This window comes from Papio anubis, chromosome 8 (genome assembly GCF_008728515.1).
Source record: "Papio anubis isolate 15944 chromosome 8, Panubis1.0, whole genome shotgun sequence".
NCBI lineage: Eukaryota > Metazoa > Chordata > Mammalia > Primates > Cercopithecidae > Papio > Papio anubis.
The window spans coordinates 96,285,948-96,430,126 of record NC_044983.1 but is presented as its reverse complement, the minus strand read 5'-3'; the positions used below and the strand labels follow the sequence as shown (position 1 = coordinate 96,430,126).

Genomic DNA, 144,179 nt, shown 5'->3' with positions numbered 1-144,179 from the left:
AGCTAATTTTTGCATTTTTAGTAGAGACGGGTTTCACCATGTTGGCCAGGCTGATCTCGAACTCCTGAACTCAAGGGATCTGCCTGCCTTGGCCTCCCAAAGTGCTAGGATTAGATGCGTGAACCACTGTGCCTGGCCTAAACTTTCTTTTGAATGTTATTATACTTTTAGTTTCTAAGAGCTCCTTCTTATTCTCTGATTTTTGTAGGATCTTGTTCTTTCATAAATTGATAGTCCTTTTGATACATATATATTTTTTTGCTCCTTGACTTTTTGCTGCTTCCTCCAAGTTTCTTTTTCTTTTTTCTTTTTGTTTCTGTCTTTCGTGCAATCAATCTACCATGTTAAATGTAATTCTGCAACCATTCTTAAATGTTGGAGTCTTCTAAGTCCAGTCTCTCTTGCATTTTTCAGACTGTCAGTTTTTAAAAATAACTCCCTAAATAATATACAAGTGTATTCTCATCGCCAAAGATTCAAACAATAGAAAAGTATACTGAGAAAAATGTAAATGTTCCCACTCACTCCCACTCCTGTTCCCAAAAGTAACCACCAACAACAGTTTGGTGTGCCATGACAACTTTCTACCACACAGAATAATGTCTTCTGAGTTAATGCAGAAGTAATAAGTTGATTTCGTGTGTGTGTGTGTGTGTGTGTTTAATTTGTCCATTTAACTTATGGGAGTTATTTTATATTTGAATGAATTACCCAATATTAGGAGATCACATACAAACCCAGATTCCCAAGTTATCATTAAAAAATTGGGAAGTCGAGAAATAGGAATGCTTTTACACTGTTGGTGGAAGTGTAAATTAGTTCAACCACAGTGTGGCGATTCCTCAAGGATCTAGAACCAGAAATACCATTTGACCCAGCAATCCCGTTACTGGGTATATACCTAAAGGATTATAAATCATTCTACTATAATGACACATGTACATGTATGCTTATTGCAGCACTATTTACAGTAACAAAGACTTGGAACCAACCCAAATGCCCATCAATGGTAGACCAGATTAAGAAAATGTGGCACATGGCCGGGCGCGGTGGTTCACGCCTGTAATTCCAGCACTTTGGGAGGCTGAGGTGGGTGGATCATGAGGTCAGGAGATCAAGACCATCCTGGCTAACATGGTGAAACCCCGTATCTACTAAAAATACAAAAAATTAGCCGGACGTGGTGGTGAGCACCTGTAGTCCCAGCTACTCGGGAGGCTGAGGCAGGAGAATGGCATGAACCCAGGAGGCGGAGCTTGCAGTGAGCCGAGATCACGCCACTGCACTCCAGCCTGGACAACAGAGCGAGACTCTGTCTAAAAAAAAAAAAAAAAAGAAAAGAAAAAGAAAATGTGGCACATATACACCATGGAATACCATGCAGCCATAAAAAGGAATGAGTTCATGTCCTTTGCAGGGACATGGATGAAGCTGGGAGCCTTCATTCTCAGCAAACCAACACTGGAACAGAAAACCAAATACCACATGTTCTCATTTATAAATGGGAGTTGAACAGTGAGAACACATGGACACAGGGAGGGGACCATCACATACCAGGGCCTGTCGGGGGCAGGGGGCAAGGCGAGAGAGAGCATTAGGATAAATACCTAATGCATGCAGGGTTTAAAACCTAAATGACGGGTTGACAGGTGCAGCAAACTACCATGGCACATGTATACCTATGTAACAAACCTGCACATTCTGCACATGTATCCCAGAATTTAAAGTATAATAATAAAAAAAAATATTGGGAAGTCTGGCAACACTGGCCCCATATACCTGAATTATGAAGGGGGCATATTTTTTACAGTTCTCCTGGTTCCCACCTGGCCTGTGCCCACTTGTATTACTTGCCTGGTTCCCATAAGCATTGCAGCTGGTGACCCCTACGTTAAAGTGTTGGTAGGTGCTCTGGAAGTTGTTAACACATTCATCACTAACTATTAACAGATTAGTCCACCAGATCATAGGAAGGTGTGTTGGGCAGGAGCACATAAAGGGGGAAGGATTCCTTTCAGAAGGACATGAAAAAGGGTGAACTGGAGTGGGCTGGACTCTGGGTCAGTGAGACTGTTGGACCTAGAAGATAAGATGTCTGCACTGGCTGCAGACTGAAGAGTGATCCCTGATGTCCGAGTAGTCTTTTTTCCACTGATCTTCCCCAGTTGAGATTTCATGGCAGCACAGCACAGTTCTCACGTCTGAGTAGATGACTTGGTACAAGCTCAAGGGTAGATGAGTCAGTAAGCAGCAGAGATGCTGAGTTTCTATCGGGAGAGGACGCTCAGTGTGAGCTGCCTGTCACCTCGGCCATGGCATCCTCAGTGGCTGCCACTCACCCTCACACAGCTGATAGCCAAGGCCTATTCCTCACCACTTTTACCAGAGTCAGAGAGGGGACCCATTGTGGTCATTTGTTCCTGAGCAGTGTCTCTTGTGCATCAAAGGCAAGCTCTGATCTCTTTATACAATTCTTCGATCTTATTTAACCTGGTAAACAGCTACACACCCACTCATCCAAGACACATCATAATTTAATCCAAGATGAATGATAATGAGTACAGACTGGCCGGGCACAGTGGCTCATGCCTGTAATCCCAGCATTTTGGGAGGCCGAGGTGGGCAGATCACCTGAGGTCAGGAGTTCAAGACCAGCCTGGCCAACATGGTGAGATCCTCTCTCTACTAAAAATACAAAAATTAGCCGGGTGTGGTGGGTGCCTATAATCCCAGCATCTCGGGAGGCTGAGGCAGGAGAATTGCTTGAACCTGGGAGGCGGAGGTTGCAGCAAGCCGAGATCGAGCCACTGCTATGAGCTTCAATATTGAAAAGGGCCAAGGAACATCTGGTAATGTCATTTATGTGGACAGGTACTTAGTTGTAACAATATATTATGTACTTATCAGAGCAAGCGAACAGCTCTGGGCTATTTTAATTCACAGCTATACAGATAAATTTTAGTGTTCCTTATTTTAAATCTTCCCTTTAGTGGATAGAATAGTTTGGGGACAAAGAGACTGGCCAGACCTCACCAGTTGTTTAAGCATCCGAATAACACAGAGCAAAAAGCCTTGACTACTGCCAGTCTGCAGTCTAATAAAGCTCTCATGGAACACATTCCACAGAATGGCATGACCCCTGTTCTGGCTACTGTCTTCTCCTTAAACCACCTCCAACCTTTCTCCCCATTTCCTGCCTGCCTCACTCCCAAGGGTTCTGTAACTAGTCCCCAGTTGGCCATCAGCTCTGAAACCTGCACAGAGATCCTAGCAACAATATTACAACCACTGTTAATGTTTATTTTGTTCTCAATGAGATACCAGCCTTTCCTCCACTAAATTGCTTCACTAAATTGTACCTGGGAAATGATAGGGTTGTTTTTGGTCAAACTTTCACCCAGAGCAGAAATAAAGGAGTACTTAATGGGGAATATAGGTGGAAGGACCCAGGCTCCCTTCACAAACAGTATTTTAGGATGCAGCCAAGGTGAAAAGCGAGTGGGGGAGGTGAGGAGACAAACTGTATGCTGGTTCTCTTTCTTCTATCCCAAATTAAATGCATTCCTGCCTTTACTTTTATCTAATACTGCTACCACAGTTTCTCTTGGTTGCTTCCCATTATTACATAGAAAAATGAAATTCTGCACCATGATTGAATCTAAATATTACAATCATTTAAGATACATGACTCCTGGGACACACAGCAAAATGTAATAAGTTTCTCTGAATGTGACCTAATTATAACTGTCCTTTTAAGTTTTATTTCCCACTAGGATCAAATGTCTGCAGTTAAAAATAATTCTTGAAACAGGTCCATGTTGCCACAAAACTTTTCAGAGTCACTTAAATGGTATCCATATTCCCAATTTATTTACGTCTTCTCTTCCTGTGTGATAAAGGCCAGACGGCCAGGAGAGACAGGAAGCCAGGCCATACTTCAGGCAGGACCATACTGGGCCCGAATTCCTCAGGCCAGGGCAACATCTGTCCATCTGACTAGACCAGGGTCAGGCCACCACTTTCCTTGTTCTCCAGCACCCCATGCACCAGAGACCTGTTTCTTCCCTGCTTTCAGTCCCCTGTTAATCCTTGGATGCTCAGCGGTCAAAACACTTTGCTCTGGGCAGGCATGATGGCATGCCTATGATCTTAGCATTTGGGGAGGCTGAGGCAGGAGGATCGCTTGAGTACAGGAGTTCAAGACCAGCCTCGGAAATAGAGCCAGAGACCCCATCTACAAACACACACACACACGGAAATAGAGCCAGAGACCCCATCTACAAACACACACACACACACACACACACACACACACACACACACACACACTTTGCTCTGCTCTCTCCATACCCCCATGAAAACCACTATTGAATGGTTTGAGCTGATCCCTGTCTTCTGAGTAGTCTTTTTTCCACTGATCTTCCCCAACAGAGATTTCATGACAGCAAAGCACAATTCTGCCTCCTGAGTGAATGACTTGGTTCAAGCCGAAGGGCAGGTGAGGCAGGAACCAGCAGAGATGCCGAGTTGCTATGGGAGAGGGCACTCATAAAAGCTTTGATGCTGCCCCAGATGGTGTGAGATGCTTGGGCCTTACTCCCCATCCATTTCCACAGTCCAAAGTGTTCACACTCTCCTTCTAATGTCCCTTTCAACAAATCTCCTTTTAAAAACAACCTTGTTTTCCTGAACAGAAAAAACCCACCTTGTGCCTTGGCCAGCATCCCTTGCTTTATTTGTACTGATTTGGATAGACCTGGCTCCTAATAGTGAGGTTCCCTAAGGACACTTTCAGAAGCTGTGGTTGCCTTTTCAACATGGAGTTACTTCTCCATGTAACTGTTTTAAAAAGCAGAAGATGAGGGGGTCTGGTGATCCAAGGCCATGTGCCCTGAAGATTGTGTTCAGAATGCCCATACAAGTTCTGAAGTCAAACAGACCTGGGCTTGAATCCTAGCTAAACTACCTGTGTGGCTCCAGCATGCACTTAAGACTTCCCAAGCCTCAGTCTCCCCATCTGTAAAATGGAGATGATAAAGGAGCAACTTCAGAAGGTTGTTGTGAAGATTAAAATAGAGATAAAGAATGCCAAGCACTTAGCACAGGAGCCTGGCGTGTGGTAAGCACTCGATAGATGTGAGCTATAATTATTAGAGCATTTGAATAAATCATGTCTTCCAGCTAAGATAATGCCATTAGTACAGACAGATGATGCTATTTCTGCTTATCAGAGGATGCCAAAAGGATTCAAGCCAAAGATGGCTAGAAACTAAACTACCTTAGTCCTCTGAATCCTCTTCCCTCCCAGTTCCAGCTCATAAGAGAAGTAAATAGCTAAGAAAAAAGGAGGCTACCGCCAGGATCATACCCAGGAGGCCCTAATGGAAACCCACAAGTGAAGACATGCCATTTCCAGGACTTTCTCCAACCCGAAAAAGAAAAGCTGAGTTTTAAAACAAGCAGATACATTTTAATGTTTAATTTCAGATGTGTACATTTATTCTGTGCTAAAGGGTACCCCTGAGCCCTCATTAAACGTAGGGGTGAAGGCACCAGTTGACAGTGTTCAAAGCTGTACATGAAATGCCAAGTCTGATGTTGGGAGTTTTGAAAAATGATGTAGACAGTCTCAGAGAGCTCCCCACCCAGCCATGCCAAAAAGCACTGCAGGAATCTACCCAGAGAGACTAGAAGAAAAGAGACAAGAAAAGAACATTGCTGGCTGGGAGGAGCAAAGAACAGACGAGCAAGAAACGAAACCTGCAGGAGCACTGCTTGGAAATGATTGTGATGGAGACCAGGGGCTGGGAGGAGAGACCAGGAAGAAGAGGGATAAGCCTAACAGCATGGCCTTATTACGCACCTGCTGTTTTCTTACACTGTGCTGGGTGCTGTGAGGTGCCAGAGTTGTTGGAGATCCAGTCTCCACACAGAGCATCTGGCAGCATTTCTAGCTTATACTACAAGGCAGGTTGATTTAATGCATGATTATAGAGCTTTTACATGTAAGACAAATATAAGGGGGACATGTGAACATTCCATTCAATATTAATAAACAGGAAGTTATCAAATATATTCTAAAACAACCCTGAAAAAAAATCATATTCCAATTATAATATCCCAAAGAAAGTGGATTAATATTCCCATGCTGTGCAGAAAGGAGTCACCTGTCACATATTTTCCAGGGGTGGATATATGAACTGATCAGGTCTTGGAGTTGGACATTCTAACCAGAGTCCACCAGTCTAATTTGTTTTGGGTGTCGAAGTATGTTACTCTCTATCTACTGAACCTCATTTTTCTTCCCATATCTATGCCTGTAGGGCGTTCAGCTAATCAATGAGCAGCCAAAGGGTAGGGGCAGAGGAGCCCTTGGTCTACTCCAAAATCCTACACACAATACCTTAGGAGCACGCTCTGCAGACCAGGAGTATATTGAACGTTGAGCTCACAGGAGTGACCCTCAACCAGCAAGAATGGAGCTGGTGGATAGCCTGGCCTTCTCACTCCTCCCTCGGTCTCTCAGAAGCTCCCCAGGGCAGCGATGCACCCCTGAGCATCCCCTTTATTGGCTTGCGTCCCACTGCATCTCAATTCCCCACTCCCTGCCTCTGCTTCCTGGAATCACTTGCTGTATTCCTCTCCTAAGACTGCCTTAACAAACGACCCCAAACTTGGTGGCTTAAGACAACAGAAATTAATTTCCTTGCAGTTCTAGGGGTCAAAAGCTCACAATCCAGCTGGCAGCAGGGCTGCACTCACTCTGACGGCTCTAGGGAGAATCCTTCTTTGCCTCTTCTGGCTTCTGGGGTCTCCAGGCTTCCTTGGCTGGTGGCTGCATCACTGTAATCTCTGCCTCCGTCTTCACATGGCCTTCTCCTCCTCGATGTCCATGCCTTCTCCTCTTCTGTCTCTTCTAAGGACATTTGTCATGGGATTTAGGGCCCATCTGGGTAATCTAGGATAATCTCAAGAGCCTTAAATTAATTACATCGACAAAAAACCATTTTTCTAAATAATGTAATATTCACAGGTTGTGGGAGTTAGGACACGCACACATCTTTTGAGGGGCCACCATTCAACCCACTACACCTGCCAAATAAACAGCTTACACTCAAACTCTGATCCCAAGGTTTGCTTTGGGGAGAACCCAAACAAAGTGGCAGCAAAAGAAAAATGGGTTAGCCAGTCCAAATCTCTCTACCACCTGGCAGGTCTCATAGAAAAAATACAAAACAGGCCAACCGCGATGTCTCATGCCTGTAATCCCAACACTTTGGGAGGCCCAGGCCGGTGGATCACCTGAGGTAAGGAGTTCAAGACCAGCTTGGCCAACATGGTGAAACCCCATCTCTACTAAAAATGCAAAAAATGAGCCAGGCATGGTGGTGGGTGCCTGTAATTCTAGCTACTCCAGAGGCTGAGGCTGGAGAATCGCTTGAACCCTGGAGGCGGAAGTTGCAGTGAGCTGAGGTTGTGCCATTGCACTGTAGCTTGGGCAATAAGAACGAAACTCCATCTCAAAAAAAGAAAAAAAAACCCAAAAACTCCAGGCGCGGTGGTTCATGCCTGTAATCCCAGCACTTTGGGAGGCTGAGGTGGCCACATGGATCACCTGAGGTCAGGAGTTCCATACCAGCCTGGCCAACATGGTTGGCCATTCTACCAAAAATACAAAAATTAGCCAGGCGTGGTGGCGGGCGCCTGTAGTCCCAGCTACTCAGGAGGTTGAGGCAGGAGAAAGGTGTGAACCTGGGAGGTGGAGCTTGCAGTGAACCGAGATTGCACCACTGCACTCCAGCCTGGGTGACAGAGCGAGACTCCATCTCAAAACAAAAACAAAAACAAAAACAAACAAACAAAAAAGAGTTGCAGACATCATGACATATTATCCCTAAATATTTCATCTCCGAAGAATAAACTGACCAGGCGTGATGGCTCACCCCTATAATCCCAACACTTTAGGAGGCTGAGGCAGGAGGTTCACTTGTGTCCAGGAGTTCAAGGAGCCTGGGCAACAAGGAGAGACCCCATCTCTACAAAAAATCTTAAAATTAGCTGAGCATGATGGCACTTGCCTGTACACCCAGCTACTCAGGAAGCTGAGAAGCTGAGGCGGGAGGATCACTTGAGTCTGGGAGGTGAAGGCTTCAGTGAACCATGATTGTGCCATCGCATTCCAGCCTGGGTGACATAGCAAGACACTGTCTCAAAAACAAAATGAAACAAAACAAAAAAGAATAAGGCCATTCTCCCACATAACTGCAATGTCATTATCATGACACAGTATTTTAGCAACTTTATTTTGAAATTTTTCAAAACATTCTACCAAAAATATGAAAATAATAATACAATGAAGTGAACCTGGACTTTGTTGTAGTTTCTCATATTTCTGCTTTGACCCTTTTGACCCTGCTTTTGACCCTCAAATCCGCTCACTGCCACTCCTCCTAAATATTTGTGCAGCGCCGTTCTTGGTGCACAGCCATGAAATGTTCCTGACTTGTCACACCCTTACTTCTCCACTGTTTATTCCTGGAGTTTTCAGTGTTGCTTTCACAAGACTCCAAGGTGCCTCTAGTGTCTTGTCCTGGGGGATATTACAAAATTCTCAAAACTTCCCACACCTTCATCGGGGCTTGGCTCAAATAACAGCTTCTCAATGACTTACGCTCCCCGTGCTATCGAACATTTCATCCATCTACCTCCTCCCCTCACCCGCACTTCCTACCCCACTTACTCTGACATATTCTCTTTTCCTGAAGCACTTATCACCTTCTAACAGAAGGTATAATTCACACATTTGTTATATTTATGAATTGCCTCTCCGCATTAGAACATAAGCTCTATGAGGACAGAGATGGTTGTCTTTTGGGTTCAGTACTGTACCCCAGGTCTGAGAATTGCACCTGCCACATTGAGTGCTCAGTAAACATGAGCAGAGGGAGTGAGCAGATGCTGCCCGTGGGAAGATGTGTGGAGTGCCTCCTGCAGCCTCCAGGAGGAGCAGGGATGGCCTGGCCCTGACCTCATCACCCCCTAGGAGGTGTGGGAAAGGATCAGGGGTTTAGTTGTAATTAACATGCCAAACCCCAAGTGAAGGTTTTGGAAAACCACCAAATCTTTAAAAACTGAAAAATGGGCCAGGTGCTGTGGCTCATGGGTAATCCCAGCAGTTTGGGAGGCCAAGGAGGGAGCATCACTCGAGCCCAGGAGTTTGAGACCAGCCTGGGCAATAAGGTGAGACGCCATCTCTACAAAAACTACAAAATAATTAGTCAGGTGTGGTGATGCACACCTGTGGTCCCAGCTACTCAGGAGGATTGCTTGAGCCTGGGAGATCGAGGCTGCAGTGAGCTGTGATTGCACCCCTGCACTCCAGCCTGGACAACAAGGCAAGATCCTGCCTCAAAAAAAGAAAAAAAAAAAAAAACTGAAAAATTACTCCCCCACCCCTACCCCCTTTAGTAGTACAGACTAGAAATTTCCAAATAGGAAATCTCCCAATACTTTTCTGAAGATTTTTTTTTTCCCTAAGACAGAGCCACCAAGATTAACTAACTCTCCAAGGACTACAGAGCTTGGAGCTCAGCCAGCCGTGGATTTCACAAAGGAGGCAAATACCACACCCACCATATCTTGAAAAGGCCCTTCCCAGGAGGCAGCACCTGCTCTCCTGGCAGCAAGGTTGTACCATGAGGCCCATCCTATCCTGCCCCTGCCCGGCCCCAGGTGTTTGAAAAGCTGGGGCACACCTAGCCTGACTAAGAAGCTTGGTTGCAGGCTGGCAGGGCCCCGGGGCGCCTGGGTGATGTGCTTTGCCTGCCGGGAGGGGAAGGTCAGCTTCTTGCTCTTGAGAGCCTGAATTAGAAACTAGCAAGGGTACTGTCTTCAGTGGGGAAGATGCTGAAAGGAAGCAGAAACAGAGACTTTGAGTCAGAGGAGTGGCTCTGAGAGGCGGTGAGCTGGCAGAAGTTAGGAGAAGCATGGGGTAGTGAAAGCTCTGAGATAGAAGAAAGCCCTTCGAAGAACAGCAAGAGGTAAAGAATTACACAAACCTCTGCCCCTTAGGTGCCTTGAGCTGCCCTGGACTCAGGATGACACCTGGTTCCGGTCTCTTCCAGGTCTGGCTAGTCCACAAATCCTGTTTTCCAGAAGTTTCCATCATTCTCACTGCTTTGCAATTTCTTCACTATAAACCTCGTTGCTTGAACTAGGTTGAGTGACCTCTTTATTCCTTGCAACTCAAAGAATCTAGTCAAATAAAAACATGTGAGTGTTGAGGTTGGGCAGGGTGGCTCACGCTTGTAATCCCAGCACTTTGGGAGACTGAGGTGGGTGGATCACTTGAGTCTCAGCCTGGGCAACATAGCAAGACCCCATCTCTACAAAACATTTTTAAAAATTAGGTGAGCATAGTGGCATGCACCTGTGGCGTCTGTATAGTCAGACCTTATGGGATTGAACGCTATCTTCCAGTAGATGTCAGAATTGAATTGGAGGGCACCCAGCTGGCATCCACTGCAGAACTGATGGGCTACTTGCTGATGGGGAGAAGCCCCCTCATATTTGGGGGTAACAGAATTCTTCTGTCTGTGTTGATAACTGTTGTGTTAGCGTGAGAACAGAGGAAAAACTGTTTAAGTTTTTTCTTAAGACTCACCTGCATAGATATTGCTTGTTAAAAAAGCAAAATCTAAGGCCCCACCTCAGACCTGCTCAGTCGCAGTTAAATCATAGGAACATTACGTTTCAGGACCACTGCTTCCTCTCACCCAGCGAATATTCCCAAACCCACTGTCCCAATTGCCTTTGCACTCATGGACTCCTACCTTGCCACAGATTGAATAATCAACATCAGCAACTCTATTGGTATCAAAGTTATTGGCAAAGGTCGTTGCCTGTAAGATGCAGTCTTCTTAAGGCTGTTCATTTGCCTGTAGACTTCAGATGTCTTTCATTAGGTTTTATTTACAATGGTATTGTAAATACTTGTCTTTTTTTCAGAGGTTCATCCTGTTTTGGTAAAATCCTGTTGAGTAAATCCAAGGATTAAGAGACTGCCTACCCTACTCTTCCTCTACCCTGTTCTTTACAATGGTAGATGATCCCTAATGAGCATTTTAACCACATTCTTCCGACATACCATCATCCTTGAGAAGTATCTATAGTTTCAGGTCACAGCTTGTTTTCATCTCAAACACCAGAGAAAGAAAAACCCCCGTCAAGAGATGAAACACCAAGAAATACGATGTGATTATTTTTCCAAGAAGGATTTATGTGCCAGGTTCCTAAACCACATGCCTTCTAATGTCTACCGCACAGGTCAGTCGCTGGGCTGGGGATCCTTTGCCTTCAGGGTCGGCCACGCCCACCTGCATTTACAAGCCCACCAGCAGCTCCTTAGAAACAGGATCTGGAACCAGACACAGCTTAGTGTGCACCTTCCTCCGATTTGTCCTTCCCATCTTCCTCCCTACCTCCTTCCTCTTCTGTGTCCTTTACTCATCTTTCCTTCCTCCCAGTAAGAAGTATTGAGGGCTGACAATGGGTCACACAAGGTGCTGGGTACCAGAGGTGTGACCATAAAGAAGACAGATGGGGGGCCTAGCTCGTGGAGTTTATGTTCTAGCAGGGAGGACTCCAAAATCAGCTACCCATTAACTCACTTCAATGGTAGGTGCTATCGAGGAGAATTGCAGGATAATGGCCTTTGAGATAAAATGATGTCTGAGCCAAGGTATAAAAGATAAGTAGTGGTGAATCAGACAAAGAAAGAGAGGAGCATGCCCTTATTCTCTGCTGGCCCCTTCCCCCATCGTGCCACCTCAGCTCTTGCAGGCTCACAGAGTGCCCCTGCTCCAACTTGGCATCTCCAGCTGTTGACTCCATCCTGAGCTTGCCCGATGCCCTGTAGTGCTGACAGCTCCACATCACAGGCTTGGAGACTTGCCTCTGTTCTTGTCTGTATCTGACCTTGGCCTCAGCTATTTTCCATCCCACTTCTCCCATATTGGTGCTGACAGCTCACAGGGTCCCCACCCAGCTGGGTAGCAAGATATGGGATGGCATCACTTTCCTCTTAGTTTATTAGAAAGCATTTTTTTTTCAAACAGAATTAATTTTGCTCTCAGCACCAGGACAATCACTCAGGCTTGATGCAGGGCTTATGATTGTGGTGGGGGCCAGTCCTTCTGCAGGAGACCACAACTAACACAGTCGCACCTTCTCATTGCCGAGGAGCCTGCTGGATCTCGGCGGCATGGTGAGCAGAGCCACACTCGGTGGGTCAGGGCAGGTTGCATCTTGCTGAAGGCCTCAGACAGGCTACATGGAGGCTGCAATGAGTGATGTTTCCCACAGCCGTCTCCAGGTTACATCCAAGCAGTTGCTGGATTCCTCCCTCACTCTGAATAAATTCAGGGGTTTTGCTAACTGGACAATGGCCTCTTTTTTTGTCAGAACATTGCAGGCATATTTTGGGGTTTCTGATTGTGAACAGGTGCTGCAGAAAGCATGATTCATTTGTTTATTAGGATGTTACCCTGTGTTTTGAAAATCAATTTGAAAAGGCAAAACGGCCTCTGATGCCTTTAGCTTTTCTCACTGGGCCCTACGCTGTGAACAACTGCTCTTACCTTTAGTTTACAGAATCCCCATCTGGTTAGGTACTTTGATTTATGTTGGCTGTGATCCAGAACAGCTGATTTGGTTTATTTTAAGGAGTTTTATTTTAAGAAACTTTTGACATTTAAGAATTTAATTGGAAAAATCTGTACTCAGAAATTTTTTAATGCAGTCTAGGATTAAAAGATGTTCCTCAAAGTGTGCAAGGGTTTGGTTCAAAACAACAACAACAACAAAAAAACAGGCAAGATGTGGTGGGAGAATCCTCAGGTCAGGACATCTGTCAGCAATGAGAGTGGACAGAGTAGCTATTTCTAAAATGAACTATTCTAACCCTCACATCTATTCCTTACGCTCTGCTGGAGTTGACTGTCTGCCACAGGCCAGCTACAGGGAGATGAAGGGCAGGTTGCACACCATCCCACCAGCTGTCAGCAGATGGTCAGGACTAAACTGGGATGCATTCAGGAAATCTGCCTCATTCCCTTGACCAAAGGCCAGGTTTTCCTGGTTCTGAAAGCCAGAAAGAAACCAAAGTGAACTTCAGAGTTCCTGCACACTGAGAACTGAAATCATAACTGAAAGTTCAAGAACCTGGGGAGGTTTGAGACTCCTGAGAAGGCCCCAGCTTTTAGAAATTGGCCTGAATCTATATGGACATTCTGCATAGTCCGCAGAATTCTCAGTACTTTTAGTGAGCTGGAGCTGATCTGTGATCCCTGAGATCACTGCGGATAGAAGCAGCGTGTCAACCAGGTCCCTAAAGCCCAACAGATCAAAAGAAATGCAAGAGATGCTTGTGCTTACCAGACCCGGGTGGTGACCTGCAAACCACACCTCGAGCCCCAGCTTTTCTCCCAAATTTCACCTTTGCTTCCAGGAATTGCCAAATGTGTGTATTCAGACTCAGCGAGCCAATCCTGAATTCTTGCATATTTCTACAGATGGCCCTTCTCTATTCTCCCAGCCACATCTTAGTGTCACTATTCACCTCATTTTACTGCCATAAGGCTCAATAATTAGTTGTACGCAACAAATTGGTCCAGTTTCTAAATCTCCTCAATCCTGTCTCATTGTTTAATTTAAAATCTTTTTTTTAAAGACAGGGTCTCACTATGTTGCCTAGGCTGGATTTAAACTCCTAGTCTCAAGCAATCCTCTTGCCTCAACCTCCTGAGTAGCTGGGATTACATATGCACACCACTGTGGCTGGCTTCATCATCTATTTTAAAAAATACCTACCTCTGGCGAGACGTGGTGGCTCACGCCTGTAATCCCAGCACTTTGGGAGGCCGAGGCGAGTGGATCACTTCAGGTCAGGAGATCCAGACCATCCTGACTAAAATGGTGAAACCCCATCTCTACTAAAAATACAAAAAATTAGCCGGGCGTGGTGGCGGGTGCCTGTAGTCCCAGCTACTCGGGAGGCTGAGGCAGGAGAATGGCATGAACCCGGGAGGCGAAGCTTGCAGTGAGCCAAGATTGCACCACTGCACTCCAGCCTGGGCGACAGAGTGAGACTCCGTCTCAAAAATAAATAAATAAAAAAAATGCCTACCTTTGGCCAGGTGTGGTGTCTCATGCCTGTAATCCCAAGATTTTGGGTGGGGCCAAGCTAGAAAGATTGCTTGAACCCAGGAATTCGAGACCAGCCTAGGCAACAGAGACCTCATCTCTACAAAAAAAAATTTTTTTTTAATTAGCCAGGCGTGGCATACCTATAGTCCCACCTACTTGGGAAGCTGAGGTGGGAGGATCGCTTGAGCCTGAGAGGTTGAGGCTGCAGTGAGCTGTGATCACACCACTATACTCCAGAGTTTGAACTTCATTTGAGAAATGAAGAGGGGGAAAGATTACTAACTTTTTAAGGCACTTACTGTGCGTTGGCTCTATTAGGCATTTGCATTGAAGTTTAGCTCTAACATAACCCTCCCACCAAGCTTTGTAATTGCAACTCCTGTTATTCTACTTGTATCTTACTCCAGGTAAACTGGCCTAGCCATATATTTCTTTTTTAGCTGCCTTTCATCCTGCCTGGTCAATAGGCCACATTTTCTTACTTGAACAAGCCTGCATTCTCTCCCCACTCCATATCTTCAATTATATTCTTCTCTCTGTCTGTCATCTCCCACTCCACCCCTCCCACCAGGGTAGGTGAAATGCTACACATCTTTTAAGCTCCATTGGTGGTATTCTGGTAAACATTTAATAACCAGCTCTCTGGGCAGGTAAAACTCTGATTTGCAGTGTTTGTCTTTTTTTTTTTTTTTTTGGTTTGCCACAGCCAATTTCGAGCTAGCAGTCTGATATCAACTGGATGACAAAATTTCTGAAAAATTAGCTATCATTTCTCAAAGACTAGTATGAGCTGGCTCTAGCACACCACTGAGCCTCAAATGGCATTGGTCTTGATATCTCCAATCTACAGTATACTTTCCCTGCTTTGAACTTTGTTAGTAACTTACATTCTCTCACGAAAAGTATTCTGCATTATGTTATGGTTATAATGAACCCTGATTATCACCCTATCTTAGATTATTAACTTTTCAAGTGCATGACCCATCTTACTCATCTATGTATTCACAGTGATGCCTAGAACAATCATGGTGTTCAATAAATATTTGCTGTATTAGACAGATGATGAAGATTATCACCAGGGCTTGACTCAGTTGTGGTAAGGATACAATGACATCATGTATGTAAAGCAATTTCCAGAGTGCTTGGCCCTGCAGGTGCTTAATTAGTAATAGCTAATTTTACTATTGGCTGTGGCTTCTGGAATTCAGAGTGCAAGTAGCATCAATGTTTAACAACTCCTCTCTCCCCAACAGACACACACATTATAGTCACTTGGGGAACTTTTACAAACCCCAATGCCCAGGCCAATATATTTTTAAATTTCCCCAAGTGATTCTGTTGTGCCCCAAGTTTCTGAGAACCAGCATCCTACATACTGCTAATCTTCTCTCTGGATAATGAGTCCAAAATATCAAAAAGGAAATGACCTCTAAATAGAACCAGCTATCCCTTTAAACATCCTCCTGTTCACTAAACAATTCCAGTCAACAGGAGGAAAGCTCACTCAGAGGATTGCCTTATTTGGTGAGGTTTGGGTGGGGTTACCTGGGAGGAAAGGCTGAGAATGAGTAATGCAGCACTCTGCAGGGGCAGGAGAGAAATATCTCTTTGTCAGCAAACTCCTGTAAGTGAAGTTCTGTCAAGCTGGCAGAATTTTAGAGGCATCTCATTTAAATTAGATCTGGCCCTTGTGATGATTTAGTGCAGACCAAACGTAGGTAAGTTTCATCTCAATAAGCATCCCTGTGTTTACTCAAATTATCTTGTTCCTCTAGAATTTTTTTTTTTTTTTTTTGAGATGGAGTCTCACTCTGTCACCAGGCTGGAGTGCAGTGGTGTGATCTCGGCTCGCTGGAACCTCCACCTCCCGGGTTCACGCCATTCTCCTGCCTCAGCCTCCCACCTAGCTGGAACTACAGGTGTGTGCCACCATGCCCAGCAAATTTTTGTATTTTTAGTAGAGATGGGGTCTCACCATGTTGGCCAGGATGGTCTTGATCTCTTGACCTCATGATCTGCCCGCCTCGGCCTCCCAAAGTGCTGGGATTACAGGAGTGAGCCACTGCACCCGGCCTTGTTCCTCCAGAATTTTATCAAAACAACTAGCTACCAAGGCTCAAAATGATTATTTTTCTCATAAAATATTTGTGGTAATGAGAATAGACCTCAAGTCAAGACAGTAATGCATTTCTAGCTTTGAGAAGCAGGTACTACTTTCCCCTGAGAGTTGGTGAAACTGAAGCATTGTGAGACCTGATTGGCCCACAATCATTGTGGGCCATTGTGAGACTCCTGTTCTCATGACTTGACACATTGCATCTTTTATGGATATTTAGTGATTGTGGTTTCATCACTTATCTCTCATGTTAAAGATATTCACTAAATATATATATATATATATATATATCATTCTGAAAGAATTTGCTCTGAAAAGTAAATAAAGCAATTCTGCTTCAATAGTGTAGTAGATTACTCTTTGTTTTTATGAGACTGATAGCCTGGTTGTTCACTTTAAAGGAGAGAGAGAAGAAGATGTGTGTGTTACAGTCAAATTTTAGAGGTCTATGCTAATTTTCTTTGATGCCTCTCGCTATAAGTGACTATTTAAGAAATCATTTTCTTTCTTTTTTGTATCGAGATGAGGTCTTGCTCCAGGTCGCCCAGGCTGGAGTGCAATGCCGTGATCTCAACTCACTGCAACCTCTGCAGTGATTCTCCTGCCTCGGCCTCTCAAGTAGCTGGGACTGTAGGCTCCCGCCGCCACGCCCGCCTAATTTTTGTATTTTTAGTTGAGATGGGATTTCACCACATTGGCCAGGCTGGTCTCAAACTCCTGACCTGAAGTGATCCACTCGTCTCGGCCTCCCAAAGTGCTGGGATTACAGGCGTGAGCCACTGTACCTGGCCACAAAATGAACTTCTGAAAGAAACTCTTAGCAGAACCTCATACTTTAGATCAAGGTTCCATAATGTCACAAATCCTTCAGATTTGGTTCCTATATAAATCACATCCTTAAAACCATGACTCACATTTGTAATAGTTTTTCTCTGTTCTAACATTATACATTATTAGAGGACATATATGTCTCATACCAACTTCCAATATATCACGTTTATTCCTAAGGATCACCAAGGGGGACCACTGAATACCACTATGGCTGGAGTTCAGAATCAGGACTCAGAAAGTCTACTGTCTGTTATCCTCAAATATTACAGTGACTTTGAGTCACCAGATGAAGTTACAAGTCTGGCTACAGAATCAGTCTGACCAGAAGATCTAGCAGATTGTACTTGTTACTGCAAATTTAAAAGGAGACAGTAGCATTAGAATGGGAAAGTTCCATCTTCGTGTCTTATACATCATTTTTCCTGCTCTTTGCACAAAGACTCTGCAATATCCTTTCAGCCAGACTGTGTGAACACAGGGGGAACATCTCAGACTCCCCATTATCTTGAGACAATGAGAAGAGTTGTACAAGTTTTTTGAGTTCTCAGAAATCTGGGTTCTGTCCAGAATTACAGTCACCTAAAATCTGACATCCTATCACTGTTGCAGCAAATAAGGGTTGGGCACCCAATATCCACAGGTGAGAAAGAGACCAGGCTTATCAATTAACCTTGCACATAATAAATAGCATTGGCTTACATAAGACGGAAGTTTCTTCCTTTCTTTCTCTGTCCTGTGGAAGATCCACTGTAGGGCTGGCATGGCTATTGCATGGGTTTAGCCACCCACGCTCCACCCTCCTCAGCACATGGTTCCCACCACACAGTTCAAGATGGCTGCTCAAAACTCACCTAAGAGGAAGAACAAGGGGAAAGGGGAAGAAGTAAAGAGACTAAGAGCACATATCGGCCATCTTCCTATCAAGTTTCCCAGGCACTACCTTCCATTCATATTATGTTGGACATCACTGAGTCCAGTTGACCATATGTAGCTGCAAGGGAGCTTGGGAAATATGGTGTTTACGGTGCATAGTCATGGGCCGAGGGAAAAACTGGCAGTTCTGCTACAAGCAAGGAGAACAGATATTAAGGTCAGAATTCAAGGGTCTCTGCCACAACCTGACTAATGTCAATGCTAATGTTCAAGGTTGAGAGGCTGCTATAGTTAAGTGTAAAACTTAGAATTCAGAAAGCTTGGACTATATTCTTATTTCTACCCAAGTATCCAAGTGACCTCAGTAATCTCACCAGTAAAATAGATACGTCACTGCTAAAATTTGAATGTGATGCATGATGTTATAAGAATAATCAGCAAATTAGTGAATTGCATTTTTGTATGTTTCCATTCACAGGCCATAACTACTTGTTTAAAGCATCTGCTGAATTAATCACCTGATCTGAAGCACAAACTTATGAAATTCAAACACCCCCACAGGAGAAAATAGAATAGTTGAAACTTTGAGTTGAAAGGGACATTCAAGGATGTCTAATTCAACCCTCTCTCCCCATATAGAAATCTCTGCCAAGTAACCCTGACAGATGGTCTCCTGTCTTGTGCTTAAGCACTCCTACAGTGTGTTATTTTGCAGTTCCATTGATGGACAGCTCCAATTGTCAGATAGTTCGTATGGATAGTGAACAAAAACTCCTTCCCTTGAACCCCCATCTCCTGAAATAACAGAGAACAAAGTCATTCTTTTCTCTTCATGATAGTCCTTCAACTAATGGAAGACAGTCTTTTTGTCTCTTAGTCTTCTCCTCAAGCTAAACATTCCTGATGGTCGCAACTGTTTCGTAAGTCACCAGGTACCTATCTCTCTCACCATCAGGATATTTTTCTCTACATTAGTGTTTCTTGAACATTGTTGACTATGACCTACAGAAAGACATTCATTTTATATATGATCGGGACACATAAACATACATATAATTGAAACAGAAGTTTCATAAAACAATATTTAGCATCATTAGCTTCCATAAACTCCTATATTTTCTAATTCAACTCTATCCTACTCTATTGTGTACTATTTTTTTTTCTTTTTTTGAGACGGAGCCTCTCTCTGTCACCCAGGGTGGAGTGCAGTGGTACGATCTCAGCTCACTGCAAGCTCTGCCTCCCAGTTTCATACCATTCTCCTGCCTCAGCCTCCCGAGTAGCTGAGACTACAGGTGCCCGCCACCACGCGTGGCTAATTTTTTGTATTTTTAGTAGAGATAGGGTTTCACTGTGTTAGCCAGGATGGTCTCGATCTCCTGACCTCGTGATCTGCCCACCTTGGCCTCCCAAAGTGCTGGGATTACAGGTGTGAGCCACTGCGCCCAGCCCCTGTACTATTTTTTTAATGCTGATTGCTATCCATTGTTAATGGGTTTCATACTCATTCATGGGTAACAACTCATAGTTTGAAAATCACACTCCAGAAGCACTCTGACCTGTAAATGTGCTTATAAGGTACTGTTCTGATACTGCAGGCTGATCTGAGTGAGCAAAAGGGGCTTCTACTTCCTGATTCCAAAACTTGGTGTCTTTATTTTAAGGTAATCTACGTGCATTAAATTTTAAAGTCACACTATCACACTGTTGACTGAGGATTTGAGTCAGTTATAACTATAATACTTTCTCTGGCCAGGCACGGTGGCTCATACCTATAATCCCAGCACTTTGGGGGGCCAAGGCAGGAGGATTGTTTGAGCCTAGGAGTTTGAGACCAGCCTGGGCAACATAGTGAGGCCACATTTCTACAAAAAGTAAACAAAATTAGTGGGGCATGGTGGCACGTGCCTGTAGTCCCAGCTACCCAAGAAGCTGAGGCAGAAGGATGACTTGAGCCCAGGAAGTAAAGGCTGCAGTGAGCTGTGATCGCACCACTGCACTCCAGCCTGTGTGACAGAGAGAGACTGTCAAGAAAGAAAGAAAGACAGAAAGAGAGAAAGAAGGAAAGAAAGAGAGAAAGAAAGAAAGAAAGAAAGAAAGAAAGAAAGAAAGAAAGAAAGAAAGAAAGAAAGACAGACAGACAGACAGACAGACAGAAAGAAAGAAAGAAAGAAAGAAAGAAAGAAGAGAAAGAAAGAAAAAAGAAGAAAGGAAGGAAGGAGGGAGGGAGGAAGGAAGGAAAAGGAAGGGAGGGAGGGAGGGAGGAAGGAAGGAAGGAAGGAAGGAAGGAAGGAAGGAAGGAAGGAAGGAATGAAGGAAGGAAGGAAGGAAGGAAGGAAAGGAAGGAAGGGAAGGAAGGGAGAGAAAGAAAGAAAGGAAACCTTAAGAGTTGGTAATAGCCGGATAAAGTGAGAACCACATGCTGGAAGGCTCAGAGGTGAGAAAAACACAGGTATTGTGAATAGCAAAGAACAAGAACACTCCTAGAGAACTTTAAGAAGGGCACAGCTTTGAACATATTGACCAGAAGCTATTTACTTGCCACATGTACAAGATAAGGCTATGATGAGCAAGCAAAGGAGTTGGCCTGTGTCTGTGTTCTGTGAAGGATTCACATCTGTCTCCCTGAGGAGCCTGCAGAGGTTAGGGACAACTTGAGAACTCTTATGCCTTTGCTACCTGTGGATTCTCATTTCCCATTGCATTAGTCAAAGCTAAAAGCTGTTGGCCAAAGTGAAAGAGAAACAGAGAAGAAGAGATGGAGTTAGCAAGAACGGGAATGGTTTTCTTTTGACCTTCACTCCAAATTCCAGATTCAGACCAACAGAGAGAGTATTTTTTTCTTTTTCCTTGATTTTTCTCTTTTCTTAAACTGGTATTTCGGTTTTTAAATTAGTAATTGGCATTGCATTCTTCATGGTCCAAAACTCAAAAGGTTCAAAAAAGATATGTGATCAAATGTCCTTCCCTCCCCACCCCCTGCTATACAATTTCTCTCCAAGACAACCAATGTAACCAGGTCTTGTTTATATTTCCAGAGATCTATGTGAAACCAACCCAGTAGTCCCATACACAGTAGTAGTAGTAGTAGTAGCAGCAGCAGTAGTAATCGTAGTAGTAATAGTAGTTGTTGTTTTGGATAAACATAGAAATTGACCCTTCTGGTCTTAAAGCTTGAAACTTACATTTGTTTTATCTGAGTTCCTGCCTCAGGAAAGAAACCCAGGTCTCTCAAAAAGTATCAAAGAACCGAAACTCACCAGATCATTTTATCCAGACAATGAGATGCTGGACCCCTCATTCATCATGATTGCTTCCTTACCCCTCCCAAATTCCTATTTTCTCACACATAGCTACATTTCTTCCTGGCTATATAAATCCCTCATTTTAGTCGCTTAGGGAGATGGATTTGAGACAGATCTCCTATCTCCTTGACTACAGCACCCGATTAAAGCATTCTTCCTTGGCAATGGTTGTCTCAGTGATTGGCTTTCTGTGCAGAGAAGCACAGAAACTTGTATTTGTTTTATCTGAGTTCCTTCCCCAGGAAAGGACCTTCAGGCCTCTCAAAGAAAGTATAGAAGAACTAAAACTCACCAGATTAAGGCACCACATACCTCCTTGCCCCTCCCCTAGTTCCTGTTTTCTTACACATTGTTGCATTTCTTCCCTGCTATAAAACCCCTGGTTTTAATCAGTCCGGGAGATGGATTTGAGGCTGAGCTCCCATCTCCTGTGGCACCCGGTTAAAGCCTTCTTCCTTGGCAATACCTGTCATCTCAGTGATTGGGTTTCTGTGTGGTGAGCAAGAGAGCCTAGACTGAATCCCTGGTGTTTCAGGAACAAAATCACAGCATAATATGCATACAGACAATATAGCACCTGTTTTTTCCTGCTACAGAATTCTTAGAATTGACTAAACCAAAAAGGGAAAAAGCATTTTTTTAAGTGAAGAAAAGGAAGTTAGTCTTAAGGAATAAGAAAACTAATGAACAGCAACAAGACAGCAAAAATTTTTTTCAATATATGTATATGTTTGGTTTTTTCCCCCAGCCTCACTGTTTATATATAATAACTTCTCAGAAAGAAAGAAGAGTTTGTAGGGGGGGAAATATATATATATATATATACACACATATATAAATGGAAATATTGTTGGCTCTTCTAGGTGTTTACTAAGATCCTTGAATTATTTTTATAAAAAGCTTATAATCTTTTGCTGTCAGATAAACATGATAAAAGAACATTGAGAAGAGTTATACTGTGCTTAAAATATTATGCAAGCTTGAGGAGTCAGAAAACTACACATGACTCTGCAGCCTTCAGAAATATTAACAATCTGTACTGACAACAGGGCCATCTAATTTTCTCTTTTATGCTACCAGATTGATGTGGAAAATAGGGAAAGAATGTTCAAGTTGAAATGAATAGAAAGAACATTATAAATGAGTAACAGGATAATTAAAGCATGAAGCAGCCTTCTACACTTCAAGATAGTGGTAATGGTAAGTGTAGTTTTAGGTAATTAATTGGTTAAGAACAAATTTGCCTCAGTGGCTGTCTTACATTTAAATATGAAATACTTTTGCTTTGCTAGAAGCTGAGAATGGAGTTATCATGAAGCATGTAAAACAAATAGCTTTGGGCCACCAAAGGTATAATTATAAGTCAGAAAACCCAATGTGAATTAGTCCTGCAGAGACAATCTTCCATTCTACACTATAGAATTCTTTGGGATTCATAGAGGGTAAATCTCCTTTCCACTAAAACATTTCCTCTTCAAAATGCTTTTACTGCATGAGAAAGTCAGTTTCATGGCATTTTGGGCCTAACGTGAACCCAACCGAAAACAATATGGCCCAGTTTGAGGAATCAGTTGCCTTATTCATCCAACCTGATCCCTGATAACTTCTGACAGTTTCTAAATATCAAACCCTCCCTCAAAAGAGGAGAGCTTGTCAATCTGACAATGCTCAAAAGAAAGTGTCATAGATAGGCCTGCTGTGGTGGCTCAAGACTATAATCCCAGCACTTTGGGAGGCCAAGTCAGGCGGATCATTTGAGGTCAGGAGTTCGAGACCAGCCTTGCCAACCCCATCTCTACTAAAAATACAAAAATTTGTCAGGCGTGGTGGCACACACCTGTAGTCCCAGTTACTTGAGAGGCTGAGGCAGAAGAATCACTTCAGCTCCAGAGGTGGAGGTTGCAGTGAGCTGAGATCCCGCCACTGCACTCTAGCCTGATTGACAGAGCGAGACTCATAACACACACACACACACACACACACACAAAAGAAAGTGCCATAGACTTAGAAAGTAATATACCACAAGAAGAATTCCAGAACATTAAGAACAAAGTCAGCTACATTAAAATAAATGCATGGTGGTATCCTATCACTGTCTCCCAAGTTACTTTGAAGAGGACATGCTCATTTAGACAGTTAAGTGCTAGGAGACTTGCTATAAATCAGCATCATTACTCTATAGTCAGACCTTACAAACTAATTTCCAGATGAAATCCAATCTTCCAGGCTTAGAGAATAACAAGAAGCAAATCAAATAACGGTCCTGCAACTTGAAATTGACTTTCAAATTAATTAATTCTGCAACTGAATCTTAATTTTATGTTTTAAAAATGCATAGAAACAAAAACAAAAAAAAATTTACTAGAACATTTGTATGAATCAGATTATAGGAGATTTTTTATCCTGTACTCCCCTAAAGTTTATTTCCTGCCTTTCCCACAGCAATGATGTAGTACTTTGGTAACCAAGAGCAAAGAAAAGAGTTTAAAACTGAAAACATAATTTTTCTATGTGGCTATGTATTTCTTTTCCCCAGTATGGTAGAATATCATCCTAGATATTTTTGAGCTGATCCAAGTTCCACTTTATTGTTCTCAATAGAAATCCTAGGTAGACCAGAAGACAAAATGAGAAATAGAAACTAAAATATAAATCACCTTTTTGAAACTAATAGGTTTCCCCCCACCACTGCTGCAAAGCAACTTAAACACATCTTTTTTTTTCAATCTTTTTATGTCAAAGGCACACAGGTATTTTCTTTTGTATTTTCCCTAAGGGGGAAATTGTAGAATGGGCCCCTCTATCCCCCCAGTATCCTCTCTTTTCTCTTCCCTTCCCTCCTCAAACAGTAATTTGGCCTCCCTCTGTGATATACTGAGTATTTAGAGCCCTAAATGGGCCCTTGGAAATAATTTCTGCATTTTTTTAACCAATCCTGCCAGCAGGTCAGGATAAACAGCCATGTTAGAAGTTGGCCCCAGGTTCTATCCTCCCTTTTTGAGAGCCTCCCTTTGGGGGCCTTGGAGGACTCCCTTGGGAAGTCTTCTTGACTGCTGGGGGTGGGGCACCAACTTGGAGGACCTGGACGCTGGAAGAGAAGGAAAAAGACTATGGTCAGGTAAAAGGGCATCTGTGTCTACACCCAAATACATCCTGACCTTCCGAGGTCTGTTGTGTGTGCGAGAGCTTCCCTGGGTTCCTTCTTCAAATGCAGACACCCAGTATGGTGGTGTGATCTTGAGAAGCGTCTGTTCCAGTTCTTGGAGAGCGAGTTGAACTGGATGATCCCCAAGCCCTCAGACAAGCTGTGATTACAATTCCAGTTCACCCTAATATACCTCAGGGTATATGAGGACATAGGGAAGAACTTTCTCCCAGTCCTCGTTAGTAAAAAGAGTTGTGCTTTTCCAGAGCTGGTGTGGTTTTTTTCTGGGAGCTGGGAATCATGCAACAGTTGACACTTTCCTTCTTGCCACAAGGCTTGGCGAATTTGTGGTCTCCCTCTAACAAATATTTAGGGCTTTATGGCATGCATTTGCTATGCAAATCTCCCTGTGGTTCCCAACTGACTTTACCTTTGTTTTTCTTTTCACCACTTTTCTTACTTGTTTTTATAGTACTTTTCTTCTTCTATCTTGTTACATTGTATTCCGTTTTAAAGTTTCTTAAAGCCTCTTTGGAACAAGGTAGAATTTAAATAATGTCAAATCACTTTTTAAAATACATGTTAGGAGTGTTCATTTTTCTGCTTATTTTGGTCGACTTATCACAGTTTCTCGCTAAATCCAAAAGCAAATCTCAGCTCTATCATTCTGATTATGCAAATACCTTAAACTACAAATATTTGATATAATTAAATGATAAATTTCTAGAGAGCAGGGATCAGGTTTGATAAGGCATAATGCAGTTGTGGTAGGCAGAAACAGCCCTGGGCAGGAAGCTTTATTCCCAGTTCTACCGAGCACTACGTGTTTGACCTTGGGCAGGGCCCTTCTCTCCGGATCTCGGTTTCCTTGTTTATAAAGTGAAGTATTTGGACCAAGTCACCTCTAAAATCCCTTCCAGCTCTGAAATTCATTGACTCTCTGACCCACTGTGGGCATTTAATAAATAATAAGCACACTTTCAGAGAACCTCAAGAATGACTTGCATAGGCCGGGCGCGGTGGCTCACTCCTGTAATCCCAGCACTTTGGGAGGCTGAGGCAAGCGGATCACGATGTCAGGAGTTCAAGACCAGCCTGGCCAATATGGTGAAATCCCATCTCTACTAAAAATACAAAAATTAGCAGGGCTTGGTGGTGCATGCCTGTAGTCCCAGCTACTTGGGAGGCTGAGGCAGAAGAATCACTTGGACTCAGGGGGCGGAGTTTGCAGTGAGCCGAGATTGCGCCACTGCACTCCAGCCTGGGCAACAGAGGGAGACTCTGTCTCAAAAAAAAAAAAAAAAAGAAAAAAGAAAGAATGGCTTGCGCTTGGACACCTCTGTCAACAAATATTTACTTGGCATTTCACCCGGAATGTGTCTGTGGTTAAGGGACAAGTAAGAGACTGCTCTTTGGGGTCCTGCAAAGGCCCCCAGACCTAAAGAGGAGGCTTCTGCACTTAATTGTCCCCACTGCCTGAGGATTCAAGTCTTTATACGATCACTAGAAGCTGAAACTGCCAGCATGAAGAACCAAAGGCGAGGCCGGGTGCAGTGGCTCACGCCTGTAATCCCAACACTTTGGGAGGCCGAGGCAGGTGAATCACCTGAGGTCAGGAGTTTGAGACCAGCCTGGCCAATATAGTGAAATCCCATTTCTACTAAAAAAACAAAAATCAGCTAGGCGTGGTGGCAAGCGCCTGTAATCCCTGTTACTTGGGAGGCTGAGGCAGGAGAATCGCTTGAACCCGAGAGGCAGAGGTTGCAGTGAGCTGAGATCATGCCATTGCGCTCCAGCCTGGGTGTAAAAAAAAAAAAAAGAAAAGAAAAGAAAAGAAAATAAGAACCAAAGGCATAGGGGAGTGAAAGTGGCATTCATGAGAAAGGAAGTTCATCTGCTTTTACAGAAATAAAATGATATAGGCCTTTCGAGTAAGGTGGATAGAGAATTAAAAAAAAAAAAAAAAGTCGATATTTCATTTGAATACTTTCCAAGTCAAAATCAACCTACTTAAAATATGAAAGATATTGTGTGCAATTTCATTTCACCACAAAATTATTGTGCTTGCTATATTTTTCCCTTAAAATTCATCATTGTTGAATTTTATTATTGTGCTTTATATATTCTACCTTTAAAATTTATTGTTATGGGCCAGGTCCGGTGGCTCATGCCTGTAATTGCAGCACTTTGGGAGGCGGAGGTAGGAGAATCATTTGAGCCCAGGAGTTCAAGACTAGCCTGGGCAAAATAGTGAGACCCAGTCTCTAAAAAAAACGGTCATCATTATTAATTACAAACTGTTGATTACTTTTTGTTCTAAATTGTTTGCACTTTTAACACAAATGGAGTTCTAAGCTTCTCATAGTGTCTTTTAGGCTTTTCCAGTTTATGAGGAATGGAGCCAAGTCAAGAATAAACCACTGGCTGGGCACGGTGGCCCACGCCTGTAATCCCAGCACTTTGGGAAGCCGAGGGAAGAGGATTGCTTGAGCCCAAGATTTTGAGGCCAGCCTCAGCAACATGGTGAAACCACATCTCTACAAAAATACCAAAAAAGTAGCTGGGTATGGTGGTGCATACCTGTGGTCCCAGCTACTCAGGGGACTAAGGCAGGAATATTGCTTGAGCCTTGGAGGTCAAGGTTGCAGTGATCCATGATCATGCCACTGCACTCTAGCCTGAGCATCAGAGCAAGACCCTGTCAAAAAAAAAAAGGAGAATAAACCATCAACACTATTTAAAAAATTGTATGTTCCTTACGTTTCTAAAGATACAAGAAGTACCTGCCTATGCACACTAAAAACCATGTAAAAAGTAAGAAGAAAGGAAAAATACAGTACCCATCCATTTTCAGAAACAGACTGAAAAAACAAGGAAAACGCCTCACCAAATACAGGTTTTGCCATACATAAGTAACTTTCTCATATCCTTTATTTTTCTAAACTATCCCAGAAGAGTCCTTATACGATTGCTTTATTTTAATCATGTCAGAGGACCTTGACATTCTGAACCCTTCTCTCAGGACGTGTCTTTACCTTTTTTTTTTTTTCCCCCTGAGACGGAGTCTCACTGTCTCCCAGGCTGGAGTCCAGTGGCGCGATCTCAGCTCACTGCAAGCTCCGCCTCCCGAGTTCACACCATTCTCCTGCCTCAGCCTCCCGTGTAGCTGGGACTACAGGCGCCGGCCACCACACCCGGCTAATTTTTTGTATTTTTAATAAAAACAGGATTTCACCATGTTAGCCAGGATGGTCTCGATCTCCTGACCTCGTGATCTGCCCACCTTGGCGTCCCAAAGCGCTGGGATTTCAGGCGTGAGCCACCGCGCCCAGCCACCTGTCTTTACCTTTCTAAAGGCCTAACTGTTTCATGCTTCTCGTAAGTAGGGACAGACATAAGCAGATTCCAGCACACATTTTACAGGTTGGAAGTGAAGGGGTCGGAGAGCGAGTCCTCCGACGGACCTGCCATCCATCTTGGGGAGAAAGGGATGTGCTTCGCAGGATCCCAGACGACACGAGTGAACAAAATGCCTCAGTCTTTCGTGTTCTACAAATTTAACTATCTCCTTTACAGCAATGGCCAAGTGTGCTTTATAATTCCAACAAATTCAGAAGCATCCAAATTTATGCTCATGCCTTGAATCCAAGAGTTCTGCAGCACTCTGACTACTTCCTGCTTCTTAATAAGCATTTTTCATTTGCTTCTTTCTATTGCTTTCAAGTGGAAATGAACCTGAAGTCTTTAAAAAAAAAAAAAGTGGCTTACGCCTGTAATCCAAGTGCTTTGGGAGGTTGAGACAGGAGGATTGCTTGAGCTCAGAGGTTCCAGACCAGCCTAGGCAAAATAGCTAGACTTTGTCTCTTAAAAAAAAAAAAAAAAAAAAAAAAAAGCCAGGTGTGGTGGCACAAGCCTGTAGTCCCAGCTATTTAGGAGGCTGAGGTGGGAGGATTGCTGGATCCCAGGAAGTCAAGGCTGCGTTGAGCCAAGATTGTGCCGTAGCACTCCAACCTGGGAGACAGAATGAGTTCTTGTCTCAAAAAATAAAAAACTAAATAGACAGATAAAGTTGTACTTCTCAAGGTCATTGTCTGAGGGATAGCTGGCAAATGGGCACTTGGTTTTTTAGATAAGGTTTCTGTGAGGTTAAAAAAGGCCTCGAAGTCCCCTTCTATTCTTTTAGGCTGTAGCTAACTTTCTTTTAATGAAGACAATCCAAAATAGGATAAATTTATTTTTAAAATATGTAGTTTTAACAAGTGAAGACTTAATGTATATGCGCACCAAAATACAATGCAGTATAATAAGGCTAGATAATTCCAGAAGTTATTAAAATGTTAATTCATATTACATGACTACTGGTGGGCTTGTTATGGGATTCAAGCCAAAGTTGCACAAGGATCATTTTACTTTAATGTTGTCAGGCGTCTCTGTATGTTTAACTTCATCTGAAGATAAAGGTGAAGCTCTTAAACATAAATTTGAGGTCCCAACCCAATGCTCCTGATATGATTTTGCTGTGTCCCCACCCAAATCTCATCTTGAATTGTAGCTCCCATAATCCCCATATGTTGTGGGAGGGACCTGGTGGGAGGTAATTGAATCATGGGGACAGGTTTTTCCCGTGCTGTTCTCGTGGTAGTGAATAAGCCCCACAAGATCTGATGGTTTTATAAAGGGCAGCTCTCCTGCACATGCTCTCTTATCTGCCGTGGAAGACGTGCTTTTGCTTCTCCTTTGCCTTCCGCCATGATTATGAGGCCTCCCCAGCCATGTGAGTCCATTAAACCTCTTTCTTTATAATTACCCAATCTTGGGTATTTCTTCATAGCAGTATGAAAATGGACTAATACAGCTCCCCTCCTGCTTCCCTTAGGGTTATGGCATAAAACTGGCTTTAAAGTCTTCAAGGTCAATGGCAGACAACATCCTCATCTGGTATGGTGATCCTTAAAACTAAGGAACTAAAGATAGTCATCCATTCCTGTTCTCTTAAACAGCCTCTTCATTTTTCAGAAAACCATAAAGGGCTGGGCACAGTGGTTCATACTTGTAATCCCAGCACTTTAGGAGGTCAAGGCAGGAGGATCACTCGGGCCCAGGTCTTTGAGACTAGCCTGGACAACACAGCAAGACCTCATCTTTAGAAAAAAGAAAAAAAAAAAAAACCCTAAAGATAGGATCGCACTTGCTCTATGAATTTCGAGTTTTAAATGGCATCGTTTTATGCTACACATTCTTTTCTTTTGAAGACAGCAGCTTTCCCGTGAATGGCTTTTTATATTCCTTATCCCGTTCTTGGATCTCCTGCAGCTCTGGAGAGCACCCAACTTCATGATGTCACAAGTGAGCAAGTTTGGACCATGAAAAGAGAAAAGTGCATCTTGTTGTGGTAATCTGTAACTGCTTATCCTGTATGGCCTTTCCTACTGCATCCCTGTTTCCTACAGAGTCAGCAAACCAGAGTCACCTCTTCCAGTCTTTTGTGGGGCCTCCCACATTGATAACTGGTATCTGCGATCTTTCGTTGTCTTCTGCTCTCTGTGAAACAAGCCAACCAAAAACTCATTGGGGTGTTGGTACCATATAAACTGTGACCCCTCTGTCTGTTAATCTGCAAATATTTTGAAAAATAAAAGCCCACGTATTGCTACTTGAGCAGATTCCCTTCCCTAATCATACTTGGTTCTAAGAGACACTTTGCTCAGAGCATGTCTGCAGGTCAAACACTATGCTGATCTTGTAAAACCCTTCCTGTCAGGATGCATTTTTAGTTGTTGACTGTAAGTGTTCCAGAAAATATAGATTGTTCTGGTCATTACTCTCTCCCCACCCCCTGGATCAGCAATGAAGCTGGTAGTGTTTTCCTATTTCATAGCTTCAAATATTTGATTTCTTGAGGCTAATGATTAGATGCTCTTTGCAATGATGCTTAAAAAAAAAAGCAAAGAAGCAGCAGCTTGAGAGCTTGAGTTCTAGATCAAGTACACTTGGAAGAGGTAAATGGGTGGATGTAAGATTTATTCACCATACGAATCCTATAGTAACTTTTACATTTTCTTTTCTTTTTTTTCTTTTTTCTTTTTTTTTTAAACTAGGGTCTCTCTTGCCCAGGTTGGAGGGCAGTGGCACGATCATGGCTCACGGCGGCCTCAACCTCCTAGGTTCAAGCAATCCTCCAGCCTCGGACTTCCAAAGCACTGGGGTTAAAAAGTCCTGAGCCACTGCACCTGGCCTAATAACACTTAAATTTTCCATTTTGTTGAAGATACACCTGATAATCTTTACAAATATTTGATTTTAAATTATATTTATTATTTTAAAAATATTCCAACACAAAACATACCCTTTTTGTTTTGTTTTGCTTTACTTTGGGGAAGAGGTCTTCAGGGGAAAATGGAGGAAACAATCATCAATGCCTCCCTGCCCTATTCTCAGGTCTTCACACTCAGTTCTCTGCTGTTGCCTTCATGTGAATACCACCAAGTAGCCACAAACAAAAGGTCAGGGCTACGTTCAAGTTTGGACTCCAGCAATTATTGGCAGTGAGACCCAAAGCAAGTTGCTTGACAACTTTCTGCTTCCATTTACTCCTAGAGTTTTTATGAGAATGTAAAAAGAGAAAATACTTGGTTTTAGTGGAATAAATTCATAGTAGACAGTAAGGGCTAGTCCCTGCCCCTCCTAGATGGTGATGGCTCTGAGAGGTGTGAGAGCTTCTTAGGGATCTCGGGCCTGATGTAGCGTCTTAGGGAGAGGACGTAAGCACTACCATGAGCAGGTGTCTTTGGCATGTTGACATGGACAATGCGGAGCCCTTATCAGTGCTTACTTACACTCACCTCCAGGCTCCTCCGCCTGGCTCTCAGCCACTCACTTGCAGCCACCTTAGTTGTAACCACTTGCCATTTCTTCGCCTCTCCTTCTCCCAGGAAAACGAAGCATCAAAAGCAGGTTGGGGCCACCATAAAGAGATAGACAGGAACCCTTAGCCCCTGTAAGAGAGACACCAAAATTCAAGTTACCATGAAGTCTTTAGAACGAGACCGCACCTTTGGCTTTTGACTCTTTATTTTTGAAGTTTTTTTGTTCCTGTTTTTTGTTTTGTTTTGTTCTGTTGAGACAGAATCTCCCTCTGTCACCCGGCCTGGAGTGCAATGGTGCAATCATAGCTCATTGCAGACTTGAACTTCTGGGCTCAAGCGATCCTCCCACCTCAGCCTCCCAAACAGCTAGGACTACAGGCTCATACCACCACCCTCAGCTTATTTATTTACTTATTTATTTAGTCTGTATGGTAAAGACAGGTGCTGAGGAGTATTTTCATGTGGAATAACCAAAGTTTTCCTTATGGATCGAGTAAAATTTCACATGGCCTCTTTGTGTTTTCCACTGCTAACTTTCACGAGAGCAGACTTACTTTGGCACTATTTGGAACCCACTGCACGAAGCACAGTCTAGGTTCATCCGGCACTTAGAAGGGTTGTCTCTGAGGTGCGTCCCTCGGAAGCGCATCCTTCTGATGTTGAGGACTGTGAAGATTAAATGGGAGAGTGATACCAGTGGGAGGAGACCTAAGAACGCCCCAGAATTTCAGGGATACTTATGGTCATTGAAAATAGAAATAAATTGAGATTTCTTGGCCTGAAATCTCCTGAAAGCTTCTCCTTCTCCCTGCCTTATGGTCCTCCTTCCAGTTCTCCAGACTCCTCCGAGTTGGGGATTTGTGGGTTCCTCCTATCCTTGCTTTGGCTTTTTCTACCAATTCATTTCCTTTACATTTTTTCTCTCGCTCTATCTTCCTTGTTTCTTCTCACTGCCTTTTCATGTCTCCTTTTCTGCCCCTGGCATTATTTTTTGCCTTCTAATTTCCCATGTCTAATCTCTTCCATAAAAGGAGTAAGTTTCCTCCTTGCTGACCAAGTCTGTCTATTTTTTGTTCTCTGTGGGCTTGTGCTGAAGCTCTGCTCAAAACTGCCAGGGTACACTCGGCCCTGATAAAACCATGGAAAGCAGAGAATCCACCCCAAAAATAAACAGTCACTTCCTTCTTAGAAGGGCCATTAGTGAGTAGTAACAACGAACACTTCTTTTGTCAAAAGCTGTGGAAAGCAAACTATTTGTAGACCAAATGAGCTCAATGAAATCGGTCTCCGGTGTTCAATCAACAAATCTTTCTTAGGCCTCACAGGGCCTGGCAGTTAGAAAGGTGATTCATTCAAGAAGCCAAGACCGGCTTGGTGTGTGTCCTTGGGAAGGCACATGAGTCAACAAGCAATAAAAAGGCCCATCAGATGGCCTGCCTGCTCCTGTGCTTCCTACCCCTCCCCTGCACTGTTTTTCTCACTATTGCTCCTCACCCTCTGAAAAGCCCTGTATTTTCTCACCAGTCTTCCAACTAGAATCCAAGTTCCATGAGGGAGGGATCTTTGTGTATTGATCACAGCTGAATCCCTAGTACTTGAACATTGCCTGTCGCATGAGGGCTCAGACAATGAAATGCAACGAGATGAGTGCAGTATCAGAAACATGGACCAAGTGCAATGGAATTACAAGAATCCACGTGAAACTAAGGAGTCATCGTGTGCATATGTGTGTGTGCGTGTGTGTGTGTGTGTGTGTGTATGAAAGTAGAGGCAAAGGGAAGTTTGATGCTTTTAGATTGAAGTAGATAAAATAGCAGAGTTCAAAAGGGGCTTAGTCATCTGGTGGTGGGGGGAGATTTGTGACGGAGGCACAATCTGATGCTTTCCACCGGTAAAGCTTATTAAAGTGCTCGTTCCTTCAGTGAGTTGTATTATATGGAAAGGGAGAAAATCGGGAACATTCTCACTGCCCCCTTGGAACATGAAAGGAATCCTCCATCCTAGTGGTCAGAGACAGGCAGGAGGTGCTGAAGAACTCAGGTGTGGGGAGTTGGTTCTGGGTTTCTTTCCTGGCTCTGCTGTGACGTGACCTTTTCTCTCTGAACAGTGAACGCTCTCCACTCTCCGCCATCCTTCCTGGGAGATCTGTAATAATACAGACCTTGTAGAGGTGTCCGAGAGTTAATGAGAAAATAAATGTAGAATGTTTAACATAGCACCTGCCTCTTAAGCCTGCAATTAAAAAAAAGAAAAGAAAAAAGTAGCTTTTTTTTTTTTGTTTTGTTTTGTTTTTTTTTTTGAGACAGAGTCTCGCTTTTGTCAGCCAGGCTGGAGTACAGTGGCATGATCTCAGCTCACTGCAACCTCCACCTCCTGGATTCCAGCAATTCTCCCGCCTCAGCCTCCCGAGTAGCTGAGATTACAGGCGCTCGCCATCACGTCCTGCTAATTTTTGAATTTTAATAGAGACGGGGTTTCACCGTGTTGGACAGGCTGGTCTTGAATTCCTGACCTCAAGTGATCCACCCACTGTGGCCTCCCAAAGTGATGGGATTACAGGCGTGAGCCAGTACACCTGGCCAAAAGGTAGCTATTCTTAAAGTCAGGTCACAACAGCAAAAAACAGAGCTCATACCTTTGCACGTCCATATTGCTGAGGGTGGGGACACCACACGGCTCAGAGTAGTTTCAGTACTCCCCAAACCAGTTTTTCCCCAGCTTTTTATTCCTTTACGAAGTGGCACTGCATTGAACACAAATTAGGTGCCAAGAAATATGACTATTCCAAGCTTTCCTAAACCTTCTAGGGAGCTGAGCAGAAGGAAAACTCATTTGCCTTTCCTCTTCCTCCTGCTACCCAGGAGCCATGATGATTTTCTTCCGCTAGAATGTGGTTACCTGGGTGACTGACTCATTAGCCTGTTCTCCCTCTTCTTCATACTCACTCCTTTCTCACCCCCCATTACTAAGGCTGAAAAAGCTTTCTGTGGAACAACTTAATCTATAATCTTACAAGCTGCTCTAGCCATCTACTTAAAGCATTTTCTTCTTTTCTGAGTGCATACAGACATATTTTTAAATATATGAAGAGAACACTTTTCTCTAGGGCACAGGAAAGGAATAAAAAGGTACAAAATAAAAGGGAAAGAAGGAAGGAGCTAGGAATTAGAGAAATCAGCAGGATTCACTGGGCCTTGCTGAACTTCCTGGGGGTTGAGATTCTAGGGGCTGGGGTGCTTTGTAAGCATGGGGATTGACCTCTGAAAGAAATGGGTTCCAGGCCGGGCGAGGTGGTTCACACCTGTAATCCCACCACTTTGGGAGGCTGAGGCAGGCAGATCATGAGGTCAAGAGATCGAGACCATCCTGGCCAACATGGTGAAACCCCGTCTCTACTAAAAATACAAAAATTAGCTGGGCGTGATGGTGTGCACCTGTAGTCCCAGCCACTCAGGAGGCTGAGGCAGAGAATTGTTTGAATCTGGGAGGCGGAAGTTGCAGTAAGCCGAGATCATGCCACTGCACTGCAGACTGGCGACAGAGCGAGACTCCATCTCAAAAAAAAAAAAGTAAAATAAAAGAAAGGAAATGGGTTCCAGGCCAGCACAGTGGCTCATGCCTGTAATCCCAGCACTTTGGAAGGCCAAGATGGGAGGATCGTTTGAGCTCAGGAGTTGAAGACCAGCCTGTGCAACATGGCGAAACCCTGTCTCTACAAAACATTAGCCGGGCATGGTGGCAGGTGCCCGTGGTCCCAGCTACTTGAGCGGCTGAGTCAGGAGGATCACTTGAGCCTGGAGGTTGAGGCTGCAGTGAGCTGTGAGAGCATCACTGCACTCCAGCCTCCTGGGCGACAAAGTGAAACCCTGTCTCAAAAAAAGCAAGAAAGAGAGAGAGAGAAGAAGAAGAGAGGGAAGGGAGAAAGAAAAGAAAGAGGTTCCAAGGCCAGATGTAGTCTCTGGGCCCTTGCTTGGCCAACTTGAGCATTCGATGAAATTTTGGACCCTTAGGGCAAACCTGGGACTCCACCCAGGTACTCTGTGTTTGTTTCACTTGAGTCCTTGACATCCTCCTATATAAACCTTGACCTGGTTGTTTCTGATTTTAATAAGAATTACATATGTGCCTTGCCACTTGGGTTTAGGAATTTTTACATATGGGATACAGCCATAATCAACCCAGATCAAGATACAGAACAATTTTAATTCCCCAGAAAGTCTCCTTCTAGCCCTCCCAAGTCAAAACCCTCTTCCCCGCACCAGGAAACTATTGTTCTGACATTTGTCACTATCAGTTAGATTTGCCTATCCTTGAACGTTGTTTAAATAGAATTACACAGTAGGTGCTCACTTGTGCCTGGCTGTTGCGCTCAATATTATGTCTATGAGATTCATGAAAGTTGCTGTGTAGAGTAGTAGTATGGCTTGTAAAAATTACTGTGTAATATTCCATTATGGGAATGCATCACAATTTATTCTCAGTTGTTGACATTTGGGTTGTTTTCAGTTTTTGACTATGATGAGTAAAGCTGCTTTGAACATGTATCCAAATGCCTTTAGGTGAACTCATGCATTCATTTCTCTTGGGATAAGAGGAATTCCTCAGTCATAAAAGAGACATTCCTTCAGCTTGTAGTGGAAACTACTGGACACTTTTTCAAAGTGTTTGTACCATTTTATGCTCATATCACTACTTCTTACTACTTTCTGCCTTCAATGGGTAAGACATAGCTTACAGGTGTGAAACAAAACACATTCTTTTGGTCAGCCTACATTCTCAGCCCTCATGTACATATTAAGGTTCTACTAGTTACTTTTTTTTTTTTTTTTTTGAGACAGGGTCTTGCTCTGTTACTCAGGCTGGAGTGCGATGGTACAATCACAGCTCACTCCAGCCTCAACCTCCCAGGCTCAAGTGATCCTCCCACCTCAGCCTCCCAAGGCTGGGACTACAAGCATGTGCCACCATGCCCAGCTAATTTTTAAATTTTTCCGTAAAGGTGAGGTCTCACTATGTTGCCCAGCCTGGTCTCAATTTCTTGAGCTCAAGCAATCCTCCCAACTCAGCCTTCCAAAATGCTGGAATTACAGGTGTGAGCCACTGTACCTGGCCTCCACCAGCGACCATTCATAATATTTTGTAGGTGTTGGTCCCTCTCCCTGGAACACTCTGTCACTGGGTATTCCCAGGGCCAGTTCTTTGTCATTCAGGTCTCAGTGAGGCCTTCCCTGACTACCCCATCTACATTTGCACTCCTGCCTCCCTAGCCCATTGCTCTCTATTGCACCTTTCTGCTTTATTTATTTCCTTTCCAGCACTTACCCCGTTCATTCATTAGTTTATCAACTACTTATCTCTCCTCACCAGGAATGAAGCCTGGTCCATGGCCCTGGACCAGAGCCTGGACCATAGTCCTGCAATGTCCAGGCACTGTGGTAGCCAGCTTGAAATATACTGTCCAGTGATTGTCACTTTCTGGTATTCATACCTTTGTGCAGTCCCCTTCCAAATGGACTAGAGCTGTTCTGTAAAACCAGTAAAATGTTGCAGATATGACAGTGTGTAACAGTCAAGATTAGGTAATAAAATATGTGGCTTCAGCACTGCTCTCCGTCTGATCACCTGCTGTGAGGGAAGCCATGTGGTAAGGACATTCAAGCAGGCTTGGAAAACTCCGTGTGGCAAGGAACAGAGGCCTTTGGCCAGCAGCCTGCATCAATTCTCCAGCCCTGTGGGTAGGCGCCCAGGAAGCAGGCTCCATCCCCAGCCCAGTCTTCAGATGACTGCATCTGGCTGGCATTTGGACTGCAACTTCATGGGAGACCCTGGAAGAAAACACCCAGCCAAATCTCTTCCAAATTCCTGACCCAAGGAAACTGTGAAAAAGCTCCTGGCTTTTGTGGTTTTAAATTGCTAAGTTCTGAAGTAATTTGTCCACAGTAATTTTTTTTTAAATACTCAGCACTCAGTAAATATTTATCAAACAAATTAATGAATAAATGATTGAGTGAATTAGACTAAAAGCAATAGAAGACATGGCCTCACACCCTCTATTTTTTATTATTTATTTTTTTGTTTTTAGAGACAGGGTCTTGCTCTGTTGACCAGGCTGGAGTGGTGCAGTGGCATGGTCATAGCTCACTGCAGCCTCAAACTCCTGGACTCAAGCAATCCTGCAGTGTCAGCCTCCTGAGTAGCTGGGACTACAGGTGCTCACCACTGTGCCCAGCTAATTTTTTATTTTTTGTAGAGAAGGGGTCTTGCTATGTTGCCCAGGCGGGTCTTGAGCTCCTGGACTCAAGTGATCCTCCCGCCTCAGCCTTCCAACATGCTGGGATTACAGGCATGAGTCACCATGCCTGGCTGACACCCTCGATTTTAACCTGATAGGATGCGTGTGCCACAGTCCTCTCCTCTGTTCTGTAAGTTTTAGATCCTAGAGCAATATTTCTCCACCTCAGCACTATTTTTCTTTGAGGTCACGTAACGTTTTTGCGGGGAGGGTGGGTGGCCCTGTTCATTGTAGGAGGATGTTTAGCAGCATCCCTGGTCTCTCTCTACCCACGAGCTGCCAGTAGCAACCCCTTCTTCCAACAAAGTTGTCACAACCAAAAATGTCACCAAACTTGCCAAATGTCCCTAGGGTACAATATTGCCACACTTAAGAGCCACTGCTCTAAGGTTGTCATTGAGGAGAGAGTAGAAGTACTCACAATACTATGTGGGTCCAGAGATGGTAAAAAATGATACAACGTTTTCAAAATATTTGGCTTACAAAAACCCAATCAACATGTATATTATTTTTTTTCAAAAAAGTACTTAGTTAAGCAAAATATATTTAATTTATACATAAAATAATCCTTTCTTTCTTTTTTTTTTTGAGATGGCATCTCACTCTGTCACCCAGGCTGAAGTGCAGTGGCACGATATCGGCTCACCGCAAACTCTGCCTCCCGGGTTCAAGCGATTCTCCTGCCTCAGCCTCCTGAGTAGAGTAGCTGGGATTACAGGCGCCCTCCACCACACTCGGCTAATTTTTGTATTTTTAGTAGAGGCAGGGTTTCATTATTTTAGCTAAGTTGGTCTTGAACCCCTGACCTTGTGATCCACCCACCCCGGCCCCTTAAAGTGCTGGGATTACAGGCGTGAGCCACCGCGCCTGGCCAAAATAATCCTTTCTTAAAAGTAAATGGTCCAATTAATACAGATTGTTGCTAGGTATGAAAAAAGATGGCACCATGACCAATTCACATTTAACCTCTTATTAAATACAATATCGAGAAGGTGATTTCTCCTTTGAGTCTTTCTTTGGAAAAGGAACAGAAGTTATCCTGACAGTAGATCAGTCAAAGAAACAAGTCTTCCTAGAATATGCCTTTACACTTCCTGTTCCCTCTGGCCCAAAAGCTTTCTCAAGAGAGTCATATGGTTTCTACTTCGTTCAGGAAAACTCTTGGGCTCAAATAATCCTCCCACCCCGGCCTCCCAAGTAGCTAGGACTGCAGGCATGTGCCACCACATCCAGCTAAAAACCAAACATACTCCTATACAATCCAGCAATCACACTCCTTGGTATTTACCCAAAAGAGTTGAACATTTATGTTTACACAACAACCTGTACACAGATGTCTCCCTCTGTTGCCCAGGCTGGTATAGAACTCCTGGGCTTCAGCGATTCTCCCACCTCGTCCTCCCAAAGTACTTAGATTACAGGCATGAGCCAGCGTGCCCTACTTGACAAATATTTATTAAGCACCTACCTGGCACTAGGCACCATTCCCAGGTGCAAGGATACAAGAGAGAATAAAACAAAATGTCTTCCCCAAAGAGAAATACACATTTAAGTTTCTTCCATTTCTCTTCATGGCTGATAGCTCATTTATCTTTAATACTGTATAATATTCCATTGTCTCAATGGACCACAGTTTATCTATCAATCAATTTCACCCATCAAAGGACATCTTGGTCCCTTAGTTTTGTCAAGGTTCTGGACTTTGTCCATTCTAATAGGCATATAGTGAGATTGCATTGTTATTTTAATTGGCCTTTCCCTGGTGATGATGTGGAGTATCCTTTCATAATGCTTATTTGCCATCTGCATATCTTCTTTGGTGAAGTTTCTGTTAAGGCCTTTAGTCCATTTTATAATCAGGTTTTGTTTTGTTTTGTTTTATTTTGTTTTGTTTTTTGACAGAGTCTCACTCTTTTTGCCCAGGCTGGAGTGCAGTGGCATGATCTCAGCTCGCTGAAACCTCCACCTTCTGGGTTCAGGCGATTCTCCTGCCTCAGCCTCCCGAGTAGAGTAGCTGGGATTACAGGCGCCCTCCACCATGCTCAGCTAATTTTTGTGTTTTTAGTAGAGACAGGGTTTCGCCATGTTGGCCAGGCTGGTCTTGAACTCCTGACCTTAGGTGATCCACCCGCTTCGGCCTCCCAAAGTACTGGGATTACAGGCGTGAGCCACAGCACCCGGCCAGTTGTTTGTTTTTTTACGGTTGAGCTTTAAGAGCACATTTTGGATAACAGTTCTTTATCAGATAATGTCTTTTGCAACTTTTTTCCAAATCTGTGGCTTTTTATTCTCTTGACAGTGCTTTTCACAGGGCAGAGATTTTTAATAACATCCAGCTTATCAATTTTTTCTTCCTGGATCATGCCTTTTATGTCATATCTAAAAGGTAATTGCCAAACCCAAGGTCATCTAGATTTCCTCCTTTCTTATATTCTTATATTATATTATTTTATACTATTTTAGTTTACATTTAGGTGTGTGATTCACTTTGAACTAATTTTTGTAAAAGGTATAAAGTCTGTGTCTAGATTCTTTTTTTTTTTTTTGCACACGGATGCCCTGTTCCAATACTCTTATTGAAAATACTCTCTTTTCTCAGCTGTATTGTGTTTGCTCCTTTGTTAAAAATCAGTTGACTTGCTGGGTGCAGTGGCTCAAGCTTATAATCCCAGCACTTTGGGAGGCCACAGCAGGCAATCACTTGAGGTCAGGTTCAAGACAAGCCTGGTCAACATGGCAAAACCTGGTCTCTACTAAAAGTACAAAAATTAGCCTTGCATGGTAGTGCACACCCATAATCCCAGCTACTCAGGAGACTGAGGCAGGAAAATCGCTTGATCCCAGGAGGCAGAAGTTGCAGTGAGCCAAGATTGTACCACTGCACTCCAGCCTGGGCGACAGAATGAGACTTCGTCTCAAAAAAAAAAAAAAAAAAAAATCGGGTGACTGCTTTTATGTGGATCTATTTCTTAAAGGGAGACTTTTAACTGCATATTGTATTGTACCTTTTGAATTTTGAATTATGTGAAAATAATAGCTACTTAAAACATTTAAAAATTGGCCAGGTAAACTGGGCGCAGTGGTTCACACCTGTAATCCCAGCACTTTGGGAGGCTGAGGTGGGCGGATCACCTCAGGTCGGGAGTTCAAGATCAGTCTGACCAACATGGAGAAACTCTGTCTCTACTAAAAATACAAAATTAGCTGGGCGTAGTGGCGCATGCCCGTAATCCTAGTCACTCGGGAGGCTGAGGCAGGAGAATTGCTTGAACCCCAGAGGCAGAGGTTGTGGTGAGCCGAGATCGCACCATTGCACTCCATCCTGGGCAACAAGAAGGAAACTCCGTTTCGAAAAATAAATAAATAAATAAATAAATACAAAAATTGGTCAGGTGCGGGGGCTCATGCCAGCACTTTGGAAGGCTGAGGTGGGAGGATTGCTTGGGTCTTGGAGTTTGAGACAAATCTGGACAATGTAGTGAGACCCATCTCTACAAAAAATAAAAAGTTAGCTGGGCATGGTGACTTCCACTTGTAGTCCCAGTTGCTCGGGAGACTGAGGTGAGAGGATCACTTGACCCTGGGAGCTTGAGGCTGCAGTGAGCCATGATCTTGACACTACACTCAGCCAGGGGAACAGATTGAGACCCTGAGGCCGGGCGCGGTGGCTCAAGCCTGTAATCCCAGCACTTTGGGAGGCCGAGACGGGCGGATCACGAGGCCAGGAGATCGAGACCATCCTGGCTAACACAGTGAAACCCCGTCTCTACTAAAAAAAAATACAAAAAACTAGCCGGGCGAGGTGGCGGGCGCCTGTAGTCCCAGCTACTCGGGAGGCTGAGGCAGGAGAATGACGTAAAACCCGGGAGGCGGAGCTTGCAGTGAGCTGAGATCGCGCCACTGTACTGCAGCCCGGGCGACAGAGTGGGAAAAAAAAAAAAAAAAGAGAGACACGGAAAAAAAAAAGAAAGAAAGAAAGAAAGAAAGAAAGAAAGAAAGAAAGAAAGAGGAAGGAAGGAAGGGAGGAAGGGAAGCAAAGAAAGAGAGAGAAAGAAAGAAAGAAAGAAAGAAAGAGAGAGAGAGAGAGAGAAAGAAAGAAAGAGAAAGAAAGAAAGAAGGAAAGGGAAGGAAAGGAAGAAAGAAAAGAAGAAAGACATGGCCAGTTCCCTCCTTCCCCCAAATGGAGACATATAATGTCTGCTCCACCAGTACTTTACATAAGTATCATACTCAAAAGTCATGTTCACTACATCTTATTTACCCTTAGTGTAAAATTGAGTTCTGTTGTTATTTGTGCAAAGTAAAGTGACAGATTGTTTTCGATGATCATTCCTTATTTTGAGAGTCTTTTGGCTTCTAAGTTGTACTTCAGTGTTTCTTCATTTTTTTTTCATGTATTTTCAGTCATATTTATGCAAAAAAGTAAAGCTATCATGATGTGTAATCTATAATTATAAATAACAATGATTTCAGGACATATGTCTACTTAACTTGATAGCTAGCTTTTGAGAAAATGAAGTATAAATTTAAGTATTGTAAATCACAGAGTTTAAATGCATCATGGACACATTCTGAGATGACCCTGTGGTGAATAGTTTTAATTTTTTTTTTATTTTATTTATTTATTTATTTATTTATTTATTTATTTATTTTGAGACAGGGTCTCTCACTCCATCACCCAGGCTGGAGTGCAGTGGTACAATCATAGCTCACTGCAGCCTCAACCTCGCAGGCTCAAGTGATCTTCCCACCTCAGTGCCCCCAGTAGCTGGGACTATAGGCATGCACCACCACACCTGGATATTTTTTTGTATTTTTCATAGAGATGTTGTTTTATCATGTTGCCCAGGCTGGTCTTGAATTCCTGGGCTCAAGCGATCCACCCACCTTGGCCCCCTTAAAGTGCTGGGATTACAGGCATGAGCCATTGAAACTGGCCAATAGTTTTATTTTTTAAAAATTAAAGATTAAAAATATTCCTTTGCAAAGCAAGTAATTATCCCTTATTCTATCCTGTCTTATCCTTATCCTATCCAAGCCACGTCTAAGTGTCACATCTGGTTTCTTGAGTGACATGATTAAAAATACGAAGTTATAATTAACAGTAAAGGGCAGGCTGAATCACAAAGGTCCTAAAGTGCACCTACCTTCTCACTACATTTGAACTGTGTTGGGCAGGATACATGCAACGGCGATGGGAGTGGAGAGGGGGAGGAAACTAGATGAACATATGAATGAATGAGTGAAAGAACAGATAGTAGGACTACTTTATGGCAAAGCAAAAGTAGAAATTCACTTCACGAACCATTCCATCTTTTTGGAACTGAGTTCAAAGGGAGCAAAATGATGCAGAAACACATATAGACAATAATCACTTCAGGCTACTTTGGGTAGCCCGACAGTTTTTTGGAAGACCATGAAAGTGAAGCAGACAGATCAGCCTGGCATTCAAAAATGAGAGATGTGGTTGGGCGCAGTGGCTTACGCCCAGCAATTTGGGAGGCCGAGGCAGGTGAATCACCTGAGGTCAGGAGTTTGAGACCAGCTTGGCCAACATGGTAAAACTCCATCTCTACTAAAAATACAAAGATTACTCAGGTGTGGTGGCGGGTGGCTGTAATCCCAGCTACTCAGGAGGTTGAGGCACGAGAATCGCTTGAACCCGGGAGGCAGAGGTTACAGTGAGCCGAGATCAGGCCATTGCACTCCAGCCTGGGCAACATGAGTGAGTCTCCATCTCAAAAAAAAAAAAAAAAAAAAAGAGAGAGAGAGAGAGATGTGACAGCTCCTGCTGTGGGAAAAATAATCACAGAGGCGCAGAGGCAAGCTGGACATGTTCAAGGTTTATACAAGTTGGCCAAAACTGAGAGTCAGGGACAGTTCTTAGAGGTTCAGGGTCAATTCTCATCTTTTACCCACTTTTGTTATACGAAGAAACAATAATCATCAGCATTATAAGTTTCAAATTCAGAGGATACTCTCCTTAAGGAAGCAATATGCCCGATCACCTATGATTACTGGGGTTTGCCGCAAGGATATATCAGGCAGCAAAGGATATGTTGCCTCTTCAGGCAACAACAGGGCTTCTAGGTCTCACTGCTGTCTAGACAGCTCAGTGCAGCAGGAGAGAATGAGAACAACAGCTCAGTGTTCTTGAGGACACAGCCTGGGCACATGCTTCAATCTCTCCTTGTTCACTTACCACTTGAGTCTTCCAAAAAGAGTATTGAGTTGGTTTGTCCCCATTCAAAATGGGACAGTTTCACATCAAGCCACCTCCAGCCTCTTTGCTGCCTTTGCCTGCAGATCAATCCCCTGGCCAGCACTATCAATTGCAGGTAAGGAGTGTGGTTGGTCATTCAACACAGATGGCACAAGCCATGGCAACCTATGTAATAAATAAGCAGGCTGCTTTCAGTAAAAGGCAGCTGTAGGCATGGTGTGAAGAGGTTATAATCCAGCCAAACTACATTTGTTGAAGTTAATGCTATCCTAGTCATCAGGGTTATCTTTGACCTCTCCCTCTATACATCTGACCAATCACCAACACTTGTCAAGACTTCTCTAAAATATCTCTCAGATTCTTCCCTTCCTGCCTTTTTAGGGAAGACACAGACATGCGTGTTGCTCACAGCCATCTTCAAGAAATAACTCGCAGCCAGGCACAGTAGCACACACCTGTAATCCCAGCATTTAGGAGGCCAAGGTCGGAGGATTGCTTGAGGCTAGGAATTTGAGACCAGCTTGGGCAACATAGTGAGATCTCATCTCTACCAAAAAAGAAATGACTCTCTGCCCAGCTACACAGAGTGTGGTTTCCCAACAGCCTCCAGCTGTCAACTCCTTTAGAATCTGCATCAGCTTTTAGGCCAAGAGCTTGCTCTTCTTGGGGGACCCCCAGCCAATGACTGAACAGGATGGTGCAAACGCCCAGCCATTTCCGCTTAGTGCCAGACTCCTGTAACAGGCAATCTCTGCACTGGGGCTCCTCATGGGAATGGCGGACTCTGTCAGGTCTGCAGCACTTTCTGATGGCTTCATTTGCCCAATTCTTCTCCTTCCCTTTCCCTTTAAAGGATTTACTCCCCAGTAAACCTTTTGTTTTCCCAGCTCCTTCTCAGCACCTGCTTCTGGGAGAACCTAACCTGTAACTGGGGCTCCCTTGCCCTAACTCTGAGGGTATGTCAGCTTCCACTGTTCGAGAGAGCTGTGTAGTTTGAAAAAGTCTCCCAAGACCCTGCACCCATCCCACTGATGCTGGCATGTTCCCCAGTGCTTGAGGAACAGTGGAAAGTACCCTGACTTTTCACCTGGAGAGGAGAGGTCTGAAGGGAAACCCAAATTAGGTATTCAGAACTTCCATAACCATTATGTGAATAAAATGAAAAACGTGTGCAAATTACCAGATTTGGGTTAAAATTTGTAATTTTTTCCTTTTCTTTCTTCTGTCCTTTCTTTCATTCATTAAAAAAAAAAAAAACAATTAGAAGTATTCAACAGTAGAAGTAGTTGCCGTCTGCATTGGGAACTCTTGTCACGGGGCTATTTGAAATGCCAAATGGGAGCACATGAATGGTAAAGTCCAGGTTCTATGATTCCATTGAGAATTCCAGGCCAGGCGCAGTGGCTCATGCCTATAATCCCAGCACTTTGGGAGGCCGAGGCGGGCGGATCACAAGGTCAGGAGTTGGAGAACAGCCTGGCCAATATGGTGAAACCTCATCTCTACTAAAAATACAAAAATTAGCCGGGTGAAGTGGCAGGCACCTGTAATCCCAGTTACTCGGGAGGCTGAGGCAGGAGAATTACTTGAACCCAGGAGGCGGAGGTTGCAGTGAGCCTAGATAGTGCCACTGCACTCCAGACTCCAGCCTGGGTGACAGATGGAGACTCCATCTCAAAAAAAAAAAAAAAAAAAAGAGAATTCCATTCTTTACTTGCCGTGGGTAACACAAATAAGAAAACTGTCTTTCATTTTAATAGTTCACAATCTAGTTAGCAAGAACTTGTCTCAAACAGATCTGATTTAAAGTTGTATTATATAAATAAAACTGTTTATAAAACTATCTCAATACTTTACCAATGTCAAATGTCTATGTACTTTCTCAATGTATGAATTATTTAAAACAAACTTAAAAACTAGAATTGAGCTGGCCGGGCGCGATGGCTCATGCCTGTAGTCCGAGCACTTTGGCAGGCTGAGGCAGGCAGATCATGAGGTCAGGTGATCCAGACCATCCTGGCTAACATGGTGAAACCCCATCTCTACTAAAAATACAAAAAATTGGCCAGGCGTGGTGGGCGCCTGTAGTCCCAGCTACTTGGGAGGCTAAGGCAGGAGAATGGCGTGAACCCGGGAGGCGGAGCTTGCAGTGAGTGGGGATCGCACCACTGCACTCTAGCCTGGCTGACAGAGTGAGACTCTGTCTCAAAAAAAAAAAAAAAAGATTTTTTTTCTTTGACCATGGCTAATACACCATCCTTGGGAATTTTTTGATATTTTTTAATTAAAATAAATAGAATGGGCCAGGCGCAGTGGCTCATGCCTATAATCCAAGGACTTTGGGAGGCCGAAGCAGGAAGATCACCTGAGGTTGGGAGTTCAAGACCAGCCTGGCCAGCATGGTGAAACTACTAAAAATACAAAAATTTTCCAGGTGTGGTGGCAAGCGCCTGTAATCCCAGCTACTCGGGAAGTTGAGGCAGGAGAATCGCTTGAACCCAGGAGGCAGAGGTTGCAGTGAGCCGAGATTGTGCCACTGCACTCTAACCTAGGCAACAGAGTGAGACTCCGTCTCAAAAAAATAAATAAATAGAATGAAATGGAATGGAATTTGATGAAGTCAACTTCTAAATCTTAGGTCCTGTAGGAGAGAAAACCTGGATGTGCTAAACAGATCACATACTGTTCAAGTTTATACACATAACAATTCCAGTAATGTAGATGGATAACATCTGCAAGGATACATGCAAACATAGACGAGGCTAGATTTAAAGTAACATGAGTCTTAGATTAGGTAAAGCTTGGAATGCAAATAAAAACAAAAGTGGGAAGCAGGAAACCATAGTGGCTAAAATGCCAGGGTCAGAATCTGGCTTCAGTTTGAATTCAAACTCTGCCTCTTCCTGAAAAATCCTGAGCAAGTTATTTCATCCTTGTGTGTCTCTGTTGTCTGTAAAATAAGAATAAGGGAACCTACCTGCCTTGTGAGATTTCAAATATAAAGCACTTGGCACAAGTAAATGTCCAATTATAGCCTGGCACATAGTAAATGTCCAATTACAGAAAATGATGTATAACAAAATATAACTTTAAAGTTAAAATCTTATCACAATTTCTAATTTTTTTTTTGAGATGGAGTCTCACTCTGTTACCCAGGCTGGAGTGCAGTGGCGCAGTCTCCACTCACTGCAACCTCCACCTCCTGGGTTCAAGCAATTCTCCTGCCTCAGCCTCCCGAATAGCTGGGATTACAGGTGCCCACCATCACGCCTGGCTAATTTTTGTATTTTTAGTAGAAATGGGGTTTCACCATGTTGGCCAGGCTGGTCTGGAACTCCTGACCTCAGGTGATCCATGTGGCCACCTCAGCCTCCCAAAGTGCTGGAATTATAGGCGTGAGCCACTGTGGCTGGCCTCACAATTTCTAATTTTTAAGTGGTTAAGTTGTAGACTAGGAAGACCAAAACATGAGAATAATAGTTACTATTTATTGAGCCAAACATAGCAGAAAGCACTTTGTTTACCTAGTCCTAATTTTCATATTACATCTAGTATCATAATCTCTATTTTATAGATGAAGAAACTGAGGATCAAGTCAGAGAGGTTGCAAGTGACTCTAAAACCCAATCCCTGTTCACTATGTTGTACTGCCTCTAAAGAGTTGTGATACAATCACATTAAGCTGTAAATAAAACTGATTTTCGCCCGGGCTGGAGTACAGTGGCACAATGTTGGCTCATTGCAAGCTACGCCTCCCAGGTTTATGCCATTCTTCTGCCTCAGCCTCCCCAGCAGCTGGGACTACAAGCACCCACCACAACGTCCGGCTAATATTTTGCATTTTTTTGTATTTTTAGTAGAGACGTGGTTTCACTCTGTTAGCCAGGATGGTCTCGATCTGCTGACCTCGTGATCTGCCCACCTCGGCCTCCCAAAAGTGCTGGGATTACAGGCGTGAAGTGCTGGGATTACAGGCATGAGCCACTGCGCCCAGTCAAGAACTTACTGCCATTTCTAGAGAAGGCATACCACAAGATACAGAGAGGGTTTTCAAAGGTAGAGAAATGAATTATTACCATTGCAAGGGATCAGAAAAGTTATTAAGAAGAGTTATTCAATAAATGGTAATATGTGGCTTGAAAGAGTTGTCATTCACATCGGATTAGCAAAATGAATCACCAAAATATTGCGCTCACTTTAATTCACCAAATGATGAATAGTAAGCATTATGCTTTTTATTTTCATTTATTTATTTATTTTTGAGATGGGGTCTTGCCATGTTGCCAATACTGGTCTTAAACTCCTGCGCTCAAGCAATCCATCCACCTCAGCTTCCCAAAGTGCTGGGATTACAGGTGTGAGCCACCATGTCCAGCCATGTTTTTTAGATACTTTGTCATATATCTTCTTTAAACAACTTAGTGCTATACATGGACATTCAAATAGACACACCAAATAAATTAGGAGATTTGTTTTTCTCCCTCTTTTTTAAAAATGAGGAGCAAGTTTTATTTTCTTAAAGACCTAAGATTCCTTGAGGCTGGAAGAAAAACACTTCAGGGTTCCTTTGAGATAATCTTCCTCAAAATACTTACATGGTATTTTAAAAACACACAACTAATAAGAAAAAGAACCCAATGAAAAATAAGGAAAAGATGAGAAGATACACAAATGTCAAGTAAGAATATGAAGAAATGCCCAATATATCATTAGTCATTAGGAAAATGCATTTTAAAATCAATATGAGATATTAGATCACACCCACTAGAGTGGCTAGAATTAGAGTCTGACAATAAAAAGTGTTGACGAAGATGTAGAACAACTGGAACTCTTAGTTACTGCTGGTGAGAATGCAAAATGGTTTTTGCATTCTGTAGGGTTCAGCCCTATGGGGCTTTGCAGGTGTTCTCCCCGTGTGCAGAGATGAGAGATCATAAGAAATAAAGACACAAGACAAAGAGATAAAGATAAAACAGCTGGGCCTGGGGGACCACTACCACCAAGACACGGAGACTGGTAGTGGCCCGAAATGGCTGGGCGCACTGATATTTATTGTATACAAGACAAGGGGGCAGAGTAAGGATGGTGAGTCATTCAAGTGATTGATAAGGCCAAGCAAGTCACGTGATCGTAGGACTGAAGCAGAGAGGGAAGGCAGCATATGTCAGTGTTTTCTTCTATGGACTTATCAGAAAAATCACAGACTTTAAGACTTTCACTATTTCTTCTACCATTATCTTCTAAGAATTTCAAAGAGGAACCAGGAGTACGGGAGGAACATGAAAGTGGACAAGGAGTGTGACCACTGAAGCACAACATCACAGGGAGGGGTTTAGGTCTCCGGATGACTGCGGGCAGGCCTGGATGATATCCAGCCTCCCACAAGAAGCTGGTGGAGCAGAGTGTTCCCTAACTCCTTCAAGGAAAGGAGACTCCCTTTTGCGGTCTGCTAAGTAACGAGTGCCTTCCCAGGCACTGGTGTTACCACTTGACCAAGGAGCCCTCAAGCAGCCCTTACGCGGGTGTGCCAGAGGGCTCACCTCTTGCCTTCTAGGTCACTTTTCACAATGTCCCTTCAGCACCTACCCTATACCCGCCGGATATTCCTTGGTTTTATTAATAATACAACATATATTAAAAACTAATGATTAATAATGTTTATACTAATGATTGATAATTGTTCATGATCATCTCTATATCTAACTTGTATTATAACTGTTCTTATTCTAACTATTTTCTTTATTATACTGAAACAGTTTGTGCCTTCAGCCTCTTGCCTCGGCACCTAGGTAATCCTTCGGCCACAGCGTTGTCACCAGCAAACCAGTTTGGCAATTTTTTATCAAGTTTCTTGTAAAGTTAAACATACAGTTACCATATAATCCCTCAATCTCACTCCTAGGTTTTACCCAAAAGAAATAAAAACATGTGTTGGCCAGGTGCGGTGGCTTGTGCCTGTAATCCCAGCACTTTGGGAGGCTGAGATGGACAGATCACGAGGTCAGGAGATCGAGACCATCCTGGCTAACATGGTGAAACCCCGTCTCTACTAAAAATACAAAAAATTAGCCGAGCATGAGGATGGGCGCCTGTAGTCCCAGCTGCTCAGGAGGCTGAGGCAGGAGAATGGTGTGAGCCCAGGAGGTGGAGCTCGCAGTGAGCTGAGATTGTGCCACTGCACTCCAGCCTGGGTGACAGAGCAAGACTCCATCTCAAAAAAGAGAAAAGAAAAGAAAAGAAAAGAAAAGAAAAGAAAAGAAAAGAAAGAAGGAAGGAAGGAAGGAAGGGAGGGAAGGGAAGGGAAGGGAGGGAAGGGAGGGAAGGGAGGGAAGGGAGGGAAGGGAGGGAAGGAAAGACATGTGTCCACACAATAGCTGGCATGAATGTTCACAGTAGTTTTATTCACAATAACCCAAAGCTAGAAACAACCAGATGTCCAAGAATGGATGAAGGTATAAACACATTGTGGTATAGTCATACGATGGAATACTACTCAGTAATAAAAAGGAATGAATTAAATAGATTCACACAAATATGCCCCACTGATTTTTTTTTAATTCAACCAGAGCGTTTTCAGAATTTTTTTGTCTTAATTTTTTAGTTTGTTTTATTTTTAGCGATGGGATCTTGCTATATTGCGCAGGCTAGAGTGCAGTGGCTATTTACGGGCAGAATAATAGCACACTACAACCTCAAACTCCTGGGCTTAAGCAATCCTTCCACCTCAGCCTCTTGAGTAGCTGGGACTTAGGTGAGTCCCACCTTGCTCACCATGCCCCACTTATTTCTGACACAGGTGCAAAGGCAATTCAATAAAGGAAGGATTGCTTTTTTAGCAAATGGTGCTGGAGCAACTGGACACCTATAAGCAAAAAAAAAAACAAAAAAGAAAGAAAACTGAACCTCGACCTAATTCTTATGCCTTACATTAACATTTACTCAAAATGAATTATGAACTTAAATGTAAAACTACAAAACTTAAAAGAAATATCAGGGAAAATCTTTAGGATGTAGGGGCAGACAAAGAGTTCTTAGACTTGATATCAAAAGGACAATTCACAAAAGGAAGGGCTGACAAGCTGGATATAATCAAAATTTAAAACTTTTGCTCCATTGAAGACCCTGTGAAGATGATAAAAAGACAAGCTAGAGACTGGAGGAAAATATTTGCAAAACATATCTGACAAAGGTTTAGTATCTATAATATATAAAGGATTCCCAAAACTCAACAGTAAAAAAAATAAATAAATTTTAAAAATTCCAGTTAGAAAAATGGGCAAAAAGATGTAAACAGACATTTCACCAGACAGGATTAACAGATGGTGAATAAGCACTGAAAAGATATTTAACATCATTAACCAGCAGGAGATGCAAATTAAAACCACAATAAGCTATCACTTCACAGCTATCAGATTGGGTAAAATAAAAATAATAACAAAATCTAATGCTGGTGAGGATGCAGAGAAACTGGATCACTCATACATTGCTGAGGATGTAAAATGATACAGCCACTCTGGAAAACCGTTTGGCAAATTCTTACAAAACTAAATATTGTAGGCCAGGCACAGGGGCTCACGCCTGTAATCCCAGCACTCTGGGTGGCCGAGGCGGGCAGATCACTTGAGGCCAGGAGTTCCAGATCAGTCTGGCCAACATAGTGAAACCTTGTCACTACTAAAAATACAAAAATTAGCCGGGCGTGGAGGCGCATGTCTGTAGTCCCAGCTCCTAGGGAGGCTGAGGTGGTAGGATTGCTTGAGAGCCTGGGAGCTTGCAGTGAGCCGAGATTATGATCACTGCACTCCAGCCTGGGCAACAGAGCAAGACTCTATCTCAAAAAAAAAAAAAAACAAACCTAAAAACTAAAACCTAAACATCCAATTACCATATGACCCATCAATTTCACTCTTGGACATTTATTCCAAAAAAATAAAACCTATATTCACACAAAAACCTATGTTCACACACCAAAAAAATGTTTATAGCAGCTTTATTTATTTATTTATTTATTTAGAGATGGAGTCTCACTCTGTTGCCAGGCTGGAGTCCAGTGCTGCGATCTCAGCTCACTGCAACTTTCAGCTTCCAAGTTCAAGTGACTCTCCTGCCTCAGCCTCCTGAGTAGCTGAAATTACAGGAGCACGCCACCACACCTGGCTAATTTTTGTATTTTTAATAGAGATGGGGTTTCACCATGTTGGCCAGGCTGGTCTCAAACTCCTATAGCACCTTTGTTTGTAATAGCCCTAAACTGGAAACAACCCCAGCGTCCTTCAACCGATGAATGGTTAAATAAACTTAGATATATTCATATCGTGAAATATTATTCAGAATACAAAGGAACCAACTACTGATACTTGCATAAACCTGGATGAATCTCCGGAGAATTATGCAGAGTGAAAAAGCCAACCCCCAAAAGGTTACATACTGTGATTCCATTCACATAACATTCTTAAAATGACAAAATCATAGGAATGGAGAATAGATTAGTGGTTACCATGGATTATAGAGAGGATGGGGTGGAAAGGAAGGGCTGTAGCTTTAAAAGGGCAATATGAGAAATTCCCATGGAAATATTCTGTATCTTAAGTGTTGTCAATGTCAATATACTAGCTGCAATTTTATACTATAGTTCTGTAAGACATTACCGTCAGGGGAAACTGGGAAGAGTGTACATGGGATCTCTCTGTATTATTGTGCTAAGTGAAAAAAGTCAGACGGTGAATACTACATACTCTATGATTTAATGTGGTGGTTTTCTTTTCTTTTTTTTTTTTTGAGATGGAGTCTCACTCTGTCACTCAGGCTGGAGTGCAGTGGTGCAATCTCAGCTCACTGCAACCTCTACCTCCCGGGTTCAACCGATTCTCCTGCCTCAGCCTCCCAAGTAGCTGGAGGAAAATATCAGGAATAAATTTTTTAAAAACTAAAGTACAAAGCAACTCTCAGAAACCTAATTCTTATTTTAACGAATTCAGAAAACAAGACATGGGAATTACTCTACATAGTAGGTATACTCAATAAATATGATAAAATTTGATGACGTATCACTTCAGCAGTTATCCTAGCCAGGCAAAAAGGTAGCATGCTGATATGGTATGGCTCTGTGTTCCCACCCAAATCTCATCTTGAATTGTAATCCCCACATGTAGAGGAAAGGAGGTGATTGGATCATCGGGGCAGTTTCCTTCATGCTGTTCTCGTGATAGTGAGGGAGTTCTCACGAGATCTGATGGTTTTATAAGTGTTTAGAAGTTCCTCCTTAGCACCACTTCTTTCTCTCCTGCTGCCTTGTGAAGAAGGTGCGTGCTTCCCCTTCCACCATAATTGTAAGTTTCCTGAGGCCTCCCCAGCCATGTGGAACTGTGAGTCAATTAAAACTCTTTCCTTTATAAATTACCCAGTCTTGGGTATTTCTTTATAGCAGTGTGAAAATGGACTAACACAGTGGCCTACTGAAAAAAGATACATTATACCAGATCACTTAGGAGATGCCCTAGAGTCATAGAATCCACAAAAAGTATACAAATTAAGTAACAATTTTAGAGCTACTTAGGTCACTACTAAGATTAGGTTTGACTGCCAAGGACAGAAATCCCAAATAAGCTAGAGCTTAATTACATAAGGTTCTATTCATTAAAAATAACTATGCAGAGGTCAACCATGTAGGGCTAATCTGGCATTTCCAAGTGGTGAGAGCCCCAGACTCCTTCAACTTTGCTGCTCCCCTCTCCTTCCTGTGCTGCTTTGGCCCCGGTTGGCTGTCCCGGCTCTTTACCGTGTTCACATTCTGGCCGCAGGAAGGGAAAGGGACAAAGCAGGGTGCTTTGCTTCCCTTTGAGGACACTTCTTTGAAGTTTCACATGAAACGTCTCCTTACATCTCTTTGGCCATCACTTAATTGCATGGCACACCTAGCTGTGCAGGAGGCTGAGAAATGTGGTCTTCATTTTAGGTAGCTATGTGCCCAGCTGAGTATTAGACATTCTATTAATAATAATAAGTATATTGGGGAAAAAAAACAACTTGTAGACTCTTCCACAGGCCATATTTATATTTTCTTCTTCAAATTTTCTCAAACCTCTATCTTCTTGTAACCTCTGAATGAGAAATATGACTTTTCTATAAAAGTCTAAAATACTCAATGCTCACTAATTGATTCATCATTCATGTAATAAACATAAACACTTTATTTTTGCAAGAAACTGTACTAGGTGTCAAATTATTAAGACAAGGATGCTGTGGAGGGGGGAAAAAACCCTTCATTATTAGTAGAAATAAAAAAATACTCCATGCTACAGATACTTCATAGTGGAAAAAAAGAAGAAAAATAAAAATAAAAAACCTTATTATTTATCTGTAATTTTAAACTTCTGTAAAAATGATCTGTGCAGCAAGAGATGAAATTTTGAGGTTAATACTAAGTTTTATTGTTTATACAAACTTTTGGTTATTTGGACATTTTTCAGAAAACCCTTGAGGCCGGGTGCGGTGGCTCATGCCTGTAATGCCAGCACTTTGGGAGGCTGAGGCTGGCGGATCACCTGAGGTCAGGAGTTTGAGACCAGCCTGACTAACATGGAGAAACCCCATCTCTACTAAAAATACAAAATTAGCCAGGCGTGGTGGTGCTTGCCTGTAATCCCAGCTACTCGGAAGGCTGAGGTAGGAGAATCGCTTGAACCTGGGAGGCAGAGGTTGCAGTGAGCCCAGATCATGCCACTGTACTCCAGCCTGGGCAACAAGAGTGAAACTCTGTCTCAAAAAAAAAAAAAAAAAAAGAAATACACTTGAAAGTAATATTTGCATTTTATTTTTATTTTTTTTTTGAGACAGGGTCTCACTCTGTCACCCAGGCTGGAGTACAGTAGTGAGATCATAGCTGACTGCAGCCTTGATCTCCTGAGCTCAAGCAATCCTCCCAATTCAGCCTACCAAGTAGCTAGGACTACAGGCCTGCGCCACCATGCCTGGCTCATTTTTTTTTTTTTTTAAATTTTTAGTAGAGATGAGGTCTCCCTATGTTGTCCAGGCTGGTCTTGAACTCCTGAGCTCAAGCAGCCTTCCTAACACACCCTCCAAATTGTTGGGTTTACAGGTGTGAACCACCGGGCCTGGTCAATATTTGAATTTTAATAGCCTTTAAAATGTATGTATTGAGTCCGTGCCCTGAATCATGTAAATACTTCAAAAGAAAATCATGTCTCATTTATTTTCAGTATAAAATAATTGGATTATGCAAGTCTCCTTTTACACCCTATCTTATTTCATTCCTAAGCAAATCTATCCAGGGTCTTTGGTAGAGAAATGAACATAAAGAAAATTTACTGGCACATGCATGCAGTCCCAGCTACCTGGTAGGCTGAGGTGGGAGGATCATCTGAGCTTAGGAGGTCTAGGTTACAGTGAACAGTGATTGCGCCACTGCACTCCAGCCTGGGCAACAAAGTGAGACACTGCCTCAAAAAAAGAAAAAAAAAAAGGAAAAGAAAATGTACTGTTTTTCTTAATAAGAAACATTTTCTTGGCTGGTCTGAAGTTAGTGAGTTATCTCAATTGTTCACAGTCAGTTACAGGTCAAACTTCCTTGTTCTACTCTTTCTTGCTTCTCACTACTGCACCTGGTCTTAAAAAAAATTTTTTTAAGAGAAATAAATACTTCTTGGGCTTAAATACTTGGAAATTTCTGGTTTTAAATATTTAGAATGTGTTTATCAGTGAATTTCATTTATTCATGTTATTATCATATGTAGCATTATTAATAATCTCCAAAATGCTGTTTTCTTCTTAAAAAAATACATTTACTTATTCATTATTCTTCCATTTACCCAATCTTCACCAATTACCTATAAAGAGGTGGCTAATACAATTGGCCCTCCATATCCACCAGTTCTGCATCCATGGATTCAACCAACCAAGAATCAAAAATATTCAAAAACAAAATTGCATCTGTACTGAATATGGACAGACTTCTTTCTTGTCATTATTCCCTAAACAATACAGTATAACTACTATTGACATAGTATTTACATTGTATTCATTACTATCAGTAATATCGAGATGATTTCAAGTATATGGGAACATATGCATAGATTATATACAAATACTACACCATTTTACATAGGGGACTTGAGCATCCATGGATTTTGGTATCACAGAGGAGTCCTGAAATCAATCCCCATGGATACTGAGTGATGACTGTATACTTGTCCTCTCACTGCAAATGTCACTCTAAGGTAGCCCAGAAGTGTCTTTTTTTTGCTTTCATCTTTTCAAACTCAATACCTGTAACTTCTGGCATTTAAACAGCTATTCAATGAACATCTATTCAATGACCATGTGAATGAAAGCATGCATGTGGTTTTTCCAGAACCCAAATCCAATGATGGTGTTGTTTTTTAAAAGACATAATATTCCAAGGTGTCATCATTTTACTGACATTCTTGCATCCCCTGGTCCTGACATTATTTATTGGTTCTTCTAGAAAGGCCCATGAGATGTTCCAGCAAAGAACAGTAGAATGTCATAACCAAGACCTCATCAGGAAATGTGATCTCTATTCTGTCTCTTTCCAGTAGGTATTATTAGGTGCTTTCCCTGGATTTGGTATTCCCTTTATTCTCAGGTCAAGTCCAACAGCCACTTCTCCCTGACCTCTGACTCTCAAATAACTGCAATAAAACAATCAAACCTTCTTTGTCAGCAGCTTGGGGTTAACTGTTCTTTCTAAAGCTTGATCTTCATACTGTCTCCAATCCCTGCTCTCTCGTATCTACAGATGCTGCCTACCCGATATATGTTAACTTATTTATGCTGTTTGCATGCATAAGCTATTGCTAGGTGCTACTGCTGTGACAGAAAAGTCACAAAAGAAAGGTGACCTCATCTTGTAGATTGCTTAGAACTTTTGACAAATAGTGCTTTGTTTAGAGAAAATTCAGCACGTGTCCTGTTCTTTTCCTGTTAGTTATCAATTAGGATGGTCCTACCGTTTTTACTCAATCAGTTTTTTAATTGTCCTAGCCTGAAGCCTACCAAATGTATTAGCCTGACTGAAAAATCCATGTTTAACAAATAAGTGAGGCATTAACTGTGTGAAAAGTAATCATGTCAAAAACATGGATTTGATTTACCCAGAATAACCATCTCGTTTCTTACAGAGTGAGTTTGGATTATGTTTCATATCAATCACTGGAATATTGAAATATTTCAGGGATTCCTGACAATTTCATGGCTAAGAAAGTGTGGTGAGTCCTCCTAAAAAACAGTTTTAGGCCAGGCAATGTGGCTCATGCCTGTAATCCCAGCACTATGGGAAGCCGAGAGGGGAGGATAAGTTAAGCCCAGTAGTTCCAGACCAGTCTGGGTAACATAGCAAGACCCCATATGATTAAAAAAAAAAACAAAAAAAACCCCAAAAACTAAAAATAGTTTTAAGTTAAAAGCAATTGTCCCAAATAAAGACCAAGGAAGCTAGAATACAGACAGGAAAAGTTGTGTATCAGGCCCCAAGAAAACTGCCAGAAATTCACATTGCCTTTATTCCTTTTCCAGATGCCTGTTTTGCTGGGGGTTGGAGGGTGGGGAACAATTTTTTTCTACCGATACATATGCATCTTTACTGCATTTTAAAACTTTAATGAATTCCAGGGTTCACTGTGCTTATTCTTGAGTATTCGGGACTCAAATACAGGCTAGAAAGGGACAAATTCTTCTGACCTTTTCATGAGGTGATGGCTTTTTGAATTGTAAACTGATCATTTTTGAATTGTAAATAAGCACACTTTTGAAACTGTGAGCTCCCCCTGCCTCTACCCACCTCGGGGAGGTGTCATGTGGTGGCAAGCCTCACTGGTTGAACAGACACGTAATACCCGTACCTTTTCTTATTTTTCTTAAAATGTATGAGTACCTCTACAGAAGTGATTTCTGAATTGAAACAGAATTTCTGCTAAGTATATACACGAGCACTGCCGGCACGGTGGCTCACGCCTGTAATCCTAGCACTTTGGGAGGCTGACGTGGGCGGATCACCTGAGGTCAGGAGTTCGACCAGCCTGGCCAACATGGTGAAACCCCATCTCTACTAAAAATACAAAAATTAGCTGTGTGTCATGGCACACACCTGTCATCCCAGCTACTTGGGAGGTGGAGGTAGGATAATTCGTTGAATCCAGGAGGCGGAGGTTGCAGTGAGCCCAGACTGCACCACTGCACTCCAGCCTGGGCGACAGAGCAAGACTGTGTCTCAAAAAAACCAAAAAAACCCAGAACCTTTATTTCTGTACCACTCATCTCAACAGTAACTTCCAAAAGCTATTCCTAATGCTTAACATCAAATTATTGACCTGTGCTTACAACATGTAAAAATATAATACAGTACAAAATACAATTGACTGAAGACTGAAGGGTTAAGATGTTAAAACGGTGTCAAGCTAAGGTTCTTGCTATAACCTTTCCCATCTTTCCATTAAAATATCATGAGTTTTTGAAAAATAAGAGTCAACCATTTGCAAGAGTCTGGGTGGAATTTCCATTGACTACAGCATAGAGGAGGCCAAACTCAGAAACTCTACTATGGATACTTTATCCTCTGAAAAAGAAAAGCAAAGTTGATAGGAAAGAATTTAAGCCTTCAAATTATTATTCAATCAGAATTTACAAATCCCAGAGAACGCACAACAGAAATACAAAGGCCTGGCAGGTGGCTGGTTAAAAACTGTGGTGGGCTGGGCACAGTGGCTCACACCTGTAATCCCAGCACTTTGAGAGGCTGAGGCGGGAGGATCACTTGAGCCCAGGAGTTTGAGACCAGCCTGGGCAACACAGCAAGACCTGCATCTCTACAAAACAATTTAAAAATTAGCCAGGCATTGTAGTGTGCGCCTGTAGTCCCAGCTACTCAGGAGACTAAGACAGGAGTATCACTTGAGCCCAGGAGATCAAGACCACAGTGAGCTATAATAGTGCCGCTGTACTCCAGCTTGGACGATACAGTGAGACTCTGAAACACACTGACAGCTGACAGTGTTCAAATGTGTAGTTTTTCCATTTATAATCACAGCTGATTAAAGAACCATAGATAGCGTCTGATTCTTGACAACATAAATTCCCCTCACTGCAGACAACTGGACAATTGGGTCAGGGGAAGATCTTGTCATGGCGTCCGCTAAACACGCGATGAATGTAAATGTCAGCTGGATTCCAGAATTTGGGCAAGAAAGTACGTACTTGTACCCTCCTACAACTTTAGAACAGTTTTCAAGAGAACAGTAAAGAGAAGCAATGGAAATTTTATCTGTTGGTTGGCCAACTTGGAGACTGGAAATTTCCCTCATTGACATATAACAGAAAAATAATCACCACCACAACGTAACAGCTACCAAAAATTCTGGAGTACAAGGAAATAGGACACCATCTGAAGAGTCTAAGGAAAAGTGGGTATCTGAAAATCATTATAGGAAAATAGGAAAACTTTAGAAAATGTCTGTTTGTGATCTTAATAGGTGTGAGAACATATGGTATCTATCAAAGAGTGACCTATATGGTAAGGATGTAAGGAAACTAAAAATTTAACTGCAAAATTTAACATGCAATGAAGAAAGCAAAATTGCCTCTGGTGATAACCACATCAGTAACCTGTAAGATGAGTGAGTTTTTGTAGGGAACCTTAAACTCTCCATGGATAGTTGGTGCTCATAGCTCAATTTCTTTTTTTTTTTTTGAGGCGGAGTTTTGCTCTGTTGCCCAGGCTGCAGTGCAGTGGCCGAATCTCGGCTCACTGCAAGCTCCGCCTCCTGGGCTCACGCCATTCTCCTGCCTCAGCCTCCTGAGTAGCTGCGACTACAGGCGCCCGCCACCATGCCCGCCTAATTTTTTTGTATTTTTGGTAGAGACGGGGTTTCACCGTGTTAGCCTGAATGGTCTGGATCTCCTGACCTCGTGATCCGCCCGCCTTGGCCTCCCAAAGTGCTGGGATTACAGGCGTGAGCCACCGTGCCCTGCCAGCTCAGATTTCTTAAAGCGTAATTTGCTTACCTCCCTTAGCCCTTACCTCACCGTGCTGCACTGTAACTGTATTTAGTGTGTCCCTGCCCCTAGACTGTGAGCTCCTTTAGGGAAGATCCATGACTTATTCAACTTTATCACCAGCGACTAGCATGATCTCTGACCAGTGAGTCCACATTAAGTGCTTCATGACATGTATGAAGTGAGACCTCACAGTCAGCATGGCTTTCTTTCTTTTCTTTTTTTTCTAAAGAGACAAGGTCTCGGCCAGGCGCGGTGGCTCACGCCTGTAATTCCAGCACTTTGGGAGGCCGAGGCGGGCGGATCACGAGGTCAGGAGATTGAGATCATCCTGGCTAACACGGTAAAACCCAGTCTCTACTAAAAATACAAAAAATTAGCCAGGTGTGGTGGGACACACCTGTAATCCTAGCTACTCCGGAGGCTGAGGCAGGAGAATCGCCTGAACTCGGTAGGCGCAGGTAGCAGTGAGCTGAGAACGCGCCACTGCACTCCAGCCTGGGTGACAGAGCGAGACTCCATTCTGGAAAGAAAAAAAAAAAAAAAGAGAGACAGGGTCTCACTGTGTTGCCCAGGCTGGAGTGCAGTGTGGCTATACATAGGCACGATCCCACTAAGAATTAGCACAGGAGTTTGGATCTGTCCCATTTCTGACCTGCAGAAGTTTACTCCTCCTTAGGCAACCTGGGGTTCTTCCACTCCCAGGGGGTCATTATGTTGATGCTAAATGTTGGCATAGCACACTACAGCCCAGAACTCCTGGGCCCAAGTGATCCTCCAACAGCATGGCCTTCTTGTTTTTTAAAAGCAGGATGCAGAAAAACCCAGTCTGTCACCAAAGTACCATAGAACACAAGGCTAGAGTCTGCAGTGTAGGAATCGAGTTAATAGGTATGGGTTTAAAATACTTTTTTTTTTTTTAACAAAAACAAGGCTAATATAGTAGAAGATGGTATCAAATAAAGTAAAAAGTAAGTAGTGAGACTATTAAATTGATTTAGAATTAAGTGAGGAAATATTACTTCTCTAGGGTCATCCTAGAAGTCAACAGAATAGTTGAGAATACTTACATTTTTCTTTTTTTTTTTTCTTGTTGAGACAGGGTGTCAGTCTGTCACCCAGGCTCAAGTGATCGATCCTCCCGCCTCAGCCCCCCAAGTAGCTGGATTTATAGGCACACACACCCGGCTAATTTTGCGTATTTTTTGTATTGACAGGGTTTCACCACGTTGCCCAGGCTGGTCTCCTACTCCTGGGCTCGAGCGATCCATCCGCCTCAGCCTCCCAAAGACCTGGGATTACAAGCGTGAGCCACTGCACTTGCCCTGTATTTCTTTCAACTGCCTTTTATCGAAAGATCAGTTTCCCTTTTCTTACTCTAATTTTTCCTCCCCTTTTCTTTCATTAAAAAAAAAAAACCTTCCCATATTTTAGATTTGCCAATTACTTTCACAGACATTACAGTGCTATTTTAACAGATAAACTCTCAATTGCGGTGACCTAAAAATAGAAGTTATCCCTCAGTAAACTCCAAAATGACTGGGGAAGGCTTTCATAGGCTTCCAGGGACCCAGGCTGTCTTCATTTTATGACCTCACCCGCCTCTAAGGCCTGGGAATCCTCTCCATTCAGCCAGAAAAACAGGGATGGAATGAACATTCAAACAGGGAGACTTTTATGGGCCAAGCCTGCAATGGAGCACATGCCTGCGGTCATACCCCATTAGCTAGCACTCAGTAACATGGCCACATGTAATTGCAAAGGGGAATGGGCAATGGAGTCTAACTGTGGCTGCAGGAGGAGAAAAATGGGTTTGGTGAATAGCTAGCTTGTCTCTGCCACTAACTGCAGATTATTTCAACAACATATATGCATGATCTGGTGTACTACATGTAGGTAGCCCTTTCCTTACTTTCTCATGAAATCACTGCAACAACCTAATGGAATTGGAAATTAGTATGTCCAATTCAGAAACCTAAGGTCACACAGTTCCGAATGACAAACCAAGATTTAGTCCCTGTTCTGCTGCAAAACCTTCTGCATTATGCTGCATTTCTCCAAATAAAACACGGTGAAGTGAAATTATAGTCTGATAGCATTGTGATTACACTTAAAATATCATATAACTGCTACATCATCAATAGTGTCCATCCGTGGAGATGTTTTCCCAATTGGAGTGATGGACTTGTGCTAATTTACTTGAACTCTTGTCCCATTTTAGTATTTTATTTTTGAGATAGGGTCTCACTTTGTTGCCCAGGCTGTAGTGCAGTGGCACAATCACAGCTAACTGCAGCCTCTACCTTCCAGGCTCAAATGATCCTCCCACCTCAGCCTCCCCAGTAGCTGGGACCGCAGGCCCATGCCACCATGCCCAGCTACTTTTTGTAGAGAAGGGGTTTTGCCATGTTGCCCAGACTGGTCTTGAATCCCTGGACTCAAGCCATCTGCCTCCCTCAGCCTCCCAAAGTGCTGAGATAACAAGAGTGAACCACTGTGCCTGGCCTTCTTCTCATTTTAATGTATAGCATTATATATTGATGTATAGCTCTGACGAGATCATTGCAGTCCCCTATAGAGGAATGAATCAATATTTACTCTCATCACTCATGTCTCATTAGCACTGAGAAACACAAATAGGCATTTCTACTTCTAAAAGATACTTTAAAAATGTGGTTTCTTTCTGTTACTGAAGTTTCCTAAAAATCAAAAAGAAGAAAATAGTTTCATTTTATCTTTACAATCCTTTGAACACTAGAGATATCAATCACATATATCCATTTACAAATGAATAATAGCTAGGTTACTCTGCGTAAGAAATATACGTATGTGTATATTCGTTTAATCCTCAGCGTCACCTAATGAGTTAAGTGTTTTTGTTGCCAGTATTTTATTGCCCTGGCTATCAAAGCACATAGAGGTTAACCAACTTGAGTGAGGTAAGAGTTGCGCATTGAAGAAAATAAAACAGGTCAGGGTATTAGTGAAAGTCTCCAGCAACGTTCCCAGGGTTCATAGGTTCTATTTATTCTGCTCTGTATGCCATAGGTTATTCCTTATTTCTTGAAAGATCTTTTCCTCAGGACTTTCATAACATCCCCTGTTCCTTTCTTGCAGCTTCATTGTATCTTTATTGTGCAGACACGTTGACTTGAGTATGTAAAACCTAACAGTGCCTATTGTTGCGCTAAAAAATGCCTTTCTATTAAAGCATGAGGCAAAAACCTAACTTAGCTCTTTCTTTCCTAAACTCACAATTTATAGAGAAACCCCTTAACCTCCTCTGAAACAAAAGGCATACACGCTGCATAGACATATATTTGAGACATTAAAGAAACATGAATTTCCATTTTAAAAAACGTTTAACTTAGTATCCTCTGTCAAATTTCTGGTGCCTACTACAAAACTGGAAAAAACTGTTAAAAAAATAGCTTTTGAAATATTAGTCATTTTAAGTGAGTCACGCCCTAAAAAGAATTTACTTGGGAGTCAAAGCTAGTTGACCCTAACATCTCAGAAATAAAACTCCAATTTGTTCATCTATTTAACCTACCATGAGTTTGTGATTTGGCAGCTTGTGAAAAACAACAACAAAAAACCCACTGAAATGGAACTGGTCACTGGAAACTCTCTTTCTGGTCTGTACTATCTAAATGCCAGCTGTCATGTCAGGCAAAAAGTAATTTGTAGAGCAGCTTTGTGGTCCACTGTATTATGCAGGAAAGACAATGTACTGGAAGAGCGAGGACTCAGTCATTTCGTGTCTACTACTGAGAAACTAAATTCTGTAGAGAACATGGGGCTAAATGAAGCTCAATAAAGATACGTTGGAAGAATCAATGAGGAGTTTACACAAGGGTAAAATAGAGTTCCAAGCGCTCTCATTGCTAACCGTACAGTCTCTATGACTGTTGCAAGTGGTTTTGCAGGTCATCCAGGCACTAACCTTTTCTTAGCCCGAACACATTTAAAGAGTGAAGGGGCAGCGACACTGTGAATGTTTCTCTCTGAACTTCCTTAAGTCAACTGGGCGGAGGCCCTACCCGTTCAGGCACCTGCAATTTCCGCCCTTCTCCTTCCCCTTCTTCCGGGCTACTGTCCCCGCTCATCACCCGGCCTGTGGTCCACTCCTACCGCCAGCTGGAACCCTGGGGACTACTAGGTCCCTCAAACCTTGCTTCTAGGAGACGAAAAGGTAATGATCGTCATGTGTTAAGTCACTGCAGTATGAGGTCTTCACGTGAAAGCTTTATTTGGGTAGGAAAACCTAGCCTACGAGAAACGGGTCCGTGCGGTCATGCCTGACTGCCTGTCTCCGGGTCAAGGCTGCCAGGACCAGCTCCAGCCCTCCGCCAGAGAAGGTTGTCCTTTCCCCTCGGAACTCTGGCTTCCCTAAAGCGGACGCGCCTCCTTCCAGGCCTCACCTCCCGCCGGCTCCGCCCGGCCCGGCCCATCTCGTCCCCACCTCGGCGCCCACCCATTGTCCCCTCGGGCAGTCACCGAGCGCAGATCCCGAGCTCTCGATTGGAACGCCTCCCCATCACTCAGCCACACTCAGGGGCTGGACGCCTCACTCCCGTTTCCGAGCCATAAAAGGTCTAGGGCCGCTTCCCCCAAGCCAGCAGGTAAAGCCGCGGCGGCGGGAGGGAGGCCGGGAGGGGCCGCGCGCCCCGGTCGGCCCCACCGGGCAAGGGGAGCGGCGTGGGGGCGGGGGGAGCGCACCACACACAACCCTCCCTTGCCGTGCGACCGCGCCCGGCCCCCGCCCCGCAAGTCCTGATCACAATGCCGGAGCCGCCGAGCCACCCTCGTCATCCTGCCCGGGGACGGCCCTGGGGCAGTTACTACCGCGAAGCACGGAGGGCGGGGCGGGGCGGGCCGGGCCTCGGGGAGAGGTGGGGGGATGTGAAAGGTCCCGGATGTTACTGAACGGGAGCCCCTTCCAGAGGGAGTGACTGGGGCAAGCGCAGACGGCCTGAGCGAAAGCTAAGGTGGGGGTAGGGAGAGAGCGCCTTCCCACAGGCTGAGAGGAAGAGTGGACCGGCGGAGGCTGCAGGGGAGAGGGAGAGAGAGGGCGTCGGGGACCCAAGGGGAAGGCGAGGAGTGGGGGGGTTTGCGGGAAAAGAAAAAAAAAGCTTCCTGCCTAGGTGCACTCGGGACAAGCGTAGAGGAGCTGGGAGCCGAGCGGGGTGGGAGAAGTGGCGGCTGCGGGCGAGGACGCACGCGCCTCCGCTCGCCCTCCAGCGCGGGCGGGCAAGACGCGCGCCGGGGAGCGGCGGTTGCGCGGGGCCCAGATCGCTGTGGGCACCAATCAACGGTTGCCATAGCAGCGTTTGACGTCATCGTGCGTGTGGTGCCCCTGCTGCCGGGGCTGGTGATTGGAGGAAACCCCGTGTCTGCGGAGCGGCTGTAGCCTGTGAGCAGCAAGATCCAGGGACAGAGTCTCAGCCTCGCCGCTGCTGCCGCCGCCGCCCAGAGACTGCTGAGCCCCTGTCCGTCCGCCGCCACCACCCACTCCGGACACAGGTGAGGAACCTGGCCGCCGCCGCGCCCCGCTCCTTCCTGTCCCAGGCCAGCCTTCCGAACGCGTGGGAGCCGTCCTCGCTCCGTCCCCTCATCCCCACTAGCCCCGCGGTGGCGGCGCCGGGCTGAGGCGGAGTCTCCTCAGCGGACACGGGCGGCGGCTCCTCTTCCGCTGAGCTCGGGCGGGCGGCTAGCGGCCGCCTCCGACTCCTTGCTTCCGCATCGACGCCCCGGCGCCGATCGGTGCTCGCTCCCCCGTCCTGCTCCCGGGGGTGGGGAGGGCGCCCACACGCGAGATCCCCGGGGATCCCCCTGTCGCCGGCTCCCAAAGGTGGACGAGGCATGGCCGGGGCGCCGCCGGCCGCGATCTGTCCCCACCCTTGTCTCTGCGGGCTCCCACCCCCTCCCTCGTCGCCCTTCTCGCTTCCGCCCGAGATAATGACTCGGCGGCGGCGGCGGGCATCGCAGTGGCGCAGGTGAGGCCGCCCCCTCTTTTCTCCCTCGGCCGCCCCCTCCTTCCCCTCCCCCGCCCCCTCCCCCTCGCGCAGCCTCTGCGCTAGGCGCTGCGGCGGCAGGACCCGGCCCTCCCCCACCCCGGGAGGCGGTGGCGCGGCGGGGAGGGGCCGGGGGCCTCGGGGATCCAGGAGCGAGGGAAAGGCCTGGTCGAGAGCGGGCCGGAGCCCAGGCCTGGCACGGCGGCGCCCGCCAGGTAGACCGGGGCGCGGCTGCGCGCCGGCGCGAGGGGGAGCACACTGCGGGGTGAGGTTTTGGGGTGGGGCTCTCCTGGGACCTAGAGCTGAATTTCGTGGGCTCCGCGGTGGGAGGAAGGACTTGAAATTTCCTGGTGGGGGTGGGGGATGGGTCTGACTTTTTTTGCTCCTTTCGAACGGGCGGAGGAGGTGCGGACGGGGGCTGCGAGTCCAGGTGGGGGTAGAGAGCGGGGTGGGGAGCCCGCCGTCGGCTTCCGTACGTGTTGGACTAGAACTGGAGGTTCCTTGCGCTCGGTTTGGGGGCGCATATCCTGCTTTGGGGGCGGGTGACCCTGAGCATAGCCGCTGGTGGCTCGCTCTGCTGGGTGTGGCTCTCGTCCCCTCCCCCACCTGCAGCTGTCGGTCCCTTAGAGACGCTGTACACGGGCATCGGCGCTGATCGGTGGCGGGGAAGGCGCTGGGTGGGAGAGCGGGGTGTGTCCGTGGCGGGGCTGGTAGTGGTTCCGCTTCTGCGGGCGGCTGTGGCGTCTCTGCCCCGGGGTCGGGCGGCTTCGCTCCCCCCCCCCGCGCCACGGCTTGGGCGGGGGCGCGGGCTGCTCCTCCCTCTGGCTCCGGTCGGAGGAGGGGGGAATTAACACTCTGCAGTAGGTTGGGCTCCCTGACACAGATCCGCCATGACAAAGGAGAGTCGGGGACTTGAGCGGAGGCTCCGACTTGGGCGGAGCCTGGAGGGGGGTGGTTGCGGATAAGTGGACCGGAGGATTTTCACTTTAAAGTCCGGGTCTGCCGGTTTTCGTTTCACCGTAGTCGACGTCTCAAGTCAGGTAAGGGTTAAATGGGTGCGGTGAGTCCTGCCCGCAGTGTAGAGGCGAGGCCTTGGAGCACTCATTACTGTGTGAGAAACCTTATCCACTTCCTCTTGTACCGAAGTGATTGGGTAGAGAATCCTTTGTACTGGTTTAAATCATTTTTCATTAGAAGCAGAATTAACCAGAGACTGTTTCTGAGATCCTAAGGGAAAAATTAGTAATTTAGACACCTGAGGAAAATAATGCCGTCATAAAGGTTAAATAGTTTACGTATTGAGCCAGTACCTTGTATCCAAAGTGGCTAAATAATTTGTTTAAAATGTGGGGACTTGTTCTAATTTAGTTAAAAAAATAGTGTGAGATTTCCCTGGGAATGCAAAAGATGATTAATATTCGGGAGTCAGCTTCCAAGGTGAACTCTTCCGTTCACCTAATTTAAAAGTGCACTTCATTCAGGGTGTATATTTTTCTCTAAAGTCGTTTTTTTTTTGGTGTGGTATCGCTGTGTGGATTAGTATCTTTGTGCTGTTTGCCAACTTGCCAAAGGATATCTTTCCAGAAAAATGTGGCTGAGGTAAATAGAAAAGGTCTAGGAAACTAAACCGCGAGGGAAAGAGAATTAGGTGGATAGTCATGGTGAAGAACAGCTTGAGTGATAACATCCAATTACAATATGACAGCTAGACCAAAATGCAGCACTTCTACATTTCAACTGGAGCAATGACATTGGAAACACTTGTAAATCAAGTACTTCCAACGTGATATATTCTAGTACTCACAGTAAGAGTTGAAGTGCCATGACTTGTGGATATTTTTAAAGCATGTGGACATATAACAAGGAGTTGAGGCATTAGGGTCAGATATTGATCCTTTGTGGTGGATTTATACTCAAAATATCTGAAAACAAACAGTTTGGTCATTCCTCCCCCCAAATTGTTATGCTATTATTGGCTGGCAAATGTTGCAGAGATCTAGTAGTTTGGGGTGGGGGTAACACTAAAACTAAAATTTAATCACTCCTGACGAAAGTATTATGAAAGTAAAAAGACGAGTTAAACTGACAAGAATTATGATTCTGGAAATATGATAGAAATCCAGATGTTCTCTGTAAACAATGCTTTTACTATGGAAGAAAAGCTGCTTAATTTCAGATCACTTAGTGGTATTGGAAATGAGTTGAGATTTTGGTCAAGTAAGATTAGGGATAAGTTTTTGAGGCAGCTTTTGAAAGTAATTTTGACCTTATGTGAAATCTGTATCTTCTGAACAAATTTTAGTTTTGCTACACTGATGTGTTAATGGCTGAAAGTTTACCTCTGATGCTGAGTATGCTGAATTTTTTTTCCTTTTCTGACTATCCTTTTGTGAAGCTGCATTTTAATTCCTCATGTGAACAGTCTTCCACAGGCAGTTAGATTTCAGGTTTAAAAAACTCATTTACCACAGGTATAATTTTGAGTCTGTTTATTTTGATGGGAAAAATTTTAAATACTCCTTTTTTCCCCCCTGCAGAACATCCAGTCATGGATAAAAATGAGCTGGTTCAGAAGGCCAAACTGGCCGAGCAGGCTGAGCGATATGATGACATGGCAGCCTGCATGAAGTCTGTAACTGAGCAAGGAGCTGAATTATCCAATGAGGAGAGGAATCTTCTCTCAGTTGCTTATAAAAATGTTGTAGGAGCCCGTAGGTCATCTTGGAGGGTCGTCTCAAGTATTGAACAAAAGACGGAAGGTGCTGAGAAAAAACAGCAGATGGCTCGAGAATACAGAGAGAAAATTGAGACGGAGCTAAGAGATATCTGCAATGATGTACTGGTGAGAATCAATTGAGTCTGGCTTCATTATACTGTAAGGTTCCTATGAGTATCAGTTACATTACTCTCAACGTTTTCTTCGGTTTATCTTTTCCTTCTAAACATTGTGTGTTCAAATTTAAAAGTCTTCATGGTGTCATAACTAAAAAGATGTTAAGACAATTATAGATACGTGTATGTAAAGTAATTGTAATGATGATGATGAAACAGTTCAGTTTTAAAAATAACAGACTTTAGTATTGTATTGTGTGTTAATTGAAAAGATAAACTAATAGTATTACTGCTTTACTTATGGTTAGAACATTTGTGGTAGCTCTATAGCTGGTTATCTTAAATGTACATCTATGGATAAAGGAATTTTACATATTTTATGTAAGAGAGATGTAATAGGATACTGATTGTAGAAATAGTACTCTTCTCAGGATTAGCCGCTATAATGTTAATGTAATGAGTCAGCCATGCAGAAAACTCTGGCGTCACGACTATGAAACCTCTTTCCTGCATTGAATTCTTGAAAATAAATTTTGAACACTCACAACCATGATGAAAGGTTATGAATAACTCAAGCTTGATTTTTCCAGTTTGAATCGAGTATTTTAAGTATTCAGTACCTACTGTGTTGAAGCACTGCGCTTAAAATGATTAAACTACATTTTGGTTAATTTTAATCTGTCATACAAAGTAGGGCTTTTTGATCAAGAATAGTTTAAATTTGAGGATAAACTAGTAGAAAATCCAAGCTGGCAGTTTTTGGAATAATATTTAAAGTGATTTTGCTAAATGGTTACACTTAACCAGTATGGCAGGACTCTGATATACAAAGAGGGGCAGCAACATCGCGATTTTTCTGGACAGGTTACTGAATGTGGGACTCAGTATGGAAATCCAGGTGTGTTACTTATTATATGAACCTTATTTATATGGAAGAAGTACTGTAATGAGCAATAGGATAATGTCTGATGTGGTTGTGGGTTTGGGGTTTTTGTTACGGTTGTGATGATGCTATCATTTCTTTACACTTGTATTTACTAATGGAGTAGCATCAGTTCCTAAACTGTATTTTTCTCAAATGATACTTGACACTGTCTTTTAAAATAATAGTGATTTTTAAAAACATGCTTATTTGGGTTCACAATCACAAACTCAATGAGACATCTGTCTTGGGGCTTTTTTGTTGTTGTTCTTATTGAAACCTTTACAATGATAGCTGTTATTTGTATCTAAGTTGAAAAAAGGAATATCTTGCTTTTATTGAGGCCAAGTGACAAATACCTATCTTGTGATTTTGCTAAGGTAGTAAGAATATTTAAATTTTGAAAATGTGATTTTTTTTTCTATAATAAAAAATGTATTGGGTTTTTTTTTTTTTTTCCTTGCTCTCCTTACTAATATCTGTGTAAGTGTAACTCAGTTTTGTTCAGTCTGGTGTTACACTTGATCAAAAAGTTTTTATTTGGGCTTCAAAGGATGTGTTACAAGTTAACATTTCCCTTAAGACAAAAGTCAATTTTAGGAATAAAAAGGAATGTGACATTTACCTTTTAATAACACGCTTATTTGCAATACCAGGTAGGTATGTGCATGTTTTCCATATACAAAGTATAAAAGTTCTTGTCATTGTGAGTCTTCTCCTGGGAAAAGACTTGTAGCAGGTTTGTTTTTTTGTGTTTCTTTTGAGACTGAGTTTTGCTCTTGTTGCCCAGGCTTGAGTGCAATGGCATGATCTTAGCTCACTGCAACCTCAGCCTCCCGTGTTCAAGCAATTCTTCTGCCTTGACCTCCCTAGTAGTTGGAATTACAGGGCGTGCGCCACCACGCCCAGCTAATTTTTGTATTTTTAGTAGAGATAGGGTTTCACCTTGTCGGCCAGGCTGGTAACCAGGTCAGGTCTAACTCCCAACGTCAGGTGATCCACTCGCCTCAGCCTCCCAAAGTGCTGGGATTACAGGGGTGAGCCACCATGTCTGGCCCAACTTGTAGCAGTTTTGACTATGCTTCCCTTTGGTTTCCTTATCAAGAAAAATTTTTTGCGTAGAACCAGTAGATGAGGATGACAAGATAATCTCTTAATATTAATAGCTTCTTGTTGTTACGATTATTAAGGAGTTTGATTCTGGTCCCTACCCACATTGTTACCCTCTAGAATAGCACTGGCTTCTTAAAAAGTCTAAATGGTATTTACACTTTGAAAGTTTGGATGAATGAGAGTTTTCTTTACTATACAAGTGGGTTCGAAGAGAATACTAAACAAGCTTTGGCTTCCAGCCTTAGTCTTTTTAAGAGTAAGACTTAGTGATCTTTGCATACTCAGAACGTGTAGTAGATGCTCAAATATTTGTTAAACAAGCAGAAAGACTTCTTTTGAGAAAGGATACAATTAGGTCAGCAGCACTGCAAAATTTCGCTGGCTTTTTCTTTTTCTGCTTGGGAAAATTTGATATTTACAGATAATAGGCTTCTTTTTCCTACCATCTATTTCAAATAGGTCACATCGACTCTGGAAACATTGCATAAAATTCCTTTTCCCCTTTTTAGTGAAATGGAAGAATAAAGTGTAGCAGAACTGGTATTTCTACTAGAGAAAGTTTTTGAATCATTGTTACTTAATGATTATTAAAAATATTTTAAATTATATATTTGAGATTTTACATGATAAAAAATCAATTATAATTTTTTATTACTCCAGCCTTTTCTGGGCTTTGAGATATATATATATGTATATACACATATACATATATATACACACTTTAATTTGAGAAAAATAAGCAGGTAATCCCTTTGCAGAATTAATGGTATTGGCTGGTGGCATTAGTGATAACCAGATTTTTTATATTGAGCACCTATTTTATAATAGCTATGAAAATATACTCTTCCTACAAAAAGCAGCTAATCTCCAACGTTCTGAGTTTTTCTGAAGAACTTTTTAGTAACCCATTCTGGTTACATGTATTTATCAATTGTTTAACCATTTAATAAGCAAAGAGCTTGGACCATGTTGCTTATTACAAGAGTTAATAGAGCATTACCGTGGGAAGTGGTCACTGGCATGTTCTTCACAATGTGGACTTTTCATTATGTAAAAGAACTTCGAGTTCTTCTCTTCCATGTGTTAATTTGAAACTGCAATATGTGAACTAATGCAATCTGCTTTTCCTGCCAGATGCTTAGACAGAAACTCTCTTGGTAGTTGGGGAGGGACTCAACACTAGTACCTCTTTAAACCTGAAAGATGGCAGCCAAAAATTGGGTAGTTTTTATCTTGCACTTGATGAAATGAATTCCAAGGAAATACAGTCTAGGAAGACTATTTCAAACTCAAAGAAGTATGTCGAGGTGAATAATGGAGCTCAAGATACTGAATCAAACTAGTTTTACCATTTAATAGATGCATGGCCTGAGGAAATCACTCAGAGTCCCTCTGAGAAAACTAAGCTCAATTAAATAGGAATAATTCTCATCCCCCAGGGTTGTGGGGAATGAGAGGTAAAGCACCTTGACTACCTTTTGTGTCCTGTTTATTTTAGCTTTTCAGTTCTATTTAAAAGCGTGAGCCTGCCTGTAATAGTGCAGGGGTCTCTTAACTCATAGTCCATGAATGGAATTTAGAAGATGGACGAAGCCTTTAAGATTGTGCATTTTTCTGGGGCAGAAGGTCCATGCCAACCATCAGATTTTCAAAGATTTCATTTTAAAATTTAAAATCCACTGCTATAGGCAAAGAATGACTTTATAGGAAGTCTACGACAGGAAGCAGTGTAAAATTGTGTGTCTAACATTCATAACAGTTGGCAACTGCAGTTCAGTAATCTTAATAGTGATTCAGTTAATTCGACTGAGTTCTATTTTATTGCTGCTCTACATTTTTATTTGCTCAGAGCAATTTTAAGTTGTGGTTATGGGGCACCGATTTTTATCTCCAGCCCACAGAACTACCATTAAACAGAAATAAGATAAGAAAGCAAGTAGTTTTTGAGTCCCTTGTAGTCTGAATATATTATTATATGCCTTGGGCTTTAAAAACTGCTATGTAGTTTTTAAGATGAAAATCACTAGGCAGCTCATTGGAAAATAAGGCCTTCTCCAAAGAACTCCGTAGTGTTATTTCTATTGTTACTATTTTATTTTATTAAGATATACTGTATATTTACATGTCTTCGTGGTTTTGGTATGTTTCGAAGTATAAAGAATTCAAGTTCTGTGGTCCCAGGAAGGAAGAAATAGGACAGTGTTTTTTTTTTTTTTTTTTTGAGACGGAGCAACGCTCTGTCGCCCAGTCTGGAGTGTAGTGGCGTGATCTCGGCTCACGGCAAGCTCCGCCTCCTGGGCTCACACCATTCTCCTGCCTCAGCCTCCCAAGTAGCTGGGACTACAGGTGCCTGCCACCACACCTGCTAAGTGTATTGTATTTTTAGTAGAGGTGGGGTTTCACCATGTTAGCCAAGATGGTCTCGATCTCGTGACCCTGTGATCCGCCCACCTCGGGCTCCCAAAGTGCTGGGATTACAGTCGTGAGCGACTGCACTTGGCCTGTACAGTGTCTTTGGTAATAAAGTTCATTTTTTTTAAAATGCGAAGTGCCACACCCAGTGACATATTTGTACAAATACAAAAAGTCTGAGGTATATGAAGTGGAAATGATGAAAATAAAGGGAATGGAAAGGTAGAGAGGCCTTTGTTTGATGGGAAGGGAAACTAGCTCTGCCTTTATAATACTGAATTAAATGTCATTGGACTTATGGATTAATTTCACAAATTTTTGATTCCAAAATAAGTTACTCTTGGCATATTTATATTGAAGTGTGTGTGAGAGAGAATTTTTAAGTCAAAATGATGGGTGTTCTGGTATCAAGTAAGTTTTAAAACTTAGCATACAGTTTATTGAAATTCTAGTAAGTTTCTTAGAATTTTTTTGTAGAATTCTGGTTCCCTATTGTGATTTCATCCTAGTTCCCATAGCTTTTGCTTTACTCTGACAGTTTTACACAGAGAATAAACACTGCTCAAGGTTTTAGGGGCCTTAGAACTGCTGTCAGTTTCTATATACTCAAAGCCAGTGTTCCTCTTCCTTTTGAAACTGCCTGTCCTTTATAACTACCCAATTTTAGCATGTTTTCTAGACTTAATCACATGACATGCTGGACTCAACTTTGACTTAATTTTCAGATTACAAGCTGTTGATGTTTCCCATATCATTGGTTCCCTATCTTTTATATTCATGCTGAATTGTATAGTTCCCAGGGTTATACTGGGAAAAGTGTACATTGCCAAATAGGAAAATGATACTGTAAGGATAAACTTGATGTGCTTTTAATGGACAAAAGCTAAATTATAAACAACTTTTTACTGCTGCTTATGGTCATTCACTTGGACTTGTTACTTTTCCTTTTCAGTTCTCTATTGCATATATTTCTTATTCTCATCTTTCTGAAACGCTGATTTCATTCCATCTATTTGCTTGATCCTTGCCAGAATTCCCTGCAAGAGGCTTTTAGCTTTAGTTTGGTCTTCTCACTGTCCCTGTTACAAACCGTTGCTAATTACCATCTTTATGGCCTGAGGGTTTCTGCCATAAAAGAATATCTTTCAGCATCAGAAGATTGGCTCTATTCTCCTTGAAAACATTTGTGTATTTGTAAAGTACATATCGAAGTATATATGCTTTGATATATTTAGATGGCACAAATTTAAATTTTGGTGTGGGAAGAATGGTGTGCCTGGCCACCATATTAGCAGTTCTCTCTTTTTTATTATGTGTATTTCTATATAACCGATCATTTACTTGTTCTCTAGTCAGTAATTCACAGTAATTATGAAAAGCTTGTATCTGTGAAATTTACTGTGCAATAGCAGTTGTTATTGGTTTAGTTTTGTTTTCTGGTAAGGTATAATGTGATAGAAGTAGTAGCGTAGTGAAGGATAGAGTTTTACATATTGGCATATTTCACTAGTTGTTTTTCTATTGCCATTCTTTTCTAATAACGTGGATCTTCAGGCACCAAAGCCATGTGGATGAATATAGCTGACTTGGTATCAGTAAGATCATTTTGTGTGACACCTGCCCTTTTGTTTACATTGGATAGGTTATTAAAACGTTTCAGCATGTAAACTCTTACGGATTTCTTTTGACAGGATTTGTTGTGAAAGTTCCTTTCTTCCCCAAATAAAAATGTGCTTACAGTGGTAACAACGGGTAAAAGAATGTAAAGATAGTTTCAGCCAAGTATTAATCTATAAAGTTAAGCAGACCAACATAAGATTTGCTTAATGGATTGGCCTGTATGCATGTGTTGAATTTTAAAATCTAAGAAAGATTATTGCATTAAATTTGCAGGGACTGCCCAATTTTTGTTGTATTAGTATTTTATTTGAATTGTTTAATGAGTTGGGAAGTTTTTTTGTTTTTTGTTTTTTGTCATTGTTGTTTTCTGAGACAAGAGTCTCACCCTGTCGCCCAGGCTGGAGTGCAGTGGCATGATCTCGCCTCACTGCAGCCTCCACCTTCCGGGTTCAAGCGATTCTCCCTCAGCCTCCCAGGTACTTGGGACTACAGGCATCCACCATGATGCCCGGCTAATTTTTGTATTTTTAGTAGAGATGGGGTTTCACCATGTTGGCCAGGCTGCTCTTGAACTCCTGACCTCAGGTGATCCACCCACCTCAACCTCCCGAAGTGCTGGGATTACAGGCGTGAGCCACCGTACCCGGCCTAGAAATGTTTTTTAGTGGCAGTTAATTTCTAACTTGCAAACAATTTTAGGGATCTAGAGTTTTTTAGAAATTAGCGTTATATCAAGGAACCCAGTGGTATGCAGAATGTTTCTCATCTAAGTGATTAATTACAAATGCTTTTCTGAGAAAGACCTATTTGTTGATCCAAGGCTTAACGAACACTCAGCTTATAATTTTTTTGCTCCTTAAAACGTAATAAACATTGTCCAGAGTTTAGAATGACATATTTGGACCACATTCAACCAAGAGAAACTTAATGAAAATATTATGCAAAATACCTACTTAAAATGTGATTCTGTGGAATTGGCAGTTGAGGGTAGTGTTATATAGGCAAGCTGTAGTTCTTGCCTGGAATAGGCAAGTTCTCAATTCATCAATTTGATGAGTCCTTTAGCATTGTGTTTGGAAGATGTTTGGAAATAAGACAACTCAAGCAACCCGCTTTTTGTAAGAGTAACGACTTTTCCTTCACAGTTGCCCTTTGATTGTTGCCATCTAATGGAGGACTATCATCGGGCTCTTTTTCTTTAATTGGAGCAGAGATAAAACTTTAAACATATCCCTGTGTAACATTTCAAAAAATAAAGGATACTAAAGCGTATATTGCCTTACTTAAAGAGAGGTGATAAAAGTTAGCATGGGCCATGCAGACTTTTTGAATTTTTGATTCGTATGATTTGGGGTAAGTTTTACTGCATTTCTCTTACTGTTTCTACGTCTTCAAAATGGGAATAATACTATCTATCTCTAGGATGTTTTGGGGAAATTGTTGAATTAACACACCCCTGTGGTGGTGTTAAATAGCAAATACACTGCTTTACCTTTTGTACCTCTGATACCACTTTATTGTGGTTTGATTTATAAATTTTGGATTAAATTTAAGAGAACTTTAGAAAGCTGAAATTTTTTATTTAGTATTTGACAACTTGCTATTTTATAAGCCCTGTGCTATTACAAAAATCGGTGTAAAAGCCCTGCTATTCAGTCTGGTGAGGGAAATAGACGTGCACAAATAATACAAGTCAAAGAGGGAAAAGTACTGCAAATTCATTGAACATGGAAAAGCTGGTCTTTAGCCGTTTTTAAAAAGGGGCTGATAAAATATAGTCCCCCTATGTAGTTTATCCATAATACATAGTGTGCACATACAAGCTAAAAAGCCCTATGAAAAATGAGGCGTTTTAACTACCACAACCACCACCAACAAAAAGCATTGTGAGGGAAATAATGGTAAATTGGGCCTTGGTTTGTGAGAAACTTCAGCCCAGGCCTAGATCCTGGGGGAGGGGGGAAGAGGAAAGCCTTCAGTGAGAGTGTCAATAATTTTTAAGTTTATACCTGAGTTCTTTTTGACACTTGTTAGTGTTTCACCTTTTTTTTTTTTTTTTTTTTTTGAGACGGAGTCTCACTCTGTTGCTGAGGCTGGAGTGCAGTGGCGTGATCTTGGCTCACTGCAAGCTCTACCTCATCTTGGCTCACTGCAAGCTCCGCCTCCCAGGTTCACGCCATTCTCCTGCCTCAGCTTCCCAAGTAGCTGGAACTACAGGCGCCCGCCACCACACCTGGCTGATTTTTTTGTATTTTTACTAGAGACAGGATTTCACTGTGTTAGCCAGGATGATCTTGATCTCCTCACCTCGTGATCCGCCTACCTTGGCCTCCCAAAGTGCTGGGATTGCAGGCATGAGCCACTGCACCCAGCCTAGTATTTCACTTTGAATCTTTAGGAGCAACATTTCAAAATTTGTTTTCAGATGTTCAGATGTTCTTTTTTTTTTCTTTTTGAGATGGAGTTTTCACTCTTGTTGCCCAGGCTAGAGTACAATGGCGTGATCTTGGCTCACCACAGCCTCCGCCTCCTGGGTCAAGCGATTCTCCTGCCTCAGCCTCCCAAGTAGCTGGGATTATAGGCATGCACCACCACACCCAGCTAATTTTTGTATTTTTAGTAGAGACAGGGTTTCTGCATGTTGGTAAGGCAGGTCTTGAACTCCTGACCTCAGATGATCCACCCACCTCAGCCTTCCAAAGCGGGATTACAGGTGTGAGCCACCACACCCAACCTCAGATGTTCTTAAAACGCTGATTCCTTCTAGGATTATTTTGCTAGCATTCATGATTTGGAGGGAGACAGTTCTCTGAACCTGATTTAATTTAGCAGTTTTTGTTTGTTTGTTTGTTTGTTTTAGACGGAGTCTCGCTCAGTCGCCCAGACTGGAGTGCAGTGGCGCAATCTCGGCTCACTGCAAGCTCCACCTCCCGGGTTCATGCTATTCTCCTGCCTCAGCCTCCCAAGAAGCTGGGACTACAGGTGCCCGCCACCATGCCCGGCTAATTTTTTGTATTTTTAGTAGAGACGGGTTTCACCGTGTTAGCCAGGATGGTCTCAATCTCCTGACCTCGTGATCCGCCCGCCTCGGCCTCCCAAAGTGCTGGGATTACAGGCGTGAGCCACCGCGCCCGGCCAGTTAAGCAGTTTTTATTCCTGCTTCTTGCTAGCCCTTTCACCCAGTTGATTAAAAAAAAAAAAAAAAGTTTTAGAACAGTCCGGGCTTTCTATCAGCATTGTTTAGTGCAGGTATCTTTTGTTTTGGGGTAAATATCAGGGAGCAGCTACTCTCTTACAGGAATTACATTGAATAATGAAGTTTTAGGCTGGCTTTAACAGTTCTTAAACATCAGGGATAATATACTTTCGGTTTGCCAGATTTCTTGTTGATTAAAAATGCAGATTTGCCATCTATTAATGGAAAATGCGTTAAGTGATTGGGCACAAGCCTGCTTATAGATGACCTTATTCATAGAACATAAGTTCACAGTCTAAAATCTTATTCTGTTAGGCCACATTGCATAGAAAGGTAAGAATTTCAAGTCAAAATGTCTACAAAGACTTATTTTATTAACACCACCTAATCATTAGCATTTTTGGTGGAGCACTTTTCTAATTGGTTGGTTGAAAGCAAGTGAGGAAATTGCAAATCAAAGAATGGAAGCCATTCTGGCCACAAGGGGGAGTAAGAGATTAATTTCCAAATCTCTGGGCCCGTAATGTGTGGCAGATTACTGGCTTCTTGCATGATTTCTTTTTAAAATTTTAAGAGATCTAGCAATTATACAAGGCCCAGTGGCTCTACAGAATAAAAATTATAGGAAAATTATCTCTGCACAAGAGAATTGTACAAGACTAGAAATTTGAACTACACTGTGCTGAAGAGTTGGAATTAAATTTCCTATTAATGAGGATGTTATTAAAATGACATTTGTGGGGTATTTTTGTGAGTTTTTAAATTGAATAATACAAACTGGGAGTTTTATATTTATAGATTTGTAGAATGTGTTTAAATATGCAAAAAATTCATAGACTTATTGAATTTAGGGTTTGAAGGGACATCTGATCTAGCCTTTTCATTTTAACAGATCAAGACACTGCAGCTCAGGGGTTCATGAGGTCATACAGTAAGCATTAATATTTGTAGTCCCTTAATATAGTATCACCTTATTGTAGATTGAAACATAACATTTAATCTGCCATCAAGATACTTGGTTTGTAGGGGAGGATGAGGAGTTGTCAGAATAACAAAATTAATGACTTTAATTTCATTAAAAACAGTGGAGTGTTCTTGTTTGAGATGGAGTTTGACTCTTGTTGCGCAGGCTGGAGTGCAATGGCACAATCTTGGCTCACTGCAACCTCTGCCTCCCGGGTTTAAACGATTCTCCTGCCTCAGCTTCCTGGGATTATAGGCATGCGCCACCACACCCAGCTAATTTTGTATTTTTAGTAGAGATGGGGTTTCTCCATGTTGGTCGGGCTGGTCTCGAACTCTGGACATCAGATCATCTGATCTCAGATCATCCGCCCGCCTTGGCCTCCCAAAGTGCTGGAATTACCCGTGTGAGTCACTGCACCCGGCCGATTTTTGTTTTAGACTTTATTTAGGGTGCTGTACTTACTGAGAATCACTTTTGAGGGCTCTTGTGCCTCAGTTACTTGCTACCTCAACCTTTTAACTTTTGATGTGTGTATGCTTTGTATGAAAGCAGGCATGTCTGTGTCCTAATGTCTCTCTTCGTTTGTTGTTTTGGAAGACAGCCATGACAGTACAATCTGAAACAGAGGAATGGGTTATGGAGGCTTGATGGATCTTTCTCCCACTCACATATTTGGTGAGATCATGTCAAAGTTAGCCCAGCTGTGTTCGCAAATTTCAGTTCATAAATGTCTCATTAGAGGTTGATTGTTTTGCTTTGATATTCTGGGGGTATTTGCTATTTGCTAATGACACTTAATGTCTAATTACCTTTGTGCAAATTAAATTTAATATTAGGACCAGTAGGTCAAATACTCGTTTAAGACTAGATGAGAACTTTCTCTCCACCCCACATATTTTTCTTTACAAATGTATCATTGTTTTTGTACTACTACTCTCCTAAATACAAAAGTAGTATCAGCCACATAAGGAAATTTGAAAAAAAAAACGAGCGTAAAAAGGGTATGAAAAAGGGTATCTTTCAGAAATAAAGACAATTAAAAGGGACTTCTTTAAAATGTATTAATTTTTCATTTTGAAATAATTTCAGATTTAGAAAGAGGTTGGAAAAATATGAAGAGTTTTTCATATATTTTTCCAGATTGTCCAGATGTTACTAATTACACTATAATTATTAAAATCAGGAAATTGATAAAAATAAATGATAAACTATTATGTAACCTATAGATTTTAATTAAATTTAGCAAATTGTTTTACTGTAATTTGCTATTTTTGCTCCAGAATTCCATCCAGAATCACACTTTGCATTTTGATTACATGTCTCCTTACTCTCCTTTAACGTGGATCAGTCTTTTTTTAGTCTTTGCCACTAATGATTTTGGCACTTGATTTTCAAGAGTACTGGCTGGTTATTTTGTAGAATGTCTCTCAGTTTCAGTTTGGTGATTATTTTTTTTGTTTTTTTGTTTGTTTTTTTGAGATGGAGTCTCACTCTGTCCCCCAGGCTGGACTGTAGTGGCGCGCTATCCCAGCTCACTTTGCAACCTCTGCCTCCCAGATTCAAGCGATTCACCTGCCTCAGCCTCCCCAGTAGGTGGAATTACAGGCACCTGCCACCATGCCCAGCTAATTTTTGTATTTTTAGTAGAGACAGGGTTTCACCATGTTGGCCAGGCCAGACTGATCTCAAACTCCTGACCTCAAGTGATCTGGCCGCCTTAACCTCCCAAGGAGTGAGCCACTGTGCCCAGCCTGTCTGGTGATTTTTCATGATTAAATTTAGGTTGCGAGTTTTTGGTGAGAATCCCTTGAAGTGATAGGGTGTCCTCCTCAGTGCATTATATTAGGAGGCGCATGGTGGTGTCCTATTAATTAACCAATTATATTTAGATAGTGCATTATGCTGTTAGGACTTCTGAAAACACACCCCATGGTGCAAAATACCCATTGAATTTTTTTTTAAGATATATGCCTTACAATTATTATTACTTTGATTATTATTACTTTGTCAAAGGTTACAAACTATTTTGCCCAAGTGCTTTTTAAATAAGCTGTGTCTATTTATACTGAACAGGTTGCTTCTTCAAAGGGGAAAATATGATCCCAGCTCCATAACTTGTAATTTTCTTTGGAATTTATTTTCATTAGTTGGCTTCTTGTGTTCTAGTTGGCAAGCCCAAATCGCAGCACATAGCACGGTGGTTTGAGTGTATAGTGGCAGGGTGGCTATTCTTCAGGGCTGAGGTAAATGTACAAATACTTCACGATTGAGTTCTTGTTCATAATTTTGGTGGTTGGTCTAAGGACCCTTAGTGTATAAATTCTCTGATTCCCTTTTAAGAAAAATAAGTGATCTTGAATTTAAAGAAATGTAAGGGATAGTGGTGGGGTGGGAAATTCATTATATTAGAGGAGATTTCCTGGCTTTGGAGGGGAGATTTTGAGATTAATGCTGTAGTGAAATAAGAAGATTAAGGTGAGGAGGAGGCTGGTCACAGTTTTGTATTTGAAATGCTTGTCATGCCTTTTAGTTAGCAGAATTAGTACCATAATCTAGGACCCTTGACCTTTTAACAAGTTTACTCTGCCTTGCAGCCTCACACTGTCTTCCAGCTCTCTCTGCAGGATTTTTCTTAGGTTCTTCTTTGTTCATTACATAGACACCTGGAGCTTATCCATTAGGAGGTGCTTAGCCTGACCCTATGCTGCTGTTTCTGAAAATATGTGTATAGTTCAGCACCCACTTGTTATTTTTAAATGAGCCATTTCTTAGGTTTTCAGAAAAGTAGAACATTATTTTATGTCTTACAGCAGAATATTCATTATCGAATGTAGTGTCAACCTCAATAATTTCTATCAGGTTTCGTCTTAACTATTTAGGAATTTGGTAAGGTAATACACTCTTGATGATGATGAAGACTTTCTGAAAAATAGTTTTTAGGATGCTGAGCTATTAAAATATCCTCCAAGATAGTTTTAAAATTTGTTTTATTTAAATGATGAAGCTATTAAAGTTATGCATGTATTATTCAGTCAGGGAATTTAATATTTTTGAGTGCTTAAAATGTGTAGAACATGCCTTTAATAGAGCCTCTAAGTAGGTTAAGAGTATGTGTGTGTGTGAAAAGTTAAAGGTGCAAAACCATAATTGTTTGTTTTATTTGAGATGGAGTCTCACTCATTGGAGTGCAGTGGTGTGATCTCGGCTCACTGCAGCCTCCACCTCCTGGGTTTGTTCAAGCAATTCTCTTGCCTCAGTCTCTGGAGTAGCTGGGATTACAGTCGTGTGCCACTACACCCAACTTACTTTTGTATTTTTTTTTTTTTCAGTAGAGACGGGGTGTCACCCAGGCTGGTAATCTTTATTTTAAATTGTACTTGCTCCACATAAGAATTTAGGTGTTAAGAGCATAGCATGTAGAGGGAAAAAATAAAACTGCTGTAATCATCCTGCCTTCTTGGAGTTAATCTCTGTTAGTCCTTTGTGTATCCTGGGAATTTATGCACAAAGCAAACAATTCTGTCCTTGAAGAATAAGGATCATAGATCATATACTTAGTTTTGTAAATTGTACCCCCCACACACTTTGATGTATATCTTATGATTCATATTGACAGGTACCTCCTTACTCTTTATTTATTTTTTTGGAGACAGAGTCTTGCCCTATTGCCCATGCTGGAGTGCAAATGGCACAACCTCCTCCTCCTGGGTTCAAGAGATTCTCCTATCTCAGCCTCCCGAGTAGCTGGGATTACAGGTGCCTGCCACCACACCCAGCTTAATTTTTTGTATTTTTAGTAGAGATGGGGTTTCGCCATGTTAGCCAGGCTGGTCTCGAACTCCTGACCTCAGGTGATCCACCCACCTCGGCCTCCCAAAGTATTGGGATTACAGGCGTGAGCCACCGTAGCCAGCCCGTACCTCCTCACTCTTAATGTCTGTGTAGTATTCTGTTATTTGGGTATGTAGCAACTTACTTAGCCAGACCCCCTTTTTTTTTAAAGAAAAAAAAAAAGGGTCTCCCTCTGTCACTCAGGCTGGAGTACAGTGGTTCACTCACTGCAGTCGTGACATCCTGTGCTCAAGTGATCCTCCCACCTCACTCAGCCTTTGGAGTAGCTGGGAGTGCAAGTGCACACTACACTAGGCTAAATTTTTTTTTTTGAGACAGAGTCTTGCTTTGTTGGCCAGACTGGAGTGCTTTGGCATAATCTCGGCTCATTGCAACCTCCACCTCCCGGGTTCAAGTAATTCTCCTGCCTCAAGCCTCCCAAGTAGCTGGGATTGCAGGCATGTACCACCATGCCCAGCTAACTTTTTGTGTTTTTAGTAGAGACGGTGTTTCACCATGATGGCCAAGCTGGTTTTGAACTCCTGACCTCAAGTGCTCATCCACCTCGGCCTCTCAAAGTGCTGGGATTACAGGCGTTACCTGTAGGCGTCTGGCCACACTAGGCTAAGTTTTAAAATTATTTTTAGTAGAGACGGGGTCTTGCTATATTGCTAGGCTGGTCACTAACTCCTGGCCTCCAGCAATCCTCCCAGCTCAGCCTTCCAAAGTGATTGTGGTTAAAGATACAAGCCACCACACCTGGCCATTAGTCCTTTCTTGACAGAAATTAGGATATTTCCCTTTTTGCTCTTTAGTTAAAAAGCTCTACACTGCACACTATCTGTATAGACAATGTAGATGAAGCTGAATAGCTTTGAAGAATCAGCTTTAGGGAGAACATAGCATTAGAGCTAGGTATGGAATGGTATTTAGCACAGATTCTTCTCTTTATTTTTCCAGCTTTATTGAGGTACGATTGGCAAAAAAAAAATGTTTAAGTAAAGTGTACAACATAGCAGAGGTTACTTTAAATCAACAGTTGTTAAAGTGATATGCCAACCACTGGGAGTCCTCTGGGGAGGTGTCAAGTCACAACTATTTTCTTTCTTCTTTTTTTTTTTTTTTTTGAGACAGAGTCTCGCTCTGTTACCCAGGCTGGAGTGCAGTGGCACAGTCTCGGCTCACTGCAACATCCGCCTCCCAGGTTCAAGCGATTCTTCTGCCTCAGCCTCCTGAGTAGCTGGGATTATAGGCGCACACCACTATGCCCAGCTAATTTTTGTGTTTTTAATAGAGACGGGCTTTCACCATCTTGGCCAGGCTGGTCTTAAGCTCCTGACCTCGTGATCCACCCTCCTTGGCCTCCCAAAGTGCTGGGGTTACAGGCGTGAGCCACCGCGCCCAGCCAGGTCACAACTATTTTCATAGCAAGTACTGTTATTACTGATTCTTATCACTTTGTTTGTACCATTTAGCACTGGTGCAAACACAAGGGTAGCTCAAACTTACTGGTTCCTTATCACTAATGAAGGCAGTGGTACTATACTGTACTAGTGATTATTGTATTTCTTTACCATTATGCACTCACTGTTTCTTTTAAAAACAAAAAGAACTGGTTTTTCTTAATGTCCTTGAATCTGAAACATTATTTTATTAATAGCTCTTAAATAGACATCTTTCAGTGAGGCAAAATGGGAAGTCCAATGGTTGTCTCTAAGAAAAACACTTATTTGAATTGTGAGATAAACTAGCTCCTTTTCTTTTTTTTCATGGAACACTTTTTTCTTGAAAGAACTGCAGGCAGATAAGCTGTGGGTATTCAGACTTAGGTATTCGACAAACATCTTAAATGAATTGAGCCTCTCACTTTAAGGGAAAATGATATTTTTGACAAAGATAAAATTGAAGCTTTGGAGCAAAAACGAAAACCTTGGAAAATAATTACCACCACCATGATCTTAGTTTTCTACTTTTCTATGACTATAAAGGGGTCTTGAGACAAACTTTTAAGCCATAAATTTGAATTATTGTTACCGTTTAGGGTTTTTTCCTAGAAAATGTACCTATTTATAGAGATTTGTACCATATATGTACCATGGTTGGGAGAAATAAGGTAATATTAAATATTAGGAAATTATTTCACATAAGAGGGAGTCCCAGCTAAGGTGGCTTCTGGGTGGGTGAGTGGGTAGGTTAAGATGAGTTACTGCAGTACAAACAGTACTTGAAGTCTAATTTGGTTCATACTAGACTCTTAACTTCCAAAAAGATGGCAGCATTTCTTTGTTGCTTACTATTTGCCAGACTCTGCTAAATGCTTATTATATGCTAATTCATTTAATCCTTACAACAACCTTGTGCATTATGTCTACTACTAATATTCACCTTTACAAATGAGAATCTGAGACCCAGAAAGATTTCAGAGTTTTGTCAAGGTGATGAAGTTTGAATTTAGGCAGTAAGCAGACTGTCTCCATAGGTTGTGTTCCTAACAAGTCTGTTGTTTAAAAGGAGAAACCAAGTACTAAAGGAAATGTTTTCTTTTTCTCTTTTGTTCTTTGATATGTCTTAATCCTGTGTTTTTAAATGAAAACTTTTTTGCATCTTACTTCACCATTTTTCCTAGTTATACAAATTTTAGATTACCAAAGCTAAAATGATGTACTTAAGAGTACAAGAGCACTAAAGCAGATTTTTGAATGTCAGAATCTCCATACTTTATTTTCACGTAACTGAGCAACCAGTGAGTAGAGTGCCTACTCTTGGTTGGGAGGTGTGAATGGTGCCTTCCTGTCTGTACGTTCATTTAGACCTCATAATAGCCTTTTGATGTGGATTTTCATATCGGTGAGAAAATAAAGATTAGCTGTTGTGTAAATTCTCAAAATTAATGGGTTAGGGTGGAATTTCAAGTCTGCCTGGTTTTAGAGTTTATACGATTTGCATTACATCAAGCTGTTCTTCTAACAATTGTTGAATGCCAAAAAGGTTAAAGTCTTGCCACCAGCTCAGGCAGCAGTTTTGGTGGTTTAGGGGTAATCATACTGAAAGATCAGTGAGAAAGGCATATCACTAGAGATGGATTCTCAGTTCATTAACTTTTCACTAGGAATATTTGACCACAGGCAGGAGTGAGTGTTTTTAAAATTCGTATTAGCAGGGGCAGGTTGAGTCTGTCCTAAGAAGGAATCAGAACTAGACCACCTGTCAATTTATGTGGTCTAGTTCAATTTATGTGGTCAATTTATGTGGTTCCTTTATTTTAATAGATTTAAAGACAAAACATCAGTGTGAATGTAGACTTCGGTTGGATTATAAGGCATCTGTTGGAAACTGGGTTGGGAGGAAAAATGTTATTTGAACCCCATTTCTTGGAAGTGTTTTCACAATCTAAGAGGTTAATTGTACTATGTTACAATAGAGAGAAAAATCTCTTTCATTTCTAAAATCTCAAATTTACCTGTTGGTTAGGTTAAGGATTAGTGTCCTCTCTTCAGAGCCCATGTCACATATTTAACTCTGGATTAGGAGCCATTTACCAGAGTATTATATACCAGCTTCTTGTGGCATTTTGCTGCTGAGTAAATGATTTCTTATCCCACTTAATATTATTAGGGTGACTGCTGTATAAATGCATTAACTCTAATTCAGCAAATTAATGTTAGGTATTTTTTAAAATGTTGGCCGTGATATCTTTAAAAGACAGTGGCTGTCATGAAAAAACATTTAAAAGTTAATGGGAGCCGGGCAAGCTATGTTGGGGCCACTGCATTCCAGCCTGTGTGACAGAGCAAGACCTCATCTCTAAATAAAAATTTTTAAAAAGTTAATGGGAGGGAAAAAAGTAAAACTATACACATTTTGAAGTAAACTGAGGAAATACTGTGGATTTCTAAATGAGATTATATTTCAGGAAGATTCAACAGATTAACATTTAGCCTTGATTTAGTGCTTGAGTGTAGAATGTTTGACCTGAAGACTCTTTAGATTTGGTTTAAAAACTTAATGTACTGTGATAATTGAAAAATTTTATAAGTTGAATACCTTCAGTCAACTTAGCCCTTGTTTTACAAAAGTTGACTGGGCACAGTGGCTCACACCTGTAATCCCAGCACTTTGGGAGGCTGAGGCAGGTGGATCATGAGGTCAGGAGTTCAAGACTAGCCTGGCTAACGCGGGTGAAACCCTGTCTCTACTAAAAATACAAAAATTAGCTAGGTGTGGTGGCGTGTGCCTGTAGTCCCAGCTGCTCGGGAGACTGAGACAGAAGAATCACTTGAACCTGGAAAATGGAAGTTGCAGTGAGCCAAGATCACACCACTGAACTCCAGGCAGGGTGACAGAGTGAGACTTCGTTCTAAATACAGTTGAAATTGTGACACTTAGTATACTTCCTTATATTATGGTGTGCCCACTCCCTCCCCTTTTTACTTCAGACCTTATTTCAGTCATGATTGCTTTCATTGTACTATTGTAGGTGAACGAAATTTAGGAGGTTTATTTCTGTGTTGAGCAGGATATTCTCTGAAGTTACTACATATTTTGAAAGTAGCTATTGGCCGGGCGCGGTGGCTCAAGCCTGTAATCCCAGCACTTTGGGAGGCCGAGACGGGTGGATCACGAAGTCAGGAGATCGAGACCATCCTGGCTAACAAGGTGAAACCCCGTCTCTACTTAAAAAAATGCAAAAAATTAGCCGGGCGAGGTGGCGGCGCCTGTGGTCCCAGCTACTCGGGAGGCTGAGGCAGGAGAATGGCGTGAACCCGGGGGGTGGAGCTTGCAGTGAGCTGAGATCTGGCCACTGCACTCCAGCCTGGGCGACAGAGCGAGACTCCGTCTCAAAAAAAAAAAAAAAAAGAAAGTAGCTATCAGCCCTTTCCTCCCATCCATTCTCTAGCCATGTTTTTTTCTGCTTTGTTGTAACTGCTGCTTTCTGATATGTGCTGCTTCCTTTTTCTTTCATTCTTTTATCCTACATTTGGTTTTATCTTCCGGCTTCCAGATCTGGAAAACTTGGATTTGTTATTCTTTGGTCAGTTTGACAAAGCAACATACTTAATTGCCTCTTTTATATTACCATTAACCTAATTCTGTGAACTCTGTCTTCCCTTAGAATTGAAAAAGACTACGTGTACAAAAATCCAGTTAGTAGAAATAAGTTCTAGTATTTGATAGTACAACAGGGAAATTATAGTTAACATTTATTTCTTCTACCAAAGTAGTTAGAAAAATTGCAGTGCTCCTAACACAAATAAAAGATCAATGTTTGAGGCCGGGTGCAGTGGCTTTACACCTGTATTCCCAGCACTTTGGGAGGCTGAGGCGGGTGGATCACCTGACGTCAGAAGTTCGAGACCAGCCTGGCCAACATGGCAAAACCCCATCGGTACTAAAAATACAAAAGTTAGCCGGGTGTGGTGGCACACGCCTGTAATCCCAGCTACTCAGGAGGCCGAGACAGGAGAAACGCTTGAACTTGGGAGGTGGAGGTTGCAGGGAGTTGACATTATGCCACTGCACCTCAGCCTGGGCACCAGAGCGAGACTCTGTCTCAAAAAAAAAAAAAAAAAAAAAATCAGTGTTTGAGGTGATGGATATCCCAGTTACTCTGATTTTATCATTATATATTGTATGCATGTATCAATATCACATGTGCCCCCAAAATATGTACAACTATTATGTCAATTAAAATTTTTTTAAAAGAAACAGATGACATTTATGAATCCCCTCTACAAAATACCCAAGTTATCCTCTTTAGTTTCTTGTTATACCTTTATGTGAAAAGAGGGCATTCACTGAGCAGGTGACCTGTTCCAGTACTGGATCACTCATAAGTTTTCTCATACTGAACAGAAATCTTCCCTCTTGCTAAATTTAATTGGTCTTGTCTCTTGGAGCCATTCATGTCCTGTTCTTTCCATTATCCTGACAGTTTCTAGTATACTCGCCATAACTTTGATTCCTGATTGTGGAATCACATCCTTTCTGGTAGGCATATCATCCCATTGAGGCTGAGAATATGTTCTTTTTTTTTCCTTTGGAGTTTCACTCTTGTTGCCCAGACTGGAGTGCAATGGTGCGATCTCGGCTCACTACAGCCTCCACCTCCTGGGTTCAAGTGATTGTCCTGCCTCAGCCTCCTGAGTACTTGGGATTACAGGCATGTACCACCACGCCTGGCTAATTTTTTGTATTTTTGGTAGAGACGGGGTTTTACTGTGTTGGCCAGGCTAGTCTTGAACTTCTGACCTCAGGTGATCCACCCGTCTCAGCCTGCCAAAGTGCTGGGATTATAGGCGTGAGCCACCGCGCCTGGCAGAAAATGTTCTTTTATAGTTAGCTTTTTTTGAGCTACAGTATTAGCCCCTTTAAATTTAATCTTTAATCCAGTCTTGCTTGGTTTTTGGTTTTTAAATCTTAATTAGCTTATATCATTGGACGATTTATTAGAAGTACGCCATTTATGCATTTCTCAACTCCTATTTTTTGAGATGGAGTCTCACTCTGTCGCCCAGACTGGAGTGCAGTGGCACGATCTCAGCTCACTGCAGGCTCCTCTTCCCGGGTTCACGCTATTCTCCTGCCTCAGCCTGCCAAGAAGCTGGGACTACAGGTGCCTGCCACCATGCCCGGCTAATTTTTTATATTTACGGGGTTTCACCGTGTTAGCCAGGATGGCCTGGATCTCCTGACCTCGTGATCCACCCACCTTGGCCTCCCAAAGTGTTGGGATTATAGGTGTGAGCCACCATGCCCAGCCACCTTTCTCAGCTCTTATGGTCAGCATCTCACCAGAAACACTTGCCACTTGTTTGGTTCTTTTGGTCTATCATTGGGCCAGTAAGCAGCCTGACTGCTGTTTACCCAACTCTTCTGTTACTTGTGGGTTCTAACAAATAGCTTTAAAGTTGTTTATGGTTAATTCGGTGTTCAACTTTGGGGAAAGAAGTGCTTAACTGCCATTTTAATTCCCAGGGAACTACTTAAAGTAGTTCAGCATATTACCCCAGTGTAAAATAAAACATGTAGGGATTCCAAAGTTACTACCTACAAAAGACAGATTACTCATTTTAGTAGCATTTATCAACACCTTTCCTTAAAAATTTAAGTTTTTAGTATAGCTTTAAAATTTTACATCTTCAGTGATTGGTTCACTCTTAAGTAACTGCACGTGTTTATGGCCTTCATCTCTACATACATAGAGGGAGTTCAAGTTACTGAAAAGTGAAAGATGTGATTAGGCAGTATTGCTTTTTTTGAGACAGTCTCACTGTCACCCTGTCCTAGAGTACAGTGGTACAATTCAGTTATAAATCACTGCAGCCTCAAACTCCTGGACTCAGACGATCCTCCCGTCTCAGCTCCCCAGTAGCTGGGACTATTGGAGTGTGCCACCACACCTGGTTAACTTTTAAATTTTTTTGTAGAGGCAGGATCTTATGTTCACTGGGGTGGTCTCAAACTCCTGGTCTCAAGAAGTGATCCTCCCACCTCAGCCTCCCAAAGTGTTGGGATTACAGGAGTGAGCCACCGTGCCCTGCAATAATTGTTTTAAAGTGTATTGTACTGGAAGGAATGATAGCCTTGCTTCTACAGCTAGATTATGAAGTACCAGAATATTGTGCTTCCAGCTTCCAGCTTCTAGCATAGTGTCTGGTGTTACTGTGATAATAGATAATGAGTGCTTACTCCTAAGTGCTTACCTGTATTTTTTCTCAACAATCTTAGAGGTCTCTGCCTTACAGTTGAGATAACTGAATCATTGAGATTAAGTAGTTCACAGTGTTGAGTGCTGTAATTCAAATCCAGACTCACCCGAGAGCCACTATGTTTATACCATCTCCCATAGTTGAATGAATAATACAATTTGTATAACAATGAAACTTTTGAAAACCCTGGTCATTTGTTTCTTAAAATACTGTTTTTAAGTGGAAAGACTCACCTGACTATTTTAAATGCAAGTCTTTTCCAGTGTTTGAGGCAGATCTCCAGAGAGCAACCATAGGTGGTAAAAAGCATTGTATACAAAGGACAAAACACTTGCAGCTAAGAGAACTTTGAATATGAAAGTATGAATGTGGTGTAATACAGAGGTTGCTGTCCTAACCAAAATGTTCTTCTGATTTCAGGCCAGTAGTTTTATTTTTATTTTTTATTTATTTTGAGATGGAATCTTGCTCTGTCATCCAGGCTGCAGTGCAGTGGTGCAACCTCAGCTCACTGCAACCTCTACCTCTCAGGCTCAAGCAGTTCTCCTGGCTCAGCCTCCCAAGTAGCTGGGATTACAGGTGCCCTGGCTAATTTTTGTATTTTTAGTAGAGACAGGGTTTCACCATACTGATGAGGCTCACCTCAAGTGATCCTGCCACCCTAGCCTCCCAAAGTGCTGAGATTACTGGCATGAGCCACTGCGCCCAGCCTCAGGCCAGTATTTTTAAGTATCAGTTAATAATTGTAGGAAACATCATTTCAGGTTGACTTTTCTCACCTTTAACCTTTCTTACAGCACAGTGCAATCTGGCCCTACTGCCACTTCATCTGGGTTATCTAGCTTGAGTTGTAAAAAAAAAAAAAAAAAAAGGGGGGGGGGGGGAAGAAGTTGGGTTAAAACTGTTCACCTACCCACCATTGGAACATAATGGGTAAACACAAAGTTAGAGTTACTATTTAAAAGCATTTTTCAAATTTATATTTTGCATATAAATAGGTGCTATGTATACTCATACTTTGTTTTGTAAGTATGGATTTATTTGGAATTCAGCTCAACTAAAATTGACTTCACCTTGATTCCCAGAGTGTACCTGGAACTTTAAAGGAAGCAGGGTAGTGAGAATGGGTGGTTGGGGTTTTTTTGTTTGTTTTAATGTTTACCTAATTCTACTACTAGAATTATTTTTCTCCCCCTTAACTGAAAATTTAAAAATCACACATTTATTGAGTCTTCCCATCCCCAACACAATGATCTAATTTTTTTTGCTTTAAAATCAATTACAGAGTGTAATGTTTAAAATCCTGATCAAATGACTCAGACTGTAGTAATAGTTTTAGACAGAATTTTATAGGAGGATGATTTAATTTTATCTGTTGTCTGGGATGATCTGTAATCATGTATCTTACTAGCTGAAAATGATGTCAATGAGATTATTAAAGGTCTGCTCTTTTAAGATCTGTAAGTCTCCTACCACTGTCTTTTTAAATTTTTTTAAATTTTTATTTATTTATTTTTTGAGACGGAGTCTCACTCTGTCGCCTAGGCTGGAGTGCAGTGGCGTGATCTCGGCTCATTGCAAGCTCCACCTCCCAGGTTCATGCCATTCTCCTGCCTCAGTCTCCCGAGTAGCTGGGACTACAGGCTCCTGCCACCGCGCCTGGCCAATTTTTTGTATTTTTTAGTAGAGACGGGGTTTCACCGCGTTAGCCAGGATGGTCTCGATCTCCTGACCATGTGATCTGCCTGCCTTGGGCTCCCAAAGTGCTGGGATTACAGGCATGAGCCACCGTGCCTGGCCCGTACCACTGTCTTAATTTAGGAAAAATGAAACTTTCGTTTTGAACAGTTTTTTTAATCTGTTGTGAGGTTTGCTTGAATTGTGTTCTTATAAATGAAGTTTATTTTGTTCCTCTCTCTCTGGCATGGACTCCTTAAGTGTCTTACATTATTGGTTTCTGCTTTAGTCATTTCTTCAGAGTCCCAAAAGGTTCATCCCGTATGTTCTATTTTCATGTCATGAACACATGAAACTTTTCAGATGGAAAGCTTGCCAGCTCATTAGAAAATGTTCCTAAATATGAACGGTCATGCTTCACATTCATTGAAATCAGTATGTAAATAGATGACATTGTCAGGAACTGATACTCAATTGTATTGTCCTCAAATAATAAACTGAACACTAACTTCAAACTTACAGTATTTCTGCCCAAAGCCTTCTGCTTTAAACCACAAATTCATGTGCCAGCTGCATTCACAATTGTATTGACAGTGACTGGGTGTTAAAGTTGTATAACTTAAGGCTATAGTTTGTCCTTTAAAAAATGCAAGTTCTTTCAGTTTTGTAAATGTTTTATTCTCACTATGTCTGTTTCTTTTCTTCTTAAGTCTCTTTTGGAAAAGTTCTTGATCCCCAATGCTTCACAAGCAGAGAGCAAAGTCTTCTATTTGAAAATGAAAGGAGATTACTATCGTTACTTGGCTGAGGTTGCCGCTGGTGATGACAAGAAAGGTATGCTGTTTTTAAACCTGTTGGTTGAACTTGTATAAGATAACATAGTGAGGAAGAGTCTCTGAAGCGTAAATAATTCCTTGCTTTTAATTGCTTAGAGTGCCGAATAAGGAGTAGCAGTGCTTTTTTTGTGTTCTGAGAATATATATCTACTGCCTAATACTGGTATTCTAATATATATGCTTTCTGAAAAGCCAATTTTGTGCACAGGGATGTTTTTTCAAGATTTTAAGAAAAGTGACCAGCCTGAGCAACATCTCTCTCTACAAAAAATGTTTTGAAAATTAGCTGGGCATGGTGGTGCAAGTGCAAGCCTTTGGTCCCAGCTAATCTAGAGGCCGAAGTGGGAGGATCACTTGGGTCTGGGAGATCAAGGCTGCAGTGAGCCCTGATTGTGCCACTGCACTCCACCCTGGGTGACAGACCCAGACCCTGTCTCAAGAAAAAAGAAATAGTGGTTACAGTGTAACTGAGGAGCAGTGCAAACTAGTTAATTTTTAAAAAATATAACAGTAATGAGATTATAAAGTTGTTTTATCTTGACATTGACCGATGACTAGTGTGTACCAGGAGAAAACTCCCTTTGAAAAAAAATTAAAGGGCCTTGTTCAATTAACCAGTATTAAGCTGTTACAGGTTAGTATTTCAAAGGATATCTGAGATATTAAAGGTTTGGTTTGAGGGGTGAAGATACAATGCACACTTTATCTCAGTACGTTTTGGTGTGTCTTATCCAGGGATTGTGGATCAGTCACAACAAGCATACCAAGAAGCTTTTGAAATCAGCAAAAAGGAAATGCAACCAACACATCCTATCAGACTGGGTCTGGCCCTTAACTTCTCTGTGTTCTATTATGAGATTCTGAACTCCCCAGAGAAAGCCTGCTCTCTTGCAAAGACAGTATGTATTTTACCTGTTACATAGAAATTTAGCAGTCTTTATTACTTGAGCACTGAAATCTAATGTACTATTTTTAAATCATAGGCTTTTGATGAAGCCATTGCTGAACTTGATACATTAAGTGAAGAGTCATACAAAGACAGCACGCTAATAATGCAATTACTGAGAGACAACTTGACAGTAAGTATATAACAGCATCATTAGTGATGAATGTGGTTGAAGAGGTTATGTTTTACTCTGAGGAATATTTTTTTTTATTAAATACATCTTTTAAAAATTTTTTCTCAACACAATTCGTAGGCTCTCATAAGTAGCTACTGTTAAAATCACATGAAGGAAAACTACAGAAACTGAAATATTAGACTAAGAACTAAAAAATACACACATTGATGTTACCTGTGTTACTAAAATTTGAATGTTAGTATCAAAAGTGTACTGAGGCTCTACATGTTTTAGTTCCTTTAAGAATGATTTTCTTGCCCATCAAGTTGCCTCCGTATTTGTAAAGATAATGGTAGGGAATTAATAACTTGAGTTATAAAATCTCAGGTGTCTACAGAATCCAAGTGGAAGTCTATTTTGCCTAGCTGCTTCTTTTAAATGACTTAATATGAAAGGTCGTGATTGTCCTTGGGATACTGCAGATGTATAAAAAGAAACAGTGTCACTATCACACTAATTCCCTAATAATGTTTGAATATCTAAATAATACTTGAATTCCAATTGTCTCTCTTTTTTTAAGTTATTTGAATTGGGATTCAAATTCAGTCCACAGTGCAGTTGATTTGTATGTCTTGTTTCTTAGGTCTTCTCATTCAGATCAATATTAGATTTGAAATTTTGAGGCTTAGGTGAAAAAATTATCAAGCATTTGCTGTGTTGTGTCAGGTAAAGAGGTAGGAATTGCAGATGATAATCTAGTATTACTGTTTTTTTGTTAGACTTTTAGGGCCATTTCTCTTGGGGATTATATAACCTCATTTTATACATTTCTCTTCCAACTTTATTCTAGTCCACTGCCATTTTCTATGAACTAGTTATATATTCTAGTGCTGAAAATCTTGAGTTTTTTGAATAGCATTGTATACTTGTTTATTAAACCTAAAATTACTTTATTAGCGCAATTTGGAGCTACCTATAAACTTTTCTGATACTTGAGTCAAGATAATAAGCTATAGTAAAGAATGAAAGAATCTTTATATCAAACGTTAAGAAGCACTTTGTTAACTAACTTTGGTATTAAGGATTTTTCTTTTCTAGTTTGAAGTGATGACATTTTTCAAGTGATGACCTGAGACCTAGATACTGTGTTTTGTTCTCATCACTTTTTGAAAGGCCCTGATCTACTGTGTGCTTCCAACTGAATTTTGCTATCAGTATAGCATGAAGAACATATATTGCAATAAGAAAACCAGGGTTGGCCGGGTGTGGTGGCTTACGCCTGTAATCCCAGCACTTTGGGAGGCCGAGACAGGCGGATCACGAGGTCAGGGGTTCAAGAACAGCCTGGCCAAGATGATGAAACCCCATCTCTACTAAAAATACAAAAATTAGCTAGGCATGGTGGCGGGTGCCTGTAATCCTAGCTACTCGGGAGGCTGAGGAAGAGGATTGCTTGAACCCGGGAGGCGGAGGTGCAGTGAGCTGAGATCATGCCACTACACTCCAGCCTGGGCAAAAGAGCGAGACTCCCTCAAAAAGAAAACCAGGGTTTTGATTCTAATTCTGTCATTATTTATATGTCTTCTCTGAGCCTTATTAGTGTTAGCTGTCACCATTATAGGTTGATAAGAACATTTATCTGTCAAGAAAAGAAATTATCCCAAAACTTAGCATTTCAGTCTGAATTTGGTTGACCAAGACTGTCAACACATTACTCTAGAAAAAGATAAATATTTTGTATCAAATTTGCATGTTTATACAGAAAATTCAAAAATCCTTGAAAGTTGGAACAGGAAGAGAGACATTAGAAACAATTTCATCTTGCATTTACAAAACCCCTTGATTAACAGGAGGAACACACAGTTTCCAAGAGGTCATTTGGCTATCTGTGTGACCTTGGAAGTAGTAGTCTCTTTTCCAGGCCAGAGATATATTTGCTTAGTAGATAAATGAAGCTAATGGATGATTTGGGGAATATAAAAATAATAATTAGGTGGATTTTTCCCCTTCCCCTCAGTATTCATGTGTAAGTCATATAAAATTTAAGATTGTCTTGAATCCTTTTGTAATTACCTCTGAAAATCCCTAGAGAGTGGTTAAGACTTAAACGTTTTTAACATTGGAGCAGTTGGCATAAATAGAGTTCATAACCCTACCACCTATGGGACAACTTTCATTTTTACCTCTTAAAAGATTTGGTTCTGGTTTTTGTCCAGCATTTGTTTTGAATCATACGATAGGTTAGTGCAAAAGTAATTGAGGGTTTTGCCATTTAACGTAATGGCAAGAGCCACAATTACTTTTGCACCAACCTAATAAATATACAAAGGTTTTATTTTCTAAGCTTGAAGTGTTAGAAAAGCTAGATTTGTAGTTTAGCTCAGAGTTGGGGCTGGTCCTTGAATTTCATGGACTATAGGATTCTGTTTGGAGTGTGAGTCATTCTAAGATCTACCAGGGGAGAGTAGTCAACCCTAGCTCCTTCAGCATGGGCCAAATTAGATGCTTCTGGTATAGTTGGACTTACCTTGGATGTCCATCTTTCATATTGGGGCTCTTTAGGTTCTGACACCTACTGATGCTTAGTTTTTAAACAATAAATTTAGGGGCCGGGCGCGGTGGCTCACGCCTGTAATCCCACCACTTTGGGAGGCCGAGGTGGGTGGATCACGAGGTCAGATCAAGGCCATCCTGGCCAACATGGTGAAACCCTCTCTCCCCTAAAAATACAAAAATTAGCTGGGCATGGTGGCATACGCCTGTAGTCCCAGCTACTCAGGAGGCTGAGGCAAGAGAATCACTTGAACCTGGGAGGTGGAGGGTTCATTTCCAGCCTGGTGACAGAGCAAGACTCCATCTCCAAAAAAAAAAAAAAAAAATTTCTTCTACTTTCTCTTCACCTTCTATGGATACCCAAAACTCTTCCTGTATCTGAAGATTATTTGAAGGCAACTTTGTGGTATACTTACCCTGGTTATACAGTGGTTACAGAGAAAGTAAATTTGTGTATTGAGATGTTTTTGTATCTTGAAGCTAAGTGATGCTGCTATTTTTTAAAGAATGCTTTCCAACTAAAACGGTTGGGTATCTTGGCAACATATATGCATATATGAAAACTTTGCTTCCCCCCCCCCCCCCCAATCCCACTGAAACTTGCTGAAAAATCTTTCCTTCTTTTACCAGTTGTGGACATCGGATACCCAAGGAGACGAAGCTGAAGCAGGAGAAGGAGGGGAAAATTAACCGGCCTTCCAACTTTTGTCTGCCTCATTCTAAAATTTACACAGTAGACCATTTGTCATCCATGCTGTCCCACAAATAGTTTTTTGTTTACGATTTATGACAGGTTTATGTTACTTCTATTTGAATTTCTATATTTCCCATGTGGTTTTTATGTTTAATATTAGGGGAGTAGAGCCAGTTAACATTTAGGGAGTTATCTGTTTTCATCTTGAGGTGGCCAATATGGGGATGTGGAATTTTTATACAAGTTATAAATGTTTGGCATAGTACTTTTGGTACATTGTGGCTTCACAAGGGCCAGTGTAAAACCGCTTCCATGTCTAAGCAAAGAAAACTGCCTACATATTGGTTTGTCCTGGTGGGGAATAAAAGGGATCATTGGTTCCAGTCACAGGTGTAGTAATTGTGGGTACTTTAAGGTCTGGAGCACTTAGAAGGCTGTAGTAGAAACATACCCCATGGACACCACAGGTTAAACCATGTGTATCTGTGGAACACTCAATCTCAATGTGCACACCTTTGACTACAGCTGCAGAAGTGTTCCTTTAGACAAAGTTGTGACCCATTTTACTCTGGATAAGGGCAGAAACGGTTCACATTCCATTATTTGTAAAGTTACCTGCTGTTAGCTTTCATTATTTTTGCTACACTCATTTTATTTGTATTTAAATGTTTTAGGCAACCTAAGAACAAATGTAAAAGTAAAGATGCAGTAAAAATGAATTGCTTGGTATTCATTACTTCATGTATATCAAGCACAGCAGTAAAACAAAAACCCATGTATTTAACTTTTTTTTTAGGTTTTTTGCTTTCGTGATTTTTTTTTTTTTTTGATACTTGCCTAACATGCATGTGCTGTAAAAATAGTTAACAGGGAAATAACTTGAGATGATGGCTAGCTTTGTTTAATGTCTTATGAAATTTTCATGAACAATCCAAGCATAATTGTTAAGAACACGTGTATTAAATTCATGTAAGTGGAATAAAAGTTTTATGAATGGACTTTTCAACTACTTTCTCTACAGCTTTTCATGTAAATTAGTCTTTTGGTTCTGAAACTTCTCTAAAGGAAATTGTACATTTTTTGAAATTTATTCCTTATTCCCTCTTGGCAGCTAATGGGCTTTTACCAAGTTTAAACACGAAATTTATCATAACAAAAATACTAATATAACTGCTGTTTCCATGTCCCATGATCCCCTCTCTTCCTCTCCACCCTGAAAAAAATGAGTTCCTATTTTTTCTGAGAGAAGGGGAGATTGATTGGAATTCCATTTAAAATTTTGGTATATGGCATTTTCTAACTTAGGAAGCCACAATGTTCTTGGCCCATCATGACACTGGGTAGCATTAACTATAAGTTTTGTGCTTCCAAATCACTTTTTGGTTTTTAAGAATTTCTTGATACTCTTACAGCCTGCCTTCGATTTTGATCCTTTATTCTATTTGTCAGGTGCACAAGATTACCTTCCTTTTTTAGCCTTCTGTCTTGTCACCAACCATTCCTACTTGGTGGCCATGTACTTGGGAAAAGGCCGCATGATCTTTCTGGCTCCACTCAATGTCTAAGGCACCCTGCTTCCTTTGCTTGCACCCCACAGACTATTTCCCTCATCCTATTTACTGCAGCAAATCTCTCCTTAGTTGATGAGATTGTGTTTATCTCCCTTTAAAACCCTACCTATCCTGAATGGTCTGTCATTGTCTGCCTTTAAAATCCTTCCTCTTTTCTTCCTCTCTTCTCTAAATAATGATGGGGCTAAGTTATACCCAAAGCTCACTTTAACAAAACATTTCCTCAGTACTTTGCAGAAAACACCAAACAAAAATGCCATTTTAAAAGAGGTGTATTTTTTCTTTTAGAATGTAAGCTCCTCAAGAGCAGGGACAATGTTTTCTGTATGTTCTATTGTGCCTAGTACACTGTAAATGCTCAATAAATATTGATGATGGGAGGCAGTGAGTCTTGATGATAAGGGTGAGAAACTGAAATCCTAAACACTGTTTTGTTGCTTGTTTTATTATGACCTCAGATTAAATTGGGAAATATTGGCCCTTTTGAATAATTGTCCCAAAAATTACATTCAAATAAAAGTGCAATGGAGACCTTGGGGTCTTTATTTCCAGGAGAAAAGATACCTTCTGCATCTAGGGCAACAATCCTTTTCCCTCACAGCTCTTTATTTTACCTCACTGACTGATTTCTCCTGACCCCCAAGCCAAGGAGGTAAAATAATCATACATATATTTTAAGTCATATTTTATAGCTAAGGGATGTCAAGCTAGACTGAAGAGTTTTTTGTTTTTGTTTTTGTTTTTTTTTTTTTTTTTTTTTGAGACAGTCTAGCTCTGTCATCCAGGCTTGAGTGAAGTGGTGCAATCTTGGCTCAGTGCAACCTCCGCCTCCTGGGTTCAAGTGATTCTCCTGCCTCAGCCTCCTGAGTAGCTGGGCATACAGGTGCCCACCACCGTACCCGGCTAATTTTTGTGTTTTTAGTAGAGATGGGGTTTCACCATGTTGTCCCAGCTGGTCTTGATTTCCCAACTTCAGGCAGTCCGCCCGCCTCAACCTCCCAAAGTGCTGGGATTACAGGAATAAGATACTGTGTCCAGCAGAGATGCGCTATTATTCAAGTAAATAAAACCTGAAACTTGGCACATTTGCCTATTTAATGTGCATCAGTCATCTGAACTAGGTTGATTTTGGAATAATGAAAACACTTCATTAGTATTAACTAATGTTTTCTACGTAGTAGCTCCCAATAGATTTAAGGAAAATTTCCAACCCAAGATTTTTTGTCTTGGAATTTGAATAATGTGTTTGTAACTATCGCCTTGATTGTCCCAAATCCAGGCTTTATGTCTGCTTTTGTCAATTTAACATCCTAGTGCCAGGAAACTGGAAAATCCAAGGATTTTTTTTGTGTGTAAAGTATTGAAATTTGTTTAAAACAGAGTCTCAACTCTTGCTTAGGCTGGGGTGCAGTGGCGCAATCTTGGCTCACTGCAACCTTCGCCTTCCAGGCTCAAGTGATTCTCCTGCCTCAGCCTCACAGGTAGCTGGGACTACAGGCGTGTGCCACCACGCCTGGCTAATTATTTGTATTTCTAGTAGAGACAGGGTTTCACCGTGTTGACCGTGATGGTCTTGATCTCCCGACCTTATGATCCGCCCACCTCGACCTCCCAAAGTGGTGGGATTACAGGCATGAGCCACAGCGCCCAGCCTGGTATTTTTTTTTAAATTGGCCACGTGAGAGTTGTCCTTCAGAAAGTGGAGCAGCAGTGTGATTATTAAAAACGATGGGCTTTCCTGCAGCTCTGGCTTACGGTCTTTGTTTTTCCAGTTAACAGCTGTTACTTAATGCTGTTAAAGTCATAGAGGATGGGGGGAGTAAGAGAATATGTCCAGTGGCTTAATTTTAGGGCTCAATTTGTTCTGTTTTTCCTGCAAAATAGTCACCAGTCTTGTCGTGCTTCAATGCATATTTTAAAATAAGCCAAAGCCAATTTGGAAGCTGCTATCTTAGATTATTTGTAGTCAGACTTCAAATGGAGAGTGAAACTTTGAGTGACTTTGAAAACTATCTGGTGCTCTATGCTCAGTGATGGTCTTACACATTCCTCTAGAGGAAAGGTCAAGAGATAAATTTGGCTTTATTGTATTCTGTCATGTACCATATAGGGAATACTATGGTTGGAAAATAGACTTGGATTCTTTGGTAAGTGTGAAACTAATTACTTTTATGGGACTTGTAGCAGTCACAATCTCCTCGATTGATTATAGCTCCTTTTCAAAGTGGAGAGACCTGAATATAGATCTTAACAGGATGTCCAACCTTGCCAGACAAGCAAGCATACATGTCTCTGGGATGCAGAAGCAGTTACAAGTTAATATATTTAAGCATACTATTAACCAATCCTAGGTGATAACAGAGATGTGAATATTTGATCATATTTGAATTCATTCCTTGAAAGCCCAAGCCTAACTGGTCTTAACTGATTAATTCTTAGTATTCTGAATTTTAGAATTTAAAACCCTGTGAATCTTCAGTTGGTGCTTACATTTTCTAACATTGGATGTTTGCTTTGGCCAGTTCCTGTTCTGTGTGTTTTCTTACAAAGGCTTAGAGATTCATGTTTGAGTCAAGACTTGCAGAATGGGACCCAAATGGATATATAGCATGATCAAGATGCGGGGAATTAAGAACTTAACATGTTGCTCGTACGTTTAGGGGCTATGTGGGAGTATAAAAAGAAATAGGCTATGTCTAAACTCCCGAGGGGAACTTGTTTTATTGCCTATTCTCAGCACTCAGTTTCAAAAATTCTGAATCTTTAGGTTGGTTGGAGCCCAGGAATATGCATTTTCTTAGCCAAGACTCCCATGGTTATTAATGATGTACAGTTGTCCATACAGCTGATGTCTGTAGGGGGAGGAGGAATACAGATGGAAAAAATGCAAGACTACATTTTAAGCCAAAAAAAGGCTTTTTGTTTGTTTGTTTTCTAAGAGGGATCTCACTACGTTACCCAGTCTAGTCTCAAACCCTTGGCCTCATGCAGTCCTGCCTTAATCTCCCAAGTAGCTGGGATTACAGGTGTGCACCACACCTGGCCAAAACAAAAAGGCTACTTGTAAAACAAAAAGTTTGAATCTGCTTAGCAGATCATGTTTCCCAAAATAAGAGATTAAAGATAGAGGTTATTTATCAGAACAAATTTTTTTCACATTAATTACCCTGACTTAGTTTAGGAACAGATGCCATTTATAACTTTTACTGTGTTGAGGGAAAGGTTGCCCACACACCTATAAAATGTGATTTTGTCAATTTTTTTAGTGAATGCTACTTGTATTTTTCTTACCTTAGGCCATATATTGAAGTCAACTTGAGGTGAATGAGCAAACTTTAGAGTGAGTAACTCGCTGACCATTAAATGTAAGGAAAGCTCTCTGAAAATGGACGCAGCACTAACTAGAAAGAAAAACACATATAAACTCTGAGTCTTAAAGCTACAAATCTGACTGTGAAAACTGACACAGGTTGAAAAGACGGCTGAGACAAGACAAACATAACAAGATTGTTACCATGAGTAGAGTGAGCAAAACTTCGTCTGTATTTACAGCCACTCCCCATTGTTTGCATTACTGCCTGAGCACCTCCTGTCAGATCAGTGGCAACGTTAGATTCTCATAGGAGCACAAATGCTATTGTGAACTGTGCATGCAAAGGATTTAGGTTGCACATTCCTTAACAGAATCTAATGCCTGATATGTCCCTGTCTCCCACCACCTCCAGATGGGACTATCTAGTTTGCAGGAAAACAAGCTCAGGGCTCCCATTTAAGTGGGATAATTATTAAGTTGTATAGTTATTTCATTATATATTACAATGTAATAATAATAGAAATAAAGTACACAATAAATGTGCTTGAATCATCCTGAAACCAACCCCCATCCTGTCCATGGAAAAATATGTCTTCCACCAAACTGGTCTCTGGTGTCAAAAATGTTGGTGACTGCTTTAGAGGAAATGAGTCACATTTAAGTCCATATTGATTCAGTCCATATTGGTGAGGCCCTCCAATTACACCCAATATATGGCCAACTCTTACGCTTTGTAGTATTTTTTCTCATCTTCCTTTGGGATTCTTCAAGGGCTCTGTATTTAACTGAATTGGTTTTTTGTAGGAAAAGTCTACTGACAACAGAATTGGAAGTACAGAATTTACTTACGGTCTATAAACAGTATATATCAAATATAAATATGGTTGTTGGCTTTTTTTTTCTTTCTTTCTCAGGATTTGCAAGAGAGGAGTCCAGAAAGTCCTTTTTGGAGACCTTAGTCCCTTGTTAGAGGGTCTTTATATAAAGGGTCAAAGTTGAAGAGCCCAGATAATTGGAAATGAGAGATTTTCTTTGGAGAAAGCTTTCACGGGCCAGGCATTTCTCCCCATCATGTGCCCCCCTAGTGGAGGAGGGGAGAGAGGGTGCTCTACTGGGAGCACTTCACAAACTTCTGGAATGTAACCCAGGTGGCACAGAGGGTGATACCAGGCTCTGGGGAAGTGTCAAGTCAGGAGATACTAGCTAGCTGGCTGTGCTGATGGCAGAATAGGGAGAAGTGACTGCTGTCAGAAATGGCCTATTCCCTCAAGGTTTGTGGAGGCCAAGAATGTGGATGTGTTCCCGGCAGGTGAGGATCAAGACGGTCTATAGCTATCTTAAAAGGAACTGAGCTTTTGAAGCAGTCTATGTGGGATGGACTGACTGAAACCAGAGTCAACCAGGAGCTGGTGGAGACGGCTCTCAAGAGAGAATCAGCGACAGGTCTCCAAATAATCCATAAGGGACTAATTTGAAAGGTGGCTTAAATGTCTGTCAGGGTCTAAGGAGACCAATGCCCAGTTTTTCTCAGTTCCAGACAAGTGAGACCTTTTCTGCCCCCACCTCACTGCAACCCCAGTGGAGTCAGCGCAGCCAGGGGGTAAAGGAGGAGTGGGCTAGGTAAAGATGTAGAGATGAATCTGACCACAGATCCTTTATACCCTGGACCACAAAAGGGAGAACTTGAATGGGAAATGCAGTTAGGGGTTTGGACTACTGTTTTGTGACTAATACATAGGACTAGATACTTTCATCCCCACATGTAAGACAGTCAGCTCACAGAGAAAAATGACAAGGTGGGTCTGCAAACGGAATGGAAGCATTGGCGCACCAAAACTTGATCTACAGAGCCATCTGAAACTATAAACAAATATGCTGATGAATATTAAGATTAAGAAGATGAAAGAATGGAAACCAAAGTTTAAAAAATCAGACAGTATGGCAGTTAATCTAATTTAAAACTAAAACCCAGCTCAGACTAAGAACACATATTCTCACCCTCTGCTTGATTTGTTTTCTTTCAAGGGCCTTTAAAGCAAAAGAGTTTTACTTTTCCCAGGAAATAAAATACTTTCTAACACAAAACAGCAGCTTTATTTTTTCCTGAGAGTAAAGTCTTATTTACTCTTATTTTTTAAAAATCCAGTATCTCGATTGTATCATTTACACATTCAAATATGTTCAGTGTTGTATAATTTTTGGTGATTTGGGGTTAAAGATCTTTTTGTTGCTTTTTTTTTTTTTTTTTTGAGACGGAATTTCGCTCTTGTTGCCCAGGCTGGGGTGCAATGGCATGATCTCGGCTCATTGCAACCTCTGCCTCAGCCTCCCTAGTAGCTGGGATTACAGGCGCCTGCCACCACACCTGGCTAATTTTTGTATTTTTAGTAGAGATGGGGCTTCACCACGTTGGCCAGGCTGGTCTCAAACTGCTGACCTCAGGTCATCCACCTGCCTTGGCCTCCCAAAGTGCTGGGATTACAGGCGTGAGCCACCATGCCTGGCCACATATTCTTAACTATAGGAGTGAACATTAGATATTCTGCTATTTTTTTTTTTTTTTTAAAGTTTTAAATTTACAGAAAAGTGACAGAAAGAGTACACAAAGTTTTATTTTACACAGACTTTTATTTTACCCTTTTATTTTACACAGACTTCCCAAATGTCAACATTTTTCCTTTATTCTTTCTCTAAAAAAATTAATTGAAAATTGCAGATATGGCCGGGCGCGGTGGCTCATGCCTGTAATCCCAGCCAAGGTGGGCGGATCACCTGAGGTCAGGAGTTCAAGACCAGCCTGACCAACATGGAGAAACCCTATCTCTACTTAAAATACAAAATTAGCAGGGCATGGTGGTACATGCCTGTAATCCTGGCTACTTGGGAAGCTGAAACAAGAGAATCGCTTGAACCCGGTAGGCAGAGATTGCGGTGAGCCAAGATCATGCCATTGCACTCCAGCCTGGGCAGCAAGAGTGAAACTCTATCTGAAAAAAAAAAAAAAAAAAAAAGGAAGTTGCAGATATGATGCTGCTTTACTTCCATAGACTCGGTTTTCTTTTTTTCTTAAGGACATACAAAATAATTAGTCTCATAATATTATATAATCAAAATAAGAAAATTTAGTTTCATATAAAATTATATAATTATCAAAATCAGAAATTTACATTGCTATGTTACTGTAATCTACAGAACTTATTCAAATCTACCAATTGTACCATTAATGTCCTTTGTAGCAAAAGAAACAATTTTTTGTCTAGGTCCTAGATCCAATCCAGACTCTCCAATCACATTTAGTTGTTAGGTCTCTAGTCTTTAGTCTCCTTTAATCAGGAACAATTTCTTGGTTTTGTCTTCATGGCCTTGACAATTTTGGAGAGTAGAAGCCAGTAAGTTTTTATAGTGTCCCTCTTTTTATTTCCTCTAATGTTTTCTTGTTAGTTTCATTAAAGATCATTTGAGATCAGTTGAGTCCTTAGGCATCCTAACGAAAGGCACATGATAACTCTTTATCCCTTTACTGATGCCATTAAAGAAAAATAACTTTTCAGATTAAGAAGTTAGAGGACCCATTATTTAATCAACATTTTCATTGTTGATAATTGCTAGCAGGAGATCATTTCTACCAGCAGCAATTACCTGACTGACCTCCAGCGGGAACTCTTACTGACGAAAAACTGTCCTCAGCTAGAACCTGCATATGCAAGAGGATATCAGCAAGAAGTATACCCCCCTCTACCCAGGGCAAGCATTCTGGAGGGACACTCCAGCCAAGTGCTATACCCAACAGAGACACAATTTAAGCTTCAGAAGGGCAGAAACTGTCCTCTTTATCATTCTGTTCTCAGCACTCAGCATAGAACCTGGCACAAGGCAGATACTTAGCAAACATTTGTGAATAAACCTTGAATCCCCTTCTGGCACCTGTGTTTCCTAACAAAAAGTCTACCTTTCTTCCTTTGTAAAAACCAAAGATAATGGATGACAGAATAGGTACTCAAAAAACTGTTGGGTTGAAGAGAATGGATCTGACTTGGGAAATTTGCTTTTAAGACCTTATTTCCAGAATAAAGTTTTGTTTTGTATTTAACAGCTGATTGTTCTTTAAAGAAGCAATGTCTGACACAGGGTATCAATAATAGTAGCAATTGAGCTGGGCACAGTGGCTCATGCTTGTAATACCAGCACTTTGGGAGGCTGAGGCAGGAGGATTGCTTGAGACCAGGAGATGGAGACCAGTTTGGGCAACATAGAGAGACCCTGTCTCTACAAAAAAAATAAAAATTAGCCAGGCATGGTGGCACTCGCTTATAGTCACAGTTACTCAGAGGGCCGAGGTGGGAGGATAGCTTGAGCCCAGGAGGTTGAGGCTGCAGTGAGCCATGATTGCTCCACTACACACCAGCCTAGGTGACAGAGCGAGACCTTGTCTCAAAAAATAAAAGTAAAAACAAAAGCATCACTTGGAGTTATTGGTTAATTTGAAAGGGACTTTAGGAAGAAATGTACCTGGCTTCTAGAGTCCTAGTGCACAGCCAGCTTTCTTCTGGATGCCTGTCCTGAGGACTGCTGGGCTGGCGCTTGTTCATAGGCATCACATGGATCTGGCCTTTTCTGACCTCCACAGGGGCTTGTTTTACTCTTTCCAGCCCATGATCAGAGTTTTACATCCATCTTCACAGGCATATTCATGGTCCCAGGATTTTGTTGTAACTTAAGTCTTTGAGAATGAAGAGAGCTCATCCTTGGGATATTTTAGTATGATCTGGTTGGCCTGAGACCACAGCTACATTGACCTGGTAACATAGAGTGACACGGACTACGCTTCTAGGGCCTTGGTGGGGTTTGTGTGTCTACACATGTGTGTGTGAGAGAGGGAGGTGGAGCCAGAGTTGGAGACAGAGTTTAGACCCAGTGCAAGCCTGCCAGTTCTGATTTGGAAAGAGCAGCTCCTGAAAAAAACACCATCCACCTGTTCCCAGACTGATAATGAGGCTCAAGAAATAAAGATGCTAGAACAGTAATTCCTAAACTAGAATCACCTGGAGAGCTTTAAGAACTCCTGATTCCCCAGCAGCACTCAGACCTCTGATGTGTCAATAGTTGAGGTGGGACCACCAAGGTAGCATTCCTTTAAGCTCCTCTGATGATTCCAATGCCGTCGAGTTTGAGAACCAGAGTACAAAACAGGTCGCAGATAAGGAGCTGTAGGACTACACTGTCCAATACAGCAGCTGCTCGCCGCCACACGGGGCTATGGAGCTCTTGAAATGTGGCCAGACTGAATTAAGATGTGCCATAAATAAAAGGCGTACAAGGCACACTGAACTATGAAGACCTAGTTTAAAAAAAAAAGAATGTAAAAATATCACTGATGATTTTTAGCATCACGTTGAAATAATGCTTTCAATATATTGGGTTAAATACAATATATTAAAATAATTTTATCTCTTTTTGCCATTTTAAAATGTAGCTATTAGAAAATGTTAAATTACATATGTGGACTACATTGCATTTCTACAGTGTTGTTTCAGAAAATCAAATTATTATAAGCAAATACATTACTCCTATTTAAAGAGATCCTCTGCTTCCGTTAGGAATACAGTCAGTTTCATGTAAGAAAAACCCAGCTGCAGTGGCTTAACCAAATAGGAATGAATTTTTCTCCAAAGAGTCAGGGTTTTCAAATTGCGTAAATGGTGGCTCCTCAGGTCTCCAGGGACCCAGTCTCCTGTCTGTGCATCCTCCAGTTGCTTCATTGCGGGAGAGTGTTGGTTCTATCTCTAGGTATCTGGAATTTCTGGACCCATTACCAAGGATTCTCACAGGATAGGTCCAGATGGAACCCAGGAAACTACATTTCAGATGGGTAATCTAGGTGCTTCTGATGTGTGTTGTTTGAGAAAAAGTGCCCTAAGTGTAGATCCTATTAACATAAGGCAGCAAAACACAGTGGTTAAGAGCCTTGACTCCAGAGCAGCCCATCTGACTCTGCCACTGGCTGTGTAAACTTGGACAAGTTTCTTAACCACTCTGGGCTTTGCTTCCTCATTTTTTAAAGTGGGGGTGATAATAGCACTGACTTTATAGAGTTATACCAAGTACTAAATGAATACCTTGTAAAGTGCTTGGTCCATAGGAAATATGATAGAAATATTTGTTAACAAATGAAAAAACATAAAGTGACTTCAGAGTATAAAGCTCACACATAAAACACAAAGCAAAACCCAGACCAAGGTCTGTCTGATTCAACAAGGAAAAATACGAGTCACTTTTAAAGTCAGACAGTTGATCGCTTACATAGCACAAAGAGGAGTAAGCTGAGAGCCAGCTCCACAGTTTCCTGGTCCCACACACAGAAGGGAGAACGCAAAAGTAACAGGGGCGGATACCATGAAAGTTGTGGGTGCCGCGTTACTGAGGAGCCACTTACAGACTGCAGCAAGGTGGTTTCTTGTTCTGAGGGGTACTGGGCAGAAAATCCCACGCTTCATCAGAACCTGGAGGCCATGAAAAACTGACGGCCGTGGCGGCCCACCTGAAGCGGCTACTGTGAATACACCAGCTGCAGCCAGGGAGGCGCGGCTGGGGCTCCAGTCTCCACGGAGCTGGCCGGAGCCAGGAAGAGGCCGGAGCCCCGCCCCGTTTTGAGTCGGCGGGGCGGAAGCCCCACCCTCCTGCGCAGCTGCAGCTGCCCAGTCACCGCTCCCAACCCCGGCATCCCTGTGTTCTTGGGGCCCCGGGAAGTCCCCCTTCCTCCGCAGGCTCAGAAGCGCCTGCTCCAGATGCCTGGCTTCTCCCGTCTCCCAGTGTCTGCTCTGGGACAGCGCAAAGTTTTGGCCAAGTCCGGGGCGCTTTGCAACCAGGCCGGGTGTGCGTAGACTTGGGGCAGCGCTGCCATGCCAGCCCCATGACAGCCCCCTGCCGCCTCTGCCCCCTCCAAACTTTGGGTGCCAACGAGCACGGGGAGGAAGACTGAAAGGTGCCTGCAGGCCCCCTTTGGCACGGATAGCCAGGGCGCTGCGTAGATAAACCTGTCGATGGCAGCAGGAGACAGACAGGTTCCTGGGTGGAAAGGGGTGGTCCCGGTGAAGCTCCACTTTCTTTTTTCTTTTTTCTTTTTTTTTTTTTTGAAGAGTCTCGCTCTGTTGACCAGGCTGGAGTGCAGTGGCGCATCTCAGCTCACTGCAAGCTCCGGCCTCCCCGGTTCCCGCCATTCTCCTGCCTCTGCCAGCCTCCTCGAGTAGCTGTAGACTACAGGCGCCTGCCACCAGCCCGGCTAATTTTTTGTATTTTAGTAGAGATTTGGGTTTCAACATGTTAGCCAGGATGGTCTCATCTCCTGACCTTGGTCCTCTCCGCCTCGGCCTCCCAAAGTGGGATTATGGCGGAGCTGACCGCTCGCCCAAAGTGCCACACTTTGAAGACAGGGACGGCCTGAGGCCTGGGGCCCGTCTGTTCCCAGTGGAGTCCACAGCGGGAGTGAGAACCTACTGTAGCCTAGCCTCCTCTAAGGCCACCATGGACCAATCACCACTTCCTCCCTTCAACACCCATAAAAGTCCCAGACTCCGCTAGACTCACAGACAGATGTCAGGATGACCTGCCTGTGGATAAGAGGTTCTCACTCCAGGTTTCCTCTTCCCTGAGAGCTGGACACTCCTCAGGACCACCTGCCTGCAGCAAGAAGCTACCCACTTCAGGTCTCCTGAGAGCTATTCTGTCACTCAATGAAGCTCCTCTCTGCCTTGCTCACCCTCCAGTTGTCCATGTACCTCATTCTTCCTGGACTTAGGACAAGAACTGGGACCCGCTGAATGGCGGGACTGAAAGAGCTGTGTAACACAAACAGGGGTGAAACGTGCCCCCCACTCCACTCACCATGTTGCAGGTGACTAGGAGAGAAGAACTGCTACCCTTTGGGGAGCCCAGATCTAGGAGCTCCCCACGCCAGGGCTGTGACACCCTCTTTGGGGCTCTGCAGTTCCTATTGTCTCCAAGCTTCTGGGTGCCACCACGTTGCCCAGAGCCTGCAGTAGAAGCACTTGTGATACACCTGATCCAGCTACAGCCTTACATGGAGCAGGTACCTGGGCCAGCACCTGGAGCTGTCCTCTCTGGCACAGCCCATACACCTGGCAGCCCCTACACCTGGCTGTGCGCATTGGCCAGACCCTGTGCTTTCTCACACCTCCCTTGCTGCTCAGCACCTGGCTTGCCCTTGGCAGGTGTGGGATCCGGGCTGGTAGCGTAAGCCAAGCACAGCCTGCTGGGCTGAGTGGGCAGAACAATCCCAGGGGGCCCAAACAAAACTCGGGCAAAGACGCCACTGGCCACAGAGGTTTCCAGCTGAAAAAGTGACACCCCAAGAATCCTGTGACGAAACTGTCTCCTGACAGCCTTCCAGAGGACATAGGGAGGTGAGTGGGGGATGGCCTCATAGCAGCTTCATAGAGGTCTCCCTGTCTCTGCGTTCTGGGAGGATCCTGAGGTCTTCTGCCAAGACACGGAGAAGCTGTGACACAAGCCTTTGTCCATATGGGTAACATGCAGTGGTGCTAAGGCACCATGGCAGAGCCATTCCCTACACAGAGCCATGTAGCCTTGGCCAGGAAGGGATTTGGTTAAATAAGGAATAAATCATACCCTGAAAACATAATGGCCATTTGGATAGAATCATGATGTACCTCGTAGGGAGGATGTGTTTTTGTTTTTCCTGGAAGTTTATATTGCGTTAGTCACTAGAAGAGTGACATCTGGTTCTAAACAAACTGGAAGGTCATACTGGATACAAAATGAGAAATGAGTCTTGTCAGGCCTAGCGTGCAGGTCTGAGAGTAGAGACCTTAGCAAGGATCACAGAGCCTGAAAAGCCACTGCGGTGGTGAGGAGAAAGCATTTGGGCATTGTTGTGGGGTGTCGCTTGGTACAGCTAACTCAGAGGACAATTTGGCAATATCCCTTCAATTTCAAAGGCACACACCCCTGTACCTAAGCAATCTACTTCTAGGAAAGTATCCTGCAGAAATACTCATATACCAAAGTTATTCAATGCAGCTTTGTTTAAATAGCACATGACTGGAAACCACCTATATCTCCATCAGTCTACTGAATACCACACAGCCATAAAAAGAAAGAGGAAGCTTTGTTTTCACATGAAAAAACCTACATGATGAAAACCTTCATGTTCTCACATGAAAAAAGTAAAAGAAGCCAGGTGAGGGACAGTGAGTATATCAATTGTGAAAAAAAGCTCCAAAAAGCAAAACAAATAGATTTGCTTATATATACATAAAATATCTCTGAAAAAATATACAAGAAACTGATATATTTTGTTACCTCTCAGAAGAACTGGGTACTTGGGGGGAAAAGGTAGGAGGAACAGTCTTTTGAAAATGTTGTAGTTTTGGCCGGGTGCGGTGGCTCACGCCTGTAATCCCAGCACTTTGGGAGGCCGAGGCGGGTGGATCACTAGGTCAGGAGATCGAGACCATCCTGGCTAACACAGTGAAACCCCATCTCTTCTAAAAATACAAAAACAAAATTAGCCAGGCGTGGTAGCAGGCACCTGTAGTCCCAGCTACTTGGGAGGCTGAGGTGGGAGAATGATGTGAACTCAGGAGGTGGAGCTTGCAGTAAGCCAAGATTGTGCCACTGCACTCCTGCCTGGGTGACAGAGCAAGATTCCATCTCCAAAAAAAAAAAAAAAAGAAAAGAAAATTTTGTATTTTTGACCCATGTTTATAAATTATAAAAACAAGTGGCTAAAACAGTCTTTGAAAATAATGTATTACGTGATGGCATGCACTCGTTATGGGCCATTGGAGAGGGTCAGGCCTTGGTCTCACCTCCCACTGATCCCTTGTGTGTTTGCACAAGTGATAACTTTCTTGCCTCTGAGTTGGTTTCCTCATCTGTTGAAAGGATTCTTTTTTTTTTTTTTTTTTTTTGAGACAGACTCTTTTACTCTGTCTCCTAGGGTAGAATATAATGGCGTGATCACAGCAGCCTTGAACTCCTGGCCTCAAGCAATCCTGTCACCTGTCAGCTTCCCAAGTAGGTGGGACTACAGACATGCAACACTACACCAGGCTAATTTATTATTATGATTATGATTATGATTATGATTATTAGCAGTAGTAGTAGTAGTAGTAGTAGCAGCAGTAGAAGAAGAGACTGGGTCTAGCTGTGTTGCCAAGCTTATCTCAAACTCCTGGGCTCAAGCGATCCTCCCACCTTGGCCTCCCAAAGTGTTGGGATTGCAGGTGTGAACCACCATGCCTGGCCTGTTAAAAGGATTCTAATAATGGACTTTAGAGTCAGACATCCTCCTAAAACAGGAAGGAGATTTGTAAGGAGCTGGGATTCCAAAGACAGAGCTTCAGAAGCCAGGCTGGTAATGGCTTTTGCTATTGCTCTGAGTCCCTGTTGCTCATCAGGTGTCCAAGTTGAAGATGTGAATAAAAAGAGAATGAAAGCTGGGCTCAGTGGTGTGCACCTGTGGTCCCAGCTACTTGGAGGCTAAAGTGAGACGATTGCTTGAGATCAGAAGTTGTGTCAAAAAAAAAAAAAAAAAGAGAGAGCGAGAAAGAGAAAACCCTTACTTACTTATTCATGTCATCTCTATTTCCTTGGAATCCAGTGTCTGTCACTACGAAGACTCTTAGCCTAGAAGAAAGAAAAAAATCCACTGTGGATTTATCCACCAATGTCCAGAGGACCATTAGACTTTCACTATAAAAATAAATCAGAGAGGGGCCAGGCGCGGTGGCTCACACCTGTAATCCCAGCTCTTTGGGAGGCTGAGGTGAGCGGATCACGAGTTCAGGAGCTGGAGACCACCCTGGCTAATACGGTGAAACCCGTCTCTACTAAAAATACAAAAAATTAGCCAGGCGAGGTGGTGGGCGCCTGTAGTCCCAGCTACTCGGGAGGCTGAGGCAGGAGAATGGCATGAATCTGGGAGGCAGAGCTTGCAGTGAGCCAAGATTACACCACTGCACTCCAGCCTGGGGGACAGAGCGAGACTCCGTCTCACAAAAATAAATAAATAAATAAATAAATAATACAGAGAAAAAGTATAATATCAAAGAATATCTTCCCGTCTCTCATTTAAAACACATGCAGCATGAGAAAGTGATATCACACCTGTAGCCCATACTTTTACAAAGAGTTTGCAAGCCCATGAGTCAAATTTTCTCTAAAACATAAGGACAGACATTAAAATCCCCAGTTTACGTGAGTGCCTGTGTTTGCTGGTCCTTTAGGATCAGCATTATAATAACCCTGTATTTGTGTAGCATTTTGAAATTTTCAAACATTTTCATTGGCTGGGCATGGCAGCTCCCGCATGTAATCCCAGTACTTCGGGAGGCAGAGGTGAGAGGACTGCTTAAGGCCAGGAGCTTAAAATCATCCAGGGCAACATATTGAGACCACATTTCTAAAAAAATAAATAGATAAAATAAAATAAAATAATTTTATAATCAGGATTACTCCTTACTTCTTACTACCACCCTGTGAGATCGATAAGGTTGATATAAATCTTTCTGTTTTGATACTGAAGAAACTAGACAAGTTAACCGGCTGGCCCCTAATCAGACATCCAAGGCTGGCCAAGCAGTGCTGGAGCCTGGACTGGAAGGAAGGCAGGCCAGGTAAAGCTGGGGTGGACAGAGCTCAGGGAGTGGAATGAGGAAGGCATGTCTGGATGAAGCCAAGGTTTGTGTGGAGGAGCAGAGGGTGATAGGTATGGAGGAGCAGGCCGGAGCAGAGCCCAGAACACATGCAAGGCACTGGCTGTTCCTACAGGTGAGTGACTGATATCCCCAAGCTCTAGGGAGGGAGGAGCCAGGTCCTGCAGTGCCTGGGAAGGAAGGCAGCAGAGTGGGTCTCCAACACCCCTTGCTGGGTTCCTTCCTAGCTAAGGGCAAAGCCAATAAGCACTAAGAAGGCTTAAGAAGCCTCTTTTCCCAGATTTACATGTACTATGCTAGAGAACTCCTAAAATTCCCATCCTTCAAGACGCAAAGGAATTATCAGTGCACCCCAAAATGGTGGGATTTCAGGCAGCAGAGGAGGCGATATTTTGTGCTCTCCCTAGCAGCTCATGAATCATACCACTGAGGGGCTCTCTAGAGCCCTTGTATATAAGGCCAGTCTTGTGGCTTAATGTGACAAGTAGGAACCGTCCTGAATGGAAAAGCTCCAAGGTGACAGAAGGCATCTCTGCCCCTGCTTCTCCCCCAGCCCCTTTCTCTTAGAAGTCACCACCAGGAGGAGAGGGACCCCTGCTGCATGAACTCCAGGCTGTTCTGCTGGGAGGAAAGGTCAGGAGAAAAGACCTGCCAGACCTCAGCATCAGAGAAGGGAGTCATGGTCTCCTCTCTGTTCACACTTCACTGAACCTCAGGGTTGAAGAAAATGACCTAGTCCAACTACCCATCTGATGTAAGAATCACATGTTCATTCATTCATTGATTTATCCATCAGTTTTTTTTTTTTTTTTTTTTTTTTTTTTTTTTTTTTTTTTTGAGACAGAGTCTCACTCTGTCGCCCAGGCTGGAATGCAGTGGCGCCATCTCAGCTCACTGCAAGCTCTGCCTCCTGGGTTCACACCATTCTCCTGCCTCAGCCTCCTGAGTAGCTGGGACTACAGGCATCCGCCACCACGCATGGCTAATTTCTTTTTTTCTTTGTATTTTTTAGTAGAGACGGGGTTTCACCGTGTTAGCCAGGATGGTCTTGATCTCCTGACCTCGTGATCCGCCCGCCTTGGCCTCCCAAAGTGCTGGGATTATAGGCGTGAGCCACCGCACCTGGCCTCCATCAGTTTTTTGTTTGATTGATTGGCTCATTCATTCTTTCAACATCTAATGAGTACTTACTCTGGCCTACGCAGTGTAGAAAAGTTGAATAAAAGGTACAGAACCTTATCACTTGATCAGGACAAACACAACTATTATTTAACAGTAGATTGCAGGGTCAGTGTCAGATTTTAAAAAGAGATAGAAAAACAATATCTTAAGGTAATTTCAACAGCAAGGCACAGATGGAGGGTTCTAAGCCACCACATGTACCATTTTTCCCAGGTGGTCATTTGGACTCTGCCTGGACCTCCAGGACCTGCATCTCCTGTCCGTTGATTTGCAGGGCTTTCTAACCCTCAGAGTTTCCCTCCACTTACAGACAGAAAGTGGTTCCTGTAGCTTCTGTCCCATAGATGTGCTTCGGGGGCACCATCCAGTCAGGCCTCTTTTTGTTATTTGGTGTGGGTCCCCAGGGGACAGACATTTTCTTGGGTTGGGGAAGGCATATCCACTTTGGTTTCCCCTCGTTTATTTATTTAAAAGAAATATTCACAGTCAAACCCCTTGTTTAATCAAAGGCTCCAGTGACTTTTAGCTACAGAAATTAAGGCTTCGTTATAGCTTATAGATCCTTCAGTGAGCAATCAGTGTGTAGCTTCCCTTTTTCCTTTGTTACACTCAGACTCCGACTTTCCTTCACAGTCTCTTGGGGATCCTCAGAAGATAATTCTACTGCTAAACTTTCTTTATCTTCTGTTGCTAATGATTAACTACAGCAGCTCCAGGAAGCAAAAGATGCCCCTTAAAAATACACGCATAGGCCAAAAGGAAAGGTACGCCTAGAATTCTACACATCCAAAGTCTTATCTCCCCACCTCTCCAAAGGGAGCAGCCACTCTTATGTTGAGAAGGCAGCTTAATGTTCGTTTCCCAGTCTCCAAGCCCCACTTATTCTAGAGATGGCTGAGAGCAGGTGGCGGCTCTGGGACGTGCCCGAGAGCTCCCAAGAGTGGGTGGCTGCTCCCCAGAGGATGCTGCCCGAGTGGTGGTTCAGAGAATGATGACACATCAAAGACAGAAGGGGCCTCATCTTCAAGTTCAACCCTCTCATTTTGCAAATGAGGAACCTGAGAACCCAAGAGAGGAGGTGATTGGCTCAAGGTCATGTAGCTCATGAACAGAGAGGAGGGAAACGTCTGAAGGAAAGACATGGATTTCCAGCGCATTGACATATACTTTAAGGTACAGCTCCACACCTACCATCCCCAGCCCTGTGGTTGCCTTGGATAGAAAAAGATCCCTTTGAGGAGACAACTGCCTTCCAGCTCACACTGGAACGCTAGAGGACTTGAACTGCCTTTATTTGTTGGTCATCATCCGTCTAAGCATAGGATCGAAACCTGCACTGCTCAATATGGTAGCTACTCACTGTATGTGACTATTAAGATGTTGAAATGTGGCTGGTCCAAATTGAGATGTACTAGATTTTGAAGACTTACTATAAAAAAAGAATGTAAAATATCTCCACCACCACACCTGGCTATTTGTTTTGTTTTTGTTTGTAGAGACAGGGTCTCTCTGTGTTGCCCAGGCTGGTCTCAAACTCCTAGGCTCAAGCAGTCCTCCTGCCTTGGCCTCCCAAAGTGCTAGGATTACAGGCATGAGCCACCTCACCTGACCTGAAACTAATTTAAATGATATGTTTTCTTTAACCCAATATATCAAAAATATTATTTCAACATGAACTCAACATTAAAAATGTTAACAAGGTACATTAAAATTTTTGTCATACTAAGTCTTTGAAACCCAATGTAGATCATACATGTACAGCACATCTCAACTCAGACTGGCGTATATCAGGAGCTCTGTAACCACACTTGGCTAGTGGCTATTGTATTAGACTGTGAGATTCACAAGGGTGGCCTTTTACCAGCTACGATATTGAAAGGATGTGCCAGCCCCCTTCTCGGCCTTATCTCCAGGTGTTGAATGTTTTTTCTGACAGTATCCAGAGCTTCATGTGAAATAGGTGGGCCTTGGGGATGTCAGGAAGGGAAGTGTTCACGTAGTGGATCCCAAGGTGTGCAGTGGGGTCAGAGTGTCTGGGATGGACTCATCACAGGGTATTTGGGATCATTAAATAAGATGATACACATTGTGTCTAGCATAGCGTCTAGTGACAGGGAATGCTCTGTGTTCATTCCTTTCTTCCCCATCCCCCCAACCCACATTCGCTGCAGCTTGACTGGCTCCTTCTGTCGAGGGAGTTACCCAGATGAGTCATCTGCACGGCATGGCAGTGACTCGCCCCAGCAAGGCGTGAAAGCACTGCCGGCTGAGAAACCTTTTTCAGAAACTTCCCACGTTTTTGGTGCTTACTCATCCAGAACTCTCTGCAGCCCGAAATGGGATTCGAACTGCTTCCTCCTTCCCCTTATGCCCAGAAAGGCTGAGAAAAGGAAAAGCAAATCAGATTTCCTAAGCCCCCTCGGGCAGATGAGTTTCCCTAAGACCCAAGCAGCAGCTGGAAGGCACAACTGCACTGCCCACTCCGCAGGGGCCTGGCCCCCCAACCCTGGCCAAATCCTCCAAAGCCAATCCTTCTCCTGGGCTCCTCGAAGTGCTCATTTGGAAAAGGAGGAAGTGAGGTCACAGAGGCTGATAAGAGATGGCCACACGCGTCAGGAAAAATGCACACACACGAGGAAACATCATGACACATCAGGTCAGGTCAGATGGTCAGGCCTTCCTGCTATCCCGCTGTCCCTGCTGCTGCCTGTTCTGAGTGGCTGTGCCCACGCCACACAGTTGCTATTTGAATAATGCCTCTGGGTGAAGACGCCCTCACTGAGCCTCTCAGGTGCCTCCAATGCGCTGTTACCGTTCAGGCTTCCGGGCCTCACACCTGCGACTTGCTTGCCAGACAGGCCCCTGTTTTCCTTCCCATTTCTCCTCTTGTCTCTTCTCCACCAGGTTAGAAAACAAAAACTAAGCAAAACAACATTCCCCTATAACGTGCCTGGCCTGCACCCTGGCCTGACAGGGAACAGTCGCCTGAGCCAAGACGGCATTGCTCACTGGCTGACTAGTGAGTAGGTGGCCTGGATTGAAGAACTGAGCTGGATCAATCCGAGTGCTGTTTCTCTCTAGAATTTGAATTAACTCTACAAATGGCCAGGGAGTGATCAAACAAAGAGACAAAAACAAAATGAAGGACATTAGAAGTTTATCTGAATTGTAGGCCTGGGGGCTATGGCCACCGTTTTGGGATCACTTACAAACTGATGAGTGCGTGGAAGGGGCTGATGTACAGAGACTGGAACAGCAGAGACTCACAGAGGGAATCGGGGTGGGGGGCTGCGGGAGGGGAGGGGGAAGGCCCGACTGCGGAGGTAGAAGATTCTAGACTTCTCAGTGTCCCATGGCGGTTCAGTGACCCTGGGCTCCACAACTCATTTCCTGATCTTGGGTGCTATAAGATCCCTCGGTCCTGTCAGTAAAAGCTTCTTTTTCACCTTTGCTAGTTTGAAGAGATGTTTATTACTTGAAGCCAAAAAAAGCCATGTCTAGATTATCATCCTCCAAGACTCAGATTGAATGCCCCTGCAGGAGGAGACACCAGGTCTACCTGGGGCTCCTCTGCACCTGCACAAGCCCTTGCCACTGCCCCACTGTCCCCGCAATCATCGCTTCACTTAACTGTCTCTCTCTCTCTGGGTTCTCAGCTCCTTCAAGGCAAGGGTACAGGTATGTCTTACCTTGTATTCCCAGCACCCAGGACAGCACTCGCTAAAGTATTAGTTGCCCCACAGATGAGTGTTGATTGAGAAAATGAAGTGCACTGGTGTCGTAAATCTCCACTCAAAAGTCCTTACCTTTGTGTGGCCTTTATGGCCCAGGCTTTAAATGTATAGGTTACCTGAGCAACCTTGATATATACATTTTCATTTTGTTAGAATGATACAAATTTGAACCAGCTGCTGGGAAGTGTTTCTGGGGCTGTCCATCACCCGACAGGTAAGTGCAGTGGGGAATAGAAAAGACGAGTGACTTGACTATCATCAACCAGCTGGTGACATCATCTCTTGCCCTTGAATTTGGTATTTCATTAAGATTATGAAGAAATGCCCATAATCTACATCCATGTTTTTACCTCCACCTTAATGAATGAGCTGCAGTGGTTCCTCCAAAATGGTAAGACAATCCTTGAAGGTTTTTAGTCCCACCTTTGAGAGTCCTCACGTTGCACCAGGGACCAAACAGTGAATCCAGGACAAGGTCTTGAAGGACATGATTTCTCTAGGAACTAGGGCAGCACTGCCAGGTCTTAACTTCACATCAGCAGGTGTCTCCCTGGCTGTTCTTCCGGGCCTGTACCTCTCACAGAACCATAGAGTCAGGCCTCTGAGCTCAACTCAGACTCAGCCATCCTATTCTCTTCTTCCCCAAAGCATTTCCCATCATGTCTCATCACCACCGAGAATGCTACATGCAACGAGCAAGGTCTAGAAGCAAACATCATTCCTTCTCTGATTATACTAGCCACATTTTCCTCTAAAGCACTAATGTGTGGGATGTCTTTTCCTCAAAATGTTACCCTTTAATCAGTATGCTTCTAATAAGAGAACAATTCTTTACAGAATTTTAAGTAGAATCCCCAAATTCTAAGTGTTCACATTTGGATTTTTCCTATGTATGAGATATAGGCTGGGCACAGTGGCTCATGGCTGTAATCCCACCACTTTGGGAGGCTGAGGCAGGAGAATCGCTTGAGCCCAGGAGTTCAAGACTAGCCTGGGCAACATAATGAGACCCTGTCTCTAAAAAAATTTAAAAATGAGCTGGGCGTGGTGATGTGCGCCTGTAGTCCCAGCTACTCAAGAGGCTGAGGTGGTGGGAAGATCACTTGAGCCCGGGAGGTTGAGGCTGCAGTGAGCTGTGATCACGCCACTGCACTCTAGCCTGGGCAACAAAGAGAAACCTCTTCTCAAACAAAGGGGGAGATCTAGAAAACTAGAAACATATATATTAAACAAATATTCTGGGTACAATCCAATAATTAATATGTTGAAAATCATCTTAGCATTTTGGAAAACCCAGAAAGCTACCAGATTTGTCAAAAAGAATGGCTCATCCTGTCATTCTGTACTCCACGACAGCTCCAGCAGGTAGCATTTTTGACTAATGCAAACTGTTCCTTGAAGCTCCCATATAAGGGGGAAGAAATCTTCAAATTATAATCAAATTACAATAAGTACTTTTTTATGTGCCACAAAAGTCACTATCTTTATTTTTTTAATTGAGGTGAAATTCATACAATATGAAAATTAAACATTTAAACATTTTAAAGTGAACAATTCAGTGACATTTAATACATTCACAATTTATGCAACTACCACCTCTATCTTGTTCCAAAATAATTTCATTACCCCAAAAGGAAACCCCAAACCCATGAAGCAGCCATTTCCTATTATCCCCTGGGGCCATTGCTTGTCCCCCCAGCCCCAGGCAGAAACCCATCTGCATTCTGTCTCTATGGATTTACCTATTCTGAATTATTTTTTTAAACATTTAAAAAAATTGTAATAAGAATCATATATCACAAATGATACTATCTTAACCATTTTAAGTGTACAGTTCAGTACTGTGTTCACATTGTGAAACAGATCTCCAGAACTTCTTGCAGAACTGAAACTCTGTACCCATTAAACAACTCCCCTTCCTCCGCCTCTCAGCCCCCAGTGACCACCATTCTACATACTTTCTATGTCTATGAATGTGACTACTTTAGATACCTCACATTAGTGAAATCCTACAGGCTTTGTCCTTTCCTATTCTGGATATTGGACATAAATGGAATCACACAGTATGTGATCTTTGTGACTGGCTTCTTTCACCTAGCATAATGTTGTCAAGGTTCATCCATGTTGTGGCATGTATCAGTGCTTCATTCCTTTTTGTTGCCAAATAATATTCCATTTTATGGATATACCAGTTTATCCATTCATCCATGGATGGACATTTGGGTTGTTTCCACTCTTTGGCTGTTATAAATAATGCTGCTATGAACATTTGTGCCTAAGGTTTTGTGTGGATAGATGTTTTCATTTCTCTTGGGTATATACTTAGGAGTGAACTTACTGGGTCATATGGTAACTCCATGTTTAACCTCATGAGTTACTGCTAGACTGTTTTCCAAATCAGCTGCATCCTTTTACATTCCCACTAGCAATGGGTGAGGGTTTCAATTTCTCCACATCCTCACCAACACTTGTAATTACTTGTATTTTTCATTATAGCCATCCTAAGTGTGAAGTGATATTTCATTGGGGTTTTGACTTGCATTTTCTTCATGGCTATTGGTACTACATATGTTCTGGTTAATGAAAGAAGAATGAATTAATAAATTCCATGAAAACAACAGGAAACCAGAGGGGACTCTTGGCCCAGTCTTTGCCATCTTTTCTTTTCTTTTCTTTTTGAGACAGAGTCTTGCTCTGTCGCCCAGGCTGGCGTGCAGTGGCCGGATCTCGGCTCACTGCAAGTTCCGCCTCCCGGGTTTACGCCGTTCTCCTGCCTCATCCTCCCGAGTAGCTGGGACTACAGGCGCCCGCCACCTCGCCCAGCTAGTTTTCTGTATTTTTTTTTTAAGCAGAGATGGGGTTTCACCCATGTTAGCCAGGATAGTCTCAATCTCCTGACCTCGTGATCTGCCCGTCTTGGCCTCCCAAAGTGCTGGGATTACAGGCTTGAGCCACCGCGCCCGGCCGCCATCTTTTCTTTAGTGTCTGACTGAATGACTTTCCTCAGCTCCTGGCCCACCAAGGTCTCTGGTGGCTCATTCAGCTATTAGAAACCAAGCACATCACAATGCCCATCCAACCAATGCATCAAGAGGTCAGTCCCAGAGACTCAGGCCTGCAGAAATGTAGGAACAAAGGAGGGGCATTTTTTTCTTTACGGCTTTCAGCTAGAGGTGGAACTGTCCCTGTTAGGGGGCATTTTGGTTATCACAATGACAGGGGTAAGAAGAAAGTCAGCACTGGCATTAAAGGGGAGGGGTCAGGGATGCTAAATGTCCTGTGATGCATTGCAAGGACAGTCTTCCCTAAAGAAATACCTCCACAAAATGCAACTACTGAGGCCAGCCACTTCTCAGGAAATGCTCCAGTTGTTGGAAAAAAATCAGAAAATCAGGATTACATCAGAGCAAATCAAGGGAGGGGCCATTAAACCAATAGAGAGACTGCATTGAGGGCTCACTGTTCAACAGACTATGTGTGCAAAGAACTGTGGTGTGTGTTTTTTCATTTTATCCTCATCACAGTATGTATTAGACAGCTCAGGCTGCTGTAACAAAAAACTGCAGACTGGGTGGCTTAAATGACAGACATTTATTTCTCACAGTTCTGGAGGCTGGAAAGGTCAAGGTGCTGGCAGACTCAGGGACTGTTGAGGGCCCTCTTTCTGACTTACAGATGTCCATCTTCTCACTGTTCTCACATGGTAGAGAGAGAGAGTAAACTCTAGTCTCTCTTCCTCTTCGTACAGGGACACTTATCCCACCATGGAGGCCCCACCCTCATGACTTTACCTAGCCCTAATCACCTCCCAAAGGTCCTGCCTCCAAATACAATCACATTGGATGTTAGAGCTTCAACATATAAGTTTTAGAGGGGGACACGCTCAGTCCATGACACACATTAACAATGTATATTCCCAGTAAACAGGGAAATTGAAACCATGAAGAGGTGAAATAACTGCCCAAGGTCACACCACTAATAACTAGCCAAGTTGGAATTTGAAATTGGGTCTGCCTGATTCCAGAACCTGGATGTTAGCCTTCCTACTGTGCTCAGTCTGATCAGATCATCCATTTAAACCCTTGCTTTGGGAGAATTGCAAAGGTTCACCTCCTGGCAGGCAGAGAGAGAGAAAATAATTCCCTAGTCCCCAAAGCAGAGAAGCAGGAAGTTTGAGCTAAAAATGATCTTTACAATCATCTGAGTCCAAACCTGGACACTAGGGTCAAGAAAACTGAGTTCCAGAGTGGGTGGTGAGTGGCCCCTAGCTGGGCAGTGCTAGAATTAAAAAGCCCCACTTCCCTGACCTCCGTCAGGGACATTTGTTCCACTCCAGGCCAGCCTGGCTCTAGGCCGTAATGACTGAGTCTTGACTCTGTGCTCCATTTGACAACGTAATCAATACTCCCCTCCCACTGTCAGCAGTCTATGACATTGTCCATGACCTCGTTCATGCCCCATTCTTTTCACTCTAAGATTCCAAAATGACAAGTTGCACTGTTTTCTAGGTTTGTTTTTAAACTTCATTTTAACATAAGGAATGAATCTGTTCAGGAGTGAAGACAGGCAAATTGAGACCAAGCAGCAGAGCCTACAGCATCCTTGACTATTTCAGGACTGCCCTCGGCAACTCCATAAACCAAGGGACACTCTTTTGGAGTCCCCTGTTTTGTGACACCTCTCCCCTATATGGAGTCAGAAGACTTGGGTTGGGATCCAATGCCAAATGATTACTTGACAGATTGTTTTTTTCCTTTCTGAGACTCAGTTTCTCCATTATCATTTTTGGAAATAACGATATTTACTTCAAAACAGACTTGTAGTGAAGACAAAACAACTAGACAAAATAAAGCAAAGCTTGTGAGAAGACAGCTTATCCTGTGTGCTTCGGACCTGGCTCACATCCAGTGGTTCACTAATGGCCTCTGGGGGACCACTGGTCACCATCTTACCTTAAACCAGGTCCCTTCCAAGGGCATCTGCTTTGTCCTTGTCACTTGAAGTGCTTCAACACAAGAATTATGGTGTATTGATACTACTCTGACAGGCACTGAGGTTGATAAGTGGGGCAAGAGAGTCTACCTGTTGCCCCAGGGAGACTGTTACCAACTTTGTCAGCCTGTGTAGAAGGCCTGCCATCCACCTTCCACATGGCCCAGGCCATGGAATAGGGACTGAGCGTTGCACGCATAGGGAGAAGCACACTCTACCAACCCTGAGTTTGCCTAGCTCTGCCTGGCGGTCTTTGTTCTCCCTTCCTATCCCCTTTTACACCCTGGGTAAAAGTCGGGAAGGAACAGACATGCTGTGGTATGGCAAGAAGACCAAGGACTTCTCAGCATGGAGATTTGAACTCAGGGCTGGAGCCTGGCTCCACTGCTTTCCAGCTGTGTGACTTAGGAAAATGACTTCAACTGTCTTTACCTTAGTTTCCTCATCTGTAAAATGGACATAATAATAATTCCTATCTCACCAGATTGTTGTGAGAATAGAAGAATATGTATATTTCCAGTTATCTACTCTTGCTGCTGTGTAACAAATTAGCCCTAAATTTATTAGTTTGAAACACAGTCATTGATTATATCTCAGATTCAGTGGGGCAGGAGTTCAGGCAGGGCTCAGATGGATGGCTCTTCTGCCCCTTATGGCATTGACTGAGGTCACTCCGTGGTATTCAGCTGGTAATGAGCTGGTCTAGAGGCTCCATGATGGCTTCACTCATATGCCTTGTGCATTGGCTGGGACAGCTGCAAGGCTGGGTGCAGGTGGGACTGCCTGCTAGAGCTCCTATCTGTGGTTTCTCAAACTTGGGGCCTCAGGGTAGTAGGACCTCTGCTATGGTGGCCCTAGGCTTTCAGAGGGTGTTCCAAGAGACAGAAAGTGGGAGCTGATTGTTTCTTAATGCCTAGCCCTGGACACTGGAGAGATCCGTTTTTACCGTATTCTATTGGTCGAAGTAGTCACAAAGCCTTCTAAAGTCAAGGGAAAGTGACACAAACCCCACCTATCTATGGGAGGAGTGTCAAAGAATTTGCAGCCATCTTTAATGCACCACAATAAGTAAAATGAAACCCTTGTCTTCTTTTGAATGCTAAAAATATTTTATATTTTTATTTCAATAGTTTTTGGGGTGCACATGGTTTTGGTGACATGGATGAGTTCTTTAATGTTGTATTCTGAGATTTTAGTGCACCTGTCACCTGAGCAGTGTACACTGTACCCAAAATGTAGTCTTTTATCACTCACCCCCTTCCTAGCTTCCCCTTCATCAGTCCCCAAAGTCCGTTGTATCACTCTGTATGTCTTTGAGTCTTCATAGCTTAGCTCTTACTTATAAGTGAAAACATAACAGTATTTGGTTTTTTCATTTCTGAGTTACCTCCTTAGAATAATGGCCTCCAGGCCAGGTGCAGTGGCTCATGCCTGTAATCTTAGCACTTTGGGAGGCCGAGGCAGGAGGATCACGAGGTCAGGAGTTCAAGACCAGCCTTACCAACATGGCGAAACCCCATCTCTACTAAAAATACCAAAATTAGCCGGGCGTGGTGGCAGGTGCCTGTAATCCCAGCTACTCGGGAGGCTGAGGCAGGAGAATCGTTTGTACCCGGGAGGTGGAGTTTGCAGTGAGCCGAGATTGTGCCATTGCACTCCAGCCTGGATGACAAGAGCAAGACTCTGTCTCAAAAAAAAAAAAAAAAAAAAAGAAAAGAAAAGAAAAGAAAAAGAATAATGGCCTCTAGCTCCATCTGAGTTGCTGCAAAGGACATAATTTTGTTCCTTTTTATGGCTAAGTAATATTTCATGGTGTATATATATCACATTTTCTTTATCCACTTGTTGGTAGATGGGCACTTAGGTTGGTTCCATATCTTTGCAATTTCTTGCACTTTGTTTTGATGAGGTGGTTACTAAGTATGGCTGGTTCAATTTGCATAATCTCACTGTGACTAAGTCGCATGACTTCTGTGTATTGAGGGCCTCCTCTAAGCCAGGCACCACTTACCACAATCTCATCTGCATGATTTCTCATAATCACAACACGTTGAAGTGCAGATTCTATTATGCCCACATCCCAGCAGAGACCAGGAGGGGTTAAAGAACTTGTCCAGTGCCAGGTCTTCCCTCCTGCCCAGTCCCCTGACCTCCACTTGCCATGCTGCTTCTAGGCCTGCATTCCTGGTGCCCCCTCTCCCTGGCTGCAGAACCTTGGGTGGTGCACCATCTGGATCCCAGATCTCACTGAATCCCTTTCCTGTACACTCCTGTAGCACCTCAAGTAACAGTCCAAGCCTCTCAGCCTGACTCACCTCATTTTCTGCTCCTCCCACCTTGAGCTTGGGATCCAGCAACACTTAACTGCTTCTGGGTGACAGGATCCCCAAGCCCCGCCACACCTCTCTGCCTTTGTGCATGCTCCTCCCTTTGCTTGGAACACCCTCACCTTGTTTTTCTACTTGGCAGGCACCTTATATCCTTTGAGTCTTAGCTCTTCTGTGAAGGCTTCCTGATGCCTCCATGTAGACTTGAGAACTTGTTCCTATGGGCCCCCATAGTGCCTGTGGGGCTTCTGTTACAGCTTTTTTCTGACAGGTAGTGACCCTGCCTTATCTTTGCAGCTCCGCTATGTAGCACCATACCTGGCCCTCAGCCTTCCGGAATCTGTTCCCTAAATGAAGCTGCACCCCCTTTACCCATTCCCCTGAGCCAGCCCTGGAGTTGTCTAGGTAAGCAGGGAGGTCTGGGCTTATGGCCAGATAAAGCAATTCTGAAAGGCAAACAGAGTGCCTTGGGCAGTTCTGCAAAGGCTTAGCAGAGTAGGAGATAGACTAGAGATTTCCAGTTCTCTTTTGATGAAATGCAGGTTGCACATACTTTTCTCCATTTTCTGGTGAGGGGAAAAAAAAAATCTCCAGAAACTTGATAATCATTCTCTGGGCCATTCCTTTCCCTGAGGTTGGGCCCCAGAAACAGAATGCAGAGCCTTCTCTACGATGGGGGCCAGGAGTCAGTGCAGACAAAAGAAAGCCTGGTTTAGTAACAAGGTTGAATTGTGTTCCCCCAAAAGATGTTGAAGTCCTAACCCCTAGTACCTGTGAATGTGACCTTATTTGGAAATAGGGTCTTTGCAATATAATCAAGTTAAGATGAGGTTGTTAGAATGGGTCCTAATTCAATATGACTGTGTCCTTATAAAAAGGGAACATTTCACCCAGAGACACAAACACACACACAGGGAGATGCCATGCAGAACATAAAGATGCAGAGATCACGGAGATGCATCTACAAGCCAAAGAACACCAAAGAAACCACCAGCAGCTGGGAGAGAGGCGTAGAACAGGTCTTCCCTCACAGCCCTCAGGAGGAACCAACCCTGCCAGCTACTTGGTCTCGGACTTCCAGCCTCCAGAGCTGTGAGATCATAGATATCTGTTTGTTAAGCCACCCAGATTGCCATACTTTGTTACGGCAGCCCTAGCAGGCTACTAGAGGCTCCAACCTGAAGTCAGCAAGACCGGGCAGATGAGAGTGGAGAATGGATGTTGCTTGCGAAGTGCCCAGGGCTGGCTCGTTTGCATGGAGACCTGGAGGAACCATTCACAGCTCCCGGGGATTCACACATAAATAAAGAACATCAGCAGGTAAGCCCACCCTTCTGTCCAAGGTCTCCTGCCTCTAGACCTGGCGAGGGAAAGCCACAGACCTTTCGAAAACCCTGACCTCTTCAGCATCGTCACCTGCTGGGGCCTCAAGCGCCTCTGAAAATCAGAGAGTGGCCGCTACTTTACTGGCGGCAGAATAAATTTAAAGTGCTGTCAGCTTGTCTTCCAACTGTCAGCTCAGGCCATAACATTATATATTTTCCATCAATTATGTAACTGTCTCAGGAATAGAGGCTCCAGCGTGGTCCCCAAGGAGTGGACTAGCTGCATTCATTATTAACTGGGTACTTACAGCCTTGCCCTGAGTGCTAGGGGTTTCTGCTCTAGGCAGTGCCTTCCCCCACTACTTCTCCCTTCCTTTCTCTGCCCTTCATTCTACCTTTCTTTCTTTCTTCCTTCCTTTCTTTCTCTTCTCTCTCTCTTTCCTTCCTTCTTTCCTTCCTTCCTTCCTCTTTCTTTCTTTCTCTCTTTCTTTCTCTTTTTCTTTCTTTCCTTCTCTCTCTCTTTCACTCTTTCCTTCTCTCTCTCTTTCTTTCTTTCTCTCTCTGTCTCTCTTTCTTTCTCTCTCTCTTTTTCTCTTTTTTTTTTTTTTTGAGTTTTGAATTTTATTGTGGCTAACACATTAGATGCATTATTAAGGTTTGACAATATGGTGACTGCCTATAAAGACTTTTGCAACCAGTGCCTGTAACCTTCATTCCAAATGAACGTTCTTGTGATGGCTCCAATGTTATAGACAAGCATTAACAGCCAAAAAGAAAAAAGGAATCTCCTTATGGTGTGAAAGGCCTCTCAGCTGCAGCTGCCCTGACACCCAGACAAGCCCTCCCAGCTGCAGAGGGTGATTTCAGTCCATGTCAACTCTCCTGCTTGTCTTTACAGCAGAATGAATTCTCTTTTGTCTCAGCCTTTCCCGATTCATGTTTTCTATCCTGATTCTCTGAAGTTTAACATCTTCTTTTGTTGGCTCCTTGGGTGTCTCGCTGGCCTCAGCGATCATGTCTCGAATTTTCTGCAGGCAGTCTGCCAGATTCCGGAACTGATAGCGGCTGCTCTCAGAGGTGAGGATCAACTCTCCTAACCTGTTGATCTTGTTTTTATGCATGATGGCTATCTTCTGCCGCACAGGCTCTGCGATCCAGTCGGCAGTTGCCAAATGGAACCTGACTTCCTCCTTGGAATTCACTTTGTTCACATTCTGCCCCCCAGGACCACTACTCCGACAATAAGATATTGTCAAGCGATTTAGAGGGATGTCACTGTCGGCTTGCTTTGCACCATCCGGGACCCTCCAGGCGGTGTCCGAGCCCTGAGATTCGGGGTAGAGCTTGTCCAGGCTGTAGATGCTCTTGAACTCAGTGCCATCTTTCTGCTTGTGCAGCGCCCGGCGTGGACACCGTGCGGGCGGTGGGAGCAGCCAGACTCCGGCTCGGTTCAGGCTCCAGCGCAGGCACCCGGTGGCCGCCATGCTTGGGTCTTGCGACTCCTCCCTTTTTCTCTTGCTCTGTTTCTCTCGTTCTCTCTCTCTCTGTCTCTCTGTCTCTCTCTTTCTCTCTCTCTCTTCTTTCTTTCTCTTTCCTTCCTTCCCCTCCTTCCTTCCTTCCTTCCTTCCCTCCCTCCCTCCCTCTTTCTTTCTTTCTCTTTCTTTCCTTCTTTCTTTCCTCCTCTTTCTCTTTCTTTCTCTTCTTTTTCTTTTCTTTCATCTTTCTTTTCTTTTTTTCCTCTTGCCTCTGTCCTCTTTCCTGTCCTCTCTTCTTTCCTTTCTTTCTTTCTTTCTTTCTTTCTTTCTTTCTTTCTTTCTTCTTCCTTCCCCTCCTTCTTCCTTCCTTCCTTCCTTCCTTCCTTCCACCATTTCCTTCCTTCCTTCCTTCCTTCGTTTCTTTCCTCCTCTTTCTTTCTTCCATTGGAATCCACTCTTCCATCCACTGGGTTTCAGATTCTGATCTCAGCTCACTGCAACCTCCGCCTCCCCGGTTCAAGCGATTCTCCTACCTCAGCCTCCTGGGCAGGTGGGACTACAGGGGCCCACCACCACTCCCAGCTACTTTTTTTGTTTTGTACTGGAGACGGGGTTTCACCATGTTGGCCAGGATGGTCTCGATCTCCTGACCTCATGATCCACCTGCCTCGGCCTCCTGAAGTGCTGGGATTACAGGCAGGAGCCACCACGCCCAGCCCCCATCTTCTCTTTCTACTCTTTCTCTAAGGCTGGTCTATGTCATCCTGTGTGGATACCTTCCAAATTTTGTAGAATTCCCCACATCTATATCTTGCTGTAAAATGTATTTAAAAACTCTTAGTTCTCTGCTGTGCCCAAAAAGGTTTCTATTTGTGTGTAGGAATATGTGTAGGTTTTTATTTGTTTGTTGCTTATTTTTTCCCCCAAATCCTTGCAAATTCTTAAAACACGGTAGCTGATGACAGGGACTAGCAGCATGCCTTCTGATGCCTCCTTTGTACCTGGTAATTGTCTGGGAGCTGCAGTGTTGTGTGGGATCAAGGAGGTAGTGCTGCAGAGTGGCCACCAGCAAGAAGCAGGGTTGGGAGGTTGGGATCAGGGATGACGGGCTCAACGGTGGGCTGACTGTCCCCCACCTGACACCTTGAACTGTACAGAAGCCATTGCTCGGAATTAGAGGGCCAGAGCTGAAGGTACTGGTTTGACAAGAGACTTTGCGAGACCCCGGACTCATCTCACACTCCCCGGACAGGCCTGGGATTGGTGGCAGAGAGAGCATCCAGGGACAGCATGTGACAAGACCAGTTAGCAGTGGTGACAATGAGACAGGTTTAGGTGGCATCTCAGGAAGTGGATATGAATGAGTGGGATTTGGAGCAGAAGAGGAGTAATGTGGGGGCACTCCATGGCAACTGCAACTGGCAGATTGGTTTAGGGGACATATGGGCTCCTAGAAGTATTGAATGGTGATGATGGTGGCAGGGTCTATGATGTTCCCATCAGTGGGGCAGGGGCTCAGAGCCACTGAATTTTGGCGTTAATTTTCATATGATCTCTCTGGACCTCATAGGCTATGGAAGCCTGCAACATATGATGTATGTCCTAAATACAAAGGGATTAAAAATTAATCGTCAGTTACTTTCAAGTATTTATTATTCAGTGTTCTGGTTATCTAGTTTTGAAACAAAATGGTCCAACATTTAATGGCTTAAAACAATCATTTATTTTACTTGTGATTTCGTAGGTCGGGAATTTTGGGAGGCTCAGTTGAATGGTTTATCTCTGTTCTACATCTGGGGCCACTGAAAGACCCACTTCCAAGATGGATTTTCACTCACACATCTGGCCCCTTTGGTGCTCCTTGGTGTCTCTCTCTCTTCCCCCATGTGATGCTTCATTCTCAGGGTAGCTGCTTCCAGGAGCCAGGCCAATTAAGGGTTATGACATGAAGTGGCATTGGATCATTTCCACCATAGAATATTGATGAAAGTAGGCATGGAGTCCTCCAAGGCCGAAGGAGTGGAGAAATAGACTCCCCACTTGATGGCAGAATGGCAAATCTGCATTGCAGAAGAACATATGAAATGGGAGATACATATCTATATCCACACTCAAGTCTGCCACACTGAATAACTACGTTATGTATGAATATATAACATAGTTAAAACTAATTTGCAGGCCAGTTGTCGTGGCTCACACCTGTAATCCTAGCATTTTGGGAGGCTGAGGTGGGCAGATTGCCTGAGCTCAGGAGTTCAAGACCAGCCTGGGCAACGTGGTGAAACCCTGTCTCTATTAAAATACAAAAAAATTTGCTGGGCGGGGTGGCATGCACCTGTAGTCCCAGCTACTCAGGAGGCTGAGGCAGGAGAATTGAGTGAACCCAGGAGGCGGAGGTTGCAATGAGCTAAGATTGCACCTCTGCACTCCAGCCTGGGTGACAGAGCGAGACTCCGTCTCCAAAAAACAAAACAAAACAAAAAACAAAACAAAACAAAAAACAAAACAAAACAAAAAAAAAAAACAAAGCAAAACAAAAAACTGTGCAAGAAAACAATCGTTTCTATATCTTACAAATGCTCCATATGCACACCTTATGTCATGTGGCACACGTTAATCCAATGGTCCTATTCATCCCAGACTCCCTGGAGGATGCCATTGTCAATGGTTGAAATGACAGCCATGATGCATCCTTCATTTTCTTAAGGCTTTGAGGAAGCATGGCATAAACATGAAGTTCATGTTGTGCCACCTACAGAGAGGTTACTAAGCAATAAACTTTGGAAAGTTTACAATTCTTATTGAATTTCTTTGTATGTTACTTGTGTTGAGTCAATGAAAAGGCCATGTAATACCTAATATATTTTAAAGTTCCTAAACTAATGACTTAACTTCAGAGGCAATACAGGGAATAATTAAGACTTTAGGCTTTGGAGTCCAATGAGCAATAAAAGTGGGTTTTTTTGTTTGTTTGTTTTGTTTTGTTTTGAAACACAGTCTCACTCTGTTGCCAGGCTCGAGTACAGTGGCACGATCTTGGCTCACTGCACTTCTGCCTTCTGGCTTCAAGCAATTCTTGCACCTCCTGCCTGCTGGCCACCAGAGTAGCCAGGATTACAGGTGTGCACAATCACACAAAACTGGGTTCTTATCCTGACTCTGTCTCAGGTTCTTATCCTGAGTTATTAACTATGTGACGTTAGAGGAAGATCCTTAACCTCTCCCAGCCTCAGTAGTCCTTATATTATAAAGTTGGTATCAGGTAGTCTCATTGATTATTGCTGTGCAGCGACTACCTCGAAACAGTGTCTTAGAAGAGCAATTTTATTATGATTCTGTAGGTCAGGAATTCAGGAAAGGCTCAGGTGGGTGGTTCTTCTGCTTCACCTGGCATTGGCTGGGGCTGTTCTCATGGCTGCATTTAGCTGGCCATTCACCTTGGCTGGAAGGTCCAACAAGGCTTCACTCACATGTCAGGTTTCTCAGTGCTCCTCCCAGTGGCCTGTCTCTCCACCTGGTCTTTATATTATTAATTCATCTAGCCTGAGCTTCTTTATGGCTGGTTCCTGGCTTCCTCAAAGTGAAAGTGAAAGTTATCAGGTCTCTTAAGAGGTAGGTCCAGAACTGGCACAGCACCACTTCCACCTTAGTCTATTAGTCAAAGCAAGTCACAAGGCCAGCCCAGGTCCAAGGGTAGGAAAATGGACTCCACCTCTTGGTGGGAGGAGTGGCAGCATGTGCACACAGGGAAGGGAGGACTTACTGGCAGCCACGGTTGGAAACTACCTGCCACACCAGGATCCAATCAGATAATTTATGTAAATGCATAGCACAGTGTCTGGCATTCAATGTATTCTTGCTAAACTTTTTTTTTCTTTTTTGAGACAGAGTCTTGCTCTGTCGCCCAGGCTGGAGTGCAGTGGCATGATCTCGGCTCACTGCAACCTCCACCTCCCGGGTTCAAGCGATTCTCCTGCCTCAGCCTCCCGAGTAGCTGGGACTACAAGCACACGCCACCATGCCCAGCTAATTGTCGTATTTTTAGTAGAGATGGGGTTTCATCATGTTGCCCAGGATGGTCTCACTCTCTTGACCTCGTGATCTACCCACCTTGGCCTCCCAAAGTGGTGGGATTACAGATGTGAGCCACCGCACCTGGCTGCTAATCATAATTTTTAAATGTATAATAATTTTTTACAAATTTTATTTTACTTTAAGTTCTGGAATACATGTGCAGAATGTGCAGGTTTGTTACATAGGTATACATGTGCCATGGTGGTTTTCTCTAACAAATAATTTTATTTTTCTCAAAATGCTTGACTTTCCAAAAGAAAAATCATTATAGAATGGGCTGTTTTGTATCTTTAAAAATAATGCGAGCATGACATTGTTGGAAATGACTCAAATAAACGAATCTTTTTAAAGCATCTGCTATGTGTACAACACTTAGTGGTATAGTCTCTGCCCTCAACAACCTTACTTAGTAACATGGGGAACAATGGAAGGAGGAGTTGGCATTTGGCCAGAGTTTGGGATGCTGAGAAGTTGTAAAAGAGATAAAAGAAAAAGAATGAAAAAAAGAGATAGATGTCATCATAAGTTATGGGAGGGAGACACCAAAGGTCTTAAAGATCTTTGAATTTTTAGTTTTTAACCATCATATATCAATTCTGCAGTTTCCTTATCTTTAAAATCAGGTAATAGTATTTGCTTGCATCAGACAGCATAGGCTATTTTATGCTTTAGTAACAAAGACCTCCCAAATCTCAGTTGTTTAATAACACTAACATTTGGCTGGGCACAGTGGCTCACGCCTATAATCCCAGCATCTTGGGAGGCTGAGGCAGGTGGATAACCTGAGGTCAGGAGTTCAAGATCAGCCTGGCCAACATGGTGAAACCCCCATTTCTACAAAAATACCAAAATTAGCCAGGCATGATGGCGGGTGCCTGTAATCTCAGCTACTCGGGAGGCTGAGGCAGGAGAATTGCTTGAATCCAGAAGGTGGAGGTTGCAGTGAGCCGAGATCATGCCGTTGCACTCCAGCCTAGGTAACAGAGCGAGACTCTGTCTCAAAAATTGAAAATTAAAATTAAAATTAAAAAAAACCCGCTAACATTTGTCTCTCACTCATGCAAAATGCCCACCGTGGGTCCAGTTAATTCTCCAGGGCAGCTGTTCTCCATGGATTGTTTCAGCTTTCCAGGGGCCTTTGGTCTTAAGGCACCTTGATATCAACATGTGCTTCCAAGATCGCTGCAACAGGAGAAGATGACGTTTAAATGCTTCCATGCAGACATAAAATGTGTCCCTTCCATTTACATTTCACTGGTCAAAGCAAGTTAGATGGAGAAACCTAATTTCAAAGGGGCAAGGAAGCACTATCCTCCCTGCTGGAAACACAGGAGAACCTGACGTGTTGGTAAGCAGCAGTGTGTCACTCTGCTATCCCAGAGGGTGGACGTGATGAGTAAATGGGATTGAGTAATTCTTGAGAACCACACAGCCATACTGAGCGGGGACTGCTAGGAGGTCAGTTAGCCCCACTTACACTAAGTGACTAACTCCTGCCCACCAGCCGCGGGGACACAACTACAACTGGTGAGTCATTAGTTACTGCAGGTTTTGGTACTTCCATGTCATCCTTCAGGAGTTGAGATTCAAGTTTTACATTTGAGAATACAAAAATTCTCTGTATGTGAAATGAATACACATAATGACTTCAGACAACTTATAAAGTCTATGAAAATTTGTGTTTCCGTTCCTTTGTATTTTCACTCCTTCTGTCTTAGTCTGTTCAGGTTGCTATAGCAAAACTATCATAGACTGGGTGGTGTAAATGACATGTATTCCTCACAATTCTGGAGGCTAGAAGTCTGAGATCAGGGTGCCAGCATGATCTGGCTATTAGTGAGGGCTGCCTTCCTGGCTGGCAGGTGGCTGGCGGGTGACTGGCAGGTGTCAACCATCTCACTGTGTCCTGACATCGGGGAGAGGGAGATTCCCTCTCTCATGTCTCCTTTTATAAGGGTATTAATCTCATTCATGAGGGCTCCACCCTAATTTGAAGATGCCACCTCCAAATACCATCACACTGGGGATTAGACTTCAACATATGAGTTTTTTTGGGGGGACATTCAGTCCATGCTACCTTCCAGCTGCAACCTCTAGAGCAAAACAGTACCCCAAACAGCACTGTGCTTTAACGTGTAACACAACAGACACTGGTGAAAATCCCTTTCCTCATGTTTAGAGCCTTTGCACTAGCTTTCAAGCTAGCTTCAGTTGTCCCTAGAAGGATGTTAGGATGAAGAGACATTCCAACCATATTCAGCTCTCAGGGCACGAGAGAGGTTGTTTTGGTTTACATTGCACATTTTCCATTCATACCCTTCTTGGAGAGATTTAAAACCACTCATTGTTTTCCAGGCCTACCTGATCTAATGGGGGGATAACTCTGTAATCTATTATTTTTTAAATTTTATTTTAGAGATAGGATCTTTCTCTATCTTCCTCAGTGGCATGATCATAGCTCACTGCAACCTCCAACTCCTTGTGCTCATGGTATCCATCCTCCTGCTTCAGCCTTCTGGTAGCTAGGACTATAGGGGTGAACCACTATGCTCAGCCAATTTTTTTTGACAATTTTTTTTTAGAGAGACAAGGACAAGGTCTCGCTATGTTGCCCAGGCTGGTCTTGAACTGCTGGCCTCAAGTGATCCTCCCACCTCAACCTCCCAAAGTGCTGAGATTACAGTCACGGGCTATTGCACCCTGCTGTGTGCAATTTTAAAATGTCCTCAGTGTTCTTGGGAAAGGCTACTTAATAATTAGCCAACTGATAATTTTCCCTTTGCTCTCTGTAATTACATTTCTTCAGCAGAGGTAGGAAGAGGGCTGGTAGACAAACAAACCCAACAGGTAAAAGCAATATTAGGAAGAGAAGGGAAAATTCGCCAATCAGAGAAAGAGTGATAGGAAAGGCAGACACAGGGAGCTAAGTATGAGCTCAGCCCACAGGCACGGGCAGGAGGAACTTGAAGGAGTGAGAGGGAGTTGGGGAGTAGGAATACTCAGAGAATCGGCGTTTCTGTTTAAGTAAAAATTAGGAAGGAATTGAACCCTTGTATTAGTCTGTTCTCATGTTGCTAATAAAGATGTACCCAAGACTGGGTAATTTATAAAGTAAGAAGTTTAATTGACTCACAGTACTGCATGACTGGGGAGGCCTCACAGTCATGGTGGAAAGCGAAGGCAAAGCAAGACACGTCTTACATGGCAGCAGTCAAGAGGGCATGTGCAGGGGGACTCCCACTTATAAAACCATCAGATCTGTTGACACTTATTCACTACCACAAGAACAGTATGAGAGAAACCACCCCCATGATTCAATTATCTCCACCTGGCCCTGTCCTTGACACATGGGGATTATTACAATTCAAGGTGAGATTTGGGTGGGGACACAGCCAAACCACATCAACCCTTTTAGCAAAAAGTTCTCCAGAATATACACTTTCCACTTTCCTGCTGCAATGGGCAGAAAATAATAGAACCGAGGTTGGTTGACTCATCCTCCTTAGAACATATACACCAGCCAGCAAGTGCACTCTCATTTGTGAGATCACTGGAGTGACTTCTTTTTCCACTGACCAGTAGGCTCCAGGAGAAAAGGGGCCAGGTCAGGTTTGATCACTGTGGTGACCCCTGAGCTTAGCATATCTGGTACATGATAAGTTTTGAGTTCATCTTGACTGACTGAATGAATACACAAGTTTATTACAAACAAAAGTATCTGACAATGCCCAAGGCTCTTATTGGGAACATATGTTCTTATGGACCAATCCTTGGATGCCATGCTGTGGAAGGCAGGGTATGACAGGCAATTTAGCTTGCTGGTGTGGAGCAGCCTTGAGCACTGCACTCCTGGGGTTCAAACCCTGTCTTTGATACTTAACAACATGTGACCTTAGGCAGGCTTCTAACCTCTCAGTGCCTCAGTGTCCTCATGTATAAAGTGGAGATAATAATGCCTATTTATAGGGTTGTAACAAAGGTTAAATGAATTAACACTCTTAGAACAGTGCCTGGTAAGTACCCGTGAGTATAAGAATGCTGGCTATCATCATCATTGTTGCTCGTTCAAACTAGAAAATGGTTTTGGATAAATTCCTGATTTGAATTTGAGACTTTTGTTCTTTTTAAGGAATTTAACTTAAGCTTTAAATTTCAACCATTTTTTTCATGTTCATCGAGGTTTTATTGGAAACCATTGGTACAAAGGAGATTCAGTTCAACACAGTCCGTGGGAAAGCGATGCTCTTGCTTAAGATTTCATTACATTTATGAGGCTTAGCAAATGCTCTCAATTATGACCTTTTGTGTTGGGGTTCTTTTCTGGTTACAAAAAAAATGTGCTCACAGATTCCAGCCAAGTTGCAAGCACTCAGTTATGGTCCTTTCTCTTTTCCTCTCATGATGGTTTTATACTATGTTACATTGGCTAAGCTAGAACGAGGTTTGTCACGATCCCCTTCTCTCTGTGGTTTCAGCTTAGACTCAGCCAAAGAGAAACAGTGTGTGAGATTTGGAGGGTAGAAGGAAAACAGCAACCAATGTTTTCAGAAAGTCATTGTGATTTCAGTGCAGGAAAGACCAATGCAGAGGTGCTGTCAGATTCCAGTTTGTCCTCACTCTCTCTCCTCACCTCTTCCTCCTGATCATTGGCCTTGCTGACCAACAGCAACTCCAAGCCACACCGCCACACACAGAGGCCACAGTGCCCGCTTGATCCCTACCAGCCTTCCTGTCGTCCCACTCCAGCAGCCGGATGTACCTGGCTCCCCAGGTTTCCTGCAAGCTCTGACTTGCCCATCCATGTCACTGCTTTGGCTGAGCTTCTAGCCCCTCCTTATCAACCCCTCTTTCTCCGTTCCTCCCACAATTCTGTGAGGTCCGGGACATTTAACAAACCTCTTATTCTGCACTACGCATAGTGGTTATGCTTCCCAGATGGAACCTCGATTGTTGTCATTGTAACTGGTCTCCAAACAATGGCCATTCGTGAGCCATACCTCCTGATCATCACATCTTGGTAAGTTCCTCTCACATTGAATCTGGCTGACCCTGTAGGTCTTTTGAATGAACAGAATACAGGGGAAGTAACACATGCCTCTCCTGGCTCTAAGATTCAAGAAGGCCTGGTGACTTCTGCTTCAGTACTTTCAGGAACCCTAAGCCACCATGTAACAAATCCTGCCACCCTGCTGGAGATACCATGTGGAGAAGCCTGGAGGGGAAGAAGCCCCAAGACTCTATGGAGAGAGGGGCCTGCTGTCCTAGTATCGGGGCTGAGCCCAGCCTCCCAGCCACCTTCACCAAAGAACAGGAGAGGACATGCACATGGAGCCTTCTGGAATGTTTCTGCCCCAGCATTTGATGGCACATGCAAGAGATCATGGGTAAGGACAGAAGAAAAGCTGACCAGCTGAGCCCCAGATGACCCACAGTACCTTTGGTTAACAGTAGGCAAGGCAGACATCTGAGCCTGCATGACTTAGCAAGTTTAGGGTGCATACTCCACTTGTTGTATAACCTGTTCGTGTAAGCTCATACTTGCCTTGGAGCCACTATTACCTGTAAAAGGTATAACTGCCCTGCTGACACTGTCAATGGGGGACATGGTTTGGCTTGGCTCTTGGGCATGGCTTGACATGGCTCTTGTACTCATGCCCAGAGATAGAAGGAGATAAGCTGCTGACCCTGAAGGAAGAGCTGGCGGCACAGCGGGGCAGCTGCAGCAAGCAGCTGAGACAGAACAGACAGTGTAGGAGACCTGCTGATGAGCAAGCTGCTGAATAAAGCCTTATTTCCCCTACTGACGGCCCCGAGTGTTCTTTCAGCTATCTGCCATTCATCCACCCACTTCCTTCGGACCTCAGCATGTGCTGGAACCTGGACTTGAACCTGACACAGGAGAAGCAAGAAAATAGTTGTTTGGCTGGGTGCAGTGGCTCACGCCTGTAATCCCAGAACTTTGGGAAGCCAAGGCGGGTGGATCGCTTGAGCACAGGAGTTCAAGACCAGCCTGGGCAACACAGAGAAACTGTCTCTACTAAAAATACAAAAATTAGCTAAGCATGGTGGTGCGCACTTGTAATACCAGCTATTTGTGAGGCTGAGGCATGAGGATTGCTTGAATCCGGCAGGTGGAGGTTGCAGTGAGCCAAGATGGCACCACTGCACTCTAGCCTGAGTGACAGAGGGAGACTCTGTCTTTAAAAAAAAAAAATAGTTGTTTGTAAGCCCTTTCTATTTTGATATAATTATAAACTTACAGAGAAGATATAAAAATAGCACCAAAAAAAAAAAAAAAAATCCCACATCTTTCACCCAAATTGCCCAAATGTTAAACAATTGCAGGAGGACAGGGCAAATGTTAAAAGTTAAAAGTAAGTTGCATACCCCTATATAAGGCAGTGTGTATCTCCTAAAAGCAAGAAAATTCTCTACATAAACACAATATAATTATAAAAGCCAGAAAATTACATTTTATAATGCTATTATCTAATCTACAAACCTTGTTCAAATCTTGCCAATTGTCCCCAAAATGACCTTTTTAGCAAAAGAAAATCCTGGATCACGCATTGCATTCACTTGTCATGTTTCTATAACCTCCTTTAACCTGGGCCAGTTCCCAGGTTTTCTTTGCTTTGCATGACATTAACACTTTTGAAGAGTGCTGGTTAGTTAGTTTATAGAATGTCCCTCAACGTGTATTTATCTGGTATTTTCTCACAATTAGATTCAGGTTACACATTTTTTGGCAGAAATACAACAAAGGAGATTTTGTATTTTCTCAGTGCATAATATCAGGAGGTAAGCAATGTTGATTCATCCCATCACAAGTGATATTGAACTTAAATGTTAGGTTATGATGGCATCTGACAGTTTTATAAATTTACTCAGTGTAAGGTTATGAGTTTTTTGCTTGTAATTAATAAGTATTTTACAGAGTGATGCTTTGAGACCATGTAATGATCCTGTTGTTCATGACTTTTTGAGCCACTAGCTTTAGTATCCATTGATGATTCAATTGATTAATCAGTTTCTACCATGATGATTGCAAATGGTGATTTTCTAATTTCATCACTTCTTCTATACTTATTAATTAGCATTCTACTGCAAGAAAGAGCTTTCCCTTTCCCCCCACTTACTTAGTTGTAACAGTTTTAACTAAGTGATTTCCATTTGAGTCAGTGGGTTATAATCTGTTAATATCATGATTTATTCTGATGCTTCAATTCCCAGATTTAGCCTTTGAGAGCCTCTTCCAACTAGTCGCAAGTCCTTTTCATATGTGCCCATGATTCTCTGAGCACTTACATACTTTTCTGGCACAAGATGTTCCAGGCTCATCTTGTATTGTCCCTGCTCCAGCCTTTGAATCAATCATTTTCCTAAGGAGTTTTGGGTCTTTTTAGTGAGGAAAGGTATTTAGAAACCAAGATCTTGGTGGTAGGCATGCTCATTGCTACTGAGCACCATTGCTTTTAGGCTCTGTTAGTGGCCAGACCCAGGAAATATATATATGTGTCCATGTGCACACATACATATATACCCACACTCTGTCTATTTTTATATCTATCTGTCTATATTAAAAATGATTAGTTCAAACCATGAGTTCATACTGATACTTCCAATTCTAATCCAACCTTATGGAATAAATCCATAAGGTTTCATTCTAGCTCCCTCCCTTTTCATATTTGTTAACTTCCTTTTCTAACAGTTAAAAACATGGCTCCTATTATCTATGACATATTGTCTTATTTTCTTAATCCTAAAATATACAGAGAATGCTTTCAAAATTGTTAACCCATACTTCTGCAGGAGAAACAGCAAACCAAAACTACTGACTTGCATTCCATGTTTACAGTTTTTGGCTCTAGCCTCAAGGCAAAGTCCGAATACTTTCTTTAAAAGTTGCTCAACCTGGACATGGTGGCTCATGCCTGTAATTCCAGCACACTGGGAGGCCGAAGCAGGAGGATCACTTGAGTCCAGCAGTTTGAGAGCAGCCTAGGCAACATGGCAAGGTCCTGTCTACAGAAAACCTAAAAATTAGCCAGGTATCATGGTGCATGCCTACAATCCCAGCTACTCCAGAGGCTGAGAGGTGGAAGGATCACTTGAGCCTGGGAGGTCAAGGCTGCAACGAGCCATGATCATGACATTGCACTCCAGCCTGGGCAATGGGAGTGAAACCCTGTCTCAGAAAAAAAAAAAAAATGTTGCTCAAGGTAATTATAGTTTTATTCCAAGCCATTAAGTTTTGGAGTGGTTTATTTTGCAAAGGAAAATAAAATGACTTTGCAAATTAGTATTTATCACAGGTCCATTGTGAAAAAGAAATCAGGCAGGACCTAAATGACATTAGGCTATGGGAAAATAAGTTTCATCTGACCCATACAGCAATAGGCATTTATTATGTAAGTTACCTATTGAGTGAATCTGGGAAGGGTAGTACTGGCCTTGGGCCTAATTATGAATCAAGTGTGTTTGTCTTAGACATCTCATCTTTCTTATTTCTCCATCATTCTCATCTCTCACTGCTCAGATACTTAGTGCTTTGTGGCTACCCAGAACAGTCTACTATGGTTTCCCAGCTCTACCTAGGTCTTTCTGCCAATACTCCATTAAGCTTTCCAGTCTCTCAGCTGTGAATGACTTGTGAATGCATGGGAGGATAGCTGCCCAGTTAAATTCAAAATGAAGGGTGAGACTATGAGCCAACCAGTCAGGTACCTTTTCTAGGGTACTTGTGTACTGCACGTAATTAAACTCAGGCCCTGGGGAAGGGTGGAGGGAGATTTCTTTGCACAACACCTCCTGTCCTGACCCATGCCCCCTGCCTACTTAATCTGTGGGCTAGAATTGTCCTGCTGGGAAGAGCTAGAGGAAATCCACATAAAGTACACTGGCTTGAAATCTATTACAGGTCTTTATCGCTTGAATGGTTTAATACATAAGTAAATACATTAAATTTATATGCAAACTGGTAAGTGCATGTGTAGTTACATTTCTATAGCTCTTGATTCAATGAATGTCCACCACTTGAGCAATACATGAAGCCATGTGTTAGCTGGAAGAACTGGTCAATGGAAACTATAACAATACCCCCACGCGCCACCGTCGTCACCACAGGGCGAAATAATAGCTCTGACTCTTCAGACGAAGGCGTTGGAAGAGAATGCCTCATTGAGCTGCTGACCAGCTCTGGTACATGGGGCATTGCATGCCTTGACCCGGATGGAAGGTGCCCAGAGGGCAGTGGAGTGGGCTTCAAAAGCAGCTGGAGGGATTCCTCACTGACAATGGAGCAATTCCTCTGGGTTTTCAAAACATATTTAGGGGAGCAGAACCTTATAATAAGAACAGTGCTTCCTTTACAATCAAGAAGAGGGTTTAGAGTCATTTGATTTGAATTTTCAAAGAGGCACAACTTTATTTTGTACCCCAGACTGGGGAAGGCAGGGCATAATTCCTGATATAATGCCATATCCAGTGAGAAATGGTGCCTTCCCGTCCGAATTGTTCTCTGCAGCTAATTTCACAAGTGTTTCAAGGGCAGAGCATGATGAGTGAGCAAAATGAATTTCAGTTTTATGGAGATATTCCCAGGGAGTTACATTAAAAATTAATAAGCCAAGACTGAATTCGGAGGGATGGTTAGAGTATCTGGCTAGCCTATCTCCCATGGCAGACCTTCTTGAGGTTCAGGGATGGGTTTCAGAAGATCCATGCCTCTCTCCAAAATTACATGGGGTTTTATTTATTTATCTTTTTCTGAGGCAGGGATTTTATTTAGAGCCATGCTTACACATTTATTATTACTATTTTTAGAGAGACAGGGTCTCATTATGTCTCCCAGGCTAGTCTCGAACTCTTGGGCTCAAGCAATTTTCTTGCCTTGGCCTCTCAAAGTGCTGGAATTATAGATATGAGCCACCACACCTGGCCTTTTTTTTTTTTTTCCTTTTCTTTTGAGACAGGTTCTCACTCTGATGCTTAGGCTGGAGTGCAGTGGTGTGATCACGACTCATTGTAGCCTTGAACTCCTGGGCTCAAGCAATCCTTCTGTCTCAGTTTTCTGAGTAGCTGGGACCACAGGTATGTGCCACCATGCCCAGTTAATTAAAAAAAATTTTTTTTCATAGCAGTGGGGTCTCTCTATGTTGCCCAGGCTGGTCTTGAATGCTCAAGCAATCTTCCCACTTTGGCCTCCCAAAATGTTAGGATTACAGGTGTGAGCTGCCATGCCTGACCTTGTACATTTTTATGAGGAGAATGTCAGTAACTTTTTTCCCCCTCATCTACATGTGTTGTCAAGTAACTTTCTTTAGATTTTCAAGGGAGTCCTTCAAAGTTAAAATCTTGATCTGAATGAATATTTCTGAAACTGTCTCCTGAACCAACCATGGAAAGTGACCATCTTCTCATAGGCATGCTCAGATTTTGACACCACCAACTGCTCAAATTGTGACAGAGAGTAGAGCACCGTGACAACTTACAATTGCCATGACTATCGGCTAAGGGCTGAATGTGCGTGTCTCCCCAGAATTCATAGGCTGAACCTTAATCCCCTGTGCAGTGGTGTCGGGGAGGTGATCATGAAGATGAGTGGGATTCATGCTCTTGTAAAAGGCCTGAGGGAGCTTCTTGGCCCCTTTGACTATCCCACTGTATGAGGACCTTGGGAGGCACCATCTTTGAGGGGCAGGGCCTCACTACACTGAATCTGCCAGGACCTTGATAGTGGACTTCCCAGCCTCCAGAACTGTGAGCAATAAATCTCTGTTGTTTATAAACTACCCAGTTTAAGTATCTTGTTATAACAGGTCAAACAGACGAAGACACACTCTCTGCTCCCTTAGTAGGGGTTACTTTCCTTCTTCTTCTTCTTTTTTTTTTTTTAAACAGTGTCTTGCTCTGTTGCCCAGGCTGTAGTGCAGTGGCACAATCTTGGCTCACTGCAACCTCCATCTTCTGCGTTCAAGCAATCCTCCTGCCTCAGCCTCCCAAGTAGCTGGGACTACAGGCACAAGCCACCACTCCTGGCCAATGTTTTTGTATTCTTAGTAGAGATGGGGTTTCACCATGTTGTCCAGGTTGGTCTTGAACTCCTGACCTCAAATGATCCACTCGCCTCGGCCTCCCAAAGTGCTGGGATTACAGGCATGAGC

At 42.9% G+C, this 144,179-nt stretch overlaps 2 protein-coding genes and 1 long non-coding RNA gene across 8 annotated transcripts; 1 reads left to right on the top strand and 2 right to left on the bottom strand.

The window, feature by feature from the left end:
• Positions 1-63,637: 63,637 nt before the first annotated feature.
• Positions 63,638-99,427, top strand: YWHAZ (tyrosine 3-monooxygenase/tryptophan 5-monooxygenase activation protein zeta). 6 transcript variants are annotated; one of them, XM_031669695.1, is made up of 7 exons: positions 64,378-64,510; positions 65,216-65,411; positions 68,440-68,744; positions 92,892-93,015; positions 93,753-93,916; positions 94,001-94,096; positions 97,262-99,427. In XM_031669695.1, exons 3-7 carry the CDS (start codon positions 68,451-68,453, stop codon positions 97,319-97,321), a joined length of 738 nt encoding a protein of 245 aa, XP_031525555.1. In that variant the 5' UTR covers positions 64,378-64,510; positions 65,216-65,411; positions 68,440-68,450; the 3' UTR covers positions 97,322-99,427. The 6 variants fall into 6 exon arrangements, with proteins under 6 accessions (XP_009211705.1, XP_009211703.1, XP_031525555.1 ...); XM_009213441.3 differs by lacking the exons at positions 64,378-64,510; positions 65,216-65,411 and adding an exon at positions 63,638-64,080; XM_009213439.2 differs by lacking the exon at positions 65,216-65,411 and having other exon boundaries at positions 64,371-64,510.
• Positions 99,428-105,199: 5,772 nt separating this feature from the next.
• On the bottom strand, positions 105,200-108,825 carry LOC116276390. Its single transcript, XR_004185890.1, has 2 exons — positions 108,643-108,825; positions 105,200-107,547 (listed from the first exon to the last, which is right to left on the bottom strand). It is a non-coding gene; the product is annotated as an uncharacterized LOC116276390 (long non-coding RNA).
• A 19,234-nt stretch (positions 108,826-128,059) lies between these two features.
• Positions 128,060-128,985, bottom strand: LOC101020722 (peptidyl-tRNA hydrolase ICT1, mitochondrial). The gene has a single exon (XM_003903032.5). It carries the CDS (start codon positions 128,947-128,949, stop codon positions 128,329-128,331), a length of 621 nt encoding a protein of 206 aa, XP_003903081.1. The 5' UTR covers positions 128,950-128,985; the 3' UTR covers positions 128,060-128,328.
• Positions 128,986-144,179: the final 15,194 nt, after the last annotated feature.

Excerpts from the sequence above, each read along its gene's own strand:
- YWHAZ (XM_009213441.3), top strand. The coding sequence starts at position 68,451 with ATGGATAAAAATGAGCTGGTTCAGAAGGCCAAACTGGCCGAGCAGGCT. Across the intron at positions 93,016-93,752 it reads CGCTGGTGATGACAAGAAAG|GGATTGTGGATCAGTCACAA; the intron begins GTATGCTGTTTT and ends TGTCTTATCCAG. Across the intron at positions 93,917-94,000 it reads CCTGCTCTCTTGCAAAGACA|GCTTTTGATGAAGCCATTGC; the intron begins GTATGTATTTTA and ends TTTAAATCATAG.
- LOC101020722 (XM_003903032.5), bottom strand. The coding sequence starts at position 128,949 with ATGGCGGCCACCGGGTGCCTGCGCTGGAGCCTGAACCGAGCCGGAGTC.